This window comes from Antennarius striatus, chromosome 8 (genome assembly GCF_040054535.1).
Source record: "Antennarius striatus isolate MH-2024 chromosome 8, ASM4005453v1, whole genome shotgun sequence".
Classification (NCBI taxonomy): domain Eukaryota; kingdom Metazoa; phylum Chordata; class Actinopteri; order Lophiiformes; family Antennariidae; genus Antennarius; species Antennarius striatus.
The window spans coordinates 14,400,135-14,544,313 of NC_090783.1; the positions used below are offsets into that span (position 1 = coordinate 14,400,135).

At 41.6% G+C, this 144,179-nt stretch overlaps 6 protein-coding genes and 1 long non-coding RNA gene across 12 annotated transcripts; 1 reads left to right on the top strand and 6 right to left on the bottom strand.

Annotated features, from left to right (window-relative positions):
* The first annotated feature begins 7,670 nt into the window (after window positions 1-7,670).
* tmem132a (transmembrane protein 132A) lies at window positions 7,671-35,480 on the top strand. The gene is made up of 15 exons (XM_068322338.1): window positions 7,671-7,729; window positions 7,953-8,101; window positions 12,395-12,438; window positions 15,226-15,432; window positions 15,532-15,744; window positions 15,853-16,055; window positions 16,739-16,879; window positions 17,014-17,253; window positions 17,357-17,506; window positions 18,417-18,612; window positions 18,773-18,916; window positions 19,919-20,121; window positions 31,461-31,680; window positions 31,787-31,978; window positions 34,023-35,480. The coding sequence occupies exons 1-15, from the start codon at window positions 7,671-7,673 to the stop codon at window positions 34,956-34,958; spliced, it is 3,297 nt and encodes a 1,098-aa protein (XP_068178439.1). The 3' UTR covers window positions 34,959-35,480.
* Window positions 35,481-39,294: 3,814 nt separating this feature from the next.
* Window positions 39,295-66,384, bottom strand: si:ch211-89o9.6 (uncharacterized). Of its 3 annotated transcripts, none has more exons than XM_068322695.1 (8): window positions 65,820-66,384; window positions 64,568-64,668; window positions 61,008-61,113; window positions 59,643-59,788; window positions 54,771-54,867; window positions 53,397-53,509; window positions 43,554-43,968; window positions 39,295-40,678 (listed from the first exon to the last, which is right to left on the bottom strand). In XM_068322695.1, the coding sequence occupies exons 1-8, from the start codon at window positions 66,112-66,114 to the stop codon at window positions 39,999-40,001; spliced, it is 1,953 nt and encodes a 650-aa protein (XP_068178796.1). In that variant the 5' UTR covers window positions 66,115-66,384; the 3' UTR covers window positions 39,295-39,998. The 3 variants fall into 3 exon arrangements, with proteins under 3 accessions (XP_068178796.1, XP_068178795.1, XP_068178797.1); XM_068322694.1 differs by having other exon boundaries at window positions 39,296-40,678; window positions 64,568-64,671; window positions 65,820-66,381; XM_068322696.1 differs by lacking the exons at window positions 53,397-53,509; window positions 54,771-54,867 and having other exon boundaries at window positions 39,296-40,678; window positions 64,568-64,671; window positions 65,820-66,381.
* Window positions 66,385-68,573: 2,189 nt separating this feature from the next.
* LOC137600844 (uncharacterized) lies at window positions 68,574-72,814 on the bottom strand. Of its 2 annotated transcripts, none has more exons than XM_068322699.1 (4): window positions 72,309-72,814; window positions 70,856-70,932; window positions 70,258-70,369; window positions 68,574-69,712 (listed from the first exon to the last, which is right to left on the bottom strand). In XM_068322699.1, exons 1-4 carry the CDS (start codon window positions 72,589-72,591, stop codon window positions 68,667-68,669), a joined length of 1,518 nt encoding a protein of 505 aa, XP_068178800.1. In that variant the 5' UTR covers window positions 72,592-72,814; the 3' UTR covers window positions 68,574-68,666. The 2 variants fall into 2 exon arrangements, with proteins under 2 accessions (XP_068178800.1, XP_068178799.1); XM_068322698.1 differs by having other exon boundaries at window positions 70,258-70,372.
* A 728-nt stretch (window positions 72,815-73,542) lies between these two features.
* On the bottom strand, window positions 73,543-81,405 carry taf5l (TAF5-like RNA polymerase II, p300/CBP-associated factor (PCAF)-associated factor). 2 transcript variants are annotated; one of them, XM_068322641.1, is made up of 5 exons: window positions 81,230-81,405; window positions 80,618-80,782; window positions 79,840-79,944; window positions 77,132-77,892; window positions 73,543-76,608 (listed from the first exon to the last, which is right to left on the bottom strand). In XM_068322641.1, the coding sequence occupies exons 2-5, from the start codon at window positions 80,754-80,756 to the stop codon at window positions 75,811-75,813; spliced, it is 1,803 nt and encodes a 600-aa protein (XP_068178742.1). In that variant the 5' UTR covers window positions 80,757-80,782; window positions 81,230-81,405; the 3' UTR covers window positions 73,543-75,810. The 2 variants fall into 2 exon arrangements, with proteins under 2 accessions (XP_068178742.1, XP_068178741.1); XM_068322640.1 differs by having other exon boundaries at window positions 73,544-76,608; window positions 80,618-80,759.
* A 1,700-nt stretch (window positions 81,406-83,105) lies between these two features.
* LOC137600396 (zinc finger protein 638-like) lies at window positions 83,106-113,776 on the bottom strand. 2 transcript variants are annotated; one of them, XM_068322004.1, is made up of 24 exons: window positions 113,664-113,776; window positions 106,773-108,472; window positions 102,714-102,775; window positions 102,517-102,546; window positions 102,135-102,331; window positions 101,419-101,609; window positions 100,585-100,812; window positions 100,224-100,322; window positions 99,967-100,004; window positions 99,831-99,877; window positions 99,539-99,579; window positions 99,174-99,293; window positions 98,539-98,670; window positions 97,949-97,990; window positions 97,429-97,566; window positions 90,780-90,941; window positions 89,237-89,668; window positions 88,720-89,151; window positions 88,492-88,641; window positions 87,810-88,026; window positions 87,517-87,693; window positions 84,140-84,265; window positions 83,888-84,009; window positions 83,106-83,402 (listed from the first exon to the last, which is right to left on the bottom strand). In XM_068322004.1, exons 2-24 carry the CDS (start codon window positions 108,123-108,125, stop codon window positions 83,346-83,348), a joined length of 4,593 nt encoding a protein of 1,530 aa, XP_068178105.1. In that variant the 5' UTR covers window positions 108,126-108,472; window positions 113,664-113,776; the 3' UTR covers window positions 83,106-83,345. The 2 variants fall into 2 exon arrangements, with proteins under 2 accessions (XP_068178105.1, XP_068178106.1); XM_068322005.1 differs by having other exon boundaries at window positions 100,597-100,812; window positions 113,664-113,775.
* Window positions 113,777-115,423: 1,647 nt separating this feature from the next.
* LOC137600851 (uncharacterized) lies at window positions 115,424-123,698 on the bottom strand. The gene is made up of 5 exons (XR_011036991.1): window positions 123,538-123,698; window positions 123,285-123,386; window positions 122,499-122,653; window positions 118,285-118,385; window positions 115,424-116,388 (listed from the first exon to the last, which is right to left on the bottom strand). It is a non-coding gene; the product is annotated as an uncharacterized lncRNA (long non-coding RNA).
* A 1,158-nt stretch (window positions 123,699-124,856) lies between these two features.
* naf1 (nuclear assembly factor 1 homolog (S. cerevisiae)) lies at window positions 124,857-136,419 on the bottom strand. The gene is made up of 9 exons (XM_068322622.1): window positions 136,361-136,419; window positions 135,633-135,882; window positions 135,387-135,495; window positions 134,075-134,168; window positions 133,891-133,973; window positions 132,721-132,881; window positions 132,421-132,472; window positions 130,011-130,095; window positions 124,857-125,918 (listed from the first exon to the last, which is right to left on the bottom strand). Exons 2-9 carry the CDS (start codon window positions 135,866-135,868, stop codon window positions 125,557-125,559), a joined length of 1,182 nt encoding a protein of 393 aa, XP_068178723.1. The 5' UTR covers window positions 135,869-135,882; window positions 136,361-136,419; the 3' UTR covers window positions 124,857-125,556.
* Window positions 136,420-144,179: the final 7,760 nt, after the last annotated feature.

Here is a 144,179-nt window from a genome sequence, read left to right on the forward strand (position 1 = left end):
AATTGAATTAAAATATAAAACAGTATAAAAAATAAATAAATAAATTATATATACATATATATACAACAGTATAAAATTAAATTTAAATTAAATTAAATTAAATCCATTTTCAACCCCGTGCTGACCTCGCCACCTCCCTCCCGCTCCTCCTGAGAGAGTCATTGTACCCCCTGATGGCACGGGGCACGAAGGAGGACCTCAGCCTCTCTGTGGAGGCGCTGTGTGACAGCAGTCTGCCGCTGAAGGTGCTTCTCTGCTGGGAGAAGGTGGTGTGTAGGGGGTGCCTGGTGTTGTTCATGATGGCCTTAATTTTAGACATGGTCCTGCTCTCCAGAAGCGTCTCCACAGAGTCCAGGCTCAGCCCGACCACTGAGCCTGCTCTGCGGATGAGTCTGTTCAGACGGTCCATATCTCTTTTCCTGGCCCCCCCACCCCAACACACAATGGCGTATGACAGCACACTGGAGACTACGGACTGATAGAACATGAAAAGGAGCTTAGGACAGATGTTGAAGGAGGCCAGCCTCCTTAGGAAGTACATCCTGCTTTGCCCCTTCTTGTACACACAGTTGGAGTTGAGTGACCAGTCCAGTCTGCTGTCTAGCTGCAGTCCCAGGTACTTATAGTTTTCTACCACCTCCACCTCACTGCCATTGATGATCACCGGCTGTGGAGAGGGAGGTGCCCGCCGGAAATCCAGCACCATCTCCTTTGTCTTGGAGACGTTGAGCTGGAGCTGGTTCTGTTGGCACCACTCCACGAAGTCAGCCACCAATGCCCTGTACCCCCCCTCATCACCCTCCCGGATACATGCCACTATCGCGGTGTCATCGGAGTACTTCTGTATGTGGCATGTATCAGAGTTGTGCTTGAAGTCTGATGTGTAGAGGGTGAAGAGAATGGGGGATAGAACGGTCCCCTGTGGCGCCCCCGTGCTGGTGGTCACCATAGAAGACAAGCAGTCCCCCATACGGACGTACTGGGGTCTGTCCGTTAGGTAGTCCGTAATCCAGCTCACGAGGTAGGGGTCCACAGCCATGGAGGTCAGTTTTTTCTGCAGGAGCTGGGGCTGGATGGTGTTGAAGGCACTCGAAAAGTCGAAGAAGAGCACTCTGACCGCACAGCCCCCGGCGTCCAGGTAGGAGAGTGTGCGGTGGAGGAGGTACATGACAGCATCGTCAACCCCAACCTTGGCCTGATAGGCAAACTGGAGAGGGTCCATAGCACCCTGCACCTGTGGACGCATGAGCTCCAGGACCAGTCGCTCTAGGGTCTTCATTACGTGGGAGGTAAGAGCGACCGGTCGGTGGTCGTTGAGCTCAGTAGGGCGTCCTTTCTTGGGTACAGGGACAATGCAGGAGGTCTTCCACAGTGACGGGACCCTCCCCAGCCGCAGACTGAGGTTGAACAATTGTTGCAGGGGGTCCCCTAGTTCCGAAGCACAGGCTCGGAGGAGTCTTGGGGAGACCTTATCTGGTCCAGCCGCCTTGTAGGGACGGAGCCTCCTCAGCGTTGTCGTCACCAGGTCTGCAGTGATGATGGTCTCGGTCGTGGTGGGAGCAGGAGGTTGTGGCGAGGTTGGAAGTCCAGTGGTTGAGGTGGGGCCGTTGAGCTTCGCAGTTCTTGGACTTGGCTCGGCAGAAGTGGCAGGGGTGGAAGGAGAGGAAGCACAGGAGGAGGGAGCATCAGTGGAGCGGTCTGTAGGGCCAGGAGAGGCGTGTAGGCCAAGAGAGGTCTGTAGTCCAGGAGAGGCCTGGGACGAGGAGCCGGGAGTGGTGGGGGAGCTGAACCGATTGAAAAAGCTGTTAAGTTCATTCGCTCGTTCAATATTCCCCTCCACAGTGCTGCGCCCTTTCCCGTGTCCGGTGATGGTTCTCATCCCATTCCAGACCTCACGCACTTGGTTGCGCCCCAGCTGCTTCTCCAGCTTCCTCCTGTACGCGTCCTTGGCCTCCCTCAGGCAGAGTCTCACTTCCTTCTGGGCCTTCCTCATCTCCTCCTCGTTCTTGGTCCTGAACGCCCGCTTCTTCCTGTTCAGGACAGCCTTGACTTCCTTGGTTACCCATGGTTTGTTGTTGGGGTAACACCTGATTGTCCTGACAGGGGCCACGGTGTCCACACAGAAGTTTATGTAGTCTGTAAAACACTGAGCTGCCCCCTCAATGTCTTCCCCATGTGAGCCCACAATAACATCCCAGTCGGTGGTCTGGAAGCAGTTCCTCAGCATCTCCTCTGCTTCCGGGGACCACCTCCTGACCTGTCGTGTTGTTGCTGGCAGCCGTTTCACCAGCGGGATGTAGGTGGGCTGTAGGTACACTAGGTTGTGGTCTGATTTACCTAGTGGAGGGAGGGGGGTGGCGGTGTATGCCTCCTTAGCATTAGTGTAGAACAGATCGATGGTTCTGTTCTTCCGTGTGGGACAGTCTACACACTGGACCATTGTGGGGAGAGATGAGTCCAAGGTGACGTGGTTAAAGTCACCGGTGATGATGACGAGCGCCTCCGGGTGCCGGGTCCGAAGAGCAGAGGTGGTCCCACAGATGGTCTCTCGTGCCGTCTCAGGGTCCGCCCGTGGAGGGATGTAGACGGCGAGGACGATGACGTGTGAGAATTCACGCGCCAGGTAGTAGGGTCTGATGCTAACAGCTGTTAGCTCCAGGTCGCGGTTACACAGTGTTGATTTCACTGTCACATGTCCCGGATGGCACCATCTATCGTTGGTGTAGATGATTAATCCACCTCCTTTCTTCTTACCGGCGGTGTTCGTGTCCCGGTCCGCTCGTACGGAGGAGAAGCCGGTTAGTCGGACGTTAGCGTCCGGCACGTCGCCAGTTAGCCACGTCTCTGAGAACACCAACAAGCTGGTCTCCCGGTAGCGATGATCAGTCCTGCACAGCGCCGTCAGTTCGTCCAACTTGTTGGGTAGAGAGTTCACGTTCCCCATGATGACGGAGGGGACGGAGGGCTTGACTCTCCTCCGGTTAGCGGCTCTAGCCGTTAGTCTAGTCCTTTCAACTCGACCCGCTCGGCATCCGCGATATCTCCGTCGGAGCTCAGCGGGGATGAGATCGCGTGTTGCTGGGTCTCCTTTGACCCTCATGGACATCAACTCCTCCCTGGAGTACACTAGCATATTACTATACATTATCTAATTTACGTTAGAAAAATACACGCAGAAACATAGAAAAAAAAAAAACGCAAAATTATGCAAACAAACTCGCTCTGAGCAGAGGAAACTGCAGCCTGCTCGCGCATGCGCAGAAGAAGATGTTTTTGGATGTTTTTGTCCAATATGGTAGGAGATGGTTTTTGGGAAGAGGAACTGGTGATTCACATTTTGGAGGAATCTGCCATGTAGGACAGAAAATGTTCTCTCTCTCCTAGAACACATAGACCAGAACATTCTGAAGTACTCTGATGACACAGTGTTAACTTCTCTCTTCAATGACCTCAGTGACCCTGGACTACACCAACAGATGGGGAAATAAAGACAAGAGAGATTGTTTTTGCCGCACCACCAGAAACACACAAACTCCCTATTACTATTCTGTCACGGTTCGGTGTTGCTGCTCTGCTGTGCTGGGGTGTGGCAGAAGGAGAGGCTGAACGTCTTGTCTCCACATCTGTCCTTCATCTCAACACCTGGACTTAATCAGGCTAATTAGCCCGAGGCTTCTTAAACCTGACTCTCTTTTAGTTCTTTGCCAGATCGTTTTGTACCCTTGCCTGCACATCTACTTTTCTGGACTTTGTGAGTTTTCTTGTGTTTCCTTGATTTTTTGGTTGTACTGAATAAACTATGGAAGAAGACTTCTGTACCAGTGTTCTGCATTTGGTCCAAACCCTGCCTGTTGTGACATATTCATAGTTAAGAAATCAGTCAAGTATGTTCATACACATACCTAGGAATATTGATAGACCATCTCCTGTCCTGGAAAGATCAGATTGAGGCAGTGTGCAGAAATAATCTATTTCCTTTGCCGTTAAAGATGTTTTAGAGCCAGTAAACGGATTCTTATTTTGTTTTTCACTTCTGTTGTTGGGTGTTCTTCAGTACTGTAGCACTAACTGGTATGGATGTCTGTCTGTAGCACTGAAGTCACCAACGTCAAAACTAAACATTTGCTCAAAGATTGTTGGATATGAACTTCAAGAACTGTAGTTCCATATACATTAACAGCATGCTGGGGCTGGCAAAAACATCACCTCAAACACCAGCCACATTTTACATGGTGAATACAGTCTATTGCCCTCAGGAAGGAGATAAAAGGTACCACCTCTTAAGAAGGTTAGACTAAACAAGTCCATTGTCCATCAATTGACTTGAATGCTCAACCAGGACCAAAAGCGGAGATAGGCTGAGTGGGGGACAAGTGCTCTCGATTATGTTTCTGTGTATGTAAATATTTACCCGAGAACTGCCACCTTATTGTGGTGGGGGATTTTTAGTGTCCGAATGATTCCAGGAGCTATGTTGTCAGCTCCTGCTAGGGTTTCCCTTGGTAATCATGTCCTGGGTGACTGGCCAGAATAAGAGCAGTACCAAAACCCCTGTGATGAAAAAGATATCAAGGACCGTGACGTTGCCAGGTATGATGCAACCGGGGCCCCACTTTGGCGCCAGGCCCGGGCTTGGGGCTCGTATGCGAGTGCCTGGTGGCCGGGCCTCTGCCCACAGGGCAGTAGATTGGATGGCAGTCGTCAGCATGGGGCTTTACAACCCAATCCCCAGACAAAGAGTCTAGCTCTAGGGACATGGAATGTCACCTCGCTGGGAGGAAAGGAGCCAGAGCTTGTGAGGGAGGTTGAGAGGTACCGACAAGATATATAGTCGGGCTCAACTCCACTCACAGCATGGGCTCTGGAACCCAACCCCTTGAGAGGGCCTGGACTCCCCACTTCTCTGGTGTTGCCCATGGTGAGAGGCGTCAGGCTGTTGTGGGCTTGCTTATAGCCCTACAGCTCAGCCGTCATATGTTGGAGTTCACCTCGGTAAATGAGAGGGTTGTGCCCCCAGATTGGGGACAGGTGTCTCAATGCTGTTTTGGCCTATGGGCCAAACAGCAGTGCAGAATATTCGGCATTCTTGGAGTCCCTGGCAGCAGTACTGAATAGTGCTCTGACTGGAGTCTCCATTATTCTCCTTGGGGACTTCAATGCTTACGTGGGCAATGACAATGAGACCTGGAAAGGGGTCATTGGGATGAACGGTCTCCTTGAGAACACCAGTTGTGTTCTGTTATAGGACTTCTGTGCTAGTCACAGTTTATCTATAATGAACACCTTGTTCAACCACAGGGATGTCCATAAGTGCACATGACACCATGACACCCTAGGCCGGAGGTCGATGGTTGACTTTGTTGTTGTATCATCAGACCTCCCAACGCATGTGTTGGAGGTTCAAGGAGCAAGAGGCTGGAAAACTAGGCAGGCCCAAATTCGAGTGGGATGAGGATCAGCAACTCTATCTACGAGGCCATGGTTCTCGACTTGAAAAGGGTGGTGTGCTGTCTTTTGTGTTGCGTACAACTGCTGGGTCGCATGACAAATTTCAGCACTGTTGACAATTGAAATTCATATAATATCATGTGGTGTCAAAAGTGTATCACATCCAGGCCCATTGGCGGAACATTGGGCCTTTGCAGATGTATGTGAATAACATTGTAGCTGAACATGACAGATGAAGAGAGGGGCAGAGCTGTCAACCGATCACCACCTGGTAGTGAGCTAGATCTGCTGGCAGAGCAAGAGGCTGGAAAACTAGGCAGGCCCAAACATGTTTTGAGAATGTTTTGAGAATGTCTGACAAAACCCTCCGTCAGTGAGGTCTTCCACCTCCGAGAGAGCCTTTTTCAGATCCCACAGGAGGCTGGGGACAGTGGGTCAGAGTGGAGCATTTTCTCCACCTCCGTTGTTGAAGCGGCTGCTTGGAGCTGTGGTCGCAAGGTCTCTGGTGCCTGTCGTGGCGGTAAACCCCAAACCCTGTGGTGGACACTGGAAGTAAGGGATACTGTCAAGGTGAAGAAGGAGTCCTATCAAATCTTGCTGAATTGCAGGACTCCGGAAGCACATGATGGGTACAGGCAGGCCATGATCTGGGAGGACTTCATGGAGGCCAGGGAGGAGGACTATTGGTCAGCCTCGAAGAAATTCTGGCAAACCATTCGGCGCCTCAGGAGGGGAAAGCGGTGCACAGCCAACACTGTTTACTGTAGAGGTATCTTGTGGGAAGTGCTTCAGGAGTATGAGGTTCAAGGCCCTTTGCTGAGGGATGTCCGGTCCATGTATGACAGAAGCCGGAGCTTGGTTTGTATTGGCAGCAGTCAGACCTATTCCAGGTGCATGTTGGACTTTGGCAGGGTTGCCCTCTGTTAGCGGTTCTGTTCATAATCTTTATTGACAGAATTTTCTTGGTGTAGCCAGGATCCGGGGGGAGTCCAGTTTGGAGACTAAAGGATGTCATCTCTGCTTTTTGCAGACAATGTTGTCCTGTTGGCCTCATCAAACGGGGACCTTCAGTATGTGCTGGGATGGTTTGCAGCTGAGTGTGACCCGAGTGGGATGAGGATCAGCAACTCTATCTACGAGGCCATGGTTCTCGACTTGAAAAGGGCGGTGTGCCCTCTTTTGTGTTGCATACGACTGCTGGGACGCAAGACATATTTCAGCACTGTTGACAATTAAAATCCATATCATATCACGTGGTGTCAAAAGTGTATCACAACCAGTCCCATTGGGGGAACCTTGGGCCTTTGCAGATGTATGTGAATAACATTGTAGCTGAACATGAGCTAAGATGTGTTGTTTTTGAAGTAGGTCAATGGAAAATGGATTTTGAAAGAAGCATAAAGACACAGATGACGATGAGGACAGATTGAAAGATGAAGGTGGTTACTAGGTGCAGAGTTGTGGTTTCCCCTGCCGTTGACACCAACATCCTGTTTGTCTAATTTCTGTCACAAACTCTAAATCTTTCCCTTACTCCCACATTCTCTCTCATTCTCTTCCTTGCAGGTCTCACTATCATCCTGACTCATCACCTCCAGTATAATTTATTTTCTGTCTCCTCTTTTCTTTTGTCATTAGTTTTTTTAATCGAAAAACCACTTGGTCTGTAAAAACTGTCTGAGAGAGAAACAGAGGGGGAGAGAGAGAGAGAGAGCGAGAGAGAGAGAGAGAGAGAGAGAGAGAGAGAGAGAGAGAGAGAGATCTTTCTTAAGAAAAAGAAGAAGAATTTGTTAATCCCAGGGAAATTCTCTTTTACACTCTCCAGTCAGACATGCCCACAAATATGTCTCTCTCTCTCTCTCATGAGAGAGAGAGAGACATATTATATATATATATATATATATATATATATATATATATATATATATATATATATATATATATATATATATATATATATATATATATATATATATATATAGTATATAATTTGTATATAGGAAAATAGCCCCAACAGATGAATTGCTCAGTGAATGCCTTAGACAGCAGAAACCTGAGGAGGAAGAAGAGGAGGAGGAGGAGATAACATGGAGGGACAAGCCCCTACACGGCATGTACCACCGTCAGATAGAGGAAGTGGTTGATATCAAGAAGACCTACCAATGGCTGAATAAAGCTGGAGTGACAGACAGCACAGAGGCACCTATCATGGCAGCACAAGAATGGCCCTAAGTACAAGAGGAATAGAGGGCAAAATCTACCACAGTAAATCTGACTCAAGGTGCAGGATATGTAAAGAAGCCCCAGAGTCAGTCCAGCATGTGGTAGCAGGGTATAAGATGCTCGCCAGCTCAGCATACATGGAAAGGCACAATCTATGATGTGTACAGTACAGTGTACAGGAACATCTGTACCCAGTATGGACTAGAAGTACCCAAATCCCAATGGGACATACCACCAAAGGTGGTTGAGAACGACAAGGCTAAGATCCTGTGGGACTTCAGCTTCCAGACTGACAAACAGCTGCTAGCTAACAAACCGGACATAGTGGTGGTGGACAAAGAGCAGAAGAGAGTAGTGGGGATAGATGTGGCGATTCCAGCTGACGCCAACATCAGGAAGAAGGAACACGAAAAGATTGAGAAGTATCAAGGTTTGAAAGAACAGCTGGAACATATGTGGAAGATCAAGGTTAATGTGGTCCCTGTGGTAGTAGGAGCACTTGGGGCAGAGACGCGTTTTCCATGCAAATGCCCTAATCCATTCCAAACCACCAAAAATTCCGACATAAATGTTTTATAAAGCATAAAAACATGTAACAAATACATGTTACGAATCCGATTAGATTATTACACAATAAATTAGAGTTGTGCACAATTTAAAAAAACAAAGAATAAAGAATAAAAACGATGGTCATTTACCTTTTAACTGCTGTCCTCATTGTTTTTTGCCCTCTTTAGTTCATGCGTTCTTGCCCCACCATGCCGAACAACAGAGTGAATTCCAGTCCTCCTTTTGAACTTCTCCAACCACCCATGCAATGCCTTAAACTCCTTAAACTTCCTTTTGTTTTAACAATGTAGCGATTGTAGATGCATTACATTCATATTCTTTGGCAAGATCAACCAAACACATCCCTTTTTCATGCTTTTCTATTATTTCTTGTTTGTTTGTTACTGGGGTCCATAGCGAATACTCAAAAAGTAAATATATTTGCGCAAAACTATCAGAACACCGAAAGGGTTGAGGGCCGAATGACGAGGACAATGGATAAATACAGATGGAGTTCCACACGGAGGTCCCTCTTAGCCAATGGGGGGCCAGGATGCTACGAGGTAATAGCCAATGGCAGAGCAGCTATGAGAATATTGCTTTCAGGAACCTGTGGGAGCTGCGAGTAGCAGCCCATTATGTATTTTTACCTTTCGTACGGCAACATTTTCCTGTGGAGGCGTTTCGTAAGTAGAAAATTTCGTAAGTAGTCCAGACATTCGTAAGTAGAGGTACCACTGTATATACATATATACTGTATATATATATATATATATATATATATAGGCCCCTGAACAAACACAACACACTAGGGGCCTATAGGCATGCAGTTAGTCTTGTATACATAGGGGGAGACAGGGTCACATGAGGGATCGCACCCCAAAAAAGCAGCTTGTGGGGGGGCATCGCCTTGCTCAAGGGTGCCTCGGCAGTGGCTGGGAGGTGAGCTGACACCTCCCACCATCAGCTGACACTCCAGAGGATGTCTTGGTGGAAAAACATGATTTGCAAAAGATTAAAAAATTCCTGAGAGACACAAAAGCTTCAAGGGCCAAAGTAGAAAATTTCTTTCCTGACCTCAACATGTTTCTGGATAAAAACCACTTGGTGTCAGTTTTTATTTAAAGAATCCAGAAGGAAGTGACCAACCAGTTTTTACGGTCCAAGAAGTTTTTAGATTTAAGAAACTAATGACAAAAGTAAAAAAGGATGATTGTGGAGAGGATTTACTTGTTTTTTGAATTTTGTCTGCTTTTTTTTAAAACAAAAAACTGTGTTTTTTTAGTTTGATAAATGTTAAAACGTTAGATGTTTTCTTTGTTTAGGAAATACGCAGTACTGTTAAATATGCTACCATTGTTTGTTTTCGAGATGTGAATTCCTCTTTGCGTGACTCTCTTTGCATTGTGTGTCAATGTGATTATTTTGTAATTTGGCTTTTATGAATAAATATGATTTTAAACATCAAATCGAGAGAGAGAGAGTGAGTGTGTGAGAGAAAGAGAGAGAGAGAGAGAGAGAGTGAGAGAGAGAGAGAGAGTCTATATCTCTTCCTGTCTTCTATGTTGATTGCACTTAGTTGTGTAGTTGTTGCACAGTCGCCTTTTTTTCTATTTTCTTTTTTGGTGTGTGTGTGTGTGTGTGTGTGTGTGTGTGTGTGTGTGTGTGTGTGTGTGTGTGTGTGTGTGTGTGTGTGTGTGTGTGTGTGTGTGTGTGTGTTCATTTATGCATGAGTGGGTGTATTGTGCTCTTCTTCCCCTTGTCAGGTCGGGTATGAGTTGATAATCTGGCCTCATTGCAAATGTCCAATCCAGAGAAACAATGACAGATGACTGCAGATTACAGCTGCAGATTATCCATCGGGGGATTGGCACGGGGGCAGTTATAGAGGAGAAGAAGAAGAAAGAGAAAAATATGGAATATACTAGCAGATGTGTAAATGTCACATGATGAAAAAAGTAGACTGAAGAAGGGGTTGTTTTTTCTGTACACCTTCTGTCATGTCAATCAGTAGTTAGCAAAACAGAGATTCAATAGTGATAACAATATGAATTTTACACTCATTTTATATGATAAAACGATTTGAATTACTGGTGGCCCCCAGGCTCACAAAGGCAATATCAGAATCAGAAAAATACATAAATTCAAAGTGTGTTATTTTCATGTTCACACAATAACAACACACACACACACACACCTCAATTCTTGCTTCATTGTCTATTGTCAGTCAGTCATCTTCAGATTACCACCGCTATATCCGCCGCAGCGGGTCACGGGAAGCCGGAGCCTATCTCGGCGGCATAGGGCGTGAGGTGGGGGACACTCTGGGCACGACGCCAGTGCAATGTGGAGCCACACACAAAGACGTACAACCATGCACACACACACTCATTCCTATGGCCAATCAACCTGAAGCACATGCTTTTGGAGGTGGGAGGAAGCTGGAGAACCCGGAGAGAAGCATGCGCTTCAGGTTGATTGGCCGTTCCAAATTGCCCGTAGGAATGAGTGTGTGTGTGCATGGTTGTATGTCTTTGTGTGTGGCTCCGCACTGCACAGGCGTCATGCCCGGACCATGCGAACTCCGCACAGAGCAGGACTCGAACCCGGGTCCACCGTGTTGTGAGGCGGCAGCACTAACCACTGCGTCACCGTGCCGCCCCACATTGTCTATTGCTTTTCTAAAATATTTTTACTGTCCAAAAGCTGGAGGTCGCATCAAACCACTTGCGCCACAGTGCATTCTGGTTAGCATTCCTTTCATGCAACATCAATTTCTGCTTGAGAAAGAAAGACAATTGGCAAAGTTTATGACATTTCCCTCATTCCAATGATCAGATAGTCCTTTAAGGACACAGCTATGGCTTCAATCTATGGATGCGTGCCATTTTCTCTCTGTTGTGCTTCTGTTCCCATCAGTTATGTTTCCATTTTCTGTCTGTCTATCTGTAGCTGTAATTTAGTTAAGGGGCCACATCCATCAAAGGCTTTAACTGAAGATTGACAGTCTCATAATTTTGCAACAAAGGCCACATCCGTGCAGATTGCATCCATTAAAGGATGTAACACCTAACACAGCACTCTTTTGATTGGCTGTTTGTGGATGTGTGCATCATCCTGTTTGGGTCACCTCTGTCTCTGTTCCTCTTCCACTCATCAGCCTTCATACTATTTAAACTACTCTTACCACATTCCTATTGCTTTAAACAACATCATGTTTTATAAAGTGTGGCTCTGACCTACCCCAAAAACATAAATGGGCAACACACCACTGCCAGCCACAGTAAGGAATCAATCTACTATTTAAATGCAAGATGGGCTCCTGCTGCATAAACATGGACTGCAGCTCCCTTGACATAGCGTGTTCAGACCTGTATGTACTCATGGAGTAAGACAGGATGGGTTCTATTATGCATATTATTTTCTCATTTGAGCAAAATGTTGCAATTTTTGTTGTAATGTTTTTTTTCCAACGATTATTCATATGTTCATTTGTATATGACAATGGCTTGGGGTCTGAAAGAGAAACCCACTCTCTCTATTATGCAGTAATGCACAAGCACAATTTGGATATGCATTCCATTTCAAAACCGAAATGCTTGGTAAAATGTATTGTTGAAGAGAAGGGAGGAAGGTCAGCACATGGGGTGAACAGGCAGACTCCATCAGAGAGGGATGGTGTCGAGAGGGAAAGAGCAAGAAGCAAAACCTGCAACAAAAACGAGAGTGTAAGGGAAAGGAGGAGGGACATAGCAGAGTGAAGGGGATTATTTGACGTTTTATACTGTAAATAATCTGGCACAGAGAGGGAGGGAAGGGAGACTGAGGAGGTTTATAGTAGCAGCAGAGCAGCAAATTGGAGGCAAAACCAACAAATGAGTATTTGTTTTTTAAATTAATTTTTGTATTTTATTTTTGGTGGGATTTTTTTAACCAACTTCACAAGATGTGACAAGAAAAAAGATAGATGTAATCTGGAACTGAAATAAAGAGATCCAGGTGAGTGAAAGGGTGTGCTCTGCATGCATGGGTTGTCACATCATTTAACAGAATTATAATTTTAAAAACTTATAGGCTGCCTTGGATCCAGTTGTCTCACTCTTTATTTCAGTTGATGCCAAAGATAATGATAAATGAAGCTTTGTGAACACTCAGTCATTCTCCCCTTGTCCAGTCACAGCCTGTCATGTTTTTTTATTAGCCAATCACTTCCAAGCTGTCAAACTTTAAACATTGTGTTGCTTTCTGCTGTCATTTTTCCTACATTCCACCCATCTTCAACCTCAACAATCTAACACCTGGCCACATCCAGTCCAATCCTCTCATCACCACCAGCAGTGTCTGGGCTGCAGGGCGTCCAATCTCCTTCATACCAGGAGAAGGTATTTTATTTGACATGGTGATCTGCTTCCTGCCACGTGTTGTGGTGGATGAGGTGGCAAAGACCACACATCTGCTAATAATTAGTTTGATATTACTTTATCAAACTTAATGTAGCCACAAGAGGACACAAGCCAGTTTCTTATTGTGCCGGTCCCAAGCCTGGATAAATACAGAGGGTTGTGTCACAAAGGGCATCAGGTGTAAAACTTTTGCCAAATCAAACATGTGAATCAAACTTTTATCAATACTTCATCAAACTTAAGGGCTTTGTAAGTGAGAAGGAGTATTTTGAATCTATCCTGGTTTTCACAGAGAACCAGTGCAGAGAAGCAAACACAGGAGAAATATTTTCTCTGGTACTTGTCCTGGTCAGAATACGGGCAGCTGCGTTCTGGATTAGTTGAGGTGTCTTCAGTGACTTTTTGGGGCAGCCTGAAAAAAGTGAGTGACAGTAATCTAGTCTGGATGTGATGAAAGCATGGACTAATTTTTAATTCTAATTCTAATTAATCATTCCTTTTTAAAATATGCCTCATTTTAGCAATGTTAGGGAGATGGAAAAATGCAGTTCTAGAAACTTGTTTTATGTGCGAGTTAAACAACAAATCTTGATCAAAAAATTATGCTTACCTTATTCACAGTAGTTTTGGCCTCAATAGTGATGCCATCAAAGGTAAATACATCAGACGACACTACATCCCGAACAGATTTGGGGCCAAGCACAATGACCTCAATTTTACCAGGATTTAGATGCAAAAAGTTATTGGTTATCCAATCATTAATCTCTTTAATACACTCCTGAAATTTGTCCAGCTGACTATCGGTTAAACCTGATGAAGCTAGATACAAATGTGTGTCATCAGCATAACAATGGAAGTTGATGGGAGTGTTTCCTCATAAAATTACCTAGAGGAAGCATGTATAAGATAATAATTTTAAGAATAATATAATATTGGACCAAGAACCGAACCTTGAGGAACTCCGTAAATAACTGCAGCAGACTGGGACGAATCATTATTAACGTTAACTGGGAGCGGTCAGTTAGATAGGACTTAAACCACATAAGTGCTGATCCTTTTATATCAATCGTTTTGTCCAGTTGTTTCCATAAAATATTGTGGTCATTTGTGTCAAAAGCTGCGCTAAGATCAAAGAGAACCAGTGTAGAAACAAGTCCTGTCTCATGCAGTTAGTAGGTCATTGCTAACCTTGACAAGTGCAACACGTGATTGGCAATTCTCAAATAAGCTGTTGGATGTAAGGAAATCACATAACTGATTAGCAGATATTTTCTCAAAGATCTCAAATAAGAAAGGGTGATTTGCAGGGTGAACAGCAGGGTCAAGGTTGGGCTCTTTGAGAAGTGGCTTGATTACTGATACTTTTTAAATTAAAGGACCGTGGAACATATCCTGTTGATAATTACAGGTTAATTATATTAAGGAAGTGGTTGAAAATTAAAGTTAAGGCTTAATCCAAATTCAATCAAAGGATTGATTTGGGTCTAACAGACAGGAGGATAGTTTAGCTGAAGAGACTTTTTTATTCAGCTGTATTGGAGAAAAAACACCCGTAGAAACAAAAGGTTCAGGAGTCAAATGTGTGTTTTCCAGATCTAAGGGATTTAAGGAAGGACTTGAGTTGGTGGAGGACAGGATGCCATTAATTTTTTCTCTCATGAGCAGGATCTTATTATTGAAGAATTTCATAAAATCATTGCTATGGAGACTTGAGGGAATATTAGGCTCAAATGCACTGTGGTTCTTTGTCAATCTGGATACAGTACTGAACAAGAAACTGTGGTTGTTTTTATTGTCCTCTATTAATGATGAGCAAAGGCTGCTATAGCAGAACGAAGTTACTCTTCATGCATCATTTTACAAGATGTTTCCCCACCAAACAACTTTTGATTGTACCTAGACCTTGGGTAGAAGTTTAAATTATTAGTCTCCATTCATGACTAATATGTCTGAAGCAATACTTCAGTTTCAAACATTTGGTTCTGAAGGTTTAACTGGATAAGAATGCTGAACACAGGTATCATGTCGATGGCACAGAGATTTTTATATAATGTTGTGTTGTATTAGGTCTGAAGGAAGGCAGATGTCATCTGAGCTGGACTGCAGTAGTAAAGAAGAGGAGTCGGCATGCTGCTGCTGTTTTGGATTATCATAGAATGTAAGTCTTTACTCATCGATGATTCTGGCTGTAGTAGGTCAGGGAATCAAGTAGGACAGACGTATTCATGTAAGTATCCATTCTTCATCCCAACTTCTTGTTTTTTTGTTTTCATTGGTGCATATTTTTGTTTGAGGACATATTATGTTTTAAAATATTGAAAATTTTTTGCATATAGTGAAAGCAGTTGATGTTCCTGGTTTGGTCCATAGTTTGTGCTGTAAAGGCTTTTGTTTAGATGACTTTTTGAATTTTTATGATGGCAGTTTTTACCAAAACGTGTTATCAACAGTAATGAACAGTAATTGCTTACTGGCCCCGACTGGCTCCACCACGGACTACTTCTTTACTCAGAAAGCTTTATGTTTTCTTTTTTAACATTTTGGTCTACTTTCTCTCTCTCCCATCTGTTTTATGATCTCAGTACCTGTATCTCTCCTGCAGCCTCCTCTCTCTCCCTCCTTGCCCATCCACATGTCGGTCATCCCCACTCCCTGGCAATACCTCCCTGTAATCCAGGCAGAGCTGGGGCCTCTTTTCTCCAACTCCAGTCCCTTCTCATTCTCCCAGAGTCTTTTCATTGTGCCAATGCACAGCAAGGCATCCAGAATAGGCCTCCAGGCTTCATTTGGCCCGTACTCAGTTACGCAAGTAAGAGGATAGTAGATGAAACATAGCCGAGTTGACTGACGATGGTGTGCACCAATTATAGCAAAGGCTGAAACTCCCTACCTCTCTGTCTTTTCACAGCTCTTATCAGAAGCTGGTCTCCAACTCTCTCCCTATCTGTCTGCCTCCCTCCTCTCAGAGCATGTGCAAAGAGAGAGGGACAAAAAAGGGCGGAAGAGGTTCAAGGTGAGGACACTTTTCCACAAGCAGGGTGACACCAGCACCCAGAGGACCTGCATCACACTGCATGCCTTCAAAGAGACAGAGGAACACAAGGCCTCCTGTATGACGGAGGTGAATACAGATTCTTCCTGTCTTTCTTTAAATGTCTCTCTCACTCATTGGCTTTATCATTTCACCTGTCTTCCATTTATTTGTCCATCAATTTGTCCCATTTCCCAGCCTCCTCTAGGAATTTGTGTGGTCACTTTAACACTACCGAGTGAGTGGTTCAAGGATCAACACCCCAGCAAGTTTCATCAGAATGTCAGCAAGAGGCACATTAGCATCCACCGTCATGTCCGGGTACAAAAATGGGAAAGGCAGCAAGGCAGACATCACAACCACTTTGTCAACCAACACCTAAGAAATTCATCTTCATGGAGGTTAGATGATGGATGATGTCAACCCTTCTGTCTCAGTACTGGCCTGTTGATTGAGTAAACCACAAATCCCTTTGCCAAAAGTGCTTGGGTGCATGAATGCTATTTTTCTTCATTAACACTCAGATCAGATATCATATAAAAGCTGATGACCGTATCATCAAAAACATTCTATTGGCAAACAAATGCAAATGTTAAAGAAGATCAACACAAGACCATTTGGCACAACTAGTATATATGAGTTTGACATCTATGTCCAGTGCATCCCACAGATGACTTGTTAGATAGATATTAGGGGAAAATAGAGGTATAAAAACCGTGGAATTTTTTTTCCGAACCATTCTGTTTAATTGACTCCTTGTCTGGGGATTGGGTCATCAAGCCCCAATTGTACCATAGTCCAGTGGTAACAGTGGTGACTTTCACATTATAGGCACTTTGTACTGGGGTTAGTGTCCACACTAACCCCAGTACTGGAAGTTGAGCAAGCAACCTTATCTGAAAAAGTGGAGTATTTAAATATATGAATTATCGAATCCTCACAATGACTGCTTCATGACAGGTTGTGTCCATCCTGGATCCTGTATGAAACCCTTTATTTTTCTTCAGCCTGTTCGTCAGTCAGCTATCACAATCATGATTTTTTCCAGTTGTCTTGTGAGACTAAGTTACTTCTTTTTATTCAGATACCATTCAGATGTTCATGGAAATACACTGGGGGCTGTCCAACGGGTCCATAGATACCGACGGGGCCCCATGAGAAACCAGGTACAGCTTTACTACTCCTCCTTCGAGACACAAGATGACCCTGAGCTGAAAGAACAAGGGTATGTCACCCTCAGGGAATGAGAGAATTTTTGCATAGCTGTCTGAGAAATCCTTCCATTCTCTGTTTACTAAAATATATATTGTGTATATCTCCTTTTACCCTCTATCATCCATCCAGATGTGTGGAGGACAGAGCAGCTCAATCCCAGAGGCAGCTCTTCCATATCAAAGCAGTGACACCGTGGGAAGAGGAGAAAGAAAGAGAGAGCATGACAAAAGAAGAATCCTGTTTCAACGGGGAGGAAGAGGAGGAGCTTCACTTGGATTCTCATGTCATGATTCGCTATCACAAAGGCCTTGTTCTGATAGGACGGTCAGTCAGGGTGTCTGTAAATCTGAGAGACAACTTTAGTGCTACGTTTGTTGTCATAAGGTAAGAACAAAAATATCAGCACTACCTTAACTTTGAGTTGTTAAAATACTTTATCACAAACTGATCAATTATTAGAGTAAAATAATGTTGTGCATGTCTTCAGGTTGAAGGTTAAGAAGGGCTTGATTTCAGTAGTGGATCAGAGAGGTTCGACCACTGAGCTTTGGGCAGTGACCCTGGAAAAAAGCCAAGGCTCCAAACATGATCTGGTGTCCATCTTCTGTCACAAACAGAACACCTTCAAGCACACAAAGTAGGTTGAGTTTGATTCCAGGTCAGTTCAGTCATTTTATTTAAAAAAGCAGACAGGCAAGTTAATCCCAGTTGTTACTTCAGAAACATTTCTACCAGTGTCACATGTAACCTTGTTACTTCCTGCTTCTAAGCGATGTATTGTAATTGTCAACGTTCGTGTGTTTGTCCGTTCATCCGTCCGTCCGTTCGTTAGTCCACCAAATATCTTCACAACCGTTGCATATAGAAAGATGAAACCAAAAGCAAATTACTTGGGCGGCAAAGGGGATGAAAAAGAAATGATGAACTTGACCTTGAAAAAGCTATGTCAAGGTCAAATTTCAACTTTTGTACTCTCAGGAACCAGATAAGATAGAAAGATGAGGGACAAGGCCAGTGTGAGTAAGACCATAGATCAAAGCAAGTGCTTTGATCTGTGAAAGTTGGTCAGAGCACTAGCTCTGATCTTTCACCTATGTAAGTAAGTCAGGGTAAAATTTTGAACTCAGGGGTGTCACGGGACGTTGCAGTCTGTGGCTGCATTGATTCTTGTTTACTTTGAAATTATTGCCTCCATTTTTTCAGTTTGTGGACATGCATGTGCGTCCCTTTATTGCACCTGACAATTCTATATCAAAGTGACAAAGGTACAAGCTGAGGTAGTTAGGACCAACTGCATGAAGAATAAGCCAATGAGGTTTGCTGGACAACACAGGATTGAGAAAATTTTGATTATTTATTATATATCCAGCTTACAACCAGGAGAGGCTGTTTGTCTTCCAAGCAGTGGATGAGACCAAATGTCATGTAACAATTTAGTGTAGATGACTCCTCATTGCAGCAGGAAACTCATTACAGTCTCTGTGATGGGCTTATGGAACCAAGGTGACAGAGCACACATTCTTTCACGTATCTTTACTGCCCTGCAGTCCCACTGTCCTCAAACAGGTGGCGTGTCTGTCAGTCTACGGCCCTAAGCAGAGCTTCGGTGTTGCCATGGCGGTGCATGGTTACTGGTGGGTGGAGTATTCTAGGCATAGTAACCTGCGATCACCACACAGGACATCAGCGAGCATCTTCTCATTCGCTGACAGACACATCTTTGGAATTTCTCCCATCACAGAGGTGCTTCATTCATTCATTCATTCATTCATTCATTCATTCATTCATTCATTCATTCATTCATCCGATGATTTTTGTTGTATCACAAATCTTTGAAGGTTCATGCATTCAGAATTGTTTAAATACCTTTTTGATTATGTTTTTTAAATTTTTTTCTCATCAGACCAACACAATCATCAACACTGCCATACTGACCAACCAACCAGTGTCGCTTCCTGTCATTGTGTTGGCCATGAGTCATGATGGGAAGGTGTCAGATGTTACCTCTGCAGTCTGGTGTCATTCGACCAATGAGAACTGTGTTAAGGTTTGTTTCAGATGAAAGCATCAGCTAAATAGACAGAATGTAATATAAAGATGGCAGCATAGTTGAACAAAAAAAAATCAGTCTCAAATGAATTAAGCTTCTGTTGAAAGGTGACATTGCCACAAAACATAAAAACTCTTTTTCAGTGAAGATTTAACTATTTAACCTAAGGCAAACTTAAATATCTGGTGAGCATATCGTCACATCCCTCTTCAAAGCGGTGATGTATTGTAATTGTCAGTGTTCGTGTGTTTGTCCATCTGTCCATTTTGTCAGTCCACCAAATATCTTCACAACCGTTGCAGATAGAAAGATGAAACCAAAAGCACATTACTTGGGCGGAAAAGAGGATGAAAAGTAGGTCAAGGTCAAATTTCAACTTTTGTACACCTAGGAACCACATAAGCTAGAAAGACCAGGGAGATGGCCAGTGTAAGACTATAGATCAAAGCGCTAGCTTTGATCTATGAAAGGAAGTCAGAGAATTAGCTTTGATCTTTGACCTACGCAAGTAGGTCAGAGTAAAATTATATATTGACGGGTGTCCTGGGATCTTGCAGTCTCTGCCTTGGTTCTAGTTATTAATTGAGAAATCACTTCCAGTTTGATGGAGGTTGTTTGATGACTGACTTGTACAATACTTATTTTAATAGAGACACCTCTGAATGGATGAATATGATTGTCAGAAAAATAACATTTATTACAAGAAGCTAGAAACAGAACTATCCCTGTAGCTTCTTATGTCAATGTCAAGTGCATAACAATGAGCATGTTACTTTCACTAAGTTAGATCACTGACTCACGATAAGAACTGTTGAAATGGATCACCAAATATTGTCTAACTTTATTATGGTGGGGCACCCAACTTCAAACACTGTTGGGATCACTGGTGGATGCAGCTGCCATCTCGTTCGCTCCCATGTACAAAAAAACATGAATGAAGGATCAGAGTAAAGAGTGATCAAATTGTGAACTACAGTGTTGTCTGTCTTCTATCCTCAGGTGTCCGGCGACTGCTCCACTCTCTATGTGGATGGCAGTGAATCAGGACTGGGCCACACCTGTGCAACTGTGGACTTTCATTTGGGTACACTCAATGGCTCTGTGTGTCTGGAAGTGTGGGCTCCCTCAGTACCACTGCGAATGTCCTTGGCAGACCCTGTTCTCAATATAATCCATGGCTGGAACCATTTTACAGACAAAGGGTAGGACACAGCTCCAGTGTGTCATCTCTATGATTTATTTAGAAAATTTCGCAAGCTCATGGATACAGTATTTGACTTCGTGTATTCTCTGAATGGTGATCATATTTGTGTTGTATTATTATAACCTACAGGCTGTGAAGCCCTATCAACAATGTCAAACACTCTTTAGTCAATAAAAGTTCCTTGTCCCCAACTTTAACCAAATACATTAGGATTAATTTCAGAATTCAGAGATGGGTTATTGAATAATTATTATCAAAGACAAAGCTTTCCAGTAAGAAACCAACAAGAGAAATTACCATTGAACAACATGAAATTTTGCAGAACAACTCAAAGTGAGTTGCAATCATTTTTAGTCAACAGCAGTTCAAAACCAAGCTGGGTCCATCACTTCATTTATTACATCACATTTATTACAATTCTTAATTTCCCTTTGGGGATTATAACAGTGTATAACAGTGTATATAAGATTAATATACAGTATGTTAGTAATATATGTTAGAAACAGGGGTTCACATAAGATCTCAGGCCTGTTACTCAAAAATCCACCAGAAGATGTTTCTTGGTGCTCATCTTTTGCACTGCATGAAGCAGGCAATCATGATTTAGCTCTAGCTCCTTCATCACTTGCAGCCTCTTAAATTTAAATGGCCATTGCCAGGTTTTTTAACCACATACTGTATATTCAGTGACTAATTATAGTTCTTATTCAAGAGTCAAACTGATGCTTGAATGACAATCTAAACTTGAAATTGATTAGAAACTGTGTGCCTCTGCTAATGTCATTCTGCATATCAAATGCTTCAGTGGAAGCAAGGCATAGCACAAACTGTAATGATGTCACCATGATCTTTCTTTAATCAGCTCTTTTTCATATTGAATAAATTACCTTATTCCTCGAAACCAAAAACCTGCCAACAGTATTTAGAATCATATATTTTATCACCATCAGTTCACGGCTCAACCAAATGTGATTTTTTCCCCCTAATTATCTATTTTTTTATCTATATATTTCTTAGTGTCACAGATTTATTAAATATTTTTGAAACACAGAGTCTGGATAATCATTGCCTCATATTGAATTAAGTAACACCATCTTATTCCTCGAAACCAAAAACCTGCCAACAGAATATAGAATCATATATTTTATCACCATCAGTTCACTGCTTAACAAAAATGTGATTTTTCCCCCTAATAATCTATTTTTTTATCTATATAATTTCTTAGTGTCACAGATGTATTAAATATGTTTGAAACACAGAGTCTGGATAATCATTGCCTCATATTGAATTAAGTAACACCATCTTATTCCTTGAAACCAAAAACCTGCCAACAGGATTTAGAATCATATATTTTATCATCATCAGTTCACGGCTTAACAAAAATGATCCCCCCCCCCCCCCCCTAATTATCTTATTTTTTTTATCTATATAATTTCTTAGTGTCACAGATGTATTAAATATTTTTGAAACACAGAGCCTGGATAATCATTGTCTCATAGTGGAAGCAGTGTCATGTCTCTAACCCTCTCAGTTACTGTGCTGTGACCCAATACATGTTGATCCCCTCTAAATATAGTCTTTAATCTCCCAGACCTGGATTATGATCTGGATCTGGGTCCAATTGTGTATAGTGGTGGGACGTCACAAGTTTAGTGTATTTTATATAAGTTGTGTATATTTTTATTTGCCAATATTATTTTCAAGGATATATTCAGAAAATGTCTCAAAAAATTCTGCCTGACTATATTCAACAAAATGAAGAACAGCCCCAGAATGTGTATCTGCTCAAAATCATCCACAGCATGTCATCATTTCTTGGTCAAAGGAATTAACACTCCTACACAACTCCCACACTCCTACACAACATCAAATATCATCTTATTCTTTTTCTCCTTTCGTCTTTTCCCTTCAGGGGTTGCCACAGTGAATCAATTGACTCCATCTAATCCTGTCTTCTGCATACTCTTGTCTCACACCAGCTACCTTCATGTCCTCTTTCACTACATCTATAAACCTTCTCTTTGGTCTTCCTCTAGGCCTCCTGCCTGGCAGTTCAAAACTCAGCATCCTTCTACCAATATATTCACTATCTCTCCTCTGGACATGTCCAAACCATCTCAGTCTGGCCTCTCTGACTTTATCTCCAAAATCTCTAACATGTGCTGTCCCTCTGATGTACTCATTCCTGATCCTATCCTTCCTGGTCACTCCCACAGAGAACCTCACAATCTTCATCTCTGCTATCTCCAGCTCTGCCTCCTGTCTTTTCTCAGTGACACTGTCTCTAGACCACACAACATCGCTGGTCTCACCACAGTTTTGTACACCTTTCCTCTCATTTTAGCTGAAACTCTTCTATCACACATCACACTTGACACTTTTCTCTACCTGTACCATCCTGCCTTTACACGCTTCTTCAATTCTTTTCCACACTCCATTGCTCTGGACTGTTGATCCTAAGTACTTAAAATCCTCCACCTTCTTGATCTCTTCTCCATGTAACCTCACTTTTCCACTTGGGTCCCTCTCATTCACACACATGTACTCTGTCTTACTGCAGCTAACCTTCATTCCTCTCCTTTCCAGGACTGACCTCCACCTCTCTAGCTTCTCCTCCACCTGTTCCCTGCTCTCACTACAGATCACAATGTCATCTGCAAACATCATAGTCCATGGAGATTCCTGTCTAACCTTGCCTGTCAGCCTGTCCATCACCATAGCGAACAAGAAGGGGGTCAGAGCTGATCCCTGATGCAATCCCACCTCCACCTTGAACTGCTCTGTCACACCTACAGCACACCTCACCACTGTCTTACAGTCCTCATACATGTCCTGCACCGCTCTAACATACTTCTCTGCCACTCCAGACTTCCTCATACAATACCACAGTTCCTCTCTGGGCACCCCGTCATAAGCTTTCTCCAGATCTACAAAAACACAATGCAGCTCCGTTTGGCCTTCTCTGTACTTCTCTATCAACATCCTCAAAGCAAATACTGCATCTGTAGTACTCTTTTTTGGCATGAAACCATACTGCTGCTCACAAATGCTCACTTCTGCCCTTAGTCTAGCTTCCACTACTCTTTCCCATAACGTCATTGCTTGTCAGCTTTATTCCTCTGTAGTTGCCACACCTCTGCACGTCTCCCTTGTTCTTAAAAATGGGCACCAGCCCACTTCTCCTCCATTCCTCAGGCATCTTCTCACTATCTAAAATCCTGTTGAATAACCCAGTCAGGAACTCAACTGCTAACTCTCCTAGACACTTCCAAACCTCTACAGGTATATCATCAAACATAAACTGTTTATATGAAACAATCAAAGATATCAAACAAGCAAACATGGGACTCTCATGACAACTGGTTCAATTTTGACTAGGCAAACCAGTGTAAAAGATTTGCAGAAGCATCGACTTGCTTCATTTGATACTCAAGAATCAGTTCCTCTGAAAGAACTATAATAACCAGCAGAATATCATGCAAACAACAAGAACATTAGAGCCAAACAAGTAGGCATTCAGTGTTCTCGTTTGCGTGCATCCTTGCATCTTTGACGCACATTTTTTGACAGGGACACATGATCGTCAGAGAGCATTTGTCACTGGGACGCATGCTTTAAATACATTTCCATTCAGCAAAAATATTCACAATTTTTCCATTTCTGCACTTAAATATCGCGCCGTTATTTTTTGATCTCAAGCGAGTGTCTCGCACAAGTTTTTCGTCACAAGACTCACCTGCATACTGTGTGTCCAGGAGACCAGGTGGAAAGGTAGCAAGGCTAGAAGTTTAGGAGCAGGGTTCAAGTTGTTCGATCATGGTGTAGATGGGAAGACAAATAGAGTAGGAGTTATCTTGAAGGAGGAGTTTGTTAGGAAAGTCCTGGAGGTAAAAAGAGTGTCGGATAGAGTGATGAATCTGAAGCTACAAATAAAAGGTGTGATGTTCAATGTTGTTAGTGGGTATGTTCCACAGGTAGGATGTGAGCTGCAGGAGAAGAAGAAATTCTGGTTGGACTTTGATGAAGTGATGCAGAGCATGCCTAGAAGTGAGAGAGTTGTCATTGGTGCAGACTTCAATGGACATGTTGGTGCAGGTAACAGGGGTGTTGAGGAAGTGATGGGCAGGTTTGGTATCCAGGAGAGGTACACAGAAGGACTGACGGTAGTTGACTTTGCAAAAAGGATGGAAATGGCTGTAGTGAATACTTTCTTCCAGAAGAGGGAGGAACATAGGGTGACCTATAAGAGTGGTGGTAGGAGCACACAGGTAGACTACATATTGTGTAACCTGAAGGAGATCAGTGACTGCAAAGTAGTGGTAGGTGAGAGTGTAGCCAAACAGCATAGGATGGTGGTGTGTAGGATGACTCTGGTGGTGAGGAAGATGAAGAGGGCAAAGGCAGAGCAGAAGACAAAATGGTGGAAGCTGAAAAAGGAAGAGTGTTGCATGACTTTTAGGAAGGAGTTAAGACAGGCTCTGGGTGGCAAGGAGGTGCTTTCAGATGACTGGACAACTACAGCTAATGTGATCAGGGAGACAGGTAAGAGAGTACTTGGTGTGTTATCTGGAAGGAAAGTAGACAAGGAGACTTGGTGGTGGAATGAGGAGGTACAGGAGTGTATACAGAGAAAGGTTAGCTAAGAGGAAGTGGGACACTGAGAGGACTGAACAGAGTAGACAGGAGTACAGGGAGATGCAGCGTAAGCTGAAGGTAGAGGTAGCAAAGGCCAAACAAGGGGCTTATGATGACTTGTATGCTAGGTTGGACAGTAAGGAGGGAGAGACTGATCTACGCAGGTTGGCAAGACAGAGAGACAGAGATGGGAAGGACGTACAGCAGGTTAGGGTGATTAAGGATAGGGACGGAAGTCTATTGACAGGTGCCCGTAGTGTGATGGGAAGATGGAAAGAGTACTTTGAAGAGTTGATGAATGTGGAAAATGAGAGAGAACAAAGACTGGAAGAGGTGAGTGTTGTGGACCAGGATGTAGCAAAGATTAGTCAGGATGACGTGAGGAGGGCACTGAAGAGGATGAAGAGTGGAAAGGCAGTCGATGATATACCTGTAGAGGTTTGGAAGTGTCCAGGACAGGTGGCAGTAGAGTTTCTGACTGGTTTGTTCAACAGGATCTTAGATAGTGAGAAGATGCCTGAGGACTGGAGGAGAAGTGTGATGGTGCCCAAGGGAGATGTGCAGAGTTGTGGCAACTACAGAGGAATAATGATGATGAGCCATTCAGTGAAGTTATGGGAAAGAGTAGTGAAGCTAGACTAAGGGCAGAAGTGAACATTTGCGAGCAGCAGTATGGTTTCATGCCAAAAAAGAGTACTACAGATGCAGTATTTGCTTTGAGGATGTTGATAGAAAAGTTCAGAGAAGGCCAAACAGAGCTACATTGTGTTTTTGTAGATCTGGAGAAAGCTTATGACAGGGTGCCCAGAGAGGAACTGTGGTATTGTATGAGGAAGTCTGGAGTGGCAGAGAAGTATGTTAGAGCGGTGCAGGACATGTATGAGGACTGTTAGACAGTGGTGAGGTGTGCTGTAGGTGTGAGAGTAGTTGAGCAGAGCAGAGGATTTTAAGTACTTAGGGTCAACAGTCCAGAGCAATAGAGAGTCTGGAGAAGAGGTGAAGAAGTGTGTACAGGCAGGATGGAACGGGTGGAGGAAAGTGTCAGGTGTAATGTGTGATAGAAGGGTTTCAGCTAAAATGAGAGGAAAGGTGTACAAAACTGTGGTGAGACCAGCAATGTTGTTTGAACTAGAGACAGGGTCATAAGTAAAAGACAGGAGACAGAGCTGGAGGTAGCAGAGAATGAAGATGCTGAAGTTCTTTTTGGGATTGACCAGGTTGGATAGGATCAGGAATGAGTACATCAGAGGGACAGCACATGTTAGAGGTTTTGGAGATAAAGTCAGAGAGGCCAGACTGAGATGGTTTGGTCCAGAGGACAGATAGTGAATATATTGGTAGAAGGATGCTGCGTTTTGAACTGCCAGGCAGGAGGCCTAGAGGAAGACCAGAGAGGAGGTTTATGGATGTAGTGACAGAGGACATGAAGGTAGTTGGTGTGAGAGAAGAGGCTGCAGAAGACAGGCTTAGATGGCGACAACTGATTCACTGTGGCGGCCCCTGAAGGGAAAAACCGAAAGGAGAAAAAGTGCCAAGATTGTTTTAAGTTCTTCAGTCATTTAATGAACCTGAGAAATGAAGACAGCTTTAACTAATGTCAAATCACCATCACGTAGTTAAACATTCCTTGTACTGTCATCAGTAGGGTCACCAATTACTCCGTCTTTAATAGGTTGTTGTGACTATCAAAGCCCAAATGTAGTCACTGAGAGGAGAGAGAGCGGGGCTGTCTGACATGCCGAGTCCAAGGACAAAACACGAGGCACCATTGCAATTGTGTCCATTTAATTTCCATTCAGTGAACAACATACACCCTGTGAGATTGAGGATGACTGGACTAGACTTAGATGATAACAGTTTACTCTTTGCGGTCAACAGAAATATCGGCACTGCACCTCACCAAGCAAACAGAATCACAGCCAAGCACAGGTGATTCATCAGGCAATCAATCACTCAGTCTCATGCACCACAGACCCACACATACGTGCCACACCCACTACCCCACGTGAAAACACAGGAAGTAAATCTTTGCCTCTACATTCCGAACCCTAATTATTATCACATAATATTTACTTAACAAAACATAATAATTATAAAAGCAGCACAGACAATTTCAATGCAAAATACATCAAATCAACACAATGACCAGAAAAGTTCAAAATAGTTCATTTTCAATGTCTTTGAACAAACGCGTGTTCCATGTGTCTCCAAATGATTCTAGACCAGAGGTTCCAGATCCTTCAAAGCCTAAACAGTGTGGTCATTGTCTCACGTTATATTCAAAATCAAGTCAAATTATGTCAAACATATTTAATCAGGTGTTCTTGGCTTCCTGCAGCAGACACAAGTTGGTAACAGGTCTGTCCTGACAGCCCGTCCTGGTCTTGATCTTGGCTTGTCAAACAAGTCCTCTTTTATGCTGAACAATCTTGACAACTTTCCCAAGAATCTAAGAGTTGCGTGGTGCAGAATTATCGACAACAAGTACAATATCTCCTGGAAGAGGGTTACGACTGATCGTGTTACGTTTCTTGTGCTCCTGAAGCTGTGGTAGATATTCCTTTGTCCACCATTACCAGAACAGCTTGGACATGCACTATACTTGTTTCCATCCACGCACTCCATACAATTAGTCCTTTTCGAATACACCGATTTTGATCTGATCTGATTCAGATTCCACTGCTGCAAAGATCTTTTCCTTTGAGAAGATTCAATAGTTTCCAACTCGGACTCTTTGAAGTTCTCCACAGTGAGAAAAGCATGGAAAGTGTCTTTGACACCCTGCAGCTCCTTGCTCAAAACCTTTTTCTGTTCCTTATCCATCCGACCCATTGTCAGGCTCCGCACATCCATCAGTTTAACAGAGCTTTTCATCATGTCTATAAATTGGCCATTCTTCTTTGATGGACCCAGTTGCTCTTCAGGGCTGCATTCAGGGAAGTCCAGTTGTAACTGCTGCTTCCATGGCTGATCCAATATCACCACAGAGATGCTGTTAGCTGTGATACCGGGATATTCCAAGTCCACTTCAGATGTTGGCTCGTTAACAGTCCAGCCCAATATAGTCTTAACAGCGTATGGACCTCCGTTTTCACTTGGAATCACATTTATTGCCTCCAACGCTCTAGGTGCATTTACGCCAATCAACAGTGCAATGTCTGCATCAATTTCAGGTAGGTGTATCCCATGCAAATATGGCCATTTGACTACATCCTGTTTCCGTGATATGTTGCTCTTATTCACAGGCATTTTCTTCTGTGTAAAGACATCAGGCAAGTTACAGTAAAGATCATTTTCCAGACCAGCCACCTCTAGTTCTGACACAATGCAGCATTCCACAAGGTTTTCCTGGCTCATAGTGCGTAAGAGAATTTTAGTTCTTCCTGAAACTTTCAGCTTGTTTATCAGATTTGTTGTACAGAAGGATGCAGGGCTGCCTTGGTCTAGGAAGGCATAAGTCTCCACAATCTTTTGCCCCATTTTAGACTTGACCTTCACTGGGACGATGGAGAGTTTGCAGCCATGTCACCGGCCCCAGTAAGACCACTACTTTGCACTACTAACACAGAGCTGCTCACTGCTGTATTTGTATCTGCTGCGACTGCTCGTTCTTTCTCTTGCTCCTTATTCTTTCGATGAATATGAAGTATGCTAGGGTGTTTAGCTCCACATACTTTACATGATAGTCGCTTCCTACAGTCCTCACTTATGTGCCCTGTGCACAGAAAGCCAAAGCATACTCCGTATTCTTTCAAAAATATGATTTTGTCATTATGTGCACTCTTTTCCAGTAGAGAGCACACCTCCAATGCATGTTCACCCTTGCAGTACAAGCATGTACTTTTGTCCAGTGGGTCTCTCTCCATTTTCACTCTGGGGCTTTCCATTAATTGATGTTACTATAGTAGCAAAACTACTTCGATTTCGCGTGTGACTCTGATAGGCATCTTTACTGCCAGTTTTGGTTTGTATTATCTTTTGAGTATCCTGTATATTTCCAAATACAGGATCAGCTAGAATCCTAACTTGGTGTTCAATAAAACTGACAATGTCAGGGAAAGTAGCTCTTCGATGATGTGTTTCTTGGATATCATACACTACTGTCCTCCATTTGTCTCTCAGATTATACGGCAACTTCTTGATTACTATGAGCATGTTGGCAGGCATGTTAAGCTCAGACATATAGTGTGTGTCATCCAATGCGTTACAACATCCTCTCAAGAAGAGACTGTATGTTTGGAGGGAATTAGCATCTTAGGCTTTAACTGAAGGCCATGAGAGTGGTTTGTCCATATAAGCAGAAGCAATGCCAGCAAGCAAATTAGAGATGTTTTGTTGTCGGAACAGCAGAGCAGAAATCTCATTTTGCCTTGCCATTATGGATAGCAAATTGTTACTATCATCAATGACTGGCATCTGAACATGTGGACTGGCTGCAAACTAAGGAGCTGGAACATTATTAACAACATTGTGAGGCATTTGAAGTCCAGGCGGCCTCTGTTGAACAGTTTGTTAACCAGAACCAACGGTAACTTTCCTTTCACTTGGCTATGTGAAATGAGACTGAGATGTATTTTGATTGTCATACATTCCATAGATACCAGGTGCAATAGCAGCAGTCTCAGCCTTAAGAGCAGCATAGGCCCCACTTGACAAATTAAAGTCTATGTCAGAATTTTTATCTCCGGTGCCTTTCACACTGCTTCCTGAGACTTTTAAAAGTTCTATCCGAGCCTGGGCATCTGCTATTTCCACTTCAAGCTCAGATCTCTTTCCTTTTTGTTATTTCAGCCTCTTGCTGATCAAGCTCTTGCTTTTGGTTGAGTAATTTATGACGAGCAAGAAGAGGAGCCATTTCAGATTCAGCCTGTACACGAGAACATGCAGTTGAGGAGGTTGATGTTCTTGAAGTTCCAGTCTTTGATCCATGTTTTTTGTGTCCAACATTAGAGATGCTATCCTCTGGCTGAATCTCATCTTCACCATTTTCCTCCACATTGTCCTTTGCTCCACATCTTGAGACTGGTCTTTTAATTTCAGAGAGCCACAGTAACACATCTTCAATAAATTCTTTGTTATATTTATTGACACTTGCAAACCACAAATTTTGTTTATCCTTTTCAACCTCTGATAACATTTCCACTAACGAATCGTGCAAGGAAGTTGTCTCCTTATGTAATTGCATCAATGTGTCCAGTTGAGTTTGAACCTCTGAAACGTTTTCATCATTCTTCATGAGTTCTTTTAATGCAATGATTATACCTTTCATTTTCATTTTCCATTTGCATTTCACTTTCATGTCTGTTAGTGTAGTGTATGTCTTGTGGTATGTCCTGTGATGTCAGTGTTTCTTTATCTCCTGGTGTTTATCCAGTATTATTTGTTATGTAATGCCTGAGCAGTGGATATATACAATTTCCTCCGGGATTAATAAAGTATCTATCTATCTATCTATCTATCTATCTATCTATCTATCTATCTATCTATCTATCTATCTATCTATCTATCTATCTATCTATCTATCTATCTATCTATCTATCTATCTATCTATCTATCTATCTATTTTATTCACTCATAATTGGCGTTCTTTTTGAAGCTTCTCCATTTTGCAACCAAAGGCCTTTTCAGTAAGAATAATATTTCTTTTCAGTTTCATTGGCATTTGAGCCAGCATTTGATCTACTCATCTTAAAATACAGCAATATGTGTATCACAAAAGTTCAGAGCATATGTCACAATCCACATTTGTATCATGAAAAAACATCAAACTTTACTACTTTGTGTTGGCATTAGCATGACTCCATATATAAATCCAGTGTTGCTTCAAAATTTACATTCAATTTCAGACCTTCAATGTGCACAAACAAATTATCAGATTTCTCACAGTTTATCTCACGAGCAATCACAACATCGAACGATAGCCACAGCATCCATTTGCATCCGATATGCAACCATAACGATCATCAGCTGTGTCCAAGCTGTGTCACAGCATGAATGAAATGAGTTTCACATTAGCTTTGCTGTGCTTTTCACTCACATTTACTCATGGTCACCATCGAACTTGGTTGAGCTGTCCAAAGTGCACAAATCCAGTAGAGAATCAGACGGTCCCAAAGCTGTTCCAGTAGCCGTTTGTGACTACCAAAGCCCAAATTTAGTCACTGAGAGGAGAGAGAGCGGGGCTCTGTCTGATATAACACGAGGCACCATTTCAATTGTGTCCATCTAATTTCCATGTATTTTACTTGCGTCATCTGGAATCATAAAATATATCAAACATGTCAGAATTAATCTGTAGAAATTTACAAATGGAGTGTAGTTGTTTTTAATAAGAAACCCCATATACACACACATAAAAATGTCATTGCGTTAATAATTGACACTGCTTGTTCTGGTTAGAATGTAGCTATGGTTAACTGAAAGGAGTGTTTTTGTTTGTTTGATTGTTTGTTTGTTTGTTTTACCGAAAAGCATTGAGTTTTTGATATTCTGTACATCCAGCCCAGCTGTTAATGCAATGCAGTAGGTAACTTTTTCATGTTCTACTATAGGACATTATGACATGAAGAAAATTTGGCAAAATCCATTCTTTTATAAAAGTTACATACCTAAATGTCGAAAAACACTGGTATAATCTATCTGTGTATGTCTCAAACCAAGTTATGTCAAAATTTAGTCCTTTATTTGTGTCTATCTCCACAGGTGTGTTCCGGTGTATCAGCGCACCTCAGTCCAGGTTCTGGCTCAGTTCACAGCTCAGGACTCTCACAGCGGAACCACATACCTCCTGGGTTCATCTGACTGGTTTGTGGACGTTACTGAACTCGTCATTAACTCACTAAGAATAGAAGACCCTCGAGTGGTCTCCCTAGACACGCACAACAACCTGATTGGTTTACAGCCAGGAAATACGTCAATCTATGTAAGTGATTACTGTAAAACAATTCATTTGAACATTATCACTGACTGAGTATGATAATCATCATCATCATCATCATTATCATCATCTCTGTTTCTGTCTCTTATAGGTCATCTCTGAGCAGTGGGATGGCATGCTGGCCAGATGTGATATTACTGTGACCTCTGAACCGGTTAACCCTGGAGATCTATCCGTGCAAGTGATCAGTGGCCTGGGTATGTCACTCTCTGCAAGCCCTGCCCACCCTGCTCTCATAACTGCAACAGTGACAGCCTACAATTCCATGTACAACCAGCAACAGGTGAGAGGAATGTTGGTTTGTGTTATGATGTCTGAAGACCAATTAAAATATACACAGCCCAGTCAAAGACAATCACATACTAATACTTTGTTGGATCACATTTGGCTTTGATTATGACACGTATATGCTGTAGCATCCTTCCATAACTTCACAACTTTTTTTGCTGTCCAGAGATACATACAATTTTCCCGGAGCTTGTACTGGCGATTGAATAGTCAGTCCACTGTCTGGACTCTGCTTCAGCACATCTGAAAGATGCAATAATGGGTTATAGTCTGGAGTATGTGATGCCAAATCTGTGTGTAAGAACAATCTCATGCTCCTTGAACCACTAACAATTTCAGACCAGTAAACTGCATCATCATCATTGTCATCTTCCCATGACATCAGGGTTGAAAATATGGAAAAGCCTTGTCATTTATTTAAATTCACGTCATCCGCATACTTAATTCTTTAGGCATATGATGTTGAACTTTACCACCTGAAGCAACATTGATCCCGCATGCGTGACCAGTAGGTACTAGGTGTGATGACCCATCACTGATTTGGATTTGCATGATGCTGGATTGTGTTACATCCCTAAAGAATACTGTTATTTGCTCAACGTCTCACCACATTTTCCTAGAATACAGTGGTACCTCTACTAACGAATGTCTCTACATACTATATTTTCTACTTACGAAATGCATCAACAGGAAAATATTGTCTCCAGTTATGAAAGAAATTTCGAGTTACGAAAGGTAAAAATACAGTATGGGCTGCTACTCGCAGCTCCTAAAGGTTCCTGAACGCAACATTCTTATAGCTGCTCTGCCATTGGCTATTACCTAGCATCCTGGCATCCCATTGGCTAAGAGGGACCTCTGTGTGTAGCTAGATATGTGTCTACTGTATGCAGCGTCCTCGTCATTCAGCCCTCGACCCATGAGGTGTTCTGATAGTTTTTCGCAAATATATTAATTTTTTGAGCATTTGCTATGGACCCCAAGAAAGTGACGGAGAAAAGAGGAAAAGAAAACACAAAGAAAATAGCTTTTTTTGTCCATACAAACGAAGCAAGAGATAATAGAAAAGCATGAAAAAGGGATACCTTTGGTTGATCTTGCCAAAGAATATGGCCGTAATGCCTCTACAATCGCCACGTTATTATAACAAAAGGAAGTTTAGGGAGTTTAAGGCATTGCTTGGGTGGGTGGAGAAGTTCAAAAGGAGGACTGGAATTCACTCTGTTGTTCGGCATGGTGAGGCAAGAGCGCATGAACCAAAGAGGGCAAAAATCAATGAGGACAGCAGTCAAAAGGTAAATGATCGTCATTTTTATTCTTTATTCTATTCTTTGTTTTTTAACATTATGCACAACTCTCATTTTTTGTGCAATAATCTAATTGTAACATGTATTTGTTACATGTTTTGATGCATTTTTATGCTTTATAAAACATTTATGTCGGAATTTTTTGGGACTTGGAACGGATTAGGGCATTTGCATGGAAAACGTGTCTCTACTTACGAAATTTTCTACTTACGAAATTTCTTCCAGAACCAATTAATTTCGTAAGTGGAGGTACCACTGTATATTATTTCTTTTCTTTTAGAACTGTTTTGGACAAGCTAGATAACCTTCATAGCCACTGACCTGTTTCCCCTTTTAATCTTCTTATCATTTCTACTTTTAATTATTTTTCTTTTTTTAATTAAGCATCATTTCTGTAGTTCAGTCAGATATGTTATATGGTTGCCTGGGGTGATGTACTGCATGTTGTGTTGCTAATATTTTGTAAAGGAAAAAAAAACAATTCATAAACCTTGCTAGAGATTTTTGTTGTTTTGTTTATTTTTTTCCATTTTCCTGGCAACAAATTTAATTTAGGTTCCTTCTGTGACATGCAAATCTGAACATCACCTCCAATAATTCTTCCAACTGGAATCCTGACTACAGTATTTAATGCTTGACCATATATGTTTATACAAAGCAACAATGGTTGATAAGGAAATGACATTTGAGATTCAATGACCTCTTTCTCTCATACCTTGCTTGTCTCTGCAGGAGGCATCAGTCAGCATCTGGCTCCAGTTCAGTGATGACACGGCTTCGTTGCTTTCATCCTTCGATGACCTTCCTTATTTTCTGCGTCTCTCATCATTGGCTGAGACTGTGGTCGTTGTGACACCCGGGCCCAAACAACACATCCTTGCTCAAGGTGATGGTGGTGGGCCTTTACTGCTTGCAGAACTTCTGGCTTCAACTTGCACTAATCAGCAAACCACCTCTAACACTTCTAACAGTGATTATGGCAGAGTTTGGACAGACACAGAAGACAGGATGAGGAGGTTGGCGAAAGGATCCGGTTGGCTAAGAGTCAACCTCGATCTTGGACTTATGCCTCCAGTCAGGGGTAATATTGATGATGGTGAGGACTTTGAATATATTACAGACACACTGGTTGAATCAGACAGTGACATCTATGTAACAAACTTTGACAGTGATGAAGTTGGCACTGTAGGCATTGACTACAATGGGAAAATAATTAACAGAAACTGGAATAAGTTGGAGAATAGTTGGATGGTCAGTCAGGACAATATAGAAAGAGCTGTGCTGTTGCCGAGCCAGGAAGAAGTTCCTGTATACTTCTCAAGCCAGGAGAAAAAAGTAGAAAGGAAGGAGGAGGAAAGGGAGGTAGCTCAAGAGCTAGAGGTTGGAGTTGGTGCTGTTCTGTCTCTGCTGTTTCTCTCTGCCGTCCTCATCTTAGCAAACTGTCTCCCCTGTGCCCTACAAGACAGGAGGACAAGCCAAATGAAAGAAAGGAAAGTAATAGAAGACAAAGGTGCAAATGACAAAGAGTTAGACGAAAGGAAGAAGATAGAAGTAGGAGACTGCATGGCAGAGGAAAGGATAAAGATAGGTGGTGAAGTTAGGATAAAGCAGCTGCAGGAGGGGAAATATCAGGATGATGTTAAAGAAGCAGAGATAATTTGCTGTTAAATTATATGCTAGAATTTCAATGAAAATTATTGCAGACAGAAAGATGACAATAAAAAGAAGTACTGTATTATCATCATTGTAAATGCTATTACCTTATTCAGTACTATACTACACCACTAGGTACACCACAGAATAGGTACTCTCAGTATCATGTTGCAGGCTTCAGTGACATTTTAAATGTGCATGCCAAACTCAGGAGCTTGGGGAAAAAATTTGCATTTGGCAGATTGTCAAAGATTTTGGATTCACTGGTCCAATTTTAAAAAAATGCCATCAAGAGTAAAGTTCTGTGGCTCATTGTACTGTGGACTGGGGTTTGGTTTTCCATACTTCACTTGGTTTGTTTGACCAGTGGTGTCGCCCCCTACTGGTCATTATAAATCACGTAGGTTTGATGTACAATACTTATGCACTGACTCCACTTTTCAGACCAGAAAGCTCAGTTTGTGCTACCAGTCATCAAACTCTGTCCTGGCCTACTTCACTTTGTGCAAGACGTTTGATCAATGTCTTGTCAGTCGTTCCACACCACCAAAAAAAATAAAAATACTGACATATAACTGATTGTATAATTGATTCATAATAATTTAGACCAGTCTTTTCTGTGAACTGATAATACTTATAAATACCATGGCATGGAAATCTTTACAGTCCCCAGGACAATCATTGTAATACTGTATATATTTTGACTTTTAGAACCCTTTGGCTATGTTCATTTTACATATTTTAATTTTTTGCTTTACTGTGACAGAAATCCTAATTTATTTAAATCAAAAATATAATCTTCAAATCAGAGTCACTTTCATATTTACCCTACATCATGTATGAATTTGGCTTATGGCCATACAACATAAAAGAGTTTGGATAGATCAGATTTGATCTTGCTGTTTGTGTTTACAAATGAACTGAGCTCTTGTCATCAGAAAGGGTCAGTGCCAGATGCACAGTAAGATAAAACGAGTAGAGGAAACAGATGAATACAGCAGTGCATATGGAAAAGTGTTTTCCATTTTCAAGTGCAAAACTCCCTGTACACATTCAGTACCAGCACACCCATTTCAAAACCAGCACTACCATTAGTTATCTCACACATACTGTATGTTTTTGATGGTGAGGCTGGTAACTTATGTTTACATGTTGTTGTTTTTTTACCTGTCATTTCAAAGGACAGATGTGTTCACATTAGATTCAGATAGAGCTCATTATAAATATGAACGACAATCAGAATCAAACCTAATCAAATTAAAAAACTGGAATTAAACAATGAGATTTGAGACTGTGTTCGGGTTCTTGGCAGTAAGCCGGACTTGTTCCGAGTGGCTGTAGGCCTTTGACAGGGCTGTGCTTTGTCACCAATTCTGTTTGTGATTTTCATGGACAGGATATCGAGGTGTAGTCGTGGTGAGGAGGATTTACAGTTTGGTGAGCTGAGGACTGCGTCACTACTTTTTTCAGCCGAGTGTTATGCGGTAGGGATGAGGATCAGCACCTCCAGATCTGAGGGATCTGAGGTGTTTAAGTATCTTGGGGTCCTGTTCACGAGTGAGGGAACAATGGAACGTGAGATTGGACGGAGGTTTGGGGCAGCAGGAGCCATATTGCATTCGCTTTATCGCACTCAATCTTCGTTCAATCTTCGTTCCTACCCTCACCTATGGTCATGAACGATGGGTCATGACCAAAAGAACGAGATCGTGGATACAAGCGGCTGAAATGGGCTTTCTCAGGCGGATAGCTGGTGTCTCCCTTAGAGATAGGGTGAGAAACACTGCTATTTGCGAGGGGCTCAGAGTAGAGTCGCTGCTCATTCGCATGGAGTCAGTTGAGGTGGTTTGGGCATCTGGTGTGGATGCCTCTGGGGCACCTCCCTAGGGAGGTATTCCTGGCATGTCCAGCTGGGAGGAGACCTCGGGGCAGACCCAGGACCAGGTTGAGGGATTATATCTCAACACTGGTCTGGGAACGCCTTGGGATCCCCCAGTCAGAGGTGGACGTGGCCGGGGAAAGGGAAGTTTGGGGCTCCCTTTTGAAGAAGCTGCTGCTCCCGCGACTCGACTACGGATAAGCGGTGGAAGATGGGACGGATGGACTTGTAATGTGAATTTAGCTCATATCCAACTCCAAATATGAGGCCACACGCACACACACACACACACACACACACACACACACACACACACACACACACACACACACACACACACACACACACACACACACACACACACACACACACACACACACACACACACACACACACACACACACACACACACACACACACACACACACACAAGGGGGCCTGCTTACATGCCCCCTTGTGTGTGGTTGTGTTTATTACAGGGGCCTGTACACACTAATATGCACGTGTGTGACTAACATACTAGAGTGTGCGTCCTTAATTTCCCTTCGGGGATTATAACAGTACATAAAAAATTTTTTAAAACGTGTTTTGTTTTCAGAAGATGTAGTTTCTCATTTCATTGTGTGATTAAAATAAAGTGTGTTGCTTTATTCTTTTTAAATCATTGGGTCATGATTTGAATGGAGAACATTTTTCATTCATTAATCTTCGAACTGCTTTTATCTGCTGTAGCGGGCCGTGTGTACTTAAACTTACATGGCTTGAAGACAAGCATATGATACGGACAGGACCACCCAGGTGGCCTGAGTTTGTTTAGCTGGTAGGAGAGGCACCTGCTGTGGTCTTCCGCTGTTGCAGCCCACCTGTCTATTCAGTTAGTTACACATTCAGCGATGCTCTTCTACACACCCTGGTTGTAATTGGTTGTTTAAGTTACTGTTGTCTTTCTACCAGCTCAGACTTCAAACTTTAGTCGATTATCAGTTTCTGAAATTCTCATACAGCCAATACCATGCAATGTTTGTCCCTTGTGTGTGTAGACCAATGGCTACACACATTACCTATTGGGTCACAAAAAGGCCATCTCATAAAAAAAAAAGTACTACAGAAATATTTTTTTCTTTCAATGCATCAGATATTTTCCATTACTTCAGACATATCCATACATATGTTATATATATATTTTTATTATTATGTTTATATGGAATTTGCCATTAGAACCCTGTTTTTCTTCCAATGGGAAAAACACAAAATATGGAATATTTCCAAGTTAGTGCAGAGTTGAATATTTCTGATAAAGATGTAACAACTATTGCATTAAGGTTTTCGCAGGTGTGTAAACACAGACAGCGGATCTGGGTCTGGGTTGTGCGGTGATTTTGTGGCAATTGTCTTGCTGCAGACAATAAAAGTCATGTTTCATTATAACATGTCAACATTATTGTATATGCTGTAGTTATATCATATATGCTTATAGTATATGAAAAATATATGGTTATAATAGGAGTCAATTGGACCATTTTTGACCCTATCAGGTAGTGTGTGCAGTCAGTGAAAATCTGCTATTCTGTACACTTCCAATGACAGGCATTAAGAAATTTAGAAAAGATGAAAGAAAATTACTGGCAAAATTTCATATTCATATACCACAGCCATATCATATGATATTAATGCTGAGATTTAAGTACATTATGTATATTTATTGCTGCAACGATTAACAGTCAACCACCTGCATATTGTAACCTTGTAAAACTTATAGCACATAATATAAAATGTATAGTAAATAAAAGTTTCAACAAGTGGTTCTCAAACCTGGTGCAAACAAAGGCTTAGCCATACAGTAGAGAGTGGGTTGTATAGTAACTTAAAACACATCAGTATAGGCTGTCAGATAAATTGTGGCCAAATATTTTTGACCATTAGACAGCTTTTTTGTTCTTTGATGGCTCTTTCATAATTTTTGAATAGATTTGGCTGCATTAAAGAATAAGCCAATATTCACAAAAATCAATGAAGTTGATGAGGTATAACTGTAAATATATTTTCTTTTTCTGTTTTTAAATGATCAGAATACCAAAGCCTATTTGTATAGTATCACATTCTGATTTATTACTGTTGGGCATATTTATCTTAGTCAATAGAGCGTATGCCCCACATTTCAAGGCTGCAGTCCTCTTGAGTAAAAATAATGAAAAACAATTCAATGAAATATCAATTCTTGTTTTTCATCACTATAATGGATATTTACTTTGAAATGATTCTGGTTTGGACTTGCAACATGAAAAAAGTTTTTTTTTTAATTATATAAAAAATATTTTTTTTCCCATTTGATCCTTGGGAGAAAGTCATTTTGCTTGTGTTGCTTAAACATGTGCAGCCAGCTTATACAGTAATCCTTCGTTACTCGCGGTTAATGCGTTTCAGGAACCACCCGCAAAAACGAAATTCTGCGATATAGCAACAAACTATTTATTTTATTAATCATGGTCATTTAAACGTGTCTATCCATAAGTAAACCACCTATCTATAGGTGGTGTACTTAACTTAAACCACCAGTGCTTATAGACTTTAAACAGTCTGTAAGCACTGCTTTAAACAGTTCTTATAGACTGTTTAAAGCACTTTTTTTTTGTCTCACGGAAGTGTGCTGCGTTCTGAGACTCATGGAATGCAGCACACTTCTGGATGCCGTCAGCCAGTAGAGGGCGCATACGGTATCACGTGACTACCTACTAAAAATCAGCGATGTAGTGAAGCTGCGCGTGTAGATGCGCAAATGCGCAAGGGATTACTGTATTTCATAAAAACAACATGTGTTTTCAACTGTGTGGTTGACCAGTGGTAGGTCTATTCCCATTCACTCCAAAAAACAATAACATGAAGCACCCTTTATGTTGCACAACAGCACAGTGAACATTTTGAAACATAACCTTCTTTGGAAATGTGAGGTACAAATTATTGCAGCTAGTGAACCAATAATAGTAGTTTTAAACTTTAAGTGACTTTTAAATGCTGTACAGTGTTTGAACATTTGTAAAGTATGAAAATCATAATAAGTGACTATGATACAAGTTGCACACTTGTATTGCTGCCATACAACAATATGTCTTACTCAATATGTGTGAATGAAACACTACTGGCATTAACAGTTCTGTCAGCCACAGTCTGCTGCATGATCACCCTAGACCTAAACCCCCCCTGGCCAGTGGTCCACACCCTGTGGCAGACTGCTGATGTGTCCTAAGATTGCAGATCCAAGCAAACCTCTTCCCACACTGGTCACAGCTGAAGGGTTTCTCCCCGGTGTGAACTCTCTGATGCTTCTTCAGGTTTCCAGCCTCTGAGAAGCGCTTCCCACATGTATCACAGTGGAATGGTTTCTCTCCTGTGTGGACTCTGTCATGGGCCTCCAGGTTGGAAAGGCCAGAGAAAGCCTTGCCACAAACACGGCATATATAGCCCTTCCTGCGACGTTCACCAGGCACAATGCTGGCTAGCTGGCCTTTTTTATGGCCAGCTAGAAGTCTGGCTTGTTGCTGTGCACTGATGGCCCCCTCAGTATTGGGAAATGCTGATGTGGTTCCTCTACCAGGAACAGCTGACTGTAGAGAGACCGCAGAGTTCACAGACTTACTGGTTGAGCTAATACAAGAGATAGATTTATCGGAGCTGTCAGTGTAACTGACAGCAGCTATGCCAGACGACTGTGTGGTCTGTGAAGACAGAATGGTGATTTGTTGCTGAGAGGTCCTGTTGCTTTCATGATGATGGTGCTGCAGCAGAGGAGCCTGTGCACTTCGTATCATGGCAGCTGGTCTTCTCCATGGCATGGATCCTGATGTCCCTGTTTCCTGGCCTGTGAGCAGAGAAAAGAAGGGTTTAGCACATTGCCTGAATGACAGATAACATGTTTTTTGTCCATATTCATGTTAGAGGTTTTGGAGATAAAGTCACAGAGGTCAGACTGAGATAGTTTGGACATGTCCAGAGGAGAGATAGTGAATAGATTGGTAGAAGGATGATGAGTTTTGAACTGCCAGGCAGGAGGTCTAGAGGAAGACCAAAGAGGAGGTTTATGGATATAGTGACCCTAATCTAGTACCATACACTACAATCAGTCACTAAACCAATTTGTATATTTCCGAAGGTAACATTGTGTCGCTAATTCCATTGATGTTTTGCAAAGTTACAAAGACGTTACACAGAAGTTTTCAATAGTTGCTTCTGCTTTTCATTTCCATAGAAAAAGGTAAGACTCATCACTGATAATTCATAAAATGTATTAATGTGGTATGACAGTGTCATAAGTATTCTTTTCCTTTCGGCTTTCCCTTTAGGGGTCGCCACAGCGAATCAATTGCCTCCATCTAACCCTGTCTTCTGCATCCTCTCTCACACCAACTACCTTCATATCCTCTTTAACTACATCCATAAACCTCCTCTCTGGTCTTCCTCTAGGCCTCCTGCCTGGCAGTTCAAAACTCAGCATCCTGCTACTAATATATTCACTATCTGGCGTCTCCGACTTTATCTCCAAAACCTCTAACATGTGATGTCCCCCTGATGTACTCATTCCCAAAGAGAACCTCAGTATTTCATTTATGCTATATTCAGCTCTGCCTCCTGTCTTTTCCTCAGTGACACTGTCTCTAGACCAAACAACATCGCTGGTCTCACCACATTGTTGTACACCTTTCCTTTCATTTTAGCTGAAACTCTTCTATCACACATCACACCTGACACTTTGCTCCACCCGTTCCATCCTGCCTGTACACGCTTCTTCACCTCTTTTCCACACTCTCCATTGCTCATGACTCTTGACCCTAAGTACTTAAAATCCTCCACCTTCTTGATCTCTTCTCCCTGTAACCTCACTCTTCCACTTGGGTCCCTCTCATTCACACACATGTACTCTGTCTTACTGCGGTTAACCTTCATTCCTCTCCTTTTCAGGACAGACCTCCACCTCTCTAGCTTCACCTCCACCTGTTCCCTGCTCTCACTGCAGATCACAATGTCATCTGCAAACACCATAGTCCACAGAGATTCCTGTCTAACCTCGTCAGTCAGCCTGTCCATCACCATAGCAAACAAGAAGGGGCTAAGAGCTGATCCCTGATACAGTCCCACCTCCACCTTGAATTCCTCTGTCACACCTACAGCACACCTCACCACTGTCTTACAGTCCTCATACATGTCCTGCACCGCTCTAACATACTTCTCTGCCACTCCAGACTTCGTCATACAATACCACAGTTCTTCTCTGTGCACCCCGTCATAAGCTTTCTCCAGATCTACAAAAACACAATGCAGCTCTGTTTGGCCTTCTCTGTACTTCTCTATCAACATCCTCAAAGCAAATACTGCATCTGTAGTACTCTTTTTTTGGTATGAAACCATACTGCTGCTCACAAATGCTCACTTCTGCCCTTAGTCTAGCTTCACTACTCTTTCCCATAACTTCATTGTATGGCTCATCAGCTTTATTCCTCTATACCTGCCATAACTCTGCACATCTCCCTTGTTCTTAAAAACGGGCACCAGGACACTTCTCCTCCATTCCTCAGGCATCTTCTCACTATCTAAGATCCTGTTGAACAACCCAGTCAGAAACTCTACCGCCACCTCTCCTAGACACTTCCAAACCTCTACAGGTATATCATCAGGACCGACTGCCTTTCCACTCTTCATCCTCTTCAATGCCCTTCTCACTTCATCCTGACTAATCTTTGCTACATCCTGGTCCACAACAGCCACCTCTTCAAGTCTTTTTTCTCTCTCTCATTTTCCATGTTCATCAACTCTTCAAAGCACTCTTTCCATCTTCCCATCACACTACTGGCACCTGTCAATGGACTTCCATCCCTATCCTTAATCACCCTAACCTGCTGCACGTCCTTCCCATCTCTTTCTCTCTGTCTTGCCAACCTGTATAGATCAGCCTCTCCCTCCTTACTGTCCAACCGAGCATACAAATCATCATAAGCCCCTTGTTTGGCCTTTGCTACCTCTACGTTCAACTTTCGCTGCATCTCCCTGTCATATGCACTAAGTGTTAATGTATATTATTATCTAGTGAATTAAGTGGTGTAACTTGGTGGTTGGACAATGTACAAGCTAATGCATTCTTGTCACATCCTGATTAGGAGCTGAACCTGCAGACCTACTGCAGATGATGGTCAATATGCTTGTTTGACAAATCTTTCTGATATTGTACAGCCAAATTATTAGACAAGCATTGATTTTTAAATAGCTTAAAAGATATCAAATCAGTCTACTAATTAAGAATGTGTCTATGAGTGTTGAAATCATATGATGGCACTTCATTTCAGCTGCTCTATCATTAAGGAACCAGAACCCTACATGGACCTGAAAGAGACTGGAAAATTCAATCATCATTGATTACTTCTTATGTGTCTTCTTGAAATCGTACAGACAATGCTGTTGAAACAAACATTAATTGATGCACAGTGTGCATCAAGTCATCTGTCTCTAGTCTTGAATACCAGATCAAAGTGAAGGAGTTTTATTCCATTTTTATTTTTTCAGTATTAGTCAAACTAGTCTAAAGTCAGTAACTCAAGTATGGTGATGTAAATATCTGTCAGAGGCCAAAGAATTGACACACATTTTCAAATGACCCTAAAACAACAAATAATAAATTCAAGTACTTCTACAAAACAAAAAAATACACATTAAGCATCTAAATAGGAAAGGTGTTGATTTCTTACTTTGTGGCTGAATGTGAGCTCTGGACGAGTCAGATGCACAGAAGAAACTCTGTCCCCCAATCATCCTCATAGCTGAGGACCCCGATCCTTGTGAGAGCTGAAGCCCATGTTGAGGTTGTGTTTCACTGTCGATAATAATAACTCCATCTTGATCAGTCTCTGCTGAGTCACAAGTGGTAAAAGAACATGAGGGACCACTGGGGGCTGATACAGAGACATTATCTGGGGCCCAGCGGGTGAAGAATGTCTCCAGCTCAAACAGAGAGCATTCAGCATTCAGGGAGCTGCGGTTACAGGATCTCTGCTGTTGTGTTTTGGGGCTGGCTGGTGTGTTGGTGTCTGGAACCCTCAGCTGGACTGCCACTATGCTGTTGGATTCCTGCGAGGTTAGGGGTGTCGACTGAGGTGCTGCAGACTGAGGAGGGGGAGGGGTGCATGGGCAGAAGAGAGATGTGTTAAAACCAGATAATAATCTCATCCAAATTCAGTTTTGCTGTTCAATCAGTGAGATGAATAGGCTTCTCTGCACTTCTAGGTACAAGAAATTTTATTTTTGTACATCCAAAAAAACAGAGGACAGCTTCACTGAAAATTACACGGGGCATCCTACAATTGAACCTGAATTTTGCATCTACAAATGATCCTCATCTGATAGAAGACAGTCAGTTTGCCTAATCTGCTGCATGTATGACTATTGTGAGTATTTGAGAACATCTAACCCTCAATAACTTCACATTCCATGAAGAAACAATAGAACTTCGAATGTCATTTGATGACAACTCACAATCTTTCCCCCAAAAAATTTACTTAATCTCCTTAAATAAAATGGTTTAAGACACAGATCAAAAAGATCACTGCATGTGCATGCAATATATGTGAAATGTGTAACAATGCTCCTGTGTTGAATCACCATATTTAAGACCAATAACACAATCTTTACGTCTAATGTATGTGCAAAATTTTGTGAGGCCTTTGCACTACAGTTGGTCCTTTTGCCCGATCAGATCTGCCTTCTAGTATATTGAATCATAGGTATAAAACGGTATTAAGTACCCTACTCTGAAATTAGTTACAACTGCAGTACAGAAATGCCCAGGGTCCAAAAAGGGGTGATGCTGAGAAGAGGCACTGATGCTTCAGTAATTTAATTAAAATCTTATATTGAGAGGCATTTTGGTTTTGTCACTCTGTAAACATATGTTCATTATGAATAACAATAGTGTGTTGCACAAATCTTAGATTTGATATTCATATTGTGTCACAATTTTGTAATGTAAATTTTTAATAAAAACACAAATTCACATGTTGAACTTTCATAAACCTTTAATCATTTATATTGCAAACACACATTGTGCATGATTTTACATAATTGTGACACAATAGAAAGATGCATAAATGTTACAAAAGCTTACATTTTACAAATCAGAAATACAGAAAACCGGTTTTATAGATAAAAAAATACATGTTCACTCGAACATCAAAAAACATTATAAATTTAAATATTGCTAAACATTTCTAACATTTAAGTTCCCATTCTGTTCTGTATCCTATGAAATTCCCCATTTCAATAGTAGGTCTTTCTACTTCGACTTCTTTAGGACATATTATATTGTGCATCAGAGAGAGAGCAGGACAGAGTGAGACAGAGCAAGAGATAGGTGGGCCTTTTATTCACCTCCACATCCGACAGACTTAGGACTTGATCTGGAACAAGGTTACACATCTTTGTGTCCGATTTTTTTCTTGGTTAGCTAAATGTTTTTTTTTTAAAGCAATTGCTTTATTATATAAAACATATAGTTAAACAGATCCTGTTTTATACATATACCCTAACCATCACTGAGAACATGTACTTAAGTGCCCCTGAAAGGCTTCATGGTCACTGTGACTGTTGAACGTTTTAAATGCCTAATGATCATCAGCACCAATGAGATGCTGGAGCTAATGTCAAAAGCTGTTGAACGTCAGACATGCCAATAATTCAATCAAATACAAATGGAAGTGGAAGCCTCAGGAAGTTGTGGACAAAGCAGAGGTAGTAGACAGATCAAGAGATCAATGTAGTGGTTTGTCAAGGATGGATGAGACTCAAAGTATGCATCAAAAGATGGATTAAGGCCAACAAAAGTAAGAGACCCTGTGATGCAAACAGTCTGAGAGGCAGCAGAAGAAAAGTGCTGATGGAGTGGATGCAGTAGGACCGCTAGGCACTGGAGAGGCAAGTACTGTACCTTGAAAGGAACTCGGATACTGACTAAGGCAAGTCTTGTCATGATTTCTTGCCGAGTTCAAATTTGAATGAATGAATGCTTTATTTCGAGTATGTGCAGAATAACAACAATAATCAAGACAACAACAATAATAATAATACACAAAACATGTCCAAAAGATCATCTATCCATCATACTGTGCTGAAAAAACCCTTTATTCCATAAACCACATCTTGGTCAGATGTTCCATGCAGGGATAGTAGGAGTGTACCTGCCACTTTTGCTTTTTGTTTTGATTTTTGCTAATTGCATATACAGTGGTCCCTCCTTTATTGCGGGGGTTACATTCTAATAATAACCAGCAATACGCAAAATCTGCAAAGTACTCACTTTATTTTTACAATTATTACAGATATTTTAAGGCTCTAACACCCCTCACTACACACTTTATACACTTTTCTCAGACAGGTATTAACATTTTCGAACTTCTCTCTTGTTTAAACACAGGATGCAGAACACAATTTTCTTCTCCTTTCAGCTTTTCCTTTCAGGGGTCACCACAGCACATCAGTTGCCTCCATCTAACCCTGTCTTCTGCATCCTCTTCTCTCACACCACCTACCTTCATGTACTCTTTAACTACATCCATAAACCTCCTCATTGTTCTTCCTTGAGGCCTCCTGCCTGGTAGTTCAAAACTCAGCATCCTTCTACCAATGTATTCACTATCTCTCCTCTGGACATGTCCAAACCATCTCAGTCTGGCCTCTCTGACTTTACCTCCAAATCTTGTAACATGTGCTGTCCCTCTGATGTACTCATTCCTGATACTATTCATTCTGGTCACTTCCAAAGAGAACCTCAGTACCTTCATCTCTGCAACCTCCAGCTCTGTCTCCTGTCTTTTCCTCAGTGACACTGTCTCTAGACGAAACAACATCACTGGTCTCATCACAGTGTACACCTTTCCTTTCATTTTAGCTGAAACTCTTCTATCGCACATCACACCTGACACTTTTCTCCACCCGTTCCATCCTGCCTGTACACACTTCTTCACCTCTTTTCCACACTCCCCATTACTCTGGACTGTTGACCCTAAGTACTTAAAATCTTCCACCTTCTCTTCTCCCTGTAACCTCCCTCTTTGACTTGGGTCCCTCTCATTCACACACATGTACTCTGTCTTACTGCGGCTAACCTTCATTCCTCTCCTTTTCAGGACAGACCTCCACCTCTCTAGCTTCTCCTCCACCTGTTCCCTGCTCTCACTGCAGATCACAATGTCATCTGCAAACACCATAGTCCATAGAGATTCCTGTCTAACCTCGTCAGTCAGCCTGTCCATCACCATAGCGAACAAGAAGGGGCTCAGAGCTGATCCCTGATGCAGTCCCACCTCCACCTTGAACTCCTCTGTCACACCTACAGCACACCTCACCACTGTCTTACAGTCCACATACATGTCCTGCACCGCTCTAACATACTTCTCTGCCACTCCAGACTTCCTCATACAAAAACACAATGCAGCTTCCTCTGGCCTCCTCTATTAACATCCTAAAAGCAAATACTGCATCTGTAGTACTCTTTTTTGGCATGAAACTATACTGCTGCTCACAAATACTCACTTCTGCTCTTAGTCTAGCTTCAACTACTCTTTCCCATAACTTCATTGTATGGCTCATCAGCTTCATTCCTCTGTAGTTGGTACAACTCTGCACATCTCCATTGTTCTTAAAAATGGGCACCAGGACACTTCTCCTCCATTCCTCAGGCATCTTCTCACTATTTAAGATCCAGTTGAACAACCCAGTCAGAAACTCTACTGCCACCTCTCGAAGACAATTCCATATCTCCACAGGTATATCATCAGGACCTACTGCCTTTCCACTCTTCATCCTCATCAATGCCCTCCTCACTTCATCCTGACTAGTCTTTCCTACATCCTGGTCCACAACAGCCACCTCTTCTAGTCTTTGTTGCCTCTCATTTTCCATGTTCATCGTCTCTTCAAAGTACTCTTTCCATCTTCCCATCACACTACTGGCACCTGTCAGTACACTTCAATCCCTGTCCTTAATCACCCTAACCTGCTGCACCTCCTTTCCACCTGTCTCTTTGTCTTGCTAACCTGTATAGATCAGTTTCTCCCTCCTTACTGTCCAACCTAGCATTTAAGTCATCATAAGCCCCTTGTTTGGCCTTTGCTACTTCTACTTTCACCTTACGTTGCATCTCCCTGTACTCCTGTCTACTCCTCCCAGTCCTCTCAGTGTCTCACTTCTTCTTAGCTAACCTCTTTCTCTGTATACACTCCTTTACCTCCTCATTCCAACACCAAGTCACTTTATGTACAGTATTTTCCACACTATAAGGCGCACCAAAAAGCATATAATTTTCTCACAATCCCGTAGTGCGTCTAATAATCCGATGCGCCTTGTATATGGATTAATATTAATATTTGTATTGGTTAAAAACAAGATCGCTGAAAAAAACCCGGCAGTCTGGCCGGCAGTCATGCTGCACTACACCACCAGGGGCACCCTCAGACAGTATTCAGGCCGTACTATGCCCCCTAACAACGGTAGACAAGGGGCGTCGCCGAAGTGCCGACTCTCACTGACCTGTTTGACGGCAGAGCAGCCTGCTGAGAAGAACACCGGTGACGTGCTACGATAACGTAGCAAAACATTTCAACAAATCTATTAATAAAGTTTGACTGATTGACTGATCTGAGTATTTCCCAACCACCGTGGTGCTGGAAATAACCCACTTTAAACTTAGTTGGTCTAAAAAATGCCATTGTGCTGTAATCTGGTATCTAGTGACGGTCCATTCTATTAGTCTGCGGAAACACACGGAGAAACTGGCATAAAGGTGAATGAAAGACCCTCAAAGCTGAACTTCTAGCCTTTTCTGAAATTTCAAGAACAGAGTCACTGCTAGACAAAGGTGCCAACGGGTGTGCTACAATTGATTTGCAAATGTAGTTGATAGCTCTGGGCGGGCGGCGGAGGGGCACATTCAGGCTTGTGTATTCTGTCTGCAGCGACGTGCGGTGAGATTCACGGCGGTGAGACACCAATGTTAAAGTCAGTTCTATGAGTAAAACAGTGTCACATTTGCCAGTAAATTAGCAGCCTAACATTAAAAACTGGTTAAAAAATTGTTAAGGCAGCAAATAGCTATACACCTCAACTCTGACTGGACTACCGATCGATTGAAACAATATTTACTGTAATTAATAAACAAAGACGAATGTCTGAGCTTAAATATCTGCTTCTAATTTCAGATCAGGAAATAATCCGCCCTGTTTGAACTGAGTGCACTCGTAATAAATTTAACCAGTTTTAATGTCAGGTTTTTTAATATGCGTGTTGACCTCTTTCTAAGATGCCAAATTGATCAAGTGATCAGGTTACCGTGATGAGGCTCAGAATGGCTTCATTATTTCAATGATTATTCATAACTTCATTATTTCAATGCTATCAACAATAGCCTATCACAGCTGACTAAAGGTACTCAGTCATGAATGCTCTAGCTAGTGGAAGGCTAGCGCAACTACAGCCACTAGTTTTTTAAATCTATTTTGATACTTTTTTATTATATGTGCCTTATAATCAAGTTTGCCTTATATATGAAATAAATTATAAAATAAACAATTCATTAAAGGTGCGCCTTATAGTGCAGAAAATACTATACTTTCCAGATGACACACAGAGTACTCTACCTGTCTACCTGATCACATTAGCTGTTGTTGTCAAGTCATCTGGCAGCACCTCCTGACCACCCAGAGCCTGTCTTAACTCCTACCAGAAGTCATGCAACACTCTTTTTCAGCTTCCCTTATTTCATCCTCTGCTCTGCCTTTGCCCTCTTCATCTTTCACACCATCTTCTACACACCACCATCCTGTGCTGTTTGGCTACACTCCCGCCTACCACTATGCAGTCACTGATCTACTTCAGATTACACCAAAGTTCAACCAGAATTTCTCCTTCTCCTCCAGCTCAAATCCTACCTGTGGAGCATACCCACTAACAACATTAAACATCACGCCTTCTATCTCTAGCTTCAGACTCATCACTGTATCTGACACTCTTTTTACCTCCAGGAAATTCCTAAGAAACTCCTCCTTCAAGATTAATCCTACTCCATTTCTCTTCCTAGCTACACCATGATAGAACAACTTGAAACCTGCTCCTAAACTTACCTTGTCATCTTTCCACCTGGTCTCCTGGGCACACAATATGTCTACCTTCCTCCTCTGCATCATGCCAACCAACTCTCTACCTTTTCCTGTCATAGCTCCAGCATTCAAAGTCCCTACTCTCAGTCCTATACAGTGGTACCTCTACTCACGAATGTCTCTACATACAAAATTTTCTACTTACAAAACTCCTCAAGAGGAAAATATTACCTCTAGTTATGAGAGAAATTTCGAGTTACGGAAGGTAAAAATACAAAATGGGCTGCTACTCGCAGCTCCCAAAGGTTCCTGAACGCAGCATTCTTATAGCTGCTCTACCATTGGCTATTACCTAGCAACCTGGCATACCATTGGCTAAGAGGGACCACTGTGTGTAGCTAGACAGGTGTCTCTGCAGCGTCCTCGTCATTTGGCCCTCAATCCATGAGGTGTTCTGATAGCTATGGACCCCAAGAATGTGATGGAGAAAAGAGTACAAGAACAGATGAAGAAGAGTTTTTTTGTTCATACAAACGAAGCAAGAGATAATAGAAAAGCATGAAAAAGGGATGCGTTTTGCTGATCCCGCCAAAGAATATGGCCGAGATGTATCTACAATTGCTACGTTATTAAAACAAAATGAAGTTCAAGGAGTTTAAGGCATTGCGTGGGTGGTTGGAGAAGTTCAAAAGGAGGACTGGAATTCACTCTGTTGTTCGGCATGGTGAGGGAAGAGAGCATGAACCAAAGAGGGCAAAAAACAATGAGGACAGCCGTTAAAAGGTAAATGACCATCGTTTTTATTCTTTACTCTATTCTTTGTTTTTTACATTATGCACAACTCTCATTTATTGTGTAATAATCTAATTGTAACATGTATTTTTTACATGTTTTGATGCATTTTTATGCTTTACAAAACATTTATGTCTGAATTTTGGGGGGCTTGGAACGCATTAGGGAATTTGCATGGAAAACGCGTCTCTGGTTACGAAATTTCTTCCAGAACCAATTAATTTCATAAGTAGAGGTACCACTGTACTGTATATACTGTCCTATACTGATCCTTTTCTCGCTCCTCCTATGAACACACTTTCCTCCTCTCCTTCTTCGACCAACAATAGTCCAACTTCCATCGGTACCCTGTAGGTGAGCAGCACCGATGTCGGTCGTTGTTAACCTGGGCCTCGACTGATCCGGTATGGAAGTCATAGATTTGATTTGCATCTTTGATTTGGCAAAAGTTTTACGTTGGATGCCCTTCCTGACACAACCCTCTGTATTTATCCAGGCTTGGGACTGACAAAATAAGACACTGGATTGTGCCCTCTTGCAGAACACAATGCACCGTAAAAAAAACCACATAAAATTGCACTAAAAAAATCTGCAAAACTGCGAGTCTGCTAAAGGTGAATCGCATTATAGCGAGTGGCCACTGTACAGTATATATAACTGTACAAATATTTATTTTGTATGTCTTTTACATGACAATTTTTCATACTGCACTTTGTATGTTCGCACATTAATGTGTGCCTTGTTATCGTTATTTATTTTTATCTGACATCTTATATGGTGCTGCACTAAAACACATAATTCCCTGAGCGAATACCAACCGGTCATTAATCTATCATATATCTCAAAAGTAGAAAAAGAACCAACTACCAGTACTTGGATGGATAAGACTCCTGTTAGTGATGGCAAACAAGCTGATTCTTCATTGAAGTCGACTGTTCTGAATAACAACAAGTAATTTACTGCAAAAGGTGGATTAAAAGGCCAAAGAGCTGATGAAGGCCAAAGGAAACATCCCGGCAGCAACTGACAGTAGCTCAAAGTACAAATTTGGGAGCGGCAGTAGCTCAGTCTACTAAATCTTGGGTTGGGGACCGGAGGGTTGCAGGTTTAAGACCCGTGTGGGCCAAAATATTTGGATTGTGAACTGGTAGTGGGAGTTGCCAGTTCACTCCCTGAGCACTGCCGAGGTGCCCTCGAGCAAAGTAGTCTCCTTACAAGTTTCTCATGGTGAGCCCCACATGAGCTGGCCACCGCTCTACCTCCCATTATCTACATGCCTACAGGCCCCGTGTACAATATATACTTATAGGTATTGGATGTGTGTGTATACACACACGTGTGTGAATATTTGGATTGGAAATTTTTTTTTCCCCAAATGGGATTATTGGTACTAAAAGATTTATTTAAAATTTCCATCAGTCCAAAGTAAAAATAGTAATTTACCTTGTTAATTTTAAATCATAAGGCTTATCATCACGCCCTCCCTGAATCAAGCCACTGCTCTTTGTGACACTTTTCAAATACTGCAGCTTTTATTTTTTGCTCTAAATCTGGTCTGAAAAGGTGCAAAAGAGATATATATGACTTCCACCTTCCATCACATTCTAGAGCAGAAGATGACACCATTTTGAAAATGGAAGGGGTCACATATAACTTTGCTTCCAACAAATATGTAAGCATACAGCTTGACAAAAAGTTGACTTTGTACATATTTGTACATCCTGTACATATTGATAAGCTGTTGAAAAAGCTTACACCTAAATTACTTTATGCTTTCCATTCACAGCCAGTAAAAAATGTGCAAATGTCCTTTGTATCTGTATTAGAATATGGAGGTGTAACCAGGAGGCTGATTTAGCCCAACTTAAACTGCATTCTGCATATTATGCTTTGGAACAGCTGCAGGCTTGTGCACTCCCCATTGAATTTTGTATGGATCTTTGCTTTGTGTTTTTCACCCATTCTATCTGTGCTGCCACCTTGACCACAACTCCCTCAAAAAGGAAGTTTGTTTCTTGATGGCTTTTCATGTTTGAAGAATGAACAATTGTTTTTTAAATAACAGCATTTTAAGGTTTATGTCTGTGGATGGTGTCTCTTTTGATGTTTTTTCAGGTTGCTGGGGTCAGAGAACCTCTCAGAGCACAGAGAGCAATGGTATGGTCTCTCCCCGGTGTGTATATTCTTGTGGATTTTCAGGTTCCAGAACTGGGAGAATTTTTTTCCACATATACTACAGCCATATGGTCTTTCTCCTGTGTGGGTTCTGAGGTGGGCTTCTAAATTTGCTGGGGAACTGCAAACTTTACCACAGAAACTACAGATGTAACCCTTCTTCTTAAGAATTTTCTGTGATAGGTCATTGCAAGTATAACTTCCTTGATCCTGACTTTGACCTGGTGCCACTAAGTGCTGCATTTGATCTAAAATCTGACTGGGGCTGGACTCTGCTGAAAGATCAATAACAGGAGGCTGAAAGGCCACAGAAGAAGGGAAGCCACTACAACTTTCAACAGCCAATCCCCTTCTTGCTGAATTCTCAATAAACAATTTCCTCCCAGTGTTGTCAGACTTTCCTTCAATGACCATGGTTGGAAGGTGCGGGAGTGGGACATCCATATCATTAGTCCACAGTGAAGAATGGCCATAGCTGACCTCTGAGAAGCCCCGCCCAGATTCCAGGTCAGACAACTGATTTGTGGAGGCTTGTGTGGTTTCGTCAAATGGTAGAACTACTTTGTAGTCATCTGTACTTGACTCCACTAACCCTGGATACAAAGGGGAAAACAATGATTAATTTTCTCTTTCACACTGAATCTACTGATTAATTAAAAGTGGAACTTTTCCAATCCAAACCAGTGGATTTAAGGTACAATAGATGGACAGATAAATCCTTCTGGTAATCTACACCATGGAAAAGCTGTCATAACAATTGCACAAAAATTACCATAATTTTTAAGGAAACTAAAGGACAATACAGTAATCCCTCGCTTATTCGCGCTTACGTCTTCGCTACATCGCAGATTTTTAGTAGGTAGATTCACCCCTCATCAGTCTATCTGCTGTGGACCTGTTACTTTAATCCCACAAGTATTACCCCTTATCTATCCATCGGCACTAACTATCTGGCCTATCTGCCATTCTCTCTCCCTTTCTCTCTCATTCTCTTACCCTGTCCTTTTCTTCATTGTATTTATTTTCCGCCCAACAGGTCAAGGCGGATGGACGCCTTTCCTGGAGTTTTTTTCCTCAATGAGGGAGTTTTTCCCCGTCGATGTCCCTTATGCTTGCTCTGGAGGGTTCATTTGTTTTTTTCTGTCTGTCAAAGTGCTTTGGAATGTCTGTTGATGTGATTAAGCACTTTTAAAAATAAGCTTGTTTGATTGTTATGTGATACCGTACGCGTATGCTATTGGCTGACAGCATTCATGTGTGTGCTGCGTTCTGAGACTCACGGAACGCAGCATACTTCCATGTATGAATGAAACACTTTTCTTTAATACAAAACTGTTTTACACAGTCTGCAAGAGTTTTGGAAAAGGTAATACAGATTTAAAGTGGTTTAGTATCAGTATGGGGAGGGTTCATAAAGATTTAAATGACTCTAAATAATAAAACGCATTAACCGCGAGTAAAGAGGGATTACTGTACATTCTTTTGTTCTGGCATGGTCCATGCACTGCCCAGGATGAGAAAGAGATTAAAGCCTTCAACATCATTTGTATCAAACTACCAAATATCTGATATTTCTGAGGTGCAGACCACAAAAGGTCCTGAAAGATAACAAAGGCACCATGTTCACTCCACATATATCCAAAGAGTATCTGCTGCTGTCCCACCAGATTACAGAGCAGCACCTTTCCTTATGCTCACCGCATCTGTTTTTGCTGAGCACAAAGTGCCCACAGCCACAAATGTATTATATGAACCTAAAATGCATCCTTCATATTGTACCTGTAGTGTCAGAAGTGTATGAATCAATAATTCCTAGCGCAATCACAGATTCTCAATGAAGGTGAGTCCACTCACCCTCCTGTATGTTGGAGCCTGATTTGTTCCGAGTTCCTGTCACCTGCTCAACGTCTTCCACTTTCACCAGCACCACATCTTGCTCATCGTCATCCTCCTGTACATACAATAAGGAAAATAATCACTGGATGTTACAGCACAACAAGTGACAACACTGAAGTATTTCTGTCTCTAACATGGTAAAGAGCCTGATCAGGAAAGACACACTTAGATCCTCTGATATTTACTTGAGTGGAGATTAATCCAAAGATGAGCTGATGTTGACTTACTGCAGAAATTCTGTACTAAAAAAAGGAATAAGTGAATAATTTTTACACATTTCATCCAAAGCTACAATAATAATGTTTATTAGTGAAGCTTTAATAACCACATCTAATTCTGAAAATTGCTTGGTTCCTTTTAGTCTATGTAAACAATGAAAAGCAATACCGTTCAATATCAAGATCCAGTTTCAGGTTCTGGTCCAGGTTTAAATTTTTGATTGTGCTAAAGAAGTACAAAATAACAAAAAAAATGCTAATATCAAATGTCGTATATTTTTTAAAGTCTGATTCAGTTGTCAGGTCAGGTGCTCTTTCAATAAAAGTCAATTTTTTATATATATAAAAATAATCAAGATGTAATAATAAGCATCAGTGATAACTGTTCCAGTGAAAGTGCCATAAACTGAGGGAAATGTTGACTTTCCTTTCCCATACAAACCTGATTCCAAAAAAGCTAACATTTCATAATATTGCAATGAAAACAGATTGTAATTATTTCAGCTCTTTTTTAAAACCTAATAACTGAATACAGACCACAGACAACATCTTACTATTCAATCTTAAGAACTTTGTTTTTATAAATATACGCTTTTGTTGAATGATATTAATGCATTTCTAAAGGTTACTGTTTAGGGTGTTACACCATCATTTTTATTATTAGCAACTGTTGACATTTTAAAGGGAATTTTATCTTTAACCCGTTGTTTGTGTTAATGTTTCTGTTGTTGCATTTGATGCATCATATTGCTCCACACATTCGTTGGGGTACAGATCTGGACCGCAGGCCAAACCAGTTACTGAGCATTTTGACTCCTACACTGTTATAAGGTATCAATTTTGGTATGAAGCCCAAATTTTACACTTGCATGTACAATTATTTTTAATGGAGTGTTCACAAATGTGCAGGTTACCCACTGGCACCAAGACTTCCCATATTGTCATAGGTACTGTTCTAATTTTGTGCTGGTAAGTTTGAAAGCTTTTTTTGGGGGTGGGGGGTGTCCTAACTTACTTGATTATGCATTATGAAAAATTTCAAAAAATGGTGAAGAACTTTGCTTGTGAGGCATGATCATTTCATACTCAGTCATAACATCCATGAACAATGAATCTCTTCCAGTGAAACTGTCCAAATAGGTGTTTTCAAGCATTTCTCAACTGTCTTTTGTTAAGTATTTTAAGATGTTAGTGATATCAAATTCTGTAAAATTTGAAGAAATCAAGTTAGCGAGGTGCAACATTAAATACATTTTCAAAATAGCTAAATGCAATAAGCAATAAGGAAATGAGCTCAGTCTGTTTTTTTTTTTTTAGTATCCTCATATTCCTGGAATCAGGGTTGTTTTTCCACTGCTGCCTCATCGTTCTTCTGGAAATGTTGAGCAACAGTAAACAAAGGTTTCATATTGAGCACAAAATAACTTTTCAAGCAATGCAAGGGGTCCATTTTATATATAATTTAGGTAGACTGTCACAATACTGTAATTATAAATATTACAATTCTATTAAAAGCTACAACTACCTCATACTTTTACATAGCTCAAGCTTCAGCTTGAGTCGGACTACTGCATTTGCAGTAGTGATTAAGATCGTTATGGGGAAAAAAACCACAAACCCAATCTTCACGTTAAACATCTGGTAGTTACTTTATAACTTGGATATTCCTGGAAACATGGATTCCATCAAACCGTATACAGCAGGTTTGATTTGTTGCCAAAAACACATGACCCTATGTTGGCCCCAAGATTGTAATCATATTTATGATTGTAGCATGAATGACTGTTCCAACTTTTTGTTATAGCAGCACTGAAGTTGGATTCCACACATCAAAGACAAGCTAGACATCATCTTTAAGATGACTGTGAAATAAGACATTCTAGTGAATCAACCTATATATTATACCATAAATATAATGTGACATACAGGATTTAAAACATGAAACACAAATATGTTACATTTGGAATGACATATTCCCAAGCACTTACTGGTACATAGACAGTATTTACAGAAAAAGGAAATGACAAACTGCTGGTAAAACCTTAACTCAGACATCTGTGCTCATTATTAACTCTAACCACAAAACAAAATAAACTATAGACTTATCAGTGAAAAAATTGTTACTTATTTCCTGTCATTTCCTCATGATTACCACTGAAAAGAAATTTCATACAAATGTATTTATAAATTTTTATTAAGACTTACATCTTTAGTAGCAACCAATGGGATTGGAGCTGTAGGGTGCCATAGACACTGGATGACAACAAGCCTCCTGACTTGTTTAGTGTACAGAGATTGTTTGATACTAACATCTTTTTCTTTTTAGATGCTTAACAGGGTTGACCAATTTTTAAATTGTTGCTTTGGCATTTTTCTGCACGTTTTTTCATGTTAACATGATAATGAGTTTGTTTACGCAGAGAACATACAGGAATGCTGCAAGGACCCTTGTGTCACCTTTGCGCACTTACACTGAGCTTCCCAAAAGCAATATAAGAATGTTACAGTGTGAGATGTAATAGAAATTGTCAGCGTTCTGTTCATGTGTTGAGAAGAGATTCATGAACAATGAAAATGGCAAAAACAAACATTTACCATCTCTTCCATTAACACATGTCGATCTCGTCATCTGCTCGGATGGGAAGACCTTCTACCTTTTGTTCTACCACACATTTATCAAACCCGCCATCCGGCATGTTAACACATCCACTGCCAGATCAGATCCGGAATAATAAACACTACACTTTTGCAGTATTTCTATTTTTAATTGGTCATATCACTTTTTTTATGGCTAATGTCCCATACTTCCTCAAAGATTCAGAGTCCATGCATGTCCTTTATGTGGCCAAAACTAATGAAAAAAAAAGGGAAGAAAATCATTTGTTTCAAACAAATAAAATCACTTGAAATACAGAAAACTGGTCCTTTAGTTTTCTGAGCATTCATGTTATTTGTCTACTCCTACATGGACGATGCCTTGTATTTGAATATTTCCTTTTCATTCAAAAACAAGTATTTTTTTATATATCCACTTATGAAGCAAAAACAATTGCCAAAAGACAGACCCATTGAAAATATGTCCAGACATTTATGGTACCTCCTTGATCTAAGTAGGAAAAACAGAAAGCCACTGATGGAGAGTAATCCCTCGTTACTCGTAGTTTATGTGTTCCAGGACCACCTGTGAAAAACAAAATTCCACAAATACTAAATACCAAATACTAAACTTATCATTTACCTATAATTTAAAAGTTTACAAACTGAACCTCCCCATACTGATATTAAACCAGCAATACGTTTGGGAGCCAATGCAATGGTTTCACAAAAAAAAATCCACTTCACAAGGCAAAAGTAAACTTGCAGGAGGAACTGAGTCATGGAACGCAGTGCGCACAGATGCTGTCAGACAATAGCATGCGCGAACAGTGTCACGTGACTACAGCTTATGGGAGACACTTGCTCTTGCTCTCTTCCTTGTCCTTGATGAGATGAAATTTACATCTCATCAAGGACATTATATATAATTTGAAAAATCTGATATAGTGAATCTGTGCATTTTGAAGCGGGAATAAGCGAGGGAATACTGTAATCCAGACGTTAATACACATATGGAAATTTTATGCATAGACTGAAAATATAAAACTGATCCTTGTTTCAACAACCCAAAATTGGGCAACAGGTCTGTACACCTGCAAAAGCCCTTTAAATCAAAAGCATTTACCATAAAAGTGGGAATATTTTATAATTAATCTGAAGACTACTGAACTCACCAAACCTACATTTCAGCAATCCATCCAAAAGATGCTTCAAATCGGATATGTAGTTGAATGACCTGAGGCTATTCTAATTAAGTGTGTCATTGAAAATAAAGCCACATTGAAAATATTTTTTTATACAGTGGGAAACATTTAGAAGTCACTGAAATCATTAAAAAAGGTCCTGTTCTAATTTAATTTCACAGAAGGGTGAAGAAGATGAGTGCTTCCACGTCTTAGGTATAAATTTCGGGGTGGCTCTTCTGTTGGTGTGTTTTCAAGTTTCTGATCCAGGCAAATCCTTTGCCACACATTCCGCAGCTGTATGGTTTCTCTCCAGTGTGGACTCGCTGGTGTTTTCTCAAGTTCCCAGCCTCAGAGAACATCTTCCCACAGGTGGAGCAGCTGTAAGGCTTCTCCCCTGTGTGAATTCGCTGGTGGATCTCCACCTTCTTGGGCCTGTTAAATGCCTTACCACAGTAGCTGCACACAAACAGTCTTTCCTTGGTGCCAGAACGAGGGTGCACTTTGCTGGCGTCACTGAAGGGCTGACAGAGGGGGAAACCAGGGCTGTAGCGAGTCCAGCCATTAAGACAAGCAGAGGACGATGGAAAATCAGCTGCTGGCGTTGTGTATGAACACGAGGGCCTCCTTTGTTCCATCTCAAACTCCAATTGCTCATCAACAAAGTTGTCAACCAACAAGTTACAGCTTTTATTATTGTCACACAACACGGCAAACTTTGAGTCATTGCTGCCATCTTCATTACCCTGTTGCAGGTTTGTTTCTTGCAGTGAGTCTCTGCCCTCAACAGATGCACCGAGTTCACAGTTAAGGAGAGGAGAGGAGTCACTGACCTCCGCTCCTCTGCTGCTGCTGCCCGTATGCCACGTCTTGCTGCTCTGGCTCTGGCTCTGGGGTTGACTGGAAGTAGACCGGCCATCTTGCTGTTCAATGCTGGGTCTACGCCCTACACTTCCACATGGAACGCACTTGGCCATGCCTTAACAAAGACAATGTCGGACACAGAATGGGAAAATAAATTAATTAGCACTCTAGCAGTAGGGGTGGGCAGCGTGAGGATTAAACTGGGAATGATAAGACACTTTATGTCACATGTGGCACAGCACAAAGCCTGTCCCATTTCATGTAAGGGATGATGCACAATTAACATGACGAAAACCTTAGCCTTCACGGTGTACCCATCAGTGAATGCACTGTGAACATACACAGCGCTAACAGCTAGTTTACTGCAATTAAACCAGTGGCTTTGGATCCCACACCTACACACTCCATTCAACTCAACAGCACAGAGACAAACGTCAGTGTGACAAGTTAAAGAACGCCACGTAAAGTGACAGTTTGTATGCTACATTCCTTATCAAACACTGAATGTTGACATTATACATAATGAAGATAGCTGAACTAGTGACCCTACTGTCAGATACAACTTTGACCTAGAGAAACAAGCACAGAATGATACAGGCAAACACATTTGAGTTATTAAGAGTGTAAAACTAACAGAGACAAGTCCAGGTAGCAAGTGTGCTGCAACACTGGGATGGATTATAAACCTTAGACTCTGTTTGACTTTGTAAGGTGTGATCCATTCTAGTCTGCTATCTTTAATATACAAATAACCATGTATAATGAATGAATGGCTTGTATCAAGTTTTAAGAATTTTTTAAAATTGATTTTCTTCTGAGAAATAAGCATGTGGCCTGTTTTGAACCTGTTCTACCTATTTTGTCCCTGTTGTTGGTTTCTTTTTGTGCTGTCTTGCACATATTGTTGTACATTGTCAGTCTGTTGCAGCATTGTCCTGGAGGAATGTCATCTTATCTTTGCACGTGTTCTTGGTTAAAATGGCAATAAATTTTCTTTGACTTTGCTTAACGAAACCTGAAACTGTCAGGAATTGAAAACCTAAGAGCAGAATAGATATCCATCTCTACAATCCAAACAACTCCAAGATTGTGGTATACTAATACTGGAAGTGGTCACAACCTACTATTACTTAAGAAATGATCCATATATGGCCTAAATACAATGCAAGTAGCAAAATGGACCACAAACCAAAAAATTCTCAATTTGATTTTTTAATACTTGAAAAAGAAAAGTAGGACACACTCTATTCAAGTAGTCATTGCTGCATCATTATTTAACTTTAGACATATCATGGTCTTCTACACACATGCATCAATAATTGATCTGTTCTCACCATCATCTCCTACTTGGGGCATGTCTTCAGCTCTTGATGTGTTTTCCTCTACCTTCTCTTCCTTCACCAGCACAGCCTCAGGCTCCACCAGCTCCACATCTGGAGACTGCAAAAAGAATGAGTGTAATTTACACTATAGAGATGAGATATCAAGAATTACTCACCAACACATTATAATTCCCACCCCGACAGACATTTACACACACTGAAGCATGCAGCACACACAGTACACACATACACAACACAAGTTTCATCTACACCCTACTACAGCCACAAAAATAAACACCAGTTTATGTGTGTGTGTGTGTGTGTGTGTGTGTGTGTGTGTGTGTGTGTGTGTGTGTGTGTGTGTGTGTGTGTGTGTGTGTGTGTGTGTGTGTGTGTGTGTGTGTGTGTGGCTTGTGTGTACACAGAGAAAGACATACACAGACAGAGACATGCATCTCTTCTGAGCTGGCACTTGAGATGCTGAGCCACCTGTTCCCCACCCACTTAGCCACTGCCACCACCATGTGCATACTTTTTGGAGACTTGTGATAAGATTGTTTCACCTGGTACAGTTGACACTGCTCCTGATTTTTTTTCCATTTAAGAGAGTTCTGCACTAGTTTCTAATGGCTGGTATGGTTCCGCTGTCTACCATTGGGTCTGTGTACCTCATCCATTCTTCCCGTTTTGTTAAATATCCTTGAAAAAGAGTCTGTTGTTGTATTACCACCAACTTCTGCTGGAAGTAGAGTAATCCCAAGATGAACGGCTTCACTACATCACTGATTTTTAGTTGGTAGTCACGTGATAGCGCATGTGACAGCATCCAGAACTGCGTTGGGTTCTGAGACTCACAAATCACAAGATGATCGATGTTGTGATTGTATCATCTGACCGTTGACCATGTGTTTTGGACACTCGGGTGAAGAGAGGGGCAGATCTGTCAATTGATCACCACCTGGTGGTGAGTTGGGTCCATTGGAGGGGGAACCCTTTGACTAGACCTGGTAAGCCCAAACGAGTAGTGATGGGGGAACTGGGACGTCTGGAGGAGGACTGTCTGCGTGGCCTTCAATTCACACCTCCGAAGGAGCTTCTCCTGCATCCCTGTGGAGGGCTGGGGACATTGAACCTGAATGGTCGATGTTCAAAGCTTCCAGTGCTGAAGCTGCAGCTAAGAGCTGTGGTCTCAAGGTCTTGGGTGCCTCAAGAGGCGGTAACCCTCGAACACTGGTGGAACTCAGTGGTCAGGGAAGCCATCCAACTAAAGAAAAACGCTTTCAGGGGCATGTTGTCCCTGGGAACTCCTGAAGCAGTTGCAGGGTACCGACAGGCCAGAAGGACTGCAGTCTCCACTCTGATGGAGGCAAAATAGAGGGTGTGGGAAGAATTTGGAGAGGCCATGGAGAACGACATTTGGACGGCACCAAAGTTGTTCTGGGGGACTGTTCAACTCCTCAGGAGGGGAAACGGGGGACAATCCAAGTTGTATAGGGCAAGGATTTGACATCGTTAACCTTGACTGAGGAGGTTGTCACTCGGTGCAAGGAACACTTTGAGGAACTCCTGAATCCAACTACCTCAACTGACCCGTCCTCTGTTGCATAGGAAGAGCTAGAGGATGATGGGAGATTCGAATCAATCTGTCTGGGCGAAATCACCAAGGTAGATAAACAACTTCAAGGAGGCAAAGCCCCGGGTGTTGATGAGATTCGCCCCAGAAATGCTGAAGGCTCTGGGTGCTGAGAGGCTGACACGGATGACACGCCTCTTTAACAATGCTTGGAAGTCTGGGAAAGTGCCGAAAGAGTAGCAGAATGGGGTGGTGTTTCCTCTTTTTAAACAGGGGGACCAGAGGGTGTGTGCGAACTACAGGCCATCACACTCCTCAGCCTCCCTGGGAAAGTTCACTCCAAGGTGCTGGAAAGGAGGGTCCGGCCGATTGTCGAACCTCAGATTGTAGAGGAACAATGTGGGTTCCGTCCTGGTCGTGGAAAAACGGACCAGCTTTTTACTTTTGCTGGGATCCTAGAGGGGGCTTGTAAGTATGCCCATTCAGTCTACATGTGTTTTGTGGACTTAGAGAAGGCGCACGATCGGGTCCCCAGGGATATACTGTGGGAAGTACTGCGGGAGAATGGGGTGAGGGGGCCTCTCCTCGGGGCCATCCAATCCCTGTTTGCCCAAAGTGAGAGCTGCGTTTAGGTTCTCAGCAATAAGTCGGGCTTGTTCTGAGTGGTTGTTGGCCTTCGCCAGGGCTGAGCTTTGTCAGCAATTCTGTTTGTGATTTTCATGGAGAGGATATGGAGGCGTAGTCGTGGTGAGGAGGGTTTACAGTTTGGTGGGCTGAGAATTGCATTGCTGCTTTTTGCAGATGATGTGGTTCTGCTTGCATCATCGGCCTGTGACCTGCAGCACTCACTGTTCCGGTTTGCAGCCGAGTGTGAATTGGCGGGGATGAGGATCAGTACCTCCAAATCTGAGGACATGGTCCTTAGCAGGAAGCCGCTGGACTGCCTTCTCTGAGTGGGGAATGAGGTCCTTCCACAAGTGAAGGAGTTTAAGTATCTTGTGGTCCTGTTCACGAGTGAGGGAACAATGGAACATGAGATTGTGAGAATTGGGGCAGCAAGAGCGGTATTGCAGTCGCTTTACGGCACTGTTGCCACAAAGAGGGAGCCAAGCCAAGAGGCAAAGCTCTCCATCTACCGTTCAATCTTCGTTCCTACCCTCACCTATGGTCATGAGTGATGGGTCATGACCTAAAGAATGAGATTGCGGATACAAGCGGCTGAAATCTCTCAGGTGGATAGCTGGTGTCTCCCTTAGAGATAGGGTGAGAAACACTACTATTTGCGAGGGGCTCATAGAGCCGCTGCTCCTTCGCATCGAAAGGAGTCAGCTGAGGTGGTTTGGGCATCTGGTGTGAATGCCTCTGGGGCACATCCCTAGGGAGGTGTTCCTGGCATGTCCAGCTGGGAGGAGACCTCGGGGCAGACCCAGGACCAGGTTGAGGGATTATATCTCAACACTAGCCTGGGAACGCCTTGGTATCCTCCAGTCAGAGTTGATTAATGTGGCCGGGGAAAGCTAAGTTTGGGGCTCCCTGTTGAAGCTGCTGCCCCGCGACCCAACTACAGATAAGCAGTAGAAGATGGATGGATCATGAAATTCAATTTTTCACAGGTGGTACTGAAACGCATTAACCACGAGTAACGAGGGATTACTGTACTGCATTACTACAAGATGCAGGAAAAATAAAAGAAAACTGTTTTAATAAAACAAGTGTCTATTAACTTATTTTTTTAACAATGAATAACTATTCATATATTAAAGAATCAATAACCATTACTATTTATAGTACACATATTCACTCAGACAAGATGCCCAGTCTGAGCACAACTATCTGATGATTAAAACCACAGTCTGGTTATGTTTCTGTGTGACAGTTTGTAACAGCCAACTTGCGCCACCATGTGTGCTGCCAGAGCTCTGATTTTCCATTTCAAATTGTTTCTCCAAAACATATCTCATAACTACACAGGATCTTTACTCGCGCATGGTGAACTTACCTTACTCTGGATGTTGTCGGGGCAAATCAGCTCACTGGCAGTGTCTTCTGCTGCAGCTCTACCAGACCACAAAGCAGCATTCATCTGCCGATCAAATAGGTCTGCTACACAAAGCAAATTTTTTCTTATTTAACCAGACTGAATGTTACTATATCAATCATTCATATCAATTGTGGTTCTGGAAGCAGATGAGAAAATACAAGCGAGAATGTGTCCAGTCATTTACATATTAAAAGAAATATAAAATCCAATCATAGTGTTAAGGAATAATGTAGTTTCAACTAAACAATTATCTAATGATGATTGTTATGATCTTATGATTTTTTACTGCTTTATTTCTACATGGCAATTGCACAGAACAACATTTAAATGTTTATATTTAAAATAACATTTGTATATCAAAACATGTTTGAATTGTAAATAATTTCAATAACATAAATTTGTTTTCAAAGGGTTCACGATATGTGAGCTGACAGTGGGAGGTGTCAGCTCATACTCCGAAGCAAGCACTGCTGAGGCACCCTTGATTATGTGATTTTAAACCATGTGCTTGAGTGAGCGTCTAATTTCCCTTCGGGATTATTAAAGTATACTAAAAAAAATAAAAAAGAAATGTAATAAGTAGATGCAATGTTAAAAATTTAAATTTTTAACATTGCATCTAAACAAATATATATTTCTTTACAAAGCTGCCAAAGTTAGTGTTGCAATTTCTTATCTGGCAACGTCATTAACTCACTGTTAACGTCACAACTCTAGTTTGTAGCAGCCAGGATAGTTAGGTCACATCTGACTACTGCTTCTGTTTTGTTCAGCTACTAGAAGGGCTCAAGCACTGACATGTACACAAAAGAATTCCAGTGCTTTATGATTAAAACAGTTGAATAAATTTAACATTCAAACAAATAGTCTCCACCACTGCCAACGTGTTGGGTCATAACCTTCCAACAGGTAATTGCGTGAAAAATGAAAAGAGAATTGTTTCATTTCAAATATGACCAAGTCAATAAAAAATATTTGCGACACACATATTCAAAAAAATCAGTTATTAAAAAGTAATTTTAAACTATTAAGTGACAAAAACAACAACAACTAAATAGTGACCCATGGCCCTTTGAGTCACTGTTTACATCTGTAGGTGGTTGTTCCTCAATCTACGGTTAAAAACCGAGGTGACTCCACCATCGGGTTCATTTCCCAGGCACCGTGTCAGATGTAGGGACACTCTCTTTTACTCTCGCTGCCATCTTACCGGTGGACGGCGAGGAGTCCCGCAGCCTTTCATTGGTATTTATCTGCAGCCTCTGTCGGCTGCTGTTCATGGCGCTCTCCCGGAGCCTCCTCTCAGCGTTTCCTCGGGCCATCTTCAGCTCCAGTAGGTGCAGCTTCCTCTTCAGTGCTTTGTTTTCTCTCTGGCATTGAGACATTTGCAAACTTACCACCGCGTAGTCGTCATCCACCAGCTTACATATCTCTGCTACGGCTGCGTTAGCGAGGACCTCCATGATGGAAGCCAGCTGGGTCTGGAAGGCAAGTCGGCTGGACATTGTCGGTGACTCGCTGCCTTCTCCGTCACGCTGAAATAACAGTTTAGAACTTATCGCAAGATGCTGATACGGTGGAGGTTTGGTTGGAACATAACAGTAACAGTGGGGATTATATCCGTTTATACGTAGCGTAGTTAAAATATGGAGTTCCGGTAGCTAGAGTGGTAAGCTTGCTGCGAACGAAATCGTTGCGTCACTTCCTGTCCATGTCACGTGTGCCTTCTTCTTCGTTTATTTAATACGAGTTCATCGAAATTCCATGATTGCCCCCCTCCATCTTCACATTTTATCTAACCTGTATTTTTAACGATGACAGAACAATGTGAAATTCAGCCCTTCCTCCTTTCATGAATTATCATTGATTCACTTCCTGCCTTCCTCAGTAGCGAATGTAATTACCATGTTGTTGTGTTGTAAATACACGAGCGATCCCTCTCCTCCTTTGCGATGGATGATTAATAACAAATCCATTACAGTATTAAATTGCACTATGTAAAATCTTTAGATTTATCACTTATTTATATTCCGCGGTGCATTGGCGTCGTGCCCGGAGTGTCTCCGGCCTCATGCCCTATGCCAGCTGGGATAGGCTCCAGCTCCCCGTGACCCTCTATGGCGGATACAGTGGCGGTACATGAAAATGTATGTATGTACTTATTTATATCAGACTGACTTCTTAAAGTCCCTCCTTAAGAAAAAACTTCCACTGCTGTGTTTTGACGTGAAGGACAAAGAAGAATTTCAACCAAGACTGGACAGCAGAGAAAATCCACAACTTCATATACTATATGACATCACACCACTTGAATGATACCCACAGCAAAGCCAAACTCATGGCAAACTTTCAACATTTTAATGACAACCGTACATTTTCAAACAATGAAACATGTTAAATACTAAAAAAGTAAAATATTTTTTTAGCTCTGTAACCTACAACTAATATTTCCAATTACATCTACCAACACATACAAACACAACTCTCTCTTTAAAAAATGTTTTGCCTTTACAACTTTTTTACAGTCCTTGGTTGATACTGACATTTTCTAAAACTGGGGCATGACTGACTTCAAACTGTGAAAAGTATAGAAATTAAAAATATTGCAAACTGAGTTTATAAACTAAATATTCTGATTCCAATCATGGAAAAATATAGACATTAATTTTCTGGATAACACATTATATCAACCCCATATTCTTTAGAAATGAGAAGTAAATATATCAGTGTGACGAATGTAAACATGAGAACAACCATACATGAAAAGGTGAACACATGCACTAATAGATTTAGGCAAGCGTTCACATTAACCATTGAACACCTGGCTGCCTTAGAAAGGCTAGTCTTTAATGAAACTTTTGAAGAGCAAGTAACATAACGGCATGAAAAACTACTCATTTATAACAACTGCCTCTCGGACCATTACTTACAGAAGTATTTAAAGTGCTTTGAAGGATGAGTCTGACGTTATGTAAGGTAAGTCATGTGGGGTTAGGAGTGGGATATACTTGGGGTGGTTTACAGTCGACTAAAGACTAGAAGCAGTGAGAGTACCGTAGTTAACCTGTTCCTCAACTTTCTTAATTTTGAAAAATAAGCTCCAGCACTTCCAAAGCTGTCTTATGTTTATGTTACATCTTATCAGCCAACAAAACAAACTGATACACCTCAAACAGAAGTTCACTAATGACGGACACCTGGAATCAAAAAGCTGTGCAAGCTCTCAGTTCTGTTCATACTTTGTTATTGTCACTGTTATGTTGACTATAAAAAAGAAAATATCAGTAAGGCAGCGTCAGAGTTGTTGGAATGATAATGCAGTTTTCATTTAAATGAGTTCTCTCTGGTTTCAGTGAAAGACATACTAATGACAGATTTACTGAAGATGTGTCAGCAGTTTCAATGTCAACACTTCTGGATGTAAATTTAATCTGTTTTTAAGGCAGGTGCTATTTTTATGTGCTTAACATATGATGAATATAAATGTCAATTTTATTACATATTAAAACAATTAGCATACTGGGAGGTATAATATGCCTGTTTATCCAGTTTCAACAGGTGGAAAGTTGAACGTTCACATATATTCTAGACTGTTAGCAACCATCCGTGGTGCACTGGCATTGCGCCCACGTCCCTGTAACGCACGACAGCGGATAAAGCGGTTCAGAGGATGGATGGATGTTAGCAACCAAAATCATCCCACATAAATTCTGACCCTCTTCATCCTGGAAGGCTGTTTATAGCAACCGGATGGATTGAGTGTAATCAACAATATCTCATGCACTCTTCTACAGTCTATCATCCTCTCTCAGTTTGAGTGCATAAGTTTAGTTTAAGGAGCCTTTGGAGGGGAAAAACTTATAAAAAAATTCACATTTTACTGCTATGATATAGGACAAATACCAAATCTATGGACTCACATGATACAGACTTGTTTCTTTTTTCTTTGTGCTTACTTCATAGTCAGGAATTTCCATATGAAGGCATTTAAATGAATTCCTCTTCATGCCCCAAAATTTTGAGGATCACTCCCAGATGTCATCCATCTCCTGCAGTCCTATAGGCCACACTGGGACTGCTGCCGGTGTCTTCGAACACTACACATTTGGCTGAAGGACTGTCCACAGCGTGAGCAGCTGTAGGGCTTCTCCTGTGTGTGAACGGTACGATGTCGCTTCAGGTGGCTAGAGGAGATGAAACTCTTCCCACATAGTGAACATCGATAACGTCTCTCTCCAGTATGAATGAGAAGGTGGACTCGCAGGTTATTTGGCTGGGCAAAGCCCTTTCCACAGTGGGGGCAGGTGTAGGGTCTCTCCCCTGTGTGCACCCGCTGGTGCAGCTCCAAAGCAGCAACACTGGAAAAGACACGCCCACACACAGCGCAAACTACAGCTTCTTTAGTTGGAGTGCTGCTGCTCGTGTAAGGCCGCCTTTGGATGGTTGTGGCGTTAGGAGAAGCTGTAGGGGGAGGGGGCAGAGGAGGTGCCGTAGGAGGTGCAGCTACAACCACAGTTGCAGCGGCAGCAGCGGCAGCCATGTCAAAGGAGGCAGCAAAAGCAGCCATTTCATGTGTACCACCTGTGAAGAGCATGGTAGGAGGACCATCCAGACTGTCTCCTCCACCCTGTGCAGTGAAGGACGCAGACGGGTGGCCAGTTTCTGTGTTTCCCAAGCCCAGCTGTGCTACTGCATATGCTGCACCAAGATGGCTGACTCGCTCCTGCATCCAGGCCAGGTCCAGGCCCAGGCTGTTTAGGCGGTCAGGGCTGGGCTCTTCTGAGGCAACAGGGGCTGACAGCTGAGAGGGAAGTTCATCGTCAATGGTATCATCTGTCTGGATGTCTGGCTTCAGAAGACTGTCTACTGGACTTCCTTCGAGGTCCCTGCCAGTGGTCTCGGGAGCCAGGACCCCAACAGTGTTGATTGTCAAACTGTTATTTAGAAGTTTGCTTGATTTCCGTTTCACTCGGGGCCTAGAGGTCAGGTCCATTGTGGCGTCAGTAGGGGAAGAGGAAGGCTGGATGGCGGAAGAGGTGATGTTGGTTACACTGGTGTCAAGAAAGCTATCATCAGTGGGAGGTTCATCACTGTGCTCCAGTGCTGCAGGACAAGTAGGCACAGGACAAACAGATGTGTTTTTACAGAAGAAAGGGACATTTCAAAGACACTCCTTCATCCTCTGCAATCCAGGAGTGGTGAAAACTTTCAATCATTTACCCACTAGCTAATCTCTTAAATTAAGCCTCTTATACACAGCCTGTTGCAAACAGGACTTCTGGTACTTTATTGCTATTGACAACTCTGTATTAACCCTTAAACAGTGAATGCACAATATTGAAAGGATAACAAGGATCCTTCCATATGCCGCCATTGTTTGCTGTACAATGAACGTACCAAGTGTAGAATTACTAAGGGGAGAGACAACTATTGCATAACCTTTCTGTCTTTGTAATCTTTATACAAAGAAGAGCCTTAAACAGATACTGTTGATGGGGCTGAAAAGCATGTCTATACTGGCATACGAGACTAAACACACTGTAGCCTCACGTGTCACACCTCATGCTGCAAATTAGCTGTGGCCATTGAAACATTAAAAACAATCAATGAAAACTGGATTAACCATGCAGTTAATCTTCACGTCTCACCTTCTGCCAGACCACACTCTGATCTGATGTTGACCTCCACCTTAAGGTCCAGGTTGCAGTCATTTCGCTCTAATTTCTCCTGCTTCACTAGTGGCGACATTTTACTTGCCTCCTGCTGCAACACACATGATGTCATAGAAGAAGAGTGCCAAAATTACAAATTTGGTACTACATGTGTAATATGTCAAGTTATCTTATGAAGATGTTATGACCAGTTACCAAAGTCTGTGGCCTGGTTGTGCCTAATTTACCACAATTTTGATCAATATGACCAGTATTGACAAGAACAAAATCAATGAAAGCCATTATTTAATTTAATGCTTTTAATCTTAATCATGATTACACAATGCACAATTAGATATTTAACACAAACTGTTCTGCACTTGCCAAAATGTAAACCATGGGATTATCTAGCTGATGTTGTAGTTTCTTTTTTTTAAACTTGATTTGTATTCTGTTGTGTTCACTGAATTGTGTTTTATTATTTGGTGCTGTGTTTTTTGAATTGCTGAGATCTTTTCTATTTACATATGGGATGTGCACTTCAAAGCCCCATACATTACATAAAAGAAATAACTATTTGCTGACCAATCATCACCTTTGACATGCAAATGAAGCACTTGTCCTCAGAGGATGAGGGAGGAGGCGGCACCAGCAGATGATGTTCCTCAGATCCTGAGAAAAATATCACAGAACAAGTATTGTCTAAAGGTGCTGTTGAAGATGTGCTATTTTTCGTAACTTTGCACTCCACTTGTAGTATGAGAGGTACATTAGGCAATTAAGGCAGCCAGGCTGAGCTGCTATAATTCCCACTTGAGGACTGTGTGAAGGACTGACCACCTTATTAGAGATGAATTTAACCAGATTTGATTCCAGGTATGTTGGGTTATCTGCATAATACCTATGTGTATAGTCATACATGTAAATTTAACTTGGATCCAGATCAGACTCTAATGTGTGTTAGATCTTACAGTAATGTCACTGCATGGTTTTTGTCCAACACTGTCCATGCATTATTCATGAAGTGAGAAGATCCGTGAGAAAGCACGTCTTCAGAGTTAAAAACAATTGTATATAATTTTGAGATACAGTAGTTTTAAAAAGGATGTGGATCTTTTATTTAAGGTAGGTCCAGCTTCATCCTAAACCTAAACCTACTGGGTTTATAAACTACATATTCTGATTCCAATCATGGAAAAATATAGACATTAATTTTCTGGACAACACATTATATCAACCCCATATTCTTTAGAAATGAGAAGTAAATATATCAGTGTGACGAATGTAAACATGAGAACTACCATACATGAAAAGGTGAACACATGCACTCCTAGATTTAGGCAAGCGTTCACATTAACCATTGAACACCTGGCTGCCTTAGAAAGGCCAGTCTTTAATAAAACTTTCGAAGAGCAAGTAACATAGTAGCATGAAAAACTACTCATTTATAACAACTGCCTCTCGGACCATTACTTACAGAAGCATTTAAAGTGCTTTGAAGGATGAGTCCAACGTTATGTAAGGTAAGTCATGTGGTTCAGAGGATGGAGGGATGTTAGCGACCAAAATCATCCCACGTAAATTTTGACCCTCTTCATCCTGGAAGGGTGTTTATAGCAACCTGATGGATTGAATGTAATCAACAAGATCTCAGGCAGTCTTCTACAGTGTATCATCCTCTCTCAGTTTGAATACATTAGTTTAAGGATCCTTTGGAGGGGAAAAAATTATAAAAGTTTTTCCCCTCGGATACATTGGCTCAGTTTTTTGAGCCAATATATTACATGCAACTGTGTAGCAGAGGTAGATGGTAGCTAGTCCAAACAGAGCCAATGAGATCAAAATACAGTAAGCTGAAAGGCTAAGAAGGTGTGTGTGTGTTAGTGTGTCAGACTGGAGAAGTTAGAGCTGTCTGGAAGCAGACTGTCAGCCACGTCACGCTACTGTACGACCAGATATCGATCAGCTCACCAACAACACAACATGTACAAGACACGTCTTCCTGTCGCACAACAGGAGCTGCAGCCTCGCCGTCTCCAGCTGTTTACCTTCGGGTGGCCTAAGCTGAACGGAGTGCATTTCCTCCCGCTGATGCCGTCTCCTCATTTTCCTCTCGTAGCTCCGCATCTTGACGTCCATCTCCCGCACTTTCTGCCTGAGGGCGTCGTTCTCTTTGTGGCTCTTCTCCCGCTCCTGGTCCATCTGGGAGCGCAGTGCCGCGTAGCCATCGTCAACCAGTTTGCAGATTTCTGCCACCGCCGAATTGGCCAGGACCTCTATGATAGAGGCGATTTGCGCCTGGAAGCCAATACAGTCCGCCATCACCGCCATCTCTCTCCTCTGGGACGGACAGATGCGGTCGGTGGCCGCCAGCTGTTGCGGTTCAGGCCGGTGAAGAAATCCACACACTGATGTGTATTGGTGACATTAAAAAAGCGCCGCGTCAAATTCACATTGTGTGCTGTTTTAATGTCCCCAACACTGTTGTGGTTCTTTGAGGCGCGAGAGTAGAGTCGCTGGTTGATGACGTCATTTCGTTGTTCACCATCACTTCACGGCCACCCTGTGACAGCGTATTTAGAGTGTATTTCAACGAGTCCTCAATGAAGCAAGGACTCAATAAAGAAAAAAACAAAACTCAACACAGATCTGCTTTTACTACAAAATGTTCAATTTCTGACAGGCGTTATAACAAGATAATGTCATTATCGATCAGGGAATATAATCAAGACTTAATTTGTTGTTTGGTACTCGCTGAATTTTACAAGGCATCAAACGTCATGAAACATTCCTTTTTATAATGGGCCACTACTCTTGAGCTTTGATTGGATTCTTATAAGATGAACAAAATGATTTATTCTAAAATGTGTATTTGTGAGCCCCTGAAGCCTAAAATGACTACTAGGTGTAATGTCCTACATTGTATCTGGCAACAATACCCAATTTCAGCTAAAACATGTTGACTACTCAACCATTAATATTACTCATTAATTTAAAAAATCATGAATTAAAGTTACATTTTTTGGTAAGAAATGTAAATGAATTGCCAATGCTGTTAAAATGTTTCATATGACTTCTCCCTGAGGTTGAGATTGGACCTCCAAGACTTCAACACACAAGTAGATTTTCACTGATTTTGCAATTGTCTTTTCAAATATTCAGCCTTTTAAGAAGTAATTACTTGATTAGTCATCGACAAAATGACCTGGAATTTGAATCTCCTAGACAAAAAATATTAACATTGGGTTGGCTCTTCATTATTTATGAACCCATTAAGAGGAGACTCTAAAGAGCAGATATAAGGAATTATTGATTAGTCATTAACTAAATCATATGGCACTTGAAATGTACATCATATTTGAATAAATGGCGCGAGAAAAAAGCTCTTTATTCAGCTAAGCTAGGCCTCATGCGTATTTTATCCTCACAGATTCTGTACAAGTAGCTTACACTTTTAAAGAATGATCATTCCACTGTCTTGGCTTTATTCTCTTACTAATTTGTCCATGCCACATTATTTGTTTCTATTCATAACATACACTCAGAAGAGAAATTACTTGCACAACACCAAAAACAAACTACAATTTTTTTGAATTAAGTTTTGTTTTTCAGACTCACATCAATCAATTCACCTGCAAGATGGAATCCAACACTGAATCCACACAGACATGGCAGGCATTGAATTTTTTCTTTCTTTCTTGGTAGCACTGGTGCTCCCAAATTTAGAAGTTAGTAGCACCAGCAAAGACTTTAGGAGCAAAAGCAAAGCGTACAATGTAACATGGCATGTATTTTATTCACAGAACCGTCAACACTTTTGTAATCATGTTTGTAACATTAGTTAGGTCTCCTGGCTCTCAGTCCCTCTCTCATCCACCTTTTCACTGAAGGCACAGCAACAAAGTTCTCCTCAGGAGGACCCTCTACATGGAGAGAAAGAGCGAGAGAGGAAGAAAAAAATGTGCACCAGATTTTTCCCCCAGTCGCACCGGTGCTCCCAAATATATTTTAATAGTCACATTGATAAAAATTTGGGCGCATATGCAACCAAAATGGTCGCAATTTTGAGCCCTGCACAGGATCAAAACCCAACCTAAGATGCATCACTCAATCCAGTATGTGGAGTAAACAAGGACCCAACAGAAGCTTTGCTGCCAGTGTGTCCTGTCATTTATTCTTTCACTTACAAAGAAGTTCGCTTACAAAGAATGACTCCTCGTGTTAAAACAACCCAAACACAGAACCAAACAGCCCTCAAACATAATTAGAAAGTATGTAACCAATCCAGAAATATCATCAGCTTCTAAATCAGTATTTTTAGCCCTTATTAAGCACAACCTGGAGGATAACAGATTACAAAAACACCGTATATTTACACTTGAACTTAGCATTGCACTTTTGCTATTCGCAATATATTATGAAAAATGCAGCTTTCATTTCTAGAAACTTGCTCAGCAAAGCTATTTACACTTCATCACTCAATCTGCCGGCAGGGTGATTCAACAGCTAACACTGCCTCTGTTCACTCACTCTTGTATTTGGGATGAGGGTGAAATACAAAAAGAACTTAAACTGAAGTCACAAATTTTAGGGATTTGCTTGCTTTCCATCTTACCCACACGAGAGGATTCAATTTCACGGCTAAGAAAGACAAGTCCACATCAGGGACTAGACCCTCATTCTGGAGCAGGTGAAACCAGAAATTACTGGCACTGTTTAAGTCAGAATGAAAATATTTATTTTTTTAACTTCTCTAATGAAAAAAATTTTTTTGAACAAAGACCTCCAAAACAGAATGATGAAAAATATGGCCAGTTATGCTAGTCTCCCTTTTAATGGACGCCATCTGTCATAAATGCAAAACTTCTGAGGGTTAACCTCTTCAGATGAGCTTTTATTCTTTTTACATGGTTTTCGATGACTGCTGGCTATTAGCTAAGAGTCTGAAGGCAATCTTACATTTTACAATCTTACATATTACCTTTCAGAATATTTTACTCCAGTTGCCAAACTTTGACTTTTGTGTTGTTGAACAGGCAGACATATGAAACGTTAACCTAAATAAAAATGCTCCTTACTTTGGGATAGTGTAAACACAAATATCAAAGGAACGCTTTTCTAACAATGTTACAATCATTCCCATTTTGTTAAAGAACAGATCACAGTGAACTGTTTACAGCAGTGTGTACTCTGACACCAGCAAAAACAATTATATTTCAGTATTTCGGTCTTTTCATCAAAGTGATTTTAGGAGATTCATTCTTGTGAACAATCCAGCAGTCTGAACGGTTTTGCCCCAGCAGAGTTAAATACACTTTGGTAATTAAGAAAAAACAAAACAAGGTAAATGTTCATTTACATCAAGAAATAAATATCCAACATAATTTTTGTAACTATTTATAATTGTTTCCGTTTTTCCGTCACAGTTAAAGAAGATAAGCAAATATCTGTATTCTGGACTGGGGGTGAGAGGAGATAACACACCAGTCTGACTGTTGATGGCATTTTTGAACATGTATTGTCTCCAATACAAAATCCAGAAAGCTGTGGCTACTGTTCTGCTTTCTCTTGTGCCGTTCCCGTTACCAGGAGCAGGTTGCAGGCCATGAACTGGACGTTCAGCACGCTGCTGGTGTTTCCAGTGTACAGCCCCACCAGTTCACTGGATGAACCATCAGCTGGTGTCCCGCCGTGGGAGTTCTTGATGTCCCACACGCGGACCGAGTTGTCCATGGACGACGATGCCACCAGGCTGCTATCTGGACTGAAGGACAGGCTGCTGATGCCATCTGTGTGTCCTCGTAAGTCCTTGAACAATGTCCCTGATGCCAAGTCCCATAGCTTCACCCTCTGGTCCTCGCCAGCAGAGGCCAGATACTTCCCATTGGGTGAGAAAGCAAGTGAGAGCACTGGTCCACGATGGCCAGTGAAGAGGCGAACAGAGGCCCCCTGCTGGGTGCTCCACAGACGGACAGTCTTGTCCGTGGATCCAGTGGCCAGGTAGTTGGAGTTCGGGTGGAACTTAACACAGTCAACGTCAGCGAGGTGCCCAGCATAGACCCGCAGGGGGTAGGTACGGGAGAATGTCCAGAGGCGGGCTGTGCGGTCGTGGGAAGCACTTGCAAAGTAAAGGCTGCAGGAGCTGACGTCCACATCCCACACTGGATAGGCATGGCCCTGGTACAGCACCGTGTTGGTGAAGCTCCCTAGGTCCCAGTAACGGATGGTCGTGTCCTCGGAGCAGGAGAGGAGGCCGGAGCTGTCTGTCAAGAAGGCAGTACGAAACACCGGACCGCTGTGACCCCTCAGTGTTTTTATCTCACTGCCGGAAACAAGTTCCTCCCCCTCCTGATGCAAAAGAAATTGAAAAAAAAAATTACGCGTTACACCACAGCATATTTTAAGGAATCATTGACAGTATCTACAGCATTCCAATTTCAGCCAATGCATAAAATGTGTTGACATGTTTTAATAAAACACAAACAAAATGAAAATGCTTCTACTTACCATTTAAAATATATTTATATTAAGAGATTATACATTTTTGCTTTTTAAATATTACACACCACTTAATATACAAAATACTCGAGTCAAATTCACCATCTTAAGACTTTGTTACTATTACAATTCTAAATAAGTTTACCAATAACTGAAAATTATAATAAATCAATTTTATAGTCAATTATAAATCAGTTGTTTTTATTTTAATCACTGAAAATGTTCAATTTTTGAATTTTGAATTATATATATATATATATATATAAATATATATAATTTTCCAAGAGAATTTCTGGATTAGTTACTATAGAATTATACCCTCCCTTTATACTTAAAGCAACTATAATCCAAGTTATCCTTTCAGTTAACTCACTTCTTCCTCCAGTACGTCACAGGCCAGGTGGATGAACGACACGTCAGCCTGGTGCGCTTTGGCCTTCAGCTTCCTGGCCCTGAGGCTCCACAGCTTCACTGTGGAACTGTCAAAGCCAGCAGCCAACAAGCGGCTGTCAGCAGACACCTCGGCAGTGTTCAGCAACTGCTCGGTGTGGTGAAAGGCATAAAAACACACGGTGGTAAGCGTAGGAGGGCCCTCACGGACTTTCTTGATGCAGTCCTGCAGAACCTCTAGGGCTGCCTCACTCTGTGGGATACCTGCAGGGACCTCCACCCCCTCAGCCCCATCCATCCCGTCCATTCCCACCCAGGTGGAGGTGGAGTTTGGGACAGATGTTGATCCAGCAACAGCTCCATAGAACTGATAGTCTGTACGCCTTGAGGCAGTGACCTCCACCTGAAGATGCGTGCTGAGAATCCTGCAGAGAGCACTGTTGTCTTCGCTCTGCAGATAACGCAATAGGTAGCTGTGGGCCGGCTCCGTCAAGTGAACTACATACTTGTGCTCCAGGAAAGCACTAAGCTTCGGGTTGGTTGCAATATCCTGGGCTGTGAAAACATGGCGGAGTTGCTCTATGGTGGCACGTTGTGTACTATCCTGAAGAAAGGTACTGTGGAAACGACTATAAAAACCATCTACTGCACCCTTCAGGCCACAGCGCACCATATCCAGGTGGAGGTAGATGAAGAGTGGGTAGAGGATGCCGCTCACCTCCTTCGCCCAGGATATTTCTGTTTCTATTTCAGAAAAAATAGATCATTGTTTTTGTCTTTATTAATTACATGATCACACAGGAGGCAAAAGTAAACATGATTTGGTCAATATTATTTCCCCAAACAACTTAGAGCAGTGGTCCCCAACCTCCGGGCCACAGACCAGCACTGGTCTGTGGGTCATTTGGTACCGGGAAGCAGAGAGAGAAAAAATGTACATTACTTCTATTTTATTTATTTCGGAGTCTGAAAGATGTTTTATTTTGAAAAGTGACGTCTGTGCGGAATGATGCACAGACGAATGCATGTGTCTGTCCCGCTTGACAGGTCTCAGTCACGTGTCAGGTTATCAGCTGTTACAACTCCAATTAAGCGCCCACAACTGCACCTGTGTTCTGGATTAAAGTCAAGGCAGATTATCCTGAGATTGCCCAAAAAGTATCGAAAACCCTGCTTCTATTTCAAACATCCTGTCTTTGTGGAGCAGGATTTTCTGCAGTGACCGTAAAGAAAACCAAACTGCGGAGAAGGCCGGACATCTGGAACACACTTTAGGGGTCTCCCGTTACCCCTAGATCCACAGTCCTCAGCCACCAATTCTCATTATTGTAATTATTATTATTTGATTGACTTGTTCACCATTTTGTTGAAAATGATCAGTATTTCTACATTAAATGCACTGATTGTAAGTTGGTGTATTGTACGATAGTGACGCCTTATATTTTTGACCATTGTGATATTAGATAGATATTAGATGTTGTGATATTAAATGAAATGGAAATGCAATTTCCTCCGGGATTAATAAAGTATCTATCTATCTATCTATCTATCTATTAGTGACGCCTTACATTGTAAGAAGGGTTTACCTTACCAAACATGTGGGCTTCCTGCTAATTTTCACTTACACTTCTTATTTGTTATTTTAATTTTATACTGTTTATATTTTAGTTATAGTTTAGTATATGTCCTGTTAATGCTGCATGTGTCTGTTGGTGTAGTGTATGTCTTGTGGTATGTCCTGTGATATGCTTTTTCTCCTGGAGTTTATCCAGTATTTATTCATTAAGTAATGCCTGAGCAGTGGATATATGCTTTTTTCTCCAGGATTAATAAAGTACATATCTACCTATATCTCAAAATAAACCTCATCAGTCCAGTCACTTGAATCGAGTTTTTGATATGATTATTTCTTACAATTACTCCATTTACAGAGATGTCGATTATCAATTTATGAAAAAAAAGGTTGTTTTATTGTCTACTGATGTCTGCATTTTACATAAAACCACTGCGGATGATTTATTATTAGACTATATCTGTCCTGGTGTCATTAACAATTATTGCGCAAATGAAGGCTAGTTCGTGAAATTATTGTCTTAGGCCCTGTCCACACAATGACGGATTTTTTTTTTTTGAAACACAACTTTTAAAAAATGCATCGAAAACGATTCGAGTCCACACAACAGCGTTTTCAAAAAAATCTCAATCCACATGTAAATGCAGCAGTACATTTTCGAAGACGGCTATAAGCATGCCAAACCATGTGGTGGCAGTATTGAGTCAAATTTTATCCAATAGAAATCCTCCGTGTTTTGTTGTCACAACACACGGGCCCATAAATATGACGTCACAGAGGTTTTCGTCGCACGCAAGACGTCAGCGTTTTTAAAAAGTTGCAGATACAGCATCCACACGACAACACAGATCCAACGTTTTTTAAAAAATCCACCTAGGCCAGCGTTTTCAAAAAGTTGTCGTGTGGACGGAAGGCGTAAACGCAACAAAAAAGTTGTGTTTTCACAAAAAGTTCCTGCATCGTGTGGACGGGGCCTCAGATGACACTGGTCCGTGGCGCAAAAAAGGTTGGGGAACCGTGACTCAGAGCCTACATTTTAAATGGTCCCCATTTTTAATGTGAATGGCATGCAGTGTGTGAATGTACACTCTTGTGAAGCAGGAATGTGAATGTAATACCTGAAAGAAAGGAACGCAGCCTGGAGTACTGAATCTCATACTGCTGAGGGTCCGACTGGCAGGGCGCAGCAGTGACGATGTTACCACATCCCGACTCGGTCTGCACTACTCAACCAGGCAGAAACAGGGAGCGATAAACCAGGAGCGATTAACATTTACCACCATGCATTAATGTGCAAAATATTCAGAATGCTTTACCATAATAGATTGCACTGATTTGTATACAGAATTTTTAAATATGACCAGTTGTGTGAAGTGATAGTTTTAATAGAATTAAAAAAGAAAATTAGTAATTAAAACAGTTGGTAGCAGTAATAACAATAAGTTGAGCTAGAACTTTTTAAAGGTGTCATACAATTTTCACTTACACCGGTGGCCTATTATTTGAAGGGACCCAGACACTTGCGCTTTTCTACTCGCTTATTGAGGATGTTAAATACTGTATGATAGTAAAGAGAGTTAGGCTACATTCATTCACTATTTTTGTTCCTTTTTGACTTTCTCCAACTGAAAAAAAATAAAATAAAATTAGCAGTGGTGGACAAAATCCAACAAGGTGGATCAGCATTAGGTTGTAAATTTAATAAATGATAAAGTGTTGAAATCAATTTCTATTTTTGTCGTCTTGCCAGAAGTGGGGGGAAAAAAATTCACTGGCTGCATTTTACTCACTTTGATAATGACCAGACAGTTGTATTTTTTGCCTACAGAATTAGTTTTTCTCTGATGTGTATTCTTCAAATGTAAACTTAAAATGATGCACAGCATGATCAGTTACCAGTGAGGCTTGCAGCCATCTCCTCAGCTGACTGAAAAAGCTTGGCTCCTTTCAGGGCTCCATCCGAGTCCACGTACTGCCTCCGCTTCAGGTACTGAGCCACAGCATACTGGATCTGCTCAGCACGAACCCGCTTCATGACCTCAAAACCAACAAAACACAAACCTTTTACGGTTCAGAGGGAAGAATGTACAAGCATTCCCCTTTCTGACGTTCAGCCAAACACACGGACAATCGCACGTCATACCAACTATTTTCAAACACCTTCAGACATGCAGATGTATGTATCTATTAAAAAAACAACACTGCTGATCTCCAGAAACATTACTGCCCATTGCAGGGTGTCTTTATCGCATTAGTTAGCAGACACACGAACTTCAGATGCTGGGAACGACATGTCTGAAGGCCAACTCACGTGTTCGCCTGACACTATAGGAACATCTCGTTCGAACGGGGTCAAATATTAGTTCAGTATATTTTCATTGAATAGGCTGATGCCCTTGATGGGTTAGCCGGCTAAGTTGGCGCTAATGGAAACTGGCTTGACCGCTCCGACGTTTTAGCGCGATCGATTCGGTTCCGTACCTCCACCGATCACAAATCAGTACTCACTGCATATCGCACTGTTCACCGTCCTTCGTTGGTTCAAGTTGGAGAGGTTTTAATATAACTTATATAACGCGGTGCCACTGTCTATCCATGATGCTCCATCGTGTTTGTGTTTCCCTGCCCACCGAACAACCATCAGATCACGCTAGGTTCCCTTTCGCTCGCTTTATTAGCTAATAGCTAACGTCACACACGCATGTCTTCTTCGTCGTCTTCATTGGTGTTTAAAAGTTGCTGTCATATATGGAGTTGCATTGCTGCCACCTAGTGGTTTTGGCAACATCTGACCAAATAGCAAAAGCCAGACCCTTCATCGATTGTTTAATCACTCCGTAGAAACTTGGTACTTGCTTGTTGATTACACCACTTCAAAAATAATTTAGCAATTTTTGTCATCCATCTGTACATGGTGCATTGTATTTCTACACAAAGTATACACTGGTCTGTAACTGAGCTGGCTTTATATTGTGCAATTTCCTCCGGGATTATTAAATTATCTATCTATCTATCTATCTATCTATCTATCTAAAACTGCAACAAAAACCATGCTGTTTATTATTTTTCATTATCATTTCATTTGACAGACACTTAGCAAGATGAAATACATGTGTGAACACATGTACAAACACATGTGTCTGTTGTGGACCACTCATTGCAGGCTACCATAAGTAAAACCACATCATCCAACCAGCCCGTGTGTGTGGGTTCTTGGTGGGACGGGTACACAGCAGTTACATTGGTGCCGTGACCCGAGATTTCTATCAAGCTCGTGAACTGGTGACCGTCCTGTCTGCCACATCACTTCATGGCGCCATCAGCTCACACTATTTTGGGTTCACAGTTACTAGGGTAGCGAGTCTTGCAGTGAGAGTGATAACTGTACACTGTACAGTGTGTCATAGTGACACGGGAACTTTATGTGTCACACCAGTAATAGTGTGTCACACAGATTGCTGATTTTATTTTATTATTTTTGATTTATTTGCCATTTTCCGATTGATGATTTCACATATTGGGGTGAACTGCATCTATCTATCCATCTATCTAATCAGTATAGAGTATAAACATATCCCAGCTAATGAAATACGGTAGTTGCACACATGTTTGTATGTATCTATGTGTATTTATGTGTGTGTGTATATACATTATATACATATATACATTTCACACACACACACACACACTTCCCTCACCCCACAGTGTGACAATAAGGTACTTGTATAACACACGTACCTACCCCAACCCCTACCTAATTGATCTTCACTATGATCAATTAGGGAAACCCCTTGGACCCCATAATTCACTAACTTGACCCTCTCACCGCATGATCACGTGACTGACAAAAGGGGGGTTCAGTGGAAAAGGTGGGATATGAAGCCCGCATGATCACCATGATTGACAAAAGGGGGGGGGGTGGTATTCACCAGGAGAGGCGGGATATACACAGGAAGGGGCGGGGATTATATATTTTTTGTATTTTTTTGACGATTAAATTTATGTGACGTCATCCGAAAAGACGGGATATACACCGAATGATGCGGGATATACACCGGGAGGGGCGGGACTTGAGGGGTCAAAATAGGTCAAAGTCATCATTCAAAAGTTAATTGACAGAAGGTGGGTTAGTATTCTCTCTCTCCAGTTAACAATTGTGTGTGTTCTCGTCCATAAACAGGTCACTCACACAAGACTTGTGGCTCTTTCTACAAAGGTCTATCTCCTTTATCAAACATCCATCAGAAGGTTTTATTACCAATTTTAGTATCTCAAAGGTTTTTCAAAATGAAGTTATTTATACTTAACAGTATTGTCACCTAATTTTATAACCTGAAATAAACTCAGTAATGGCACACTTGGCAAACACAGTTAAAACATTTTTAACTGTAGATGGATTTATTTCAGATATATACATGGTGGATAAGGAATAATAATCACTAAGGTAAAACAAATATTTATTTTCACTGCCATTTAAATTCCATTGCTTACAGTTTTCTCTGCATTTTCTTGTTACTCATAACACACATGAAAAATTATTACACATTGAAAAGGAAAAGGACAAGACATAACTAATTTACACCAATCATGTAAGAATATGGACCCTTGATTGGAAAGGAAGGAGTTAGCTTGAGTTGGCTGTGGCAGTCGCATTCACCGTACTCTCGGTCTGCAGGTATTTCTAGAACAAGAAAAGAACATACAAGAACACAGGATTAGATTGAAACATTTAGGCTTTAGTGTGACCAATGTTTGGTATTTCTTAGTTTGAAAGATAAAACGAGGTCTTCCCCATGTGAAAAGGCCAAGACACAAAACACTGTAAAACGCACTGGGTAACAAAATTATTCAACAATCAGTTTCCTATGAACTGTTAAACACTTTGTTTTGACACTCAAAAAACATGTCCTGAGTGGGTGTATACAGTACACTACCCTCACACTTGGAATCCTAACCTTCTCATTTAATGGTTTTTCTTATTTTTTATTTCCTACATTGTACATTGACACCAACGACATCCACACTCACAAAGTGTTGAACATACCACGTTTTGCACTTGTTAAAATACCCGCCTTTGTTTTGCACATTCTTTGCATTCGCCCAATCAGCCACAAATGCTTAGATTATGCCCAGCTCAAGAAATAAAAGTTTGCTGGGGTTGCCTACCTGTAGGCTATTATAGTGTTTGAGGGTTTTGCAGTGGTTGACCTCCGCCTCTTTGGATCCAGTGAAGAACCTATTACATGGCTTACAGAGGAAACCTATCTTTGGGACCAAGAACTCCATACCTGTAAAAAAAACAACCCCCCCCCCACACACACACGCACACACACACAGCAAGGTCAACCAATCATACAATATGACGATGCCTTACACATATGGTTGAACTATTACTGAGAAAGCTGCCTCGAGTCTTACCAACTGGGTTGCTGGGGTCAAAAGGAGGGAGGGAACTGTCTTCACTCTTGGGAGTTTCCATCTTCATCTTGTGCTTCACACTCTCCTCCTCAGTGTGTGTTTGGCTTTCAGACATCTCCTGCTTTCCTGTGAGAGACAGTTAAATCTTAAATGGGACATAACACCACTGGCTTTGCCTTTTTTAAAATAAACTTTATTGTGAATCTCTATTACAACTGTGTACAGACACGGGAGAATCATAAAAAGAGATGAAGATTGAATGTGCCTGTGTGTACTATTTTTATACATAAATAAACCTTTATGGTGATCGAAATTAACTGTGCCCAAATAATAAAAAAACTGAAATCTAGATCCTATTTCAGGACATGATACACATTAAGTTACAGTATTTTCCGCACTATAAGGCGCACCTAAAAGCCTATAATTTTCTCATAATCCTGTAGTGCGCCTTATAATCCGATGCGCCATGTATATGGATAAATATTAATACTAGTATTGGTTAAAAACAAGATCGCTGAAAAAAAGCCGGCAGTCATGCTGAACTATGTCACCAGGGGCGCCCTCAGACAGTATTCAGGCCGTACTACGCCCCCTAACAACGGTAGTCAAGGGGCGTTGCCGAAGTGCCGACTCTCACTCCTGCTGTTTGACGGCAGAGCAGCCTGCTGAGAAGAACACTGGTGACCGGCTACGACAACGTAGCAAGACTTCGGGAATTTTCAACAATTCTATTAATAAAGTTTAACCGACTGACTGATCTCAGTATTCCCCAACTACTGTGGCACCGGAAATAACCTACTTTAAAGTTAATTGGTCTAAAAAATGCTATTGTCGTGTGTCAGTACTGGATTCTAGTGATGGTCAATTCTATTAGTTTGCGGAAACACACGGAGAAACTGGCATAAAGGTGAATGAAAGACCCTCAAGGCTGAACTTCCAGCCTTTTCTGAAATATCAAGAGCAGAGTCACTGCTAGACAACGGTACCTGGTGTGCTGCACTGATTTGCAAATGTAGGCGGGCGGTGGAGGAGCGCATTTAGGTTTGTGTATTCTGTCTGCAGCGACGTGCTGTGAGATTCAGGCCGGTGAGACACCGACGTTAAAGTCAGTTCTAGGAGTAAAACAGCGTCATATTTGACAGTAAATTAGCAGCCTGACAATAAAAACCGGTTGAAAATTGTTTAGAATAGCTGCACCTCACCTACGACTGGACTACCTATCGAAACAATATTTAATTAACGAAGACGAACGTCGGTGCTTCAACGTTCACATCAGGAAATAATCCGCCCTGTTCGAACTGAGTGGACTCGTAATGAATTCAATTTTTAATATGCGTGATGACTTCTTTCTAAAATGGCAAAGTGATCAAGTGATCAGGTTTCCTTGATGAGGCTCAGAATGGCTCATTGAAATAACAATAGGGCCATTTACAGCTGACTAAAGGTACTCGCAGTCATGCACGCTCTAGCTAGTGGACGGATAGCGAAACTAGAGCCACTATTTTTTTAAATTTATTTTAATATTTTTTATTATATGTGCCTTATAATCCGGTGCGTCTAATATATGAAATAAATTATAAAATAAACAATTCATTAAAGGTGTGCCTTATAATCCAGTGCGTCTTACAGTGCAGAAAATACTGTACTTCTTTCATAACCAGGAACAAGAGCCACAAGTCAGCTGTGGCTTGACATCTATGTAGGATGCATCAGTTTTCTTTTATTGTAAATAATGTTTACATGTGAAATAGTGAATATATTGGTAGAAGGATACGGAGTTTTGAACTGCCAGGCAGGAGGCCTAGAGGAAGACCAAAGAGGGGGTTTAAGGATGTAGTAAAAGAGGACATGAAAGTAGTCTAGGCTTGCGGTCGCCGATCGCCACTGCGCCATAGGCAAAGTAAATTCCAGAGTGGCTACAAAGTTTTTAGCCTGTGTAGCCACAGTGGCGTACTTATTTTTGGGATAAAAAGGCTAAAATTTACAACCAGGGGTTACTAAATGGCTGACCGTGATGGTTCTGTCCGGACCCGTGACCACTCCATGATAAATTAACGAGAGTAGATTTTCTTGGTGCATTTTCACTGACGGTCGCGGCTACAGACGGCGGCGCTGCTCCTCCAGTTAATACGAGGTAGTCCAGTGGTCTCTTTCACCACAGATGACAGAGACCACCACAAGTCGTACACAGGCACAAGGTTACTTGTGTACAAGTAAAATACTGGCAGGCCACGTGCCCCTTTCTCTCATGAAGAAAGATCTGTTTGCATTTTTTCCCTGAAAGAGCCAGTTTTTATTGATACTTTCTGAACATGTTAATTTAGGCCTTCAGTTCTTTAGGCTGGGATGTCTTTAAATCTACAAAAAAAAAGATTATTCAGCAACAACAAAATCATACTATCGAATATTGAGAAAAAAATATTAGGACTGAACAGAAGATTTTGCCCTCAGAATGCAACAAAGCAATTCCATTTTCTAAAAAATTTCCCGGGGGAGGACCCCCAGATCCCCCCTGTGAGGGGTTATCCCCCCCACACCCCCTGTAACGAGTGTTGCTTGTCAGTGTGAGCCGCTGTCTTGGACACAGAATGTGGCTTTTTGCGGCTTACTCAATTGTTTTACACTGAGCCACAGTGGCTTAGTCATACTATCTCCTAGTGCAAGCTTAGTGCAGGGCTCGAAATTGAGCCCATTTTGGTCACATATGCACCCAGATTTTTATCGGTGAGACTATTAAATATATTTGGGAGCACCGGAGCGACAAGGGAAAAAAATCTGGTGTGCCTTTTTTTGTGAGACTGCACTCCTGCTAGGAAACAATGAGAACTCAGCTGCGGCTGCTCTCCTGGATGAGGGAGAGAGGCGCGCGGAACGGAGATGGACGGAGCATCTCTATCGCTCTGTCACTGCCTTGCTTTTGGGTAGGTGCTCCTAAAGTCTTTGCTGGTGCTACCAACTTCTACATTTGGGAGCACCAGTGTCAGCAAGACAAAAAGTTAATTTCGAGCCCTGTAGTTGGTGTGAGAGAAGAGGATGCAGAAGACAGGGTTAGATGGAGGCAACTGATTCACTGTGGTGACCCTTGAAGGGAAAAGCCGAAAGGAGAAGATAATAATTTTTCCTCAATAAGGTAATAAGGTTTCCTCAAGGTGGGATGATATGAGCAGAAATGACAGAAAAGGCCTTAATCCCACATCCACCCCAGAGTACTGTCCCGCCTTCTGGGGTGGTATTATTTTAACATCATGAAAAAAAACTAATAAAATCAAAAATACATTAATCAAAATTTCTCTAATTCATGGATCCAAGTGATGTTCTGGTCATGCCTAGTAGTCTCAACCAATGGCCCACTCCTATCACTATCAAGTCACTCTTACCCCTCTCTAAAACAGAAGTGATGTTTTTGTCTTCTTTCTCCTCCTTCTGGTGTTCTTCATTTTTGTCCAACACCACCACGTCCTCCTTAGACTGAATGAAGGTAAGATCTTTGTCTTTGTCATCTTCATCACTCTTTGTAGTCAGTACGCTTCTTTCTAGGTCGTTCGAGGAGTGTTCTGCATCAGAGGCAGATGTGGGAAATGTATTTGATCAAAGAGATTTCAGAACATTATTATTCACAATATTTGAAACTTAATGAAAAGCAGAAAGCAAAATGATGTGATATTTGCACCTATCTCTGGTTGCTCTGGCTCGAGCTTTTGGCTGGGACAAGAGTCCCCACCTGAAACCGGCACAGGAGATGCTGCTGCAGTGAGGACCACATCTGATGACATCACAGTATTGTCTGCTGACGCATCTTTGTGCTCTGATTGGTGCTCATCAGGATTTACCAGGACGATTGTGGCATCTGACATTTCAGTTTCAGCAGGAACCTCCACGGGCATGTCCTAGACACAAAAAAAGAGGATCATGCCATTACAATATGACAACTAAAGAGCACTCAGAGTGCATCCCTTGGACAACTGCATTTTTTTTTTTTTGAAAAAAGGAAAAATATCTAATTTTGAAGTACTGAATCTATTTGTCAAATATCCACTATACACTGGATCTTTACACTGTGCAAACATCTTCAGCAGATGTAAAGAAATGCTGTCAAGAATTCTTTCAAAAATGTTCTATTTTTGAATTTAGAAAATGGAACATGCATAAACTTGTACAATTCTGTAGGATCATAGCAGTTGTGTGACAAAAATATTATACAGTCAGGAAAAAGTTATATTTTAATCATATATATGAAGACAAACCAACATGAGTGATCACATGACCCACCCAAGGAGGAGGTAATCAAGTTTCAGTTACCCTGCTAACCAGGTAGAGAAACTCTAACATTGTGGACAAAAGTTTCAATGTACCCTTGGAGCTTCCTGTGGGACATCACTTTCTGTGGTTTCCATGGGAACAGAGGAAGAAGGAGAGCAAGGAAGGTCAGTCACATCTCCCACTTCATCAACCGTCACAAAGTCACTCATGTTGAATGGGAAGTCATCCGTCTCCTCCTGCACCTATAGCATGACGAGAATAAGATGAGCTGAGGTTCAAAAACAGTTTCAAAATTGTCTCACTTCATTATGGATTCTCACCATTTTGGGCTTCGCTTTAAGCCGTTCCTCCCTCTGCCTGTGTCCCTCAGACCTGTGAGATATCCTCGATCCTGACAAACATTCGCCAAATACTCTCTTCCTCTCTCTTTCCCTCTTCACCCACGGCCTTCTTTCCTCTTCCCTTTTCTCTCTCTCCTTCCTGGCTCTATCCTCGTTGTCCTTCTCCTTCTTGGCCCTCCTCGCCCTCTCTTTCATCTCCCTCTGTTTTTGCTCCCCTTCTTTCTTTTTCATGTCCCCCTTCACTGTCTCATTCTTGGCTGGCTCTCCAGTCTCCCCTATTTTCTCACCCTGCTCTGTCACCACTTGCATTTCCTCCCCTTCACCATGGAGAGAATCTTGTCTGGTGATTGAATGGCTGGAGCTGATTGTTCGACACTCCACAAGAAGTGCGTTCACCATCTCTTGAGTAACCTGGTAAATGAAGGATCAAACAGAAGATGTCAGACCTCCTCAGTGGAACAACAGAAGCATACAGAGATTGTTAAAATATTTTTACCTTGGGGAGAACTGGCGTGGCTGATTCTGGAGAAGCTGCTTTGTAATCAGAATGAGATACTTTCACCTCTTCACCAGTAGGCAATGCATAATTTCCCGCATTAGATTCACTGATGTCTCCCTTCCCTTCTGGTGTCTCTGTGACATTTTCAGGTTTTTCCTTCATGTCTGTCTCTAAGCCTGGTCTAGGTTTTACATGTGCTTCAGCTGAAGAGTCAGCAATCTCAGCAAGCCCGTCTTTCTTGTCCATGTCTTTGTCCATGTTTTGTCCAAGAGACTCACCTTCACCAGCTGTTATTTCTGTGTTCTTCATTTCCTCATCCTTTCCCTCACTGGATTTTTCTATCCCCTCCAGTGGAAGTTCAGAATTCTTTTTCTGCTTGTCTGTTTCAGCTGGCCCCACTTTGTTGCCTTTTCCATTTGCAGCTGTTTCCTATGACCAGAAAATGTTACATCAAGTACCAGCACAAACAAATGTTTGATACACCCACGGTGAATATGTAATCATTTATATCAATCAAGGATAAAAACATCTAAAAGAATGTCATACACTGCATTTTACAGACCATAAGGCACTCCGGATTGTAAGGCGCAGTCTCAATAACGGGGTCTATCTCTGTACTTAAGCCATGCAGAATACGCACCACATTAAAAAAGGCAACAGAAGCAAAACAGTGAGTTTGGTTGAACTTAATTTTACTACCCATTTAAAAATACAAAATTTTTTATCAATCTTTTGACACAAATCCATCAGTCTTCATCTTCTGTATCTGAATTGAACAGCTGTGTAATTTTGCCATCAAACATGCCAGGTTCCCTCTCGTCATTGTCGGGGTCAGTCTCAGTGTGGCTGTTCGGCAATGATACTGGCTTTCCCACAACTCTTGCAACTTCAGTTTGAACCCCCTGTTTACACTAATGTCCAGCGTTTGGAGTTCTTTTTTTAATCCTCCCAGAGTGATGGCGAGTTCCAAATTAATTTGCTTCATTTGTTTTTCACAGTAGCCGTTGTATGGGAGCGAATGAAGTTTCAGATCAACAGAGTCGGTGATGCGTAAAAAAAACAAAACAGTCTCTTTTTAGATACGCCCCTCTCTCATTTTCTCCTTATCCATCCAGTCTTTTTGATTGGTCTCAGTGATGACTAGTTGGAATCTTTTATTCGGCAACATCTTCTTCTTAGATATGGTCATATATGGTATGGTAAACTTACCCACCAGAAGCCTGGGGGAGCTAAGCATAGTACTTTAAGTAGCTTTACATAATGTTTAAATGATTTATCGCTGCCAGCATACTTGGTGTACGTACTACGTCCCTATGTTGGCGAGAAATGGTCCGAGTCAGTCAGTCAAGCGGAGCGCTTACTAAATTTGCACAACATTTTTTCAGATTTTGGAACTCACTGCACACACAAGGCACACCTGGTTAAAAGGGGTACCGAATATTTTTGAGTAAATTGAAGGCTGTTAAGTGTGCCTTATAGTGTAAACAATTCAGTAACTCATAACCATGACTGTTGGTAGTTAGTCATTAAAGCTACTGACCTCAGATGAATCCAAGTATGTAAAGACTTTATTCTGGATGTTGACTTTGGGGTCAGGCTTTCGAGAGAAGATCAGAGGATTGTTGTGGATGATGCATGGGAAGGTCTGGAAGCGCTTGTAAACAGATAGGGCCATGGCTGCTGTTGCCATCTCACAAATGACCTGAGTATCAGAAACACAACAGATGAAAAGCATGTGAGAAAAAGATGTAAGGGCAATTTATCAGATATGAAGAGAATAGTTTTTCTTCCTTCTTTTCCTTTCGGCTTTCCCTTCTTGGGTCGCCACAGCGAATCAATTGCCTCCACCTAGCCCCATCTTCTGCATCCTCTTCTCCCACACCAACTACCTTCATGTCCACTTTCACTACATCCATAAACCTCCTCTTTGGTCTTCCTCTAGGCCTCCTGCCTGGTAGTTCAAAACTCAACATCCTTCTACCAATATCTCTCTGGACATGTCCAAACCATCTCAGTCTGGCCTCTCTGACTTTATCTCCAAAACCTTTTACACAAATCTCATTATATCATGTATAGTGACAATAAAGGCTTTTTTATTCTATGTGCTGTCCCTTTGATGTACTTATTCCTGATTCTATCCTTTCTGGTCACCCCCAAAAAGAACATCAGCATCTTCATCTCTGCTACCTCCAGCTCTGTCTCCTGCCTTTCCTCAGTGACACTGTCTGTAGACCAAACAACATCGCTGGTCTCACCAAAGTTTTGTACACCTTTCCTTTCATTTTAGCTGAAACTCTTCTATCACACATCACACCTGACACTTTTCTCCACCTGTTCCATCTTGCCTGTACACACTTCTTCACCTCTTTTCCACACTCCCCATTACTCTGGACTGTTGACCCTAAGTACTTAAAAATCCTCCACCTTCTTGATCTCTTCTCCCTGTAACCTCACTCGTCCACTTGGGTCCCTCTCATTCACACACATGTACTCCATCTTACTGTGGCTAACCTTCATTTCTCTCTTTTCCAGGACAAACCTCCACCTCTCTAGCTTCTCCTCCACCTGTTCCCTGCTCTCACTGCAGATCACAGTGTCATCTGCAAACATCATAGTCAATGGAGATTCCTGTCAAACCTCGTCTGTCAGTCTGGCCATCACCATAGCGAACAAGAAGGGGGTCAGAGCTGATCCCTGATGCAGTCCCACCTCCACCTGTCACACCTACAGCACACCTCACCGTTGTCTTACAATCCTCAGACATGTCCTGCACCACTCTAACATACTTCTCTGCCACTCCAGACTTCCTCATACAATACCACAGTTCCTCTCTGGGCACCCTGTCATAAGCTTTCTCCAGATCTACAAAAACACAATGCAGCTCCCTCTGGCCTTCTCTGTACTTCTCTATCAACATCCTCAAAGCAAATACTGAATCTGCAGTACTCTTTTTTTGGCATGAAACCATACTGCTGCCCCTTCCTTGAGTGGTCACCTTATCGTGGTGGAGGGGTTTGTGTGTCCCAATGATCCTAGGAGCTTAGTTGTCTGGGGCTTTCTGCCCCTGGTAGGGTCACCCATGGCAAACAGGTCCTAGGTGAGGGACCAGACAAAGTACTGCTCAAAGACCCCATATGATGACAAAAAACATTGACACACGTTTTCCCTTGCCCGGATGCGGGTCACCGGGGCCCCCCTCTGGAGCCAGGCCTGGAGGTGGGGCTCGAAGGCGAGCGCCTGGTGGCCGGGCCTGCACCCATGGGGCCCGGTCGGGCGCAGCCCGAAAGGACAACGTGGGTCCCTCTTCCCATGGGCTCACCACCTGTGGGAGGGGCCATAGGGGTCGGGTGCATTGTGAGCTGGGCGGTGGCCGAAGGCAGGGACCTTGGCGATCCGATCCCCGGCTACAGAAGCTGGCTCTTGGGACGTGGAATGTCACCTCTCTGGCAGGGAAGGAGCCTGAGCTGGTGTGTGAGGTTGAGAAGTTCCGACTAGATATAGTCGGGCTCACCTCCACACACAGCTTGGGCTCTGGTACCAGTCCTCTCCAGAGGGATTGGACTCTCTTCCACTCTGGAGTTGCCCATGGTGAGAGACGCCGAGCAGGTGTGGGTATACTTATAGCCCCCCGGCTTGGCGCCTATACATTGGGGTTCACCCCGGTGGACGAGAGGGTAGCCTCCCTCCGCCTTCGGGTGGGGGGCCGGGTCCTGACTGTTGTTTGTGCGTATGCACCAAACAGCAGTTCAGAGTATCCACCCTTTTTGGAGTCCTTGAAGGGGGTGCTGGAGAGTGCTCCCACTGGGGACTCCATCGTTCTGCTGGGGGACTTCAATGCTCACGTGGGCAATGACAGTGAGACCTGGAAGGGTGTGATTGGGAGGAACGGCCCCCCCGATCAGAACCCGAGCGGTGTTCAGTTATTGGACTTCTGTGCTTGTCACGGACTGTCCATAACGAACACCATGTTCAGACATAAGGGTGTCCATATGTGCACTTGGCACCAGGACACCCTAGGCCGCAGTTCGATGATCGACTTTGTGGTCGTGTCATCGGACTTGCGGCCGCATGTCTTGGACACTCGGGTGAAGAGAGGGGCGGAGCTGTCAACCGATCACCACCTGGTGGTGTGTTGGCTCCGATGGTGGGGGAAGATGCCGGTCCGACCTGGCAGACCCAAACGTATTGTGAGGGTCTGCTGGGAACGCCTGGCGGAATCCCCTGTCAGAAGGAGTTTCAACTCCCACCTCCGGCAGAACTTCACTCACGTTCCGGGGGAGGCGGGGGACATTGAGTCTGAGTGGACCATGTTCCGCGCCTCCATTGTCGAGGCGGCCGACAGCAGCTGCGGCCGTAAGGTGGTCGGTGCCTGTCGTGGCGGCAACCCCAGAACCCGTTGGTGGACATCAGCGGTAAGGGATGCCGTCAAGCTGAAGAAGGAGTCCTATCGGGCCTTTTTGGCCTGTGGGACTCCTGAAGCAGCTGATAGGTACCGGCAGGCCAAGCGGAATGCGGCTTTGGTGGTTGCTGAGGCAAAAACCCGGGCGTGGGAGAAGTTCGGTGAGGCCTTGGAGGACGACTTCAAGACGGCTTCGAAGAGATTCTGGTCCACCATCAGGCGTCTCGGGAGGGGGAAGCAGTGCAGCATCCACACTGTATATAGTGGGGATGGGGAGCTGCTGACCTCAACCCGGGACGTTGTGACTCGGTGGGGAGAATACTTCGAAGACCTCCTCAATCCCGCAGACACGCCTTCCCATGAGGAAGCAGAGTCTGGGTTCTCTGAGGCGGGCTCTCCTATCTCTGGGGTTGAGGTCACCGAGGTAGTTAAAAAGCTCCTCGGCGGCAGGGCCCCGGGGGTGGATGAGATCCGCCCGGAGTTCCTAAAGGCTCTGGATGTTGTGGGGCTGTCCTGGTTGACACGCCTCTGCAACATCGCGTAGACTTCGGGGACAGTGCCTCTGGATTGGCAGACTGGGGTGGTGGTCCCCCTTTTTAAGAAGGGGGACAGGAGGGTGTGCTCCAACTACAGGGGCATCACACTCCTCAGCCTCCCTGGTAAGGTCTATTCAGGGGTTCTGGAGAGGAGGGTCCGTCGGGAAGTCGAATCTCGGATTCAGGAGGAGCAGTGTGGTTTTCGTCCTGGCCGTGGAACAGTGGACCAGCTCTACACCCTCCGCAGGGTCCTTGAGGGGGCATGGGAGTTCGCCCAACCAGTCTACATGTGTTTTGTGGACTTGGAGAAGGCGTTCGACCGTGTTCCTCGGGGGGTTCTGTGGGGGGTGCTTCGGGAGTATGGGGTACCGGACCCCTTGATAAGGGCTGTTCGGTCCCTGTACGGCCAATGTCAGAGTTTGGTCCACGTTGCCGGCAGTAAGTCGGATTCGTTTCCAGTGAGGGTTGGACTCCGCCAAGGCTGCCCTTTGTCACCGATTCTGTTCATAACTTTTATGGACAGAATTTCTAGGCGCAGCCAAGGCGTTGAGGGTGTCCGGTTTGGTGGCCTCAGTATCGCGTCTCTGCTTTTTGCAGACGACGTGGTGCTGTTGGCTTCATCAAGCCGTGATCTCCAACTCTCACTGGAACGGTTCGCAGCCGAGTGTGAAGCGGTTGGGATGAGAATCAGCACCTCCAAATCTGAGACCATGGTCCTCAGTCGGAAAAGGGTGGAGTGCCCTCTCCAGGTTGGGGATGAGATCCTGCCCCAAGTGGAGGAGTTCAAGTATCTTGGGGTCTCGTTCACGAGTGAGGGTACAATGGAACGGGAGATCGACAGGCGGATCGGTGCAGCGTCTGCAGTGATGCGGACTCTGTATCGGTCTGTCGTGGTGAAGAAGGAGCTGAGCCGAAAGGCAAAGCTCCTGATTTACCGGTCGATCTACGTTCCTACCCTCACCTATGGTCACGAGCTATGGGTCGTGACCGAAAGAACGAGATCCCGGATACAAGCGGCCGAAATGAGTTTCCTCCGTAGGGTGTCCGGGCTCTCCCTTAGAGATAGGGTGAGGAGTTCGGCCATCCGGGAGGGACTCAGAGTCGAGCCGCTGCTCCTCCGCATCGAGAGGAGCCAGATGAGGTGGCTCGGGCATCTGGTTAGGATGCCTCCTGGACACCTCCCTGGTGAGGTGTTCCGGGCACGTCCTACCGGGAGGAGGCCCCGGGGACGACCCAGGACACGTTGGAGAGACTATGTCTCCCGGCTGGCCTGGGAACGCCTTGGGATTCTCCCGGAGGAGCTGGATGAAGTGGCTAGGGAGAGGGAAGTCTGGGCTTCCCTGCTTAAGCTGCTGCCCCCGCGACCCGACCCCGGATAAGCGGAAGAGAATGGATGGATGGATGGATGGCATACTGCTGCTCACATATGCTCACTTCTGCCCTTAGTCTAACTTCCACTACTCTTTCCCCTAACTTCATTGTATGGCTCATCAGCTTTATTCCTCTGTAGTTGCCACAACTCTGCACATCTCCCTTGTTCTTAAAAATGGGCACCAGCACACTTCTCCTCCATTCCTCAGGCATCTTCTGACTATCTATGATCCTGTTGAACAACCCAGTCAGAAACTCTACTGCCACCTCTCCTAGGCACTTCCAAACCTCTACAGGTATATTATCAGGACCAACTGCCTTTCCACTCTTAATCCTCTTTGGTGCCCTCCCCATTTCATCCAGACTAATCTTTGCTACATCCTGGTCCACAACAGTCACCTCTTCTAGTCTTTATTCTCTCTCATTTTCCACGTTCATCAACTCTTCAAAGTACTCTTTCCATCTTCCCATCACACTACTGGCACCTGTCAATAGACTTCTGTCCCTATCCTTAATCACCCTAACCTGCTGCACGTCCTTCCCATCTCTATCTCTCTGTCTTGCCAACCGGAATAAATCAGTCTCTCCCTCCTTACTGTCCAACCTAGCATACGAGTCATCATAAGCCCCTTGTTTGGCCTTTGCTACCTCTACCTTCACTTTACGCAGCATCTCTCTGTACTCCTGTCTACTCTCCCCAGTCCTCTCAGTGTCCGTCTTATTGTTCGCTAACTTCTTTCTCTGTATACACTCCTGTACCTCCTCAGTCCACCACCAATACTCCTTATCTACTTTCCTTCCAGATGACACACCGAGTACTCTCCTACCTGTCTCCCTGATCACATTAGCTGTAGTTGTCCAGTCATCTGAAAGCACCTCCTTGCCACCCAGAGCCTGTCTTAACTCCTTCCTAAAAGTCATGCAACACTTCCCTTTTCAGCTTCCACCATTTCGTCCACTGCTCTGCCTTTATCCTCTCCACCTTCCTCACCAGAGTCATCCTACACCATCCTCTGTTGTTTGGCTAAACTCTCACCTACCACTACTTTGCAGTTACTGATCTCCTTCAGATTACACCGTCTACACAAGATGTAGTCTACCTGTGTGCTCCTACCACCACTCTTATAGGTCACCCTATGTTTCTGCCTCTTCTGGAAGACAGTATTCACTATAGCCATTTCCATCCTTTATGCAAAGTGAACTACCAACTGTCCTTCTGCGTTCCTCTCCTGGATACCAAACCTGCCCATCACCTCCTCTTCACCTCTGTTTCCTGCACCAACATGTCCATTGAAGTCTGCACCAATGACAACTTTCTCACTTCTAGGTATGCTCTGCATCACTAAGTCCAACCAGAACTTCTCCTTCTCCTCCAGCTCACATCCTACCTGTGGAGGATACCCACTAACAATATTGAGCATCACACCTTCAATTTCTAGCTTCAGACTCATCACTCTATCCGACACTCTTTTTACCTCCAGGACATTCCCACCAAACTCCTCCTTTAAAATAACTCCTACTCCATTTCTTTTCCTATCTACACCATGATAGAACAACTTGAACCCTGCTCTTAAACTTCTAACCTTGCTACCTTTCCACCTGGTCTCCTGGACACACAGTATGTCTACCTTCCTCCTCTGCATCATGTCAACCAACTCTCTACCTTTTCCTGTCATAGTTCCAACATTCATCATCCCTACTCTCAGTTCTATACTCTTGGCGTTCCTCTCTTCCTGCGAACACTTTCCTCCTCTCCTTCTTTGACGACGATGAAGAGACGATGATGAAGAGAATCGTTTTTAACTCAGGATATTGATTAAAGTAGAAGTACACATATTTAGGACTGAAGGGATGTTTGCATCTTGACAGAAGAGCAGCCTCACCATACTGTTGAGCACAAGTGTCTTGATGACAGTACCAAATCGTTGCACAAGTTTCTGGACCTCAGAGGAACCAGTAGGTGTGCTCGGAACATTATTGATCACCACCAGACTGCTCCAGCCTACTGGAACAGAACTCTCCTGCAGGACATAAAGGACCATTTCAGCACTAATGAGACAATGGATACAATTACACTATTGACAGGGCAATGAAAGATTGTAAAAGTGACTGCTATCATTTCATGTCATTTACTTCAGAGTGACACAAATCACACTCCTGGCATTCTGAAAAGCAGATCTTCATGATACGGAGAAACACGTGCACTGGGGTACCATGTCTCCAGTTCAGAAGAACTTTCTCTTTCTCTTTTGAAAGAGTTCACATATACTGTAGATTCCTATTCTGGAAGATTTCTATATGTGTCCCATGTATCATCGTCAATAGTCCTAACCATTGCAGTGCAAAACTGCATCAAGACCAAAAATTGCAAAAGGTACTGTGCCCAAATGAAAGAATACTCACTAATGGGTCCACAGATTCGACCAGAAGATTGTAGAGAGCCACCTGTGAAAATAGATTTGATTATCAATTGTGCTCAAGGGCCACTTCTATAACAGAAAACAGAAAACAAAGACAATACAAAATTAATACAAAAGTACAGTAATACCTCGCTAATTCGCGCTTCAAGATGTGTCACTACATCACTGATATTTAGCAGGTAGTCACGTGATACTGTACACGCATGCTATTGGCTGACAGCATCCGGAAGTGGCTGCGTTCCGAGACTCAAAGCACTTCCGAATATTAAAGAAACACTTAGAAGCGCTTTAAACAGTCAATAAGATTGTGGGAAAAGCTAATACAGATAGAAGGTGGTTTAACATCAGTATGGTGAGGGATCATAAACTTTTAAATTACCGTGAATAATAAAATAAATAGTTTGTCGCTACATTGCAGAATTTCACTTTTTGCTGGTGGTCCTGGAACGCATTAACTGCGAGTAACGAGGGATCACAAAAACACAAGTACGACTACAAAAGTGCAATATCAAGCAGCAACAGATCGTGAAAAAGCTCCATGTTGTGTAGATCGAGACTTTATGAGAATCCTACCGGTGTCGTGAAACTGATGGACTGTTTGACATGAATCATCTTCAGCTCACAGTCATTGATCTTCATGGGAATAAAGCTGTTGATTTTCACCATTTCCTGAGCAGTCTCTCTATCCAACACTGACACAAGGGCCTATGCACAACAAAAGATTCTCTGATTGTTGTATCATGAAAGCATCAAAACAATCATCCAGAAACAATAAGAAAACAACCTATAACAATTTAAGAACCATACTTGTTTTTTTTTTTTACAATCTGTGTGTACCTCAGTTTTGGAGCATTTACTCAAAGTTTTGTTTTTAGCACTAGAGGGATTTGTTAAAAAGTTTGATTTTGAATAAATATACACTGTTTAAATTCTGTTCTGAATAATAGAATTAAGGATAAGATCAAGTGAAAATATAGAACAAGCACAGAAGATGACTGCTAAACTGGAGATATATGGAAATACAGTATATGTTCCTCATGCCTCAATGTTGTGGATTGCCAGCATACACAGTGAATGCAGACAACAAGTTGGCATCATGAGGCTTGTGCTCGTCCATGTTGAACAAATGAACAGGGTAAGAAGGAAATTTGTATTTCTGCTGTTACATAATTCCTTTATGCAAGAGGTTTAAGTGTCTGATCACCCACCTTTCCAATTTGACTTGCTAAGATGATGTCACAGGGAGTTCCGAAGGGCTGAACCAGGTTGATGATGTCATTTTCTGACCAACCGCCTTCAGGAAGTCCTGTGATCAACACTATGCCTTTCTGTGGAAGGCATTGTATTGGGTTAAGAATAAAACGCATAGTTATTCATCACTGAGTTTGTTATGATTTTTCAGATTTAATTTTAAATGAAATCTCCATTATAATGTAGATCACAATTACTATTACAACAAATCTATGCATTACTGAGTGGAAATATGTGCACAGCAGAATGTGCCACCAAACCATTAACCAACTTTTTCTGAATGTTGCTATTTAGATTTCACAATAAGTGCATGGGTATATACCTCATCAGCAGTCCTCCCTTCAGCCTCACCTCCTACAGCGACTAGATGGAGAGGGGAGAATATTGGGCCCAAATGCAACTTGACCTAATGTTATCACAATACTGCAACCTCATTCTAAGAGCACAGCATCAAATAAACCTGTCTACATGACCTTAATTTATCAAACTGGTTGTGTTCAACATAATTAATCAAATATAGTTGAGATATTAATATTATAGGTTGATAGACTTATATCTTAAAAGGTTTACATTTAATTGCAGTGTAATTCTGTGTCCTAACATTATTGACCTACCAGAGTCTTCTTCAGGAGCAACTTTGTCCTGTCCAGGACTTGGTTTCCTGGAAAGAGATTCCATTCAGTCAAAGCAAGATGAGTGTGCGGAATATCGGCTTATCAAACAGAACAGACAATGAGAAGCGTGACAGACCTGTTGGGAGCATCTGAAGAATTCCCAGATTCAGGTTTCTATTGTGAACAAACGACATGTTGTATATAAGATTCAAATTACACACATACACTCTATGTAGTTGAGAAGTGGCAACATCTTCTATTTGAATTAATCTCGATATTAATAATTGCTTCTTCTTAAATTGAAATACAATGTAGAAAAATTAAAGTTTGTGACCACTTCTTGTATTCTATGATTCACATGCTTTCAACAAGTTTCAGGATGCTTATACTTTCCTTGGCTACCGATGCAGTGATTTTTTGGCCTCTAATGGAGAGATTTGTGGCATTTGCCAGAGCCTGAGCATGTCCAGCCATCAGCATGCATACAGATGCCTGCAACAGAGAAAACAAAAGGAAAATGCTGTGGATGGCAGATACCATGATGATATCTTGTGGCACAAAGCCAGTTTACTATAAATCACAAAGATTCCAGAATGAAATAAGGTAAGACAGACTTCTTGGTCAGACTTCCTTGCACTAAACTGCTACATTGCTACTTCTAAACAATGCTTTTTTATTCGTCTTGCCTCTAAGTGGACAATATACTGTACGTATTTTCCTGTTATTAGTTTTTCTTAAACAACAAAATAATTACATTAAGATGCACCTTTTGCCCCAAGCCCTTCTCACTTTCTTCTTCAGAGCATGGCATGAGGATCACATTGTTGATTTTGCCAAAGGATCTGACCATGTCAGTAACTTCTTGTTCTGATGCATCATCTGGGATGCCTGTTAGATACACCAAACGATCTGCAGAAAAAGAATCCTGGGATGTCGGAGTCACTATTTTCTTTTTCTTCTTGGCTGGTGGAGGCTTGGTAGTCTAGAAACCCACAGCAAGCAGTTCAGTTAAGTTTGTGTAGAAATACAACTTCAGTCAGCCAGAGGCTACCAATATATGACTGCTAGTTGATTAAATGCTAAAGTCTAAAAATATATATATTTTCAATACTTGAAGCAGCAGCAGCTCAGTCCACTAGATGTTAGGGTGGGGACCGGAAGGTGGCCGGTTCAAGGCCTGCTGGTCCAGAGCTGCCGAGGTGTGTGTGTGTGTGTGTGTGTGTGTGTATATGAAAGCACAAGTGGGCAAAAAAAAATTCCCAAATGGATCAATAAAGTATATTTCCTCTTCTTTTTTTCTAATGATAGCAAATTGTAAATTACACACGCACTAGTAAATTGTCTATCGTCGGGGTTCTTTGCAGTAAAACAAAAAACTTCAAAGAATATTGTGGTTCAATTTTTTTGTATTATACTCCACCCTCATCAAAATCCTTACAGTGTGGAGTCGATGGATAAAGAGTAATGGAAAAAAACAAAAACAAAACAAGAACCTTGTTTTCAAATTATTACCGACTCTGGGCCAATTCTTGTTATTTTTTTATAGAAAGAATTTACAAACCTAGAGACAACAAAAGATAACACCTACCGTGTCAGTAGCCTTCACATTGGCCATCTTCGAATTTTTCAATCCACACTTGGTCAAGTTTTTGACAATTTTTGTAGAGGGCTGAAGTGGTCCATGTTTGGAACTGTGACCCACTTTAGAGGGGCGATGTCGGTCAGACAACCTGTTTGAATCATCATGTGAACGTTTCATCCAACTGCCTGAGGAACCCCCTATAGAAATGCCACGAGTGAGGAGGACAGCAATCATATTAATTAATGCTACTGAATATGCATTCCATGAATTTTACTGCTAGTGTGAAGATACATTTCTACAGAATACTGTTCAGTCGCTACTCAGCAAAAAAGCAATAACAATGGCACATTGGTTAATTGTCTATTGATCAACAGATATAATATGGTTGATTGTATGGTGTGTGTTTTCATATGATTACAGTATTCAGCACATTAAATTGGATGTAATCTTGTATTTTCTTGTACCAACAGGAGTGTTATTCTTGATTTCTCTCTATCTTATATACGTATATAATGATAACAGGCTTTGTATTGTATTCTGCTAGTCACAATGTACACTAATGAATAATATATTGACAACTGAAAACAACAATACCAAAAACGACAATAATACCCATGCACCAAGCATAGGACATGTTTCTACTAATTTATACTTTCAAACTAAATCATTTTGTGTGCTTTACATTTCGGTTCTTTGTGCCCACTGTGTAGCATGTGGTCTACCTGTAAAGCGTTGGTAGCGAGGGTGATTGTAGGGTGAGTAAGACCTCCCATGTGGCCTATGGTGTTGGAGGCTTGCCCTTTCTCTGTTGTGAAGAGGACTTGGGGAACGGGAACGAGAGAGGGATTGAGACACTGAAAGTGATGGAGAGCGATCTTTAGGATGCCACGGAGCCCTGCCGCCATATTGTCCACGCCAACTGATAAAAAGACAGCATTCATTTGGATAATGAAATTACAGCAGACACCTCACAATTGATGAAGGGTAGCTCATGCTATTGCCTTGACAATTTTGGATTTCTCTCTCTTGGCAGTCTAAAATAACCTCTGCCTTAAAGTGATAATCAACAGAAGTGCTAATTTGAAAGACAAGAGTTTAACTTACCTTGGTAGATTTGGTTTCCAGTCAGGATATCTTCAGGGAGAGACACCAATGCATGTCAGCCATGTAAACACCAGAACAAATACCAGCAGTATGTGTGTTTGTGTGTGTGTGATACTGTATTTTCAGAATGTATCTGTTAACTGTAATAGTTACATACAGTGAAGATGCTTTAACAGCACATTAAAAAATGCTCTCACTTGTTGCGCAGATCTCTGCAGGCAGCAGTGTGGTTGACTGTATTAATATGATCATCCCAGTCCTGTAGAAAAACAGCAAATAGTAAGAAATGTCATCAGAAACAAATAGAAACAATGCTCATCAAAGGCCAAAATAAAAACTGAATAAAAAAGATTAAACTAAATTAGGTTGTTTATCTATAGTGAAGGACATTACTGAGAGAGAACCTCAAAAAGTGGAACTTTGTTCCCTGGACTAATTTCTTTAACTTGGTTTGAATAGCAATGAACTTAAAGTTGGGGCTCACCGCTTTGATCACAGTATGGCCGAACATTGAGATTTGGTTTCAACATCTGTCCTGAGTGATCCAATCAAAAGCATGCTGCTCTAAGTACACATGTGAATGTAGAGAGTGGAGTAGAACTTTATTGATCCCTTAAGGAGGTTCTGTCAGGGAACTTAACTTGTACCCAAAACACAGATCACGCATTGGAGATCCACTCCACTCCCACCACATTTGAATGGGTTCTCAGCTAGAAAACCATTATTTAATCTAGCATGTTTTATGTTCTTAAAATTTTTAAAAAAAATACAACAGCCCTACATACATAACAAAACCATTTTCAAAATGCACCAGATACTCAGAAATACTCAGTCCATTTGAGACCAGATCAACCTTGGTAGGCAGAAACACATGCTTTCTTTTGTTCTTGAATAAATTTTCATGCTTTCCACTGCTTGCAGACAAAAAAAAATTTAAATAACAAAAAAAAGATTAAGTAATATTTTTGCAAATGTTGTCATTTAATTTACAGTACTAATATTCTATGGCTTGAAGAGAGCAAATGGTTTCACTATTCTCATTCACCAAACTACAAAATTCCTATGACTGCCTCTGCTATATAACCATTTAGTTAAAAATAAAGAAAAGCACATTGATTCAAGTTTACAATAATTTACATAAACCAAGAGAAAGCTGAGATCTTGAATTTTACAATAATTTAAATAAAGACCACCTTATCTTCTGCAATATCATGACATGTAATTGGGTCACTTGGAGAAACCTATATATTCAAATATGAAAATAAAGAAACTAAGATGAATAAATGATCATTAACAACTCGATAAATCAGGACAAATGCATTTAACCATACAGATTTACTTTTGTATCACATTTAGGGTTGGGCACCATCTAGATTTTAAAAATTACAATATTGATTCTGCCATATGATCCTGGTTCTGGGTGGCTGACGTATTGCACCGTAGAAAATTTTGAATACAAAAACTGTCAAAGACAGAAACGACGAAAACTTTCAAAGGACTTTAGGATCTCTTTTCACGACAATGTCCTGCAGGATGGCTTTGCTTCAAAGTTTGTGTTATGTCACATTTTGTCTAACAATATGTTTCAATGTCATGTATTATTTTTATTCACAAATTTAGTTCTTATGGTGTTGCTATAAAATAGAATAGCAGCTACGAGAAGCTATTTACCATTTAAGCATTTGATTTTACAACAGTGTATTGCAGTTTTGGACAATCACAAATTGAATATTCAGGGAAAAATAAAATTATACTTTTGAGTGTGGTTTGCCGTGCTCCATGGTGGGCCCGTGATGGGCTCGTCTGAGCTGTAAGGAAATTACGGACACACCAATGCGGAAATCGTAAAACAACTGTATTTGGAGTATATAGCCTCTTTCTTGCCTGACTGATCATTGAAAGTGGTTTCCAACACTAGCCAGCATTCACACAAATATTCATACACTGGTGACATTTGTACCATGCAAGGCACAATTTCCTCATTACAAATGGTAACCATTCAGACAAGAGCGATTTAGGGTTCAGTACTTTGCCCAAGGATACTTCAACGTGTGGACTGCAAGGATGAAGACTGCATAACTAACCTTCTGAACTTGAGTGAATTGCATTTAAGAACCATCAAACAGAATCAAAATGAAAACTTCATGATTAGGATGGAATCTGAGCATTAGAAATTACTCCAATTTGGAACAGGTTTTGATGCCCATGCCTAGTTACAAAGCACTCAAAGAGTAAAACTTATTTACCTTTTGTATGAACTGTACAGTAAACCCACAAATTTCAGAAGCAAAAATGACTCCACTCCAGAAACAACTGGATTTTCTTAAGACGAAAGGAGTTTATTCAACATTGACGCTGAACCAAGCAAGTATTTTTTTTATACTTCAAATCTGCTGACGAGTTTAAACTCTTTAAATTTAGCATTTCCCAGTCAGGTAATCATTCTTAATAAGTATCTTGTAGACGTTCTTATAAATTCAGTTGTAAATATGCAGCTAACACAAAATGTTCTTATTTACAACAACTAAAATCTTTAAAACAGATATTCCAATTTCTTTTATGTTAAGGTGTGTGTGAATAAAAATATCAATTAATTTTGCAATTTAACCACTCTTCATAAGTTCAGACTTATTCAGTGTTTTAACAAAATTAGAATCATTTAAGTCTGTATTTACCATGATCATGTTGCTTTGTTTATGGTTAAAGCAGTATAACCATTAAAGTACAGTATTCTACCATGTAAAATGTTAGGTCTTTGTTTGAACATGAACTTGTATGTTTTCCCTGTAAAAAAACCACTTGCCTAATGTGGTCATAATCCCCATGTCCCATTGCCTTGTCCTTTAGGTGTCTTCTTAAAAATAAAATGAATTTTGTTACTTGAAAGTGTTTGACAAAAATAATTTGGTTATTGAAAGACTCCTGGAAACTTAAAATGGTTGTTATGTGAAAATGTTTAATGGAGTGTAAATACTGTATCTTCACTCATCAAAGTAATATTTCTATCTATTTTAACCAAAAGTTCATTTTTTTAAGCCTCGATTTTCTGCTCACCACTGTTTTGTATCAGTTACTGAGCAGTCAGTATTTCCTAATTTGATCAAACATGGCAGCCCACAGGTAAAAAAAACCACATGCTTTATCTTCGTCAGTGAGACAACACATTGGCAGCATAAGAAATGGACTGCAAACACACAACACAAAATTGCTGAAAATATTTTGAGTTGTGCTTCCTGAAATTAATCAAGCAATTTCAATGCAAGCATCAAGAAGAGTAGATGACTGTCAGTTCACAATATCAGCAAATATGATGGCAGACATAACTTCAGAATCCACCAGTCATAGCAGCAACAAACATGTTAATTTATGATCAGATCTCACCCTCTGGAAACTAGGGTTTTTGTGAACACACTACAAGTCCGGTAGCCTACACCGACACCCTCCCGAGGTCAAAGTAGTGTGAATTTCAAGAGAATATTCTTATTATCAGATACTGACAGAGTGAAAAAGGCAGACTTGGTCCAATATTAACAAAAAGTATATCATGAACCTTTCAGTTAACCTATTAAACTAAACATGAAGTGGCTGTTTTTCCTGATCAGACAGTTATGTCTCATATGGTGTAGGCCAATGGACTAATGACACTAATGAATGATGCCTGACAGCATACTTCAGAAAAATGCTTCAATGCTTGAATGCATTGAATTGAATTATGCATTGACTTATGAGACTGGTATATCCTCCCTGCACTAATTTTTAACATGGCTGATAACTTAAAGGCAACATACAGTATATAACCACATCAGGCTGATGGACGGTCCTAACAACTTTTGTAGAAAAGCATCATTGTCTTTTCAATGTATTTGCAACACAACTTTGTAATGGGTGCCATATGTATACAGAATCTGTATGCTTTAAGTTATAGTTCATTGAGCTCCTCTGGCCACCACGTGGAGGTCTAAAATGATAAGTCTATGAAAACCCAGTCAAGTAACTCAATGATAAGCAGTAACCAGAATTGAGAAAAATAGCTAGCATGATGCCACTTCAAAGTAAGTCTGCTAGCAGTTTGTGGCCAATCATGAAAACTGCCTGCCTGAAACAAGCCAATTGGATAACATTTCAGCTCATGTCAATGTGAATTACTGACAGAGCACTCCAAAGATGAGTCACTCATCTGGTCAAAAAAAAGTCTAAATTTTAACATATGAAGGTATTCCTTTTAGAGAATGTTAGAAGGGGATGTTAGCACTTACCTTTTCCTGATCACAGGGAATGTTGCACAGGGAGCAGGTATGGGGATACACCTTTGGTGAAGCAGCTGAGAAATCACTTATCATGATGGGGGTAGGCAACTTCTTGCTGCTATTTGATTTTGAGCCAGATGAAGAGGAGAGAGACCGTCTTGAGGAAGCTTCACTCCTGGCTTCAGGTGAAGGTCTAGGTTTGGGTATGTCACGCCTGTAGTCACAATCTAGGTTACGAGATTTAGACGATGGTGGAAATTCTCTTCCAGGTGACCGATTGCTCTTGCGATGCTCGCGACTCATCCTGCGATAGTCCTGGTCTCCATGCTTACTTGATTCTGTGTGTTCCAAATGACTGTGCCTTCTTTCATTTTTATTTGCTTTTGGAGATGGTGAGGATGATGGAGCTGGGTACATTTTAACAGTCCTTTCACTGGACAGTTGCTCTCTTTTGAAAGTCTCTCTGTTATCTGTACCATCCTTTGATCGACTGGCATGACCATAGTCAATTACTTTTCCTGCTGTCTGTGTAACAGTAAGAAGGCTTGGGACTTCTGGGGAGTGGGAACGTGCTAATGAAGAAGAACGAGGAGAGAGTGGCCCATCATGGATGTGTGAGAAAGAGGGTACTGAGGTGGAACCCATAGTTTTCTGATTGCCTGACTTGTTGATTTGGATATCTCGAAGTATAAAAGGCAACGTGTCAGGGGTTAGCTGCTCATCAGGGTAGTGACTCAGCACTTCTAAGTCCTCATTTGAAAGTCCAAAGCTAGCCAGGATGCTTCCTGCACTCTCTGGTGTGTATAGACCCTGACCATCCCCACCACCACCATGGGGATGGTGTGCTTGGGGAGACGGTGAGTCTTTTGCAGGGCCAGTCCAGGTAGGGTTGCTTGTTCCAGTGTGGCTGCTCTGCGGCTGCTGTGGAGGCCCCTGGTGTCGTTGGGGCAGGTGGCTAGCATTAGATGGTTGACCAGCAAAAAGCTTATTTGGAGGCTGGTAATTGGACCAATCTACTCCTTGCTGGTGACTAGGCTGATTTTCAGAAGTGAGTGGTATTGGGGTAGAGCTGTAACTACCATGTTGGCCAATCCCAGAACCTGAACTTTGGTTCTGGTTTTGGTTTAATTGGCTCAGGTGATCGATGACACGATGGTCCATGTCCCTACCCCCACGGATAGCCAGGGCAGATTCCAGTTCATCAGGTAACTGAGTGGGACGAGGAAACTGGAAACCCATCACTTGTGACGTTATGCCAGATGCAGGGCGATTCTGATGCTGATTTGGAGTTGGTTGACGATGTGGAGGCCTGGGTCCATTAGGAAAGGGCTGGGATCCCTGTTGTGAGTGGTGGTGGTACATAGCGTCAGGATCACACTGTTGTGTGTTTCGCTGTTTATGTCCAGGTGAAATTCAGCAGCTGATGCCTGCCGTCTTATTCAGAGAGGTAAAGTGAATATGCAATGCCACTACAAAACAGTTGTGACACTGGTCGCCCGCAGTTATACTTTGTAGAATGGCAAACTGCTGGAGAGCAATCTGCACTCGTCTCAATCTGAATAAACTGAAGAGGTGTTACTGGAGCAGTACAAGTCACAATTCCAAATATGAAATGGCGTCCTCTGGTGTTGTTGGCAACAGAATGATGCACTTGGCTCCAGCCAAGGGTAGGAGCAAGATGCAAAATACTGTTTCTGTACACAGCGAGGCTGTGAGGTGGAGAGCAGAAATATACTATTACAGATGATCAAGCGTTTTTCATTTAAAAAATGTTTCAAATGAAATCTTCCCCCACGTATTTTATTAGTACAAGCTGGCACAGTCGTTGTGTGTATTTGTGTTGTTTTCTCTTTAAATTCAGTCTGTCAGTCACAAGACTTCTTTCCTGTGCTGACCCCACTCCATTCTTCTTTCAAGACTGGAAAGCAAAGTAACACTACACAAAAAAACTGATTCAATAAAAAATATGCATAAAAATATTTTTGGACAACACCTTCTGGCTTACAAAGGATGTTCAAAATTATGAAACAATGTTGACCAACTATAACATAGGCCAGTTAGCCAATGCATTCACAACACAACAAAGCAATTTACCCCTTATTTTCCCGAAATATTCACTACAAGTAACATTCAGATATTGCAATAGCCGCAAATAATGAATCACACTTACCATGTCTGGGAACAACTTAAAAAAAAACAAGTAATGAAAAATGAGAGATTTCCTTCAGTCCTGTTTTATAGCAAATCAATCATTATAGTTCATCAAATACAACATTTGTGTTGTTTTGACATGATAACTGAACAAGGGCTGTTACCGGTACTAGTACAGACATGAATTTGTTGTTTGAAGGTTTACCCAGTATACAATGTTTTTTTCCCACAAAAATGGCAAAAGTTTGTCAGAAATATTTAATTGCCATTACAAAATCATTCAGGGGTTTGAGGGTGCTTTTTCTGTAATGCCGCTGTAGTCCCCAAGTTATGGCCAGGGGTTTTAATTCTTGCTAATGGGATTTTGCCTCCTGTCAATTCCCTTACAAAATTCCTGTCAGATATCCTTGACTGTCCAATCCATGAAAGGACCCCCCCCCCCAAAAAAAAGGTGTTTAGTTGCTTGTACATACAGTGCGCTCTCGAGCATTTGTGCATCAACACTCGTGACTTCACCTCATCGTGGATTTTTGGTAGGTAATCAAGTGATACCGTACGTGCATTCTATTGGCTGATGGCATCTGGAAGTGCGCTATGTTCCGAGAGTCTCGGAACGCAACGCACTTCCATGAGACACAAAAGTGATTTAAACAGTCGATAAGAGTGTGGGCAAAAATAATACAGATATAAGGTGGTTTAAGATCAGTATGGGAAGGGTTCATAAACGTTTAAATTACTATAAATAATAAGATTAATAGTTTGTCGCTGTATCACAGAATTCGTTATTCGCGTGCGGTTCCTGGAACGCATTAACTGCAAGTAACGAGGGCGCACTGTATTTGTAATTTATTAACTGTCATCCTTAATGATTCAAGCCAAAGTTTTTAGAAACTAAATATGAATAAATAGGCTGAGGTCCTCCTTCGTGCCCCGTGCCATCAGGGGGTACAATGACTCTCTCAGGAGGAACGGGGGGGAGGTGGCGAGGTCAGCACGGGGTTGAAAATGGATTTAATTTAATTTAATTTAATTTAAATTTAATTTTATACTGTTGTATATATATATATATAATGTATTTATTTATTTTTTATACTGTTTTATATTTTAATTCAATTTTATACTGTTTAGATTTTATTTTATACTGTTTATATTTTAATACTGTAATATTTTTAAATTTTATACTGTTTATATTTTAGTTATAGTTTAGTAAATAAGTCCTGTTAGTGCTGCATGTGCCTGTCTGTTAGTGTAATGTATGTCTTGTGGTATGTCCTGTGATGTCAGTGTTTCCTTTTTCTCCTGGTGTTTATCCAGTATTATTTGTTACGTAATGCCTGAGCAGTGGATATATGCAATTTCCTCCGGGATTAATAAAGTATATCTATCTATCTATCTATCTATCTATCTATCTAGTATACCATTTATTCATATTTACAAAATGTTTGAAAACAAGTAGGCACTTTTCCTTCATTTAACATGGGATTTTCTAGTTGCCTTTTGGTCTTTGTCTATTGCTTTAGGATTTTAGCTCTTGAAAATATTATGACTAACAGGTTGTTAATAATTTTGTTATGCCAAGCAGTAAACCAAACAGTAAACTACTCATAATGAAACCGCAAAATCTGTACATTCTACTTGTTTGTGGTGGTATGACTAGGTTAATGATTAATGATCATTTACATTACATGATGAATTATTGAAACTAAGTTGTAACTAACTGGGCTATAACTATAATTTGATTTCCTCTTCAATGAAGTTAAAATTACAACATTAGTTTTTGAGGTGTCAAAAGAATGGATTACCACAAACCATAATCATCCTATTTTTCAAATATCACTATGTACCGTATTTTGCGTACCATAATGCAAGCTTAAAAGCCTTTAATTTTCTCAAAAAGCAGCGCTGCTCCTCTTAACCTGAAGCATCTCATGTGTACACTGAGATCCAATATCTGTAAAAATGTTTTTGTGCGATTTTAGTCAACGCTCCGCAAGATCGGCCATTTTCCACTGACATAGTATGTAATACGTGACTATGTACGCCAGCAGCGATAGACCAATTAGAGAACATGAAGCAAGGCTACCTCCGGAACACCTCCGGGAGGTACCACATTTGTTGGGGGGGGTTGAAGACCCCCAACAATGGCATCAGTGAAGAAGCACTTACGAAGCGCAATTTAAACTCCAGGCTATTAGTTATGCGGTTGCGAATGGTAATAGAGTAGCCGCGAGAGACTTTAAAATCAACGAATCTATTGTTCAAAAGTGGAGGAAGCAAGAGAATCATCTGCGCCAAGTTAAGAAAACGAAATTTAGTTTCCGTGGCAACAAGGCCATAGTTGGATGACGAGCAGAAGCGATGGATTCTGGAAAAGCTGGCATCGTTACTGGGCCGTCACCTGAAAACGAGATGGCCTCTGACAGCAACACTGAAATTGCCGAGCTGTTCAATGCAGAGACCGAAGATGAAGACTTCAAAGGATTTACCACATATTTTTTTAAATTTTATATACTGTTATAATCCCCAAAGGGAAATTGAGAATGCACACTCTAGTTTGTCAGTCATACGCATGCATATTAGTGTGTACAGGCCCCTTTAATACAACCAAACAAAGGGGGCCTATAAGCATGTAATGGGAGGTAAAGTGACGGGCAGCCCCTTTGTGGAGCGCCCAAATGAGCAGCTGGTGAGGGGAACAGCGCCTAGCGCTCACGGGCGCCTCGCGCTCACGGGCGCCTCGCGCTCACGGGCGCCTCGCGCTCACGGGCGCCTCGCGCTCACGGGCGCCTCGCGCTCAAGGGCGCCTCGGCAGTGCTCCAGTGGTGAGCTGAAACCTCCCACCGTTAGCTCACACTCCGGGTGTTTTTGGGCGGGAGCGGGAATCGAACCGCCAACTATGGAAGATTGGACGACCCGCTCTACCACTGAGCCACTGCGCCAGATTGTTCAAAAAATAAAATAAAAAACATATTTAGAAATAATGTCAGTGTATTTTTTGAATTTTAAATATGTAGTAAAATACAATTCAACCACAGTGTTTTGCTTCCATTAGCTTGTTCTAGCATGCGCCGAACAATAAGGTGTTTTAAGTACAGAAATAACCTCCGTAATTTTGACTGCGCCTCTTTATACGATGCACGGAATGGTGCGCAAAATACGGTAATTTCCTACTCTAACACTAAATTCAATGGCTGAAATGCCACTTTAAGGACACAACATGTTTATTGTTGTGAACAAACAGATCTCTAATCATGTTATGAACTTATTTTTGAAAGGGGAGGCTCCAAAGTAATTTAACCACTAGAAAACATTGTTTTTAATATTGATGCAAAAGAGATACATATAACTCAGAATATTTGTATTTTATATTTATTACAAACATCTGCTTCTCTCAAAAACACATGACCAAGGTAGTCTGAGTCATAATTTGGGTCCCTTTCCACACATGGAATCCCTTCTCTAAAATATCTTGTTACAAGGGCATAATAAGACCACTGCATGTGAGTTTAAATAGTGCACACGTGTTCCACAAATTGAGTGAACTTCAAACATTTGACTTACACAACTGTCAGTGTTTAAACATCTAAAACTCAACACCAGTCTGTTCAATCCAAAGAAAGACCTTTAACGAGAAATTATGTTTTCAAATCCTAAATAGAAGTACAGTTGATTCAGATTCAACCTTCCAGATTCAACGTATGTATCAAGTAGCACTATGCATGGAATTCATGTGGGAAAAAGATTCCCCTTATCCATTACATGACTGATTTCATTCTCTAATCACATAAAAAGCTCCCAGATGTTGGGCTGTCTCCCAAATCAAATACATTTTTGGTGGATTTTCTTCTTTTCAGTTGGCCATTAACTACTACAGGCTGGTTTAAGCCTTCTGTTTGCCTGATACATTCCATCTCAGTCTATTTAGATACTGTTACTACCTCTAAAATGATCACAGAGGAGCAAAACAGGTACCCCATAAACAAAAATGATTGAGGAAGTGAAATTGGCTCCAATTGGCAATGCAACTTTTAACTACAGCAAAATATAACACTATTAAATGCATTAAGATGAAGTTTTATTAGTGCTAACATTTTTAGCCCGATGGCGAAGAAATGCTAGAAGTTACCATGTTACTGCTGCAAAATTGGGGATTTTATATGTTTTAACGTGATTTTCATTATACTGTAGACCTCCAACTAACAACTCCATCAGTATTGCATTTGTGCAGCCGTACTTGTATATTTTTGTAGCAGTGAAGGCAGGAGGTAATTTCTGGTATTCACGCCATGTCCAGAACAAGAAATGTCCATACATTACATGGTCTTCGTTACAGAAGCAGCTCTATAACCTGAGCTTGTTCTTTTTTTGCTGAACTTGAACGATGCCCAAATCCAGCACCTCATTTCTCTCCATCTTGAAGCGCTTATTTGGCGACAAGGCGCCATAACTGAACCTACATCATTTTCACTATGAGCCTGATCGCCTACCTATCTGCCAAGTGCTTAGGTAAGATTTATTGAGATAAATGCTGTTCCACAATATATGACATATTTCATGCTTTATTTGTATGAACGAATCATACCGTAAAAAGCAGCGGGCCAAACTAGACACCCACACATAATATACCAGCCATTTTGGATGTCTTCAGTAGCTAGCATGGCTAGATAACCTGAACTACTCAGAGGAAGATATATCAACAGTTGCAAACTGCAGTACAGCCTCAGAGGACATATTATATCCAATGCCTACCTTCCGCAAATTAGACGACGTGAGTCTTTCTTGTTACAGGTAAGTAATAAATCCTTTTCAGCCGACAGCCTCTCCGCTCCGGTTCACTGTGTTCCGTCGGTGGCGACAGGAAGTAGTTCTGCTGCGGTGATTACAGAATAAAGCTCACCACGACAATGAATGAATGATAACAGGGATAATATGGGACCTTTAAATATAATTTGCAAACGTTGTATTAAAGCGAAATAACAACAATACGTCATGTTCATTTTGACGAATTACTTTATACCCGTCTGTACTTCTCAGCTATCACTGTAAAGTGTAGCCAAATACTTTCGTGATGGACTAACTTGCTGTCCCGCGAAACCCAGTTTTTCGAACTGTCCCGAATCTTGCACCCGGTAAGCAGCCTTAAATGCCCATGTCGTTTTTTTTTTTACAGACATAAGCCTTGGCACATACCATTTATATAAAAAATATCTATTAAAAATCTTTCATGCATCACTGTACAGGCTATTTGTTGAGATTCGTTGTCATGCGAGGCCAGAAAACGCCTTGTCCCATTTAGATCCCACACATAGCTCCGTTAGAATGAACTAACAATGGCAAACTGGACGAGCCATTGCCAACGCTTTCATAACATTTCCTAGTTCATAATACAGTACATTCAATAAATACCTTTACAGTCTCCCGACATGCGTGATTGTTTTCTTTATAGCTTTTTATTTTGAAATTGAATTTCAATTCTTTTTTTATGCTTATTTATGGATTGGTATGCCAACACATAGACGCATTACCGCCGACAACTGGCCTGGAGTGTGCAACAGCAAAATGTGCAGGAAAAAAAAATCTTTCATGAGTGCAGGCTTTCAATGAATCAAGATAGAAAAAAAATCAACTGGATTTGCTCAAGGTTGATTGAACTGAAGAGTCTTCTTGGATTATTGGTGCACTACGTCTTCAACCAATTTAAAGCAAGTCCAGACAAATCTTTTTTGCTCTTCTCGATTAATTCTTGTTGACACCCTACTGATTTAAGTCATTTAAATAATATTCCCAGGGGGCTTAATAATAAACATTCATTGTGTTTTGCCTTGTTTAGTTATTAACTAAGGGGATATTGCCCTTTCTTGTATTTCAGTCTTGTACGAATACTGGCTTCACCACATCAGCATGTGCATATACAGTTGTTTTGCATTGTATTACAATTGTATTCTGTATGTTATAAAAGCACAGCAAAGAACAAAAACCAAAGTGATCTATTTATATAAAATTTTTTAACCGGGGTGCTAAAATTGGGGCGGCAGTGGCTCAGTGGTAAAGCGGGCGGTAGAGCAGGTCGTCCTATGATTTAAGATCGGCGGTTCGATTCCCGCTCCCGCCCCCCCCAAAATACCCGGAGGTGAGCTGACAGTGGGAGGTGTCAGCTCATCTCCAGAGCACTGCCGAGGCACCCTTGAGCAAGGTGCCGTCCCCTTTACAAATTGCTCATTTGAGGCGCACCAAGGAGGAGCTGCCGGCCACTCTACCTCCCCTGCATGCCTACAGGCCCCTATGTGTGTGTGTGTGATACAGGGGCCTGTACTCACAAATATATGTATATGTATGCATGCGTTTGTAATCAGTAGCTAGAGTGTGCATTCTTAATTTCCCTTCGGGGTTCAAACCAGTATATAAAATTAAAAAAAAAATAATAATAATAATAATAATAATAAGCCAACAAAAGTTTACAACAGATAGACCTATTTAGAATAAAAAAGCCAATAGTCAGCTGAGCAAGTGAGGTGAGGGAAAAGGTTTCACGATAAAGGTATGATAAATTGTAAAGTCTGCTTGACTTTTATTTCAATTTTATTTGGTTCATGTTTTTTATCCCTTTAATTGTCTTTCTATAAAGACTGAGTGTGTTGAACATGGCCTTACAAATTATTAATACAATTTATTGTTCATCTTTTCCTTTCGGCTTTTCCCTTCAGGGATCGCCACACCCCATGTGCTCTGAAACAGAGTTTATCATTGCATCTACACATACAAGTTGAAATTCTACCATGTAAAGAGGAAATCATTTATAAATCAGATCCAGACTTCCTGCCACTTGGGGCAAAGCTCATAGGCGAAGTGGAAAACTGTCCTGTGGTCTTATGAGAGAAAATCTGATATTCTTTTGGAAATCATGGATTTTGCATTCTCCGTGATGCAGAGGAGAGGGACCATCCTGCCTAATATCAGCACATAGTTTAAAAACGAGCATTCATGGTGGTATTGGGGTAGATTTGTGTGCACATCATGGGCAACCTGCACATTTCCCTAATTAAAGACTAAACTTTCAAAAATGAGCACTAGCATCACTGAAGATGTGATTATTTACTATACTTGTTTTACTGAGCCTTAAAAAGTTTGAGATCTGTATCACATCTTACACATAGTGAGCACACATTTCAAAGTGAACGCCTTAATTTATCCTCACCACATTGGAAACCTCAACACATTTTCATTCTGTGGCTCGGACATTTTAAGTATGCATTAACTACAATTACTGACTGAACAAATTACAGCAAAAGAGGGTGAAATACTATGAGGCCTCTACACTTACAAGTGGAGCTACCTCAGAGGTTTTTCACAGATCCACCTGCTTCTAGCATTACAGTTAAAGTCATTCAGGCCAATGAAATCGATCATTGTTCGAAGTTCACCACAGTCCTCTCGTCCAAGCCACCCATCAGGCTGCCCAGTAGCCCACTGCAACCTGCATAATAATACAAAGAACAAAAATACTCCTAAATGGATTAATTAAAAAATAAAAAGTCAGACTAAAAAAGTAGGTCTTGAGGGTGCAGTCTCATCAGCCCTCTGGAAGACTCATACTATAATAATAAAAGGATTTCTCACTATGGTATTTTGGTTTTATTTTAGTAATAAAATAATAAAAAAGGTCACTACCAGAAGACCAAAGGCATCTAGAAAGTTATAAGGTTGGAGGTCTTTGTCATGAGACCATTATGAGCTTTATAAATTAATAACAAAGTTCTTCTCTAATTAGTAAATACTTACATCTGCAGCAGACAGGAAGGGAATGCGTAGCGATTGAAACTAATGTGGGATCGCTTTCTGGTCTTGGTCAGCCAATGAACAGATGAGTTTTGGAGCATCTGGATTTGGGTGGTATTCTACTTAATCCAACAGGCATGTCTGTGCAACTAGGGTATTTGACCCATATTGGTCCTTAAGGTAATTTCCTGGACTTTTTGTTTTGTTTTGACAATAGGTTAGATTAGTATTAACAATCCATGAACCTCAGAAGTCAACAAACTGTTGGAATTCTCCCATCTTATTGCATGGCCCTTTGTCAGTCATATTTTATAGCCATATCTAGGAAATACCACTTTATTTTTGTGAATAGCAGCACCTTTGGCATTGTGGTGCAGACATTACGATTAACTGCAAGCAATTGATGGCTGCTGAGAGTCATAGCTTGTAGTTGCACGTGTGATAGCTCTTAAAAATGGCCTATATCAATTTTCTTTTTTATTGTTAGCTTCAGTTTCTTGTTGTCTGACATATGCAGCTCATACTATCTTAAAAGCATCCATGCACATAGTTACTTGAGAGTTTCATTCATCACTTACATTTATTCTAAAAATTATTGATCCTGGTTGGGTAGCTCCCTCAGGGGTATTCTTTTCTGCATTTGATCCATTATTGAGGAGCAGTGAGCATCCTTTATAAAATGGTTTCTGAATACTAGTAACTCTGGTCAGAAAATAGTCCTTATCAGATGGGTTTCAACATGTGCTAAAAGATTAGTTGTGCGAATGTTTCTTAGTTGCAGTTTGATGAATTAACAGCTGTGACAAAGTTGATGCTGCTTATGGAGACTTAAAGCATGCTAAACTCTGTCAGTAAAGTTAGGGGGTCGTGTAACAGTCTTATTGACCTGCTGCTCAGACTCATTCATTTTCGGAGATGTGGAATGATCAGCAAAAGAACTGTCAAAATATACATGGCTTCCTGATTTGGAATTTTTAAAAACCGGAGGGCCAAACTGAATGAGTGCAACTCTGAACTGCAGAGTATATGGAAATTGTCAGCATATATGATTCTGACTTTCAATTCATTCAAAACCAAAGTGAGTCTTAAACTCTCAATTGAGGGTCCATATGAAAGACAAACAACACACCTACAGACAATTTGGTGTCATCAATTCGCCTAAGCCAGGCATGGGCAAACTACGGCCCGCGGACTGTGTACAGCTTGCTAGGCTTTGTAATCCGGCTTGTAACGCTTGTTTAAACTATATAATGCATTTTATTAAAGAAATACAGTTCTAAAATAACTTTTAAAACAAGTCTTGCAAAATATGCTTTATATACTTTATATATAATTGTTTATATATGAATGTCATTTTCATTAGTGCAAATAAACACTGCATCTATCTCCTCTTCAGCTGGCCCGCCTGTCCACCCCTGAGCTAAGCTGCATGTTTTTGGAGGTGAGAGGAAGTTGGGGAACCTGGAGAGAACCCAGGCAGACATGGGGAGAACATACAAACTGCACAGAAAGAAACTGAACCCAGAACTATCTTGCTGTGAGGCAACAGTGCTTCCATAAATGACAGGACATTTAACATTGATTGGTATTTTACCTTTTATTAAGTGGTGTTCCATCCACCCAGATCCAAGTTCCTTCCTCCTGTCTGTCAGTCATACCAACCCATGCTGCCATTGTGAATCCAGTAAGAAAGGCCTGTTGTGAATCACATTGCCATGAGCAACTAGAGCATCACAAATTTTATGTTGCCCTTAAAATGATGTAACTTAAAAGTAGTGCAATAAAGGAGAAGAGAATAACAGAACACAACAGAGGAGAACATGCAAAATATTGGAGCGCAAGAGTAATATAGGAAATATAACCTAAACATGTTAAAAAATGTAAACATGTGGACATTATGGATAACATTGATGTTGTCATCAAATTGTAAATTCCCAGTAGTGATTGTATAATGTTCATAATTATTACAGTATGAAGAATGAAGGTTACACAAGGGGCCTGGGAAAGAAACTGTTCTGAGCAGCTAGCATATCAAGCTGTGATGAACATGTCAAGATGCTCTCTAGTGTGGAGTGGTACAATTCTTCTGTCCATACGTCCCTGCGTCAGCCTGGCTGGACTGCTTTTTTTTTTTTTTTACCAAGGGTGAGCTTAACTTCCAAAAATAAAAAAATAAAAAAACATGTTAGTAAAAAAATGTAAGCCACAAGAGGGCACAAGCCAGTGTCTTATTGTGCCGGTCCCAAGCCCGGATAAATACAGAGGGTTGCGTCAGGAAGGGCATCTGGCGTAAAACTTTTGCCAAATCAAACATGCAAATCAAATCTATGACTTCCATACCAGATCGGTCCAGGCCCGGGTTAACAACAACCGCCATTGGTGCTGTTGACCTACAGGGTGCCGGTGGAAATTGGACTACTGTTCGTCGAAGAAAGAGAGGAGGACAGTGTGATCGTAGGAAGAGAGAGAAGAGGAACGCCAAGAGTATAGGACTGAGAGTAGGGATGTTGAATGTTGGAACTATGACAGGAAAAGGTAGAGAGTTGGTTGACATGATGCAGAGAAGGAAGGTAGACATACTGTGTGTCCAGGAGACCAGGTGAAAAGGTAGCAAGGTTAGAAGTTTAAGAGCAGGGTTCAAGTTGTTCTATCATGGTGTAGATAGGAAGAGAAATGGAGTAGGAGTAATCTTGAAGGAGGAGTTTGTTAGGAATTCCTGGAGGTAAAAGAGTATCAGATAAAGTGATGAGTCTGAAGCTAGAAATCGAAGGTGTGATGTTCAACGTTGTTAGTGGGTATCCTCCACAGGTTAGTGTGAGCTGGAGGAGAAGGAGAAGTTCAGGTTGGACTTTGACAAAGTAATGCAGAGCATACAGAGAAGTGAGAGAGTTATCATTGGAGCAGACTTCAATGGACATGTTGGTCCAGGAAACAGAGGTGATGAGGTGATGGGCAGGTTTGGTATCCAGGAGAGGAACGCAGAAGGACAGATGGTAGTTGACTTTGAAAAAAGGATGGAAATGGCTGTAGTGAATACTTTCTTCCAGAAGAGGCAGGAACATAGGGTGACCTATAAGAGTGGTGGTAGGAGCACACAGGTAGACTACATCTTGTGTAGACGGTGTAATCTGAAGGAGATCAGTGACTGCAAAGTAGTGGTAGGCGAGAGTGTAGCCAAACAGCATAGGATGGTGGTGTGTAGGAAGACTCTGGTGGTGAGGAAGATGAAGAGGGCAAAGGCAGAACAGAAGAGAAAATGGTGGAAGCTGAAAAAGGAAGAGTGTTGCATGACTTTTAGGAAGGAGTTAAGACAGGCTCTGGGTGGTCAGGAGGTGCTTCCAGATGACTGGACAACTACAGCTAATGTGATCAGGGAGACAGGTAGGAGAGTACTTGGTGTGTCATCTGGAAGGAAAGTAGATAAGGAGACTTGGTGGTGGAATGAGGAGGTACAGGAGTGTATACAGAGAAAGAGGTTAGCTAAGAGGAAGTGGGACACTGAGAGGACTGAGGAGAGTAGACAGGAGTACAGGGAAATGCAGTGTAAGGTGAAAGTAGAGGTAGCAAAGGCCAAACGAGGGGCTTATGATGACTTGTATGCTAGGTTGGACAGTAAGGAGGGAGATACTAATCTATACTGGTTGGCAAGACAGAGAGACAGAGATGGGAAGGACGTGCAGCAGGTTAGGGTGATTAAGGATAGGGATGGAAGTCTATTGACAGGTGCCAGTAGTGTGATGGGAAGATGGAAAGAGTACTTTGAAGAGTTGATGAACATGTAAAATGAGAGAGAACAAAGACTTGAAGAGGTGACTGCTGTGGACCAGGAAGTAGCAAAGATTAGTCAGGATGAAGTGAGGAGGGCATTGAAAAGGATGAAGAGTGGAAAGGCTGTTGGTCCTGATGATATACCTGTAGATGTTTGGAAGTGTCTAGGAGAGATGGCAGTAGTTTCTGACTGGATTGTTCAACAGGATCTTAGATCGTGAGAAGATGCCTGAGGAATGGAGGAGAAGTGTGCTGGTGCCCATTTTAAGAACAAGGGAGATGTGCAGAGTTGTGGCAACTACAGAGGAATAAAGCTGATGAGCCATACAATGAAGTTATGGGAAAGAGTAGTGGAAGCTAGACTAAGGGCAGAAGTGAGCATTTGTGAGCAGCAGTATGGTTTCATGCCAAAAAAGAGTACTACAGATGCAGTATTTGCTTTGAGGATGTTGATAGAGAAGTACAGAGAAGGCCAGAGGGAGCTGCATTGTGCTTTTGTAGATCTGGAGAAAGCTTACGACAGGGTGCCCAGAGAGGAACTGTGGTATTGTATGAGGAAGTCTGGAGTGGCAGAGAAGTATGTTAGAGCAGTGCAGGACATGTATGAGGACTGTAACACAGTGGTGAGGTGTGCTGTAAGTGTTGCAGAGGAGTTCAAGGTGGAGGTGGGACTGCATCAGGGATCAGCTCTGAGCCCCTTCTTGTTCGATATGGTGATGGACAGGCTGACAGATGAGGTTAGACAGGAATCTCCATGGACAATGATGTTTGCAGATGACATTGTGATCTGCAGTGAGAGCAGGGAACAGGTGGAGGAGAAGCCAGAGAGGTGGAGGTTTGTCCTGGAAAGGAGAGGAATGAAGGTTAGCCGCAGTAAGACAGAGTACATGGGTATGAATGAGAGGGACCCAAGTGGATGAGTGAGGTTACAGGGAGAAGAGATCAAGAAGGTGGAGGATTTTAAGTACTTAGGGTCAACAGTCCAGAGCAATGGAGAATGTGGAAAAGAGGTGAAGAAGCAGGTACAGGCAGGATGGAACGGGTGGAGGAAAGTGTCAGGTGTGATGTGTGACAGAAGAGTTACAGCTAAAATGAAAGGAAAGGTGTACAAAACTATGGTGAGACCAGCGATGTTGTTTGGTTGACAGTGTCACTGAGGAAAGGCAGGAGAGACAGAGCTGGAGGTAGCAGAGATGAAGATGCTGAGGTTCTCTTTGGGAGTGACCAGGAAGGATAGGATCAGGAATGAGTACATCAGAGGGACAGCACGTTAGAGGTTTTGGAGATCAAGTCAAAGAGGCCAGACTGAGATGTTTTGGACATGTCCAGAGGAGAGATAGTGAATATATTGGTAGAAGGATGCTGAGTTTTGAACTGCCAGGCAGCAGGCTCAGAGGGAGACCAAAGAGGAGTTTATGGATGTAGAGAAAGAGGACATGAAGGTAGTTGGTGTGAGAGAAGAGGATGCAGAAGACAGGGTCAGAAGGAGGCAACTGATTAGCTGTGGCGACCCCTGAAGGGAAAAGCCGAAAGGAAAAGAAGAAGAATTAAAAAAAAAAAGTAAAAGTAGTAAACATATCATAGTTTATGGTAAACAATAGTAGACCAGGTCACCTACCTAGTCATCTATGAGGGCAGTCCATCGATTCCCTTGAATAATTTGTTTTGTTTAATTGTTCAGTCTGGATCAACACTAGAAAACTTTCTGAAAAGTTTATTACAATTTTAACTGATCATTCCTATCAATTCTACAAAATGCTATTTATGAAATTACTCCTTTCTGTTTGCGATATGTTTGATTTGCATATAGGGCATGGACAAGACATCTGACCACCAGTGGTTCATGCATGTAGATCATAGCATCAGGATTTATTACAATCTTTGAATTTGTAACACAAATTATGTGCCACCTCATCTGTAACACAAATCATGTGCCACCTCACCTCACTTCATTTTTGTAGGTGACAGGAAAGACAAATATACACTTCAATGGTTAAAACAAAACAAAACAATAACAAAACAGTAAAATCATGAAAATACCTGTTCCTGTCTGGTGTTGATGACAACCAGGTCAGCGTCTCTCTGCACACAGTCCTTCCGGCTGTCATCCCAGCTCTTGCTGTTTGAGGAAATGTAGTAACAACTGGAGCCAAATGTGATCCAGCCCTTTGGACATCTTGCTTCCTCTGTCTCAGCTCAAAACAGCAGCACAGACAGTGACTTCTAACTTAAAATGTCATAATGCAGATTATGTAGCCAGAACAGCCTCATGATACAACAGTAAACATAGACTTGTATAGCAATGCAACACGGTGCAACTTTCAACATTTGTTTTCTGCGTCAAAACTCAACTGCTTCATGTGACCAAAAATATAGCATCACCATTGCAATGCCAAATCATTTGAAGTGCTTTGGTGTTCACTTGCTGAATGTAAAGCAGATATAGTTGGTTATCGTTTTAACTCTGCGTTGGTCCCCACCAAACCCTGGCAATATCTGTCTCTTTAGCTGACAAACACAAACTAGTTACCAAACATTTAACATTATCTCTTTGTGATTTGGTGCTGGGGAGGTCAGTATTATTAGTCAGAACATTAAAAAAGTTATGAACAAGCTCTTTAGAAAGCAGCTACTTTCAGTTTTGTAGTATTTCTCTGCGTTCCATTTCATCCAAGAACTTTTGTTTGTCCTTTTGATTTACATGGTTACATGGTTTTACAGTATTTTTATATGAAGCACTTGGAACTTGTCATTTATTTGATGTAATTAGCTTTGAAACACATCTCTTTTATGATTACTTTGACACAAATACAGCGCATGCATTACCTTTCTCAGTGGGCTTAGCAAGTCTTAGAGAGATGTTGAGAATTGCTTGAAGAACACACAGCAATCCAAAGCTCACCAGAACCAAACTGCAATGGCGGAACTCTGTAAATATATTTCTGGTTGTAAACACATTTAAATACAAAAACAAAAACAACCCCTGCCCCCCCTAAATATAAAACATTTTCAAAATTGTCACTTTAATGTTATGTTTACTTTTAAAAAAGCATTCAAATCACTTCAACTGATCACTTACTTGGATTTGGAGTTCTGATCATAGCAGCCTCCACAGGTTCAGCTTTTGGAAATTTCTGGTATGTACCAACTTCAATTTTGACCTCAGATGCTTTTGAAGAAAAGACCACAGACATCTTCAAGCTGCTGCAGTCTGATGGTGTGCTGTCTGTGTAATGTGCAGACCCACAAAACATACTTTCCTGTTTGTCATTGGCCTGCGTGTCTTCTGAAAATGATGTAATACCGCTCATCAAATGATGCTAAATGAGAAATAATCATTTGATCAAGCCTATTTTATCTTATGGTTGTGTTCAAATGAGTTAAATTACGATTCAGTATTTTGTGTTTTATTTATTTTGAGTATGTTAAACATTATTACGTTCTATATGCTTCAGAGACCTTAAATTTGCATTTTGGGGTGTTGGTTATACATTTGTGGGTATGACTATACACATTACAAATGTCATTACAAGTATATTTCCTATTTTCACTTTGTTTGCAAACATCACTTTAACAAACTCACCCTGAAATTAGTTTCAAGTTGAAGATAAGTGTTTTGCCATCCAAAATGTCACAAGCCAATCAAAAATTTTGTCATTCTGTTTCTCAAATTAAAAACTTCAAAGCATCAATTTTCCCCTTATAAATCACAAAATGAATTGATGTAAAAGCTCAAGTGAGATAGGATGAATTAAGTGTTTCAGCAAAGCAAAGTTGAATATTCACTCTTTTGGCTGATTTCAGTTTCTGTGCATGGTTTGTTGGGAAATATTGTGTGGTATAGCCGAATGTGAACACAGCAGTAGCGTTACACAAGAGTGTGACAAAAACGTTGCATAAGAGAAATGTGGCTGAGAGCAGAGCTTAGACATTACTTTATGATCTATTTGCCGACATTAAATGATGAACTGACATGAGAAAATGCCCATAACACATTTTCAGTATTTGTGAGAGTACTGGAGAAGATCTAAAGCTCATGATTTTCTACTACAAATCAAACTGTTCCCTTGTAATTGTGTTCATCTTTTGCTTCAAGTAAAGGAGTTCCGGTACTTTGTAGTCTTGTCAAAAGTGATGGGAAAATGGATAGTGGTAAAATAGACAAGTGGTTTGAAGCAAGAGCAGTGATGATAGCATTGTACTGTAGCACTCAGCCTGCTGACAAAGCTGAGTTTACCAGTGGATCTATAGTGCTCAGCATGGATGAGTACACTCCCAACGGATCTGTTTGACAATCTTCCAGTCTTTCAAAATCTACACATTCTCTGAGATAAATCAGTCAGTGTTCAACAATTACAACATGTAAATCCACATTTCACATTAACAGGTGCAGAGCAATTATCATAAAATCAACCTTTAATCTGTGCATGATTTATGTTAACATATGGTCAAATGACACAAACTGATAAATGCAATACCACAAAGCTAGAACGTACATTGTGTATTTATATAATCATCATACACATAAACATTGGTCAGTTTGTTGTTCTAAATGCACAAAAGCCACAAATGATGATAATTCTCATGCAGTCATAAAATACTGCATGAGATAGCAAGCATTCTGTATTTTGATGAAGTTTGATGAAACCCACAGATCTGAAGGAATTTAACAAGCTTTCCACAAACGTCCTGTTAATTGACTTCTTGAATGTTCAAGCCATGTTACCTATGTATGTTCAGGTGATTCATTCCCACAGCAATAAGTGAGACTCGTTATCTAGGACAGCGACAGGTGGAAGTATTATTCACACATGTATAGGTTTGAAATGGGTAAGCTCTCTTCTCTTCTGCTGTGACTATGACCACACTGGCTCAAGAGAATGTGGGTATGTCCGAAAATGACACATACTGTAAGAACATAACAAGGACTACATTTTGTCGCAAGGCTCCAACTGGTGGTTTGGTCTGTAAAAAAATGTGTACAATTATGAGAAAAATAACAGCACAACCTTTCAGCTATTTCAAGTAAATGATCAATTCTGAAGTTGCTGATTATACAAGACTATCCATATTTCTTAGATGCAAGGAGTGATGTGCATCATTGCGGGGGTGGAGGAGGGGGTGGAGGAGGAGGAAAGTTTTGGAAGGGGACAGAAGCTGGTGGCCAATGAGGAGATGCGAAGGCTGGATTGAAGAAAGAGAGAGGAGAGGGGTAAAGAGGGAAGCTGGCTGGGGAGAAAGGGGGAGGAGGGTAGGGGCAGGGAGTGGGTGGATACATGAGGGGAACACTTGAGTGGCTGCTTGGTGGGTGAATGTATCTTGGTGGAGCTTGTGTGTTTCGTAAAGGCTGGTGTTTATTCCTTGGGTTATGGGGTCTGACTTGAGCCCCTGAGGGTCTTGGTGGGAAATTCCTCATGTCACACTGCTGCAAGGTATTCTGGGTAATGCGGCCAGGATTATCTGATGAGAAAAATATGATAAAGCAAAATAAGTAAAAAGTAATTCTAATACCATATCCTATCGGAAAAAGCATCCAAAAAAATTCAAAATTTTACACACGCACACCAATAACATATTATATAACATCTACATGACATCTAGTAAAACTTCCTTTCAGCTTGTCCCGTTAAAGGTTGCCACACACAGCATGTCATCGTTTCTGCTGCTACCCTCTGCATTTAGCCGGGCTTGGGATGGTCCAACTGTTGACATTGGCTTGTGCCCCCGTAGGACTACAGATACTGGTGATTGAACCCATGGCAGCCAACCATTTGCTCTACGATTGAGCTACACCCCTTGCTAATGCTTCAGATAAAACAATAAAAGAGAATAGAGGGAGGAAAGCGCTGGCGATGGTTGGATGTGAGGAGCTATATGCAATGCACTGGGAATTGGGTGAATTCCCTGGAAGAAATTAAGGAGATTAAGGAGCACTACGCTCACCTGTAGCCTTTCTAAACTTTAGTCATAAGAGAATTAGCATTTATTTCTTTAGCGACATTACGGAACTTTACCGTTTACGGTAAAGTTTGGAGCTATGCCTGGCCTCTCTTTTTCCTGGCGCTCACTGGACCCTGTGGACTCCTGGCTGCTACCTGTCATAGGCCCAGATGAGGTGTTCCAGCCCCACGGCCCCTGCTTTCCTCGTCCCCGCTGGCGCGGGGTGAACCGCAGCAACCTGCGGCTCCTGCGGCGGGCTTCCCTGACAGCTCATGCTGCGGATCCGCCGATTCCCGCCCGGATTGGCCTGGTGAATGCTAGATCGCTAGCGAACAAGACCTTCATTCTGAAGGATTTCTTCACATCCCGAGGTTTGGATTTTCTGTGTGACTGAGACATGGCTGAGTGTTGGTGAGTCCAGCGCTTTCACTGAACTCTTACCCGACGACTTTTGCTACTTTCACTCCCCGCGGACGTCTGGCCGAGGAGGAAGAATCGCGACTGTTTCAAAAATAAACATAAATGTAAGCAGTTATCTCTACAATCCTCGTTCACCAGCTTTGAACTGAGCCTATTTGAACTGGGCCGCTCTCACACTGTGCTGTGTGCCGTGGTCTATAGACCTCCTAAATACAATAAGGACTTTTTCCACTAATTTTCTGATTTTCTGGCTGAAATTATGCCTAAATATGATCGTGTCCTTATTGTTGGTGATGTTCACATGTGTTGTCCTGAAAAGCCTATGGCAGTTGACTTTTTAAACCTCATTGACTCTTTTAATCTTGTGCAGTCTGTGTCTGGACCCACACAAGAACATGGACACACTTGATCTTGTTTTATCGTATAGTTTGCCTGTTTTTAACCTAGAGATTTGTGACGCAGTGTTTTCAGATCATATGCCTGTGCCATTTGAGGTTGCTCTTGTCGGTAATACAGTTAAATCTGCTGCTGCTTCTCGGCGTTGTCGTGTCATAAACCCTTCCACTGCTGTTCAGTTTTCAGCCGCTTTTAATCATAACTCCGTCATTCCTGGGTCTGTGTGCAGTACAGAGGAGCTTAGCTCATGGTTTCACTCCACCTGCCAGACTGTTTTAGACACTGTGGCTCCATTAAAAGTCAGGCAGCCTAAAACTAAATCTGAGCCCTGGCTAAATGACATGACTCGTGCTGCAAGACGTGAGTGCCGTAAAGCTGAGCGCAAATGGAAAAAGGACAAAGTGTACGTGTCTCTTCAAATGTTAAGGGACTGCTGGTGTCATTATCAAAAAACTGTGAAAAATGCTAAAAGAGAACACTTGTCAAATATTATCCTCTCTGTCACAAACCTCGTGTTTTGTTTATAACAATTGATTCAGCTCTTAATGCCAAGCAGACTGTCGGTATAGAGACTTCTCCTGTTGTCTGTGAAAATTTTCTTCACTTTTTTATTGACAAGGTCTCTTCTACAAGGGCTCTCATCTCACCTCCTGCTTATGACCCCTCAATCTCTGTCACCTGCTCTGCTGTTTTTGACCAGTTTGAGCCCGTGACCCTGTCCTTTTTACAGGAGATTGTTGGACAGTTGAGGCCTTCAGGCTCTCCAAATGACCCTGTCCCTCCTCAACTATTTAAAGAGGTTTTTCCCACTGTTGGAACTTCTGTTCTTCCAATTAATAATAGCAGTCTCTCCTCAGGTGTTGTCATATGTTGTCCCTGTGTATTTTAAACATGCAGTAGTGCAACCCCTGATCAAAAAACCTGGGCTACATCCTACAGCTCTTACCAATTTCAGGCCGATCTCCAAACCACCTTTTCTTTCAAAAATCCTCGAGAAGATAGTCTACAGTCAATTAATGGTCTTTCTGAAAGACAACAATATTCTTGAGGTTTTCCAATCCAGTTTTAAAACCCTGCACAGCACAGAATCAGCTCTTTTAAGAGTTTTTAATGATATCTTTTTATCTACAAACCCTGGTAACTGTTATTTTAACGCCTTTAGACTTAACTGCTGCATTTGATACAGTGGACCATGAAATCCTGATCTCTCGCTTAGAACAGTGGGTGGGCATCAGGGGCATAGCACTGGAGTGGTTCAGGTTGTACTTGGCAGATCGAACGTTCTGTGTTAGCCTTGGTGACTCTGTGTCCTCCTCTGCTCCCCTCTTGTGTGGGGTCTCGCAGGGCTCAGTTCTAGGCCCTCTTCTCTATCTGCTCCTGTTTGGCTCCATACTTAGGAAGCACGGGATTCATTACCACTGTTATGTGGGTGACAATCAAATTTACGTTCCGCTCAAAAAGAAGAATGCATACTCTATCACTGCATTACTTAAGTGTCTTGATGACATTAAGGTCTGGATGGCTCTGAACTTTTTTGAATTTTAACGAAAAGAAAATGGAAGTGATGATTTTTGGTGGCACCGCTGGAGCACCCCTTCCAGCTCTGGGTTCTTTGGCCCAGCATATCAAACCAACCATCACTAATCTCGGGGTAAAAATGGATTCAGATCTCAAGCTTGATAGCCAGATCAGGGCAGTACTTAAGTCAAGCTTTTATCATTTGAGGCAGCTGGCCAAAATAAAACCAATTCTCTTGAGGCAACAGTTTAAAATAGTTATCCACGCCTTTGTCACCACTAGGCTGGACTACTGCAATTCCCTTTACGTGGGGGTTAGTGCTTCTTCCATCTCCCGTCTCCAGATGGTCCAAAACGCTGCTGCACGTCTTTTGACCAGCACCCGTAAACATGAGCACAGTACCCCTATTTTAGCCTCACTCCACTGGCTGCCCACACATTTTAGAATCCATTTTAAAATTCTTTTATTTACTTTTAAATCCCAAAATGCTCTTGCCCCGCCCTACCTCTCTGAGTTTCTACACCCTTACGTACCTGCTCGCTCTCTCAGATCAGCTGATCAGCTGCTTCTGAGTGTGCCCAAAACCAAACGGAAGCTCAGAGGGGACCGTGCCTATGCTGTTGTGGCTCTTAAATTATGGAATAATCTGCCTCAGCAAATCAGACAGGCCTCTTCTCTGTCTGTTTTTAAATCGCTTCTGAAAACCTACCTCTTCTCCTTAGCTTTTAACATCTAGATAGACATCGTATTTTATTTAAATTTGTCTTATTTTATTGCTCTGATTGTATGGCTTTTGCTTTTATCCATGTTTTATGTATTTAATTTATTTTACTTACAATATTTGAGCCATTTTGTCTTTTATCTATATTTGGTTTTTTATTTATTCGTCTGTAAAGCACTTTGGTCGACTGTGGTTGTTGTAAAGTGCTTAACAAATAAAGATTGGATTGGATTTAAAAAGAACTTTGCTGTACATTGTTTGGTCCAAAAACTGATGTGATATCTATAAGTATAACATTTAAATTACCATGAATAATAAGATAAACGGTTCGTCGCTCGATCGTGGATTCCTTAATCGTGTGTGGTTCCTGGAACGCATTAACCGCAAAGAACGAGGCGCGCACTGTACACACACACACACTTCTTTTTTACTAGTAGAAAAAAAAAAAGTCCATTGATCTTCGTCAAAATTACTCATTTTAAGCACAATGTTTTAGATCGCTATACATACAGCGTTAAACTTAACAGAACCATACAGGTGTATACGTGTGTACATACCTGCATTTTTGTTGTCCTTCTTTTTAGAGCGCTTTAATTTCCTCTTTGCTTCCTGCTCTTTCTCATCGTCACTATAGTCTAAAGCCTGGAGAGTAAGAGACACTAACACATTAGGAAAAAAATATATAATCAATGCCGCCTTTACACTTGAGTGTTAAAGACCTTTAAGCCAAAAATTCCCCAATAGCTGTACCCACTGAAGACCAAAAGAGGTCTTCTCTTTGCTGCCCTGTTACTTCCCTGACCTTCCTCTCTACCTCCAGTTGTATTGCATCTGAAAGGAGCACACAGCTTCCCTTTTGCTCAACTCCCAGTTGCATCTGCATGGGATGGAAGTATCTCTTCTCTCGTAATGTCGCCGGAAAACCATCCAACGTATTTTCCTGGCATTAATTGGAATTAATGCACTTATATTTTCATATTTTGAGTAATTAAGCGATTTACTATCTTCAATGCACATGTATTTATCAATTTGGCTCCAGTTTTCTATTCTCTACAATCAAGTAAAAATAAAAAAAGGTTCAGCACTGAAATTTCCAGGAGGAAAAAAAAAGTGATGTGATTAACAACCTCTATCTGATCAGGAAGGCTGGCTCTATGATTGGCTGTAGTATGGACACAGTGGAGGCTGTGGTGGAGAGGAGGACTCCGAACAAACTTATCCATTATGGATAACCCTGCTCACCCTTTCCACCACACACTGGACAGGCAGCGGAGCTCCTTCTCCAACAGAATGCTACAGCTCTGCTGTCGAAGGGACAGATACAGGAAATCATTCCTGCCACAAGCCATCACTCTCTAAAATATCAGATAAGAATTCCTCCAGTCTGATGTTTAGATACGGCTTTCATTAAGTCCTGTGTATTGCCACAGAGGGTCACACTATTTAATTACTTGATACGAGGGTATCATTGGTATTATTATTGTTGTTAATATTTTTAATGTTATTATTATTCCCTTTCCCCTTTTGTCTTAATTTTTCCTCAATGTACACTCACCGGCCACTTTATTAGGTACACCATGCTAGTAACGGGTTGGACCCCCTTTTGCCTTCAGAACTGCCTCAATTCTTCGTGGTATAGATTCAACAAGGTGCTGGAAGCATTCCTCAGAGACTTTGGTCCATACTGACATGATGGCATCACACAGTTGGCGCAGATTTGTCGGCTGCACATCCATGATGCGAATCTCCCGTTCCACCACATCCCAAAGATGCTCTATTGGATTGAGATCTGGTGACTGTGGAGGCCATTTGAGTACAGTGAACTCATTGTCATGTTCAAGAAACCAGTCTGAGATGATTCCAGCTTTATGACATGGCGCATTATCCTGCTGAAAGTAGCCATCAGAAGTTGGGTACATTGTGGTCATTAAGGGATGGACATGGTCAACAACAATACTCAGGTAGGCTGTGGCGTTGCAACGATGCTCAATTGGTACCAAGGCGCCCAAAGAGTGTCAAGAAAATATTCCCCACACCATTACACTGCCACCACCAGCCTGAACCGTTGATACAAGGCAGGATGGATCCATGCTTTCATGACGCCAAATTCTGACCCTACCATCCGAATGTCGCAGCAGAAATCGAGATTCATCAGACCAGGCAACGTTTTTCCAATCTACTATTGTCCAATTTCGATGAGCTTGTGCAAAGTGTAGCCTCAGTTTCCTGTTCTTAGCTGAAAGGAGTGGCACCCAGCGTGGTCTTCTGCTGCTGTAGCCCATCTGCCTCAAAGTTCGACGTACTGTGCGTTCAGAGATGCTCTTCTGCCTACCTTGGTTGTAACGGGTGGTTATTTGAGTCACTGTTGCCTTTCTATCAGCTCGAACCAGTCTGGCCCTTCTTCTCTGACCTCTGGCATCAACAAGGCATTTCCGCCCACAGAACTGCCATTCACTGGATATTTTTTCTTTTTCGGACCATTCTCTGTAAACCCTAGAGATGGTTGTGCGTGAAAATCCCAGTAGATCAGCAGTTTCTGAAATACTCAGACCAGCCCTTCTGGCAACAACAACCATGCCATGTTCAAAGTCACTCAAATCACCTTTCTTCCCCATACTGATGCTCAGTTTGAACTGCAGGAGATTGTCTTGACCATGTCTACATGCCTAAATGCACTGAGTTGCCGCCATGTGATTGGCTGATTAGAAATTAAGTGTTAACGGGCAGTTGGCAGGTGTACCTAAGGTGAGTGTATATTTTCCTTGTTTCTATTTGTTCTATGTCTGAATGCTGCTGCAAGATTTAAATTTCCCAGTTTGGCATAAGTACATCTTATCTTATCAATACAATAAAATAATGTCATTAAAATAACATTTACATAAATGTACCTAAATCCGTAAAAATTATAAAAATAATAAAAAGCCGATTATGAGATTTACCAATTAAACATGTAACAGGATCACTTACCTCAGTTGGTGGTTCTTGGTCATTTTTCCAGGAAGCATCAGATCCCTTTAAACTGAAAAAGAAGAAGTTTTTTACAAAATATACATTACATTTGGTAAGACACATTATAATTCCTCGTGATTAGATTACTAGAACCCAGTGTTTCTAAAAATGTATTTACCGGTAAATGATTTAAAGGTCCATATCAGAATTCTATTATGTTCCACCTCCATTGTTCTCACACAATTGCACATAAGAAGAAGCTCCATGTTTGTCCATTTAGGAACCATGTACATTTTGGTGAAATAAAAAATGACTTACAGTTTGAGCTGTTTTAAGAAGATGTATCCTGTGTACTCTTTGATGGTTGGTGCATAATAAACTGTCAATCCCTCTCTCAGCCCCTTGTTGCTTATTTGCTCGGCAGAATTGAAACGCAAAATATAAAGAGGACTGGACACTGGACCAAACACCTCAAACACCTGAAACACAGAAAAACAGTGCTGTGTGGAGATAGCAAAAATACTTGTTTTTTGAAAGAAAAGTTTAGGGTTAGGTTAGTGTTCTGCTGGTTTGTCTGATAACGCAAGATCCATAAGTTAGTTACAAAGTAGAAAAAAATGAACTGGCGTTGGAGAGTGATGTTTGAGCAAAAATATCTGTTCTGCCATTTTTCATAAAAATACTTATTGGTAGGAACATTCATTCATTCATTCATCTTCCAACCCGCTTAATCCGCTAACGCAGGTCGCGGGGAGCCGGTGCCTATCCCGGCAGTCTCAGGGCGTGAGGCAGGGGACACTCCGGGCACGACGCCAGTGTACCGCAGAGCCACATAGAAACAACCATAGACACACACAATCACTCTTATGGTCAATTTGGGACCGGCCAATCAATCTGAAGCGCATGCTTTTGGAGGTGGGAGGAAGCCGGAGAACCCGGAGAGAACCCACGCAGACACGGGGAGAGCATGCGAACTCCGCACAGAGCAGGACTCGAACCCGTGTCCGCTGTGTTGTGAGGCTGCAGCGCTAACCACTGCGCCACCGTGCCGCCCTTTGGTAGGAACAATCTTACAGTAATATTAGGAGTCAGTCAGCCTGTCATTTGCCTGTTGTAAGAGCTTCAAACTTACTTCAAACTTGGAATTTGACTTTCTGGGGACCCGTAAATTATTTGGAAAGATGCTGGAATTTTGAGCTGTAGCTCAATAGAAGTAGCTGCTCTACTTTACTCTAGTTCCTCCTCACCCTATCTCTAAGGGTGTGTCCAGCCACTCTACGGAGGAAACTCATTTCAACCGCTTGTATCCTGGATCCTCTCCTTTCGGTCATGACCCAAAGCTCATGATCACAGGTAAAAGTAGAAATGTTGATGATTTTGCAGATCTCACAATATGCAGCTGATTTTGGGCCACTGAAATTAATAATACTGAAAATAATACATGTACAAGAACAGTGGAAATGAGACAAACTCGAGAGGACCACCCACCTTTGCCAGAGACACCCTGTCAGATGTAAAGATGATGCTGTCATCCGTCAGAGGAGGCATGTCTTTTAGAGACTGAATGATAACTGTGGACAAAGAACAAGGTGTTAAGGACAGAGCTGACTGAATTTTTACAAAGTTATCTAGAAAGCAAACAGCACTATTAAAAGTGTGTGCTTGCATTTACCGAGTTGCTGAATAATATTGGAGACTGTTCCTACAGGCAGCAATTCAACATCGTCTGGTAATGTAATGGACACCTCTTCCACTTCTGGCAGGTCCTAAATATAAACATTTTGATAAATCAGCCTTTGGTCAGATGACATGATGATCCATCTTCTAATGCAAAAACAAAACATTAAAACCTATTTACACAAAGTTTGAATGTTGTCAATATTGTAAATAAAGACAGAATTCCATTAGTTGTAAATATTGGAAACCTTATATGTTTCAAAATTACCAAAAAAACAGCCACCGTTGGTTTATTAAGTTTGAATGTGTTGTCTACACTGGGTTTCGAATTTATAGTCAAATTCCTGAGTTTTTAAATAACATGACGTCTCTTGGTTGTTGTTTTAGTGAGAACACTTAACAGGTCATTAGAAAAACCAGATTGGTATGATGCATGGCATGATACTTTGCTATGGCAACGCCGTCATGTATTTTTAAAACATAACAACATGTTAGTCATCTGGTTAATGTAGGACTTAAAGCTAAAATCTAAATCTATAATAACACCAGGATTTATAATCTAGGCCATAATGCAAGGGGCTAAACTCCCCATATTATTAAAAAGACCCTATCTTTTTGTTGTTAAATAATAAAAAACTTCAGAAATTTTGTCATTTTAAGGAATCATTACTCATTCCTTTATTTACTGTTAAATGACAGGTGGTAATGGAGTCTAAATATGCAGCAGCATTTGATTGTGATAGATGTCATCTACAGAAAGCATGTACAGTATAATGTTGACAGCAATGGACGAAAGCAGCCTCTTTGAACAAAATCACAACAAATATCAGTTCTCAGACAAATGATCTCCAAAACTGACACAAAATTTTGTTTCCTTGATGTAAATTTTGAACAAGTTCAACATAGAGCCAGGAAGGACAACAAAATGAATGGGTCGGATCCCTGTTTTACTCAATTATGTTTTTCAACTAGGAGGGCTGGGGGACAGTTTGGCGGAGTCTGTCAGTGAAAATCATGGAATTTAGCGCAATGACGACTGATCCAGTTAATGAACAGAGAATGACAGAGAAGTTGCGGCAGCTTGTGACGCAACAAAGTTTGCAAATGTCAAAGCTCACTCACGAGTGAACACGGTGTGGCTTTGAGCAAAACATCTTGCGCTTAGTCAATACCATTAAGAAAACACTGATAAATATCTGGAGAGTTGGAGAAAGTCCACTGAAGGAGATTAATTGCTAAAAAGTACTGATATCCAAAGAATTAAAGAGATTGTGACCAGCTTTGACATAAAGAGATATCACGCAGACCCTGAGCAGGACTTCATCTCTGGTTTTGATGGGGGCTGGTTGGCTGAAACCCTCGTCATCCCCAGACATAGGGGCAGAGGAGGATGAGGAAGAAGAAGAAGAGCTATCACTGTGTGCAGAAGAGGAGACAATTCAGAGACAGTCACAAAGACAGAAACTACTGGTGCAAAACTTTAAGCCATGGGCTAGGGCTAAAATCATTAATAATACAACTTCATTAAAATAGTTTTTTGTTTGAAATAATACCTGTCTGAATCCTCTGACCCATCATCATCATCATCACTATCTTCTGTTGGTTTGTCTACAGGAACTGTCACAGATGATGACAATGTCTGAACATCTGGATGTCTTTGAATATCCGTGCACATGTCCACACTGTCAGTGGTTATGGCGACATTTTCTGATTGGGTAGTCATGGTAACCTCCATCATCCCTAGTTGTTCCTTGTGTGCTTGCAGTGATTCATTCTTCTCTTCATCCATCAGTTCTATGAGGGCTGATCTTCAGGAAATTTCCCCAATGTGGAAGGAATAAAGGTATAGCTTAGGTTATCTTGAATCATCTAACACTGTGAAGTAAATTTGTCTGACAAATACTCATGATTCCTTCAATGCAATAGCGTCCAGATTAAAAAACTCTCAGACAATACACTACTACGTAAAAGTCGTTTCTTCTTGAATATGATTTTTACAATTGATAGAATTTTCTATACTTCTGGAAACGCAAACATTTGTAACGATTTGCAGTATATTTATTCCTAAAAGTAGCTGTGAAAAGTCGACTGATAGAATCAAGAATGTAGTTTCAATCAGCTAACATGCTAACCAAGCTAACAGTTTCAATATATGGACACGGTTGGACGCAGGGCGAACAATAACGAGGCATAAGGCTTCGTTTCTTTTTCTTAGTCTCTTTCTGTGACAGAACTACAATGTCTCCTTCTTCATAAATAACATAATCAATCCGACACTCACCTGTTAAGCTGCTACTTCTTTCAGCGGAAAACTTTACAAAGGCAAAAAAGGAAATAATCCAGTGAAACGAAGGAAATACTTGGTCTTTCCCTTTAAAATAAAAGCTTCAGTGTCTTGTTTATATATAGTAATTCCTACGTTCTACATTTTATTTTGAAGGTGAGATCATTATTACTCATTTGCGCTTCTGGCGAATGATGCTTCTTTTTGCCTTCTGCCAAACACGTGGGATTTGAACCCCCCCATACACGCACACACACACACACACAGACACACACACACACCAAAAAAAAAAACCCAGAAACGTGCGTCTACTTTTTCCGCGTGTGCGCAATGCTGATGCGCACACGACCTCGACCTCGAACGAATTCGCCCGGACAACCATTGTGCTAAAGCGCCCTCTGTTGGAAAACAACCCATATTGAAAATCGCTTCCGCAAAATTATCCAAATACTTGACCTATTACAACAGTAAACTTAAGAATACTAATAATAAGTAATAACATTAGATTCTACTCAGAAACAATGCCACACCTCATAATGACTATTAAAGTATAATTAATGTCAAATTTGTAGATTGTAATATGGTAGTTATAAGTGAAGGAAGTGAAAGACAAAATAAAAGAAGATTTTACTCTCTTACATTAACACTTACTGTTTGTGTGAAGTGAATAAAATAGTAAAGTGAATAAAATAGTAAGCTAACAAAAACGATTTTGTTTGAAATTACAATGATTGAGCTTATCCAATTAGATGAGAGGTGGGTGCACTATAGTTATGCCAGTTACAGTGTTTAGTTAAGAGTTTCTGTTGAGGGTCATTATCCTATTTTAGGTAGCTGCTAACAGATGCAATAAAATAAACACGTTGCAGTGAGGGGATATGGCAAATACATACATTCACATACATATTTGTTTAGACCGACAATATTATATTGAATGTTGTTTGGACTGTGTCTGGTCTGACCGAGCGCTCAAAGCATGTTACAGAAAGGCCAGCCTTCAGCCATACACCGATTCACACACACATTCAAACAGTGGTTATTTCCACGCAAAGCAATGGTCAATCACGCAGTTCCACACAAGTGTTCGCAGTCATTATGAGCCATTTGATTTTCGGTTTCTTGGTATCTTTTGTATCCTTTTTGTCCACACGTTGGATATGTTCTTTGATGTTACTTGCCTATCCAATTTAAACCTTGTTCTACAATTATAATCTGTTCGTATATTTATGCATTGCAGAGAATTTCATGTTGTATTGAATTTGGCAAGTTAACATAAAAAATGTTTTCACACATTAGATGTACAGTTGACCATGTAACAGTCATCATGTAGTCCTCTATGAATACAATTTGGTCATATTTCAATTGAAAGAGTCCGTATTCCAAGTATAATTTAACAATATTAATACTGACCAGTAGGTGACAGCACATTTCCATTGGATTAATTTTATAGGTTAATGTTGTGAAATTGTAGGTGTCCAAGTGATGCAGAAGATCTTGAAATCTCAACAACATGCAATTTTTTTGCCTCCATAATGATTTTGGTATGTGGAATCATATGCTTTACTGTATAAAATGATAAAACTTAAAATAAAATATTGGTTTATAGATGAAATGACGAAATTACATTTTCACTATGACATTTTATGACATTTCCTTTACTAATGTCTGTACAAACAAATACAAAATTTACTAAATCTGCACACAGATGAGAATTTTATTCATAGGCCCCTGTCTTTTGTTGCAACTTATTGTGTGAACCAAGCGTAAGCGTTTTTCCAGCTTTTAATCTGACAGAGAGGTCTTACAGTTTCTGCACATAATCAGCTTGTGTCTACACCTGAATGCCCTTATTATTTCTGTGGAAACCAACAAGCATCACTTCACTTTTTCAGTTTTCATCATGCCAGTTCATACATCAAATAGCACTTTTAAATGGTGGGCCAACAAATCATTGTTGCCTTTGAGGACAAAATTACCAAAATGGCCTCAGTTACCCTTTCTCTTAAATCTCTGAGAAATATTTATTGAACACTAGTTGGATTAATTTTTGCATGTGTCAAAAAGTTAAAAATATTCTACTGTTGTCAATATTCAGGCTACAATTACACAAAAATGCGCGATGAAGTAGACATGAAATGAAGTCTTCTTGCCCCTGTCTTCTGTGATATTTCCTGTTACTCACAATAACATTGCATTGTTCAAGCCTCTAACACCAATTTCCATTGTTTCGAAAACACAATAGAAAGAACACATCATAGTGAAGACATTCGTCACATTCGTTCTCAAAGGAAACCTTGAAAACCTTTGTTTTCCTGCATAGAAAACATTTCATACTTTTGCCCAGGTGACATATTACAGTGTAATAGAATAAAGAAGCATATTACGTTAAGTCCACTTTGTGAAGATCAGATAATCCCCCTAATCGACTTTTTACATGGGAAAACACACAATTAAATCAAGGTATGAAATAACAATAAATCCCACTGAAGTAACATTGATGTTGTCATGCTGTTGGAATGTAGGAATGGAATTGCTAACATTTATATTAATGTCATGGTCCTCTTTTCTTTGTTTAATTATTTCCAATTTTATTTTGGAGAAGGGACTTTGTGGTTTGTCTTATGCTTTCGTTTTCCCGTGTTAACGTTGGTAATCGACTTGTTCGCTATGGTAAACAAGGCCAATACTATGTATTTATTTTCTGTTAATATTTCTTTAAACATTGCCTGTGACCAATCTTCTTCTTCTTCTTTTCCTTTCGGCTTTTCCTTTCACGGATTTGCCTCCATCTAACCCTATCTTCTGCATCCTCTTCTCTCACACCAACTACCTTCATGTCCTCTTTCACTACATCCATTAACCTCCTCTTTGGTCTTCCTCTAGGCCTCCTGCCTGGCAGTTGAAAACTCAGCATCCTTCTACCAATGTAACCTCTAACATGTGCTGTCCCTCTGATGTACTCATTCCTGATCCTATCTATCCTAGTCACTCCCTAAGGGAACCTCAGCAGCTTCATCTCTGCTACCTCCAGCTCTGCCTCCTCACGTGGAGCGAGGGCGCACTGTACTCCTACGAGCACATATGCCAATAAGATTTAGTGACAGGCTTGTTTCTTTTTCTTTTTGTCTGTTTGCTTGTTGCAGGACTTCTCAAAAAAGCAATTAGTGGGAGGGGTATGAAGAATCTATTACATGTTGAAGTGGATCAGTTATAATGATGAAACAAGAATTTCTTTCAGGAAGCCATTTTTTAAACATTTTTTTTCTTCAACATGTGAGATTTACTCCCCCTACTATTTACTACTATGCATGAACTGCTTCACAGGAGTTATGGACAGGTCACTGCCAAAGGTTGTGTGTGTGTGAATTCAAACCACGCACACATCTAACAAACACACCTGCAACTCATCCATGACATCCACAGACCTGAAGAGGTCAACAGAACTAAAGTTATAATGTTAGTACAATAATTTAGCACATTTAGTCCAAACTCGCACTCTTCTTTCCTTTTGGCTTTTCCCTTTAGGGGTCGCCATAGCGAATCAATCACCTCCATCTAACCCTGTCTTCTGCATCCTCTTCTCTCACACCAACTAACTTCATGTCCTCTCTCACTGCATCCATAAAACTCCTCTTTGGCTTTCCTCTAGGCCTCCTGCCTGGTAGTTCAAAACTCAGCATCCTTCTACCAATATATTCACTATCTCTCCTCTGGATATGTCCAAACTATCTCAGTCTGGCCTCTGTCTTTATCTCCAAAATCTCTAACATGTGCCGTCCCTCTGATGTACTCATTCTGGATCCTATCTATCCTAGCCACTCCCAAAGGGAACCTCAGCATCTTCATCTCTGCTACCTCCAGCTCTGTCTCCTGTCTTTTCCTCGGTGACACTGTCTCTACACCAAACAACATCGCTGGTCTCACCACAGTTTTGTACACCTTTCCTTTCATTTTACCTGAAACTCTTCTGTCACACATCACACTTGACACTTTTCTCCACCCGTTCCATCCTTGCCTTTACACGCTTCTTCACCTCTTTTCCACGCTCTCCATTGCTCTGGACTGTTGACCCTAAGTACTTAAAATCCTCCACCTTCTTGATCTCTTCTCCCTGTAACCTCACTCGTCCACTTGGGTCCCTGTCATTCACACACATGTACTCTGTCTTACTGCAGCTAACCTTCATTCCTCTCCTTTCTAGGACAAAGCTCTACCTCTCTAGCTTCTCCTCCACCTGTTCCCTGCTCTCACTACAGATAACAATGTCATCTGCAAACATCATAGTCCATGGAGATTCCTGTCTAACCTCGTCTGTCAGCCTCTCCATCACCATAGCGAACAAGAAGGGGCTCAGAGCTGATCCCTGATGCAGTCCCACCTCCACCTTGAACTCCTCTGTCACACCTACAGCACACCTCACCACTGTGTTACAGTCCTCATACATGTCCTGCACCACTCTAACATACTTCTCTGCCACTCCAGTTTTCCTCATACAATACCAGAGTTCCTCTCTGGGCACCCTGTCATAAGCTTTCTCCAGATCTACAAAAACACAATGCAGCTCCGTCTGGCCTTCTCTGTACTTCTCTATCAACATCCTCAAAGCAAATACTGCATCTGTAGTACTCTTTTTTGGCATGAAACCATACTGCTGCTCACAAATGCTCACTTCTGCCCTTAGTCTAGCTTCCACTACTCTTTCCCATAACTTCATTGTATGGCTCATCAGCTTCATTCCTCTGTAGTTGCCACAACTCTGCACATCTCCCTTGTTCTTAAAATGGGCACCAGCACACTTCTCCATTCCTCAGGCATCTTCTGACTATCTATGATCCTGTTGAACAACCCAGTCAGAAACTCTACTTCCACCTCTCCTAGACACTTCCAAACCTCTACTGGTATATCATCAGGACCGACTACCTTTCCGCTCTTCATCCTGTTCAATGCCCTCCTCACTTCATCCTGGCTAATCTTTGCTACTCCGTGGTCCACAACTGTCACCTCTTCTAGTCTTTGTTCTCTCTCATTTTCTCACCACCAGAGTCATCCTACACACCACCATCCTATGCTGTTTGGCTACATTCCCGCCTACCACTACTTTGCAGTCAGATAGAGTGATGAGTCTGATGCTAGAAATCAAAGGTGTGATGTTCAATGTCGTTAGTGGGTATGCTCCACTGGTAGGATGTGAGCTGGAGGAGAAGGAGAAATTCTGTTTGGACTTTGATGCAGAGCATACCTAAAAGTGAGAGAATTGTCATTGGTGCAGACTTCAATGGACATGTTGGTTCAGGTAACAGAGGTGATAAGGAGGTGATGGGCAGGTTTGGTATCCAGGAGAGGAACGTAGAAGGACAGATGGTAGTTGACTTTGCAAAAAAGATGGGAATGGCTATAGTGAATCCTTTCTTCCAGAAGAAGCAGGAACATAGGGTGACCTATAAGAGTGGTGGTAGGAGCACACAGGTAGACTACATCTTATGTAGATGGTGTAATCTGAAGGAGATCAGTGACTGTAAAGTAGTGGTAGGCGAGAGTGTAGACAAACAGCATAGGATGGTGGTGTGTAGGATTTCTCTGATGGTGAGGAAGATGAAGAGGGCAAAGGTGATGGACAGGCCGACAGACGAGGTTAGACAGGAATTTCCATGGACTATAATGTTTGCAGATGACATTGTGATCTGCAAGTGAGAGCAGGGAACAGGTGGAGGAGAAGCTAGAGAGGTGGAGGTTTGTCCTGGAAAGGAGAGGAATGAAGGTTAGCCGCAGTAAGACAGAGTACATGTGTGTGAATGAGAGGGACCCAAGTGGAAGAGTGAGGTTACAGGGAGAAGAGATCAAGAAGGTGGAGGATTTTAAGTACTTAGGGTCAAGAGTCCAGAGCAATGGAGAGTGAGGGAAAGAGGTGAAGAAGTGTGTACAGGCAGGATGGAACGGGTGGAGAAAAGTGTCAGGTGTGATGTGTGATAGAAGAGTTTCAGGTAAAATGAAAGGAAAGGTGTACAAAACTGTGGTGAGACCAGCGATGTTGTTTGGTGTAGAGACAGTGTCACTGAGGAAAAGACAGGAGACAGAGCTGGAGGTAGCAGAGATGAAGATGCTGAGGTTCTCTTTGGGAGCGACCAGGAAGGATAGGATCCGGAATGAGTATATCAGAGGGATAGCACATGTTAGAGGTTTTGGAGATAAAGTCACAGAGGCCAGACTGAGATGGTTTGGACATGTCCAGAGGAGAGATAGTGAATATATATTTGTAGAAGGATGCTGAGTTTTGAATTGCCAGGCAGGAGGCCTAGAGGAAGACCAAAGAGGAGGTTTATGGATGTAGTGAAAGAGGACATGAAGGTAGTTGTTGTGAGAGAAGAGGATGCAGAAGACAGGGTTAGATGGAGGCAACTGATTCGTTGTGGCGACCCCTGAAGGGAAAAGCTGAAAGGAAAAGAAGAAGTTCTATTGTTAGTTTAGAGAGTTTTTATCCAATCATAATTCAGCTTGTGTTGCCAGGTTGAATGAAATCCGTCCAGGACCCTCAGAATCTAGAATGCAGACGTCCCTGCAATGTGATTTAACAGGAACATATAGTTAAAAGACAGATGCGATAGCCAATCAGACCATGAGTTGGCCTTCTAAGGCCTGTTCGCAGGTCTCATGTTCATCCGACATGTACGTGTCTTCTGATTGGATACTCACTCTGAGAAGGCGGCGCTATGCAGAGGGGTCCAATGCCTGAAGGAGCTAATTTGTTTATGGATTTGTTGGTGGAATTAAAACGCACAGATAAACTATAGAACCAAGTCATTAAAGTGTTCTTGAGGAAAGAAATAAGAATGGATTTTGTGTTTTAGTAAGCCTTTTGAACAGCTGCTTTGGTGAGTGCAAGTATTTTATTTATTTAATCTTTTGTATTTAAAAGAGACTTGTTTCATGATAACGCCGTTATCATGACTGCTGGAAAGTAACCTGTTTTATACATGATAGAGGTGATGCAATATCTATTAGTGTATTAGTGTATTTCTGTACAGTAATTCCTCATGCGCAGCTTCAGGACATGGCTGATTGTTAGTAGGTAGTCACGTGATACCGTACGCACATTCTATTGGCTGACGGCATGCGGAAGTGCACTTCTGTGAGACATTAAAGTGCTTTAAACAGTCTATAAGAGTTTGCGAAAAGGTAATAAAGCTAGAAGGTGGTTTAATATCAGTATGGGGAGAGTTCATAAACGTTTAAATTACCGTAAATAATAAAATAAATAATTTTGTTTTTGCGGGTGGTTTCGGAACAAATTAACCATTTCTCTAGCTGTGGTGTCATGAATGATGGTCATTTCAGTCGGTTTTGTTCTGTGACGTAGTTGAGTGGCCGTGGGTTCCTCAGTGCGAGTGCCAATAAAAGGAGTAAGGCTGACGCCTCTTCAAAAGTGATGGTTTTTGTCCCATTTGAGAGACGTTATAAACACCTCAGTCCCGAACACTATATTGGCGGCAGTGGTGGGAGCCACTTACAGTGTTATGGGATGTATTTATGCAAGTTTGACTAAGTAGGACATCACTGAAGGCCTAGGTGTAAAATGCACTGCTTGCCACTGCACAAATCTGCTTTACACTTTACCTTATTTTTCACGTGGTTGTACACTTTGTCCAGGTTAATGGCTTCGTCTGCTTCTTGCTTAGAACTATCTCAACAAGAAAAAAAATCTTGTTTGTTCATCTATTTGCATTTACACATGTCTTCCGACAGCCATTCTGTCTTAAAAGAACTGCATTTCTATTTCACTTTGGCTTTGTGAGTGGCTGCCCTTTGTTTCCAGTGTTAA

Excerpts from the sequence above, each read along its gene's own strand:
- si:ch211-89o9.6 (XM_068322694.1), bottom strand. The coding sequence starts at position 66,114 with ATGTCCAGCCGACTTGCCTTCCAGACCCAGCTGGCTTCCATCATGGAG. Across the intron at positions 61,114-64,567 it reads CCGACAACATCCAGAGTAAG|TCTCCAGATGTGGAGCTGGT; the intron begins GTAAGTTCACCA and ends TTCTTTTTGCAG. Across the intron at positions 54,868-59,642 it reads GCAGCAGCAGAGGAGCGGAG|GAGGATGACGATGAGCAAGA; the intron begins GTCAGTGACTCC and ends TTGTATGTACAG.
- LOC137600844 (XM_068322698.1), bottom strand. The coding sequence starts at position 72,591 with ATGGCGGTGATGGCGGACTGTATTGGCTTCCAGGCGCAAATCGCCTCT. Across the intron at positions 70,933-72,308 it reads TCAGCTTAGGCCACCCGAAG|GATCTGAGGAACATCATCTG; the intron begins GTAAACAGCTGG and ends TATTTTTCTCAG. Across the intron at positions 70,373-70,855 it reads GCTTCATTTGCATGTCAAAG|CAGGAGGCAAGTAAAATGTC; the intron begins GTGATGATTGGT and ends TGTGTGTTGCAG.
- taf5l (XM_068322641.1), bottom strand. The coding sequence starts at position 80,756 with ATGAAGCGGGTTCGTGCTGAGCAGATCCAGTATGCTGTGGCTCAGTAC. Across the intron at positions 79,945-80,617 it reads GATGGCTGCAAGCCTCACTG|TGCAGACCGAGTCGGGATGT; the intron begins GTAACTGATCAT and ends CTGGTTGAGTAG. Across the intron at positions 76,609-77,131 it reads GTGACGTACTGGAGGAAGAA|GAGGGGGAGGAACTTGTTTC; the intron begins GTGAGTTAACTG and ends CTTTTGCATCAG.
- tmem132a (XM_068322338.1), top strand. The coding sequence starts at position 7,671 with ATGGCCCTAAGTACAAGAGGAATAGAGGGCAAAATCTACCACAGTAAA. Across the intron at positions 7,730-7,952 it reads CACAGTAAATCTGACTCAAG|CTTCCAGACTGACAAACAGC; the intron begins GTGCAGGATATG and ends GTGGGACTTCAG. Across the intron at positions 8,102-12,394 it reads AAAGATTGAGAAGTATCAAG|TCACAGCCTGTCATGTTTTT; the intron begins GTTTGAAAGAAC and ends CCCCTTGTCCAG.
- naf1 (XM_068322622.1), bottom strand. The coding sequence starts at position 135,868 with ATGGATGAAGAGAAGAATGAATCACTGCAAGCACACAAGGAACAACTA. Across the intron at positions 134,169-135,386 it reads GAGATGAAGTCCTGCTCAGG|GACCTGCCAGAAGTGGAAGA; the intron begins GTCTGCGTGATA and ends GTTTATATTTAG. Across the intron at positions 125,919-130,010 it reads GAAGGACAACAAAAATGCAG|ATAATCCTGGCCGCATTACC; the intron begins GTATGTACACAC and ends TTTTCTCATCAG.
- LOC137600396 (XM_068322004.1), bottom strand. The coding sequence starts at position 108,125 with ATGTACCACCACCACTCACAACAGGGATCCCAGCCCTTTCCTAATGGA. Across the intron at positions 89,152-89,236 it reads CCACGCCAGTTCTCCCCAAG|GTTACTCAAGAGATGGTGAA; the intron begins GTAAAAATATTT and ends TTCATTTACCAG. Across the intron at positions 84,266-87,516 it reads CACTTCTGTTTTAGAGAGGG|GAAAGCAGGAGATGTCTGAA; the intron begins GTAAGAGTGACT and ends TGTCTCTCACAG.